General features: G+C 44.9%; 1 protein-coding gene and 1 long non-coding RNA gene across 3 annotated transcripts; one reads left to right on the top strand and one right to left on the bottom strand.

The window, feature by feature from the left end:
• Positions 1–83,827: 83,827 nt before the first annotated feature.
• On the bottom strand, positions 83,828–97,754 carry SPRY4 (sprouty RTK signaling antagonist 4). Of its 2 annotated transcripts, none has more exons than XM_044225444.1 (2): positions 97,516–97,754; positions 83,828–88,471 (listed from the first exon to the last, which is right to left on the bottom strand). In XM_044225444.1, the coding sequence occupies exon 2, from the start codon at positions 88,422–88,424 to the stop codon at positions 87,525–87,527; it is 900 nt and encodes a 299-aa protein (XP_044081379.1). In that variant the 5' UTR covers positions 88,425–88,471; positions 97,516–97,754; the 3' UTR covers positions 83,828–87,524. The 2 variants fall into 2 exon arrangements, with proteins under 2 accessions (XP_044081379.1, XP_044081388.1); XM_044225453.1 differs by lacking the exon at positions 97,516–97,754 and adding an exon at positions 96,575–96,703.
• Positions 97,755–97,975: 221 nt separating this feature from the next.
• On the top strand, positions 97,976–140,348 carry LOC122901385. Its single transcript, XR_006383469.1, has 3 exons — positions 97,976–98,029; positions 118,887–118,970; positions 140,324–140,348. It is a non-coding gene; the product is annotated as an uncharacterized LOC122901385 (long non-coding RNA).
• Positions 140,349–144,179: the final 3,831 nt, after the last annotated feature.

Genomic DNA, 144,179 nt, shown 5'->3' with positions numbered 1-144,179 from the left:
TGGCATCTTTCTGTGAACTTAGTATTTCGCTCATTCAACACATATTAATTTTTTAAAGAAGACTTTATTTATTTATTTGAGGGGTGGGCAGGGGTAGAGGGAGAGGAGAAGAGAAAATCTCAAGCAGATTTCCCACTGAGTGTGGAGTCCGATATGGGGCTCAATCTCACCACATTGAGATCATGACCTGAGCTGAAACCAAGAGTCGGATAATTAACCTATTGAGCCACCCACGTGCCCCACAAATATTAATTGAATACACAGTATGTGCTGGAAATTAAGCTATATGCTTAGAATACATCTGTTGTCATAGAGCTCATAGCCTAGTGGAGGAGACAGACAATAAATAATCAAAAAATCCCCTTATGATGAAGTGCTCTGAGGGGGAAAAAACCTTACAGAGATGAAGAACAATGAGGAAAGAAGGCTGCCCACATGGTTAGGGAGGTGCACTCAGAAGAAAATTACATCCAAGCTAAGACCTTATGATCTGTGATATTGTGAATATGATGAAGCAAGAGGGGTGGGGAGAAGCCCTAACTCTGTTGTTCCAGCCATCTGCCCATCTCCACACTGGCCAAATCTCACAGAGAAAAAAAGCACTTGAAAATACTTATCATTTTATATCCTAAAATTAAAAATGAGCCCAGGACAACCTTCTCAGGTCCCCTTCTTCTTTGGGAGCTTTGTACTCTATCATTCAATAAACCTTGTTTGCTGCCTGCCAAAAAGAAAAAAGAAAATCCCATCTTAGGAGGAGGATGCAGGGGCATCCCCAGTGTCAGCCTCTGTCATGATTGATTGCCTGCAGCCCAGCATGGTTTTGTGGTTCCCCTTAGATTTTGGGCGTTCATCAAACAAGCTGCCAGCTGCCTGCCTGCAATGTGGGCAAGGTTCTATAGGACAGGTGCCTTGCTGGGAGCTGGATGGGCTGATAGGGCCCAACACAGCTGATCTGTGAGCCTTCTCGTTGGCTACCTGGAGCACTTCTCCGGGCCAGGGAGGGAAATCCAAACCACCAACCTTTAAACTACTCCTGCTGGAAAAAGGAGGAGACAGGCAGGATTTCACAACAGGGCTCTCAGCAGGCTTCCAAGGTGTCCACCCTCTCTAGGCTCTGCCTTCAGCACCTAGATGTCCAGAAGCCTGGTGGCACTTAGTACATGCCTGGCATATAGGGACGATCTTCCACTTTTCCAGGGTGTTTTCAGCCTATGTATGTTTTGGAGGGTGCAGTAGTCTGGGGAGTAAGCATCAAGCAGGTTCTTTTTCTATTATTGGTGTCAGCCAGTAAGTACTTTTATTTTTATTATTTTTTATTTTTTTAGAACCTTTTTTAAAGTTGGCTCCGTGTTCAATGTGGAGCCCAGCGACCCCAAGATCAAGGCCTGGGTCGGACACTTAACAGACAAGCACTCCTAGCCAGTAAGAACTTTCAAGCAGAGACAAAAATTGTTGCTTTTAATATGAGAAGGCAATCATATCTTTACTGGAGGACCTCACAGGGCCTCCCATTGCTGGTGAGGAGAAAGCAGTGGAGTCCAAATGCCTTGATCCTGGCACTTTGGGAAGGTGGCCTATAAGCTCTGGAATTGGGGGGTCCTGTTGTAGCTCTGTGGTCTCTGGATGATTTAACCCCATGATTGCCTTGGTTACATAGGCTGAATCTCAGTGAGCCCAGTTACTCATTACCTCTCCCTGGATTTGGTCTGACATGAGTGGGCAGCCTTGTCTCCTGGCAATTTGCCACCCAGTCTCACCTTTCTGGGGGTGTATCCCCTAGCCCCTGAACACAGTCTGGGGTGGGGGTCAGTCTCTTCTTATACTTAACACTTCCCTCAGACCTGACATTTGTTCCCTTATACCTTCCTGTTTTGTCTGGCCCTAAAGTCAGGCCCTTTTCTTCCTTGGAAACCAGAGGCACTAGGATTTTGAGAATGGCCAGGGACTGGGGTATGGCCTACAGGTTACCCACTGTGTTCATGATACAACATCTGCCCATTTCCTTATAACACCTCACTGCAGGGACTCTGGTCATGAGTGTTCTGCGCTGGTGTACCTCCCGAAGGCCTATGTAATACCCCAAGCCTTAAATAAGCTCAAGAGAATTGCCTTTAGGTGTGCATGGGTGCCTCAGTCTGTTAAGCATCCGACTCTTGATTTCGACTCAGGTTATGATCTCAGAGTCATGAGATGGAGTCTTGTGTTGGGCTTTGTCCTGGTTGTCAAGGCTCCTTAAGATTCCCTCTCTCCCTCTGTCCCCCTCCCCACCATTGCTCCTGTGTGCATTCTCTCTAAAAAGAGAGAGAGAGAGAGAACTGGTTTTAGCACCAGACAGTCTAGGTTCTAACGCTGAAGCCTTGTGACCTTGGAGAAGTCACATGGCATTGTTGAGGTCTAGTCTTCTCCTCTGTGTAAGGGGAACAATAACACTACCCCCACAAAGGACTATTTTAGAGATTAGATAAGGCAATTTATCTTACATGCTTAGCACAGTGCTTAATACATACTCATTAATGCTTATTAAATGGTAGCCATCATCTTTGTCATTCCTTTCAAAATGAGCTCATCTTGTATTCTCTCCCTTCAAATTGATCTTCCTGCTCAGTGACAGGTAGTGTAACTAGCTGGCTAAGATATTGCTAGTAACAACAGCAAATCCCTATATAGCACTTCCTTTTGGTCAGGAAAGCTCTTGGTATTTCACTTAATTTGTTTTAAGCTCTTGGTATTTCACTTAATTCTTCTTATATACCTCAAAAAAGATAAGTACTACTATTATGTATAGGAACATGTGGCACAGAGAGGTCAAGTGAGTTGCCTGAGGATACACAGCTAGTGAATGGCAAATCCAGGATTCAGACCCAGGGAATCTGGCTCCCAGTTACAGTCTTACTGACCTGACGTACTTGATTTGCTTCCCCCAGAAAACACAGGTCACTGGATGGAGCCGCCTCAGACATGCAAGGAATGATGGTCAGTCTGGGTTGTTAGTGCTTTTCCTGTCACCCCAGGCAGGCAGCCACCATCTCTGCTTAGTGTGTGGTGTGCCTGTAGCAACTCACTGTTTGCAAAGCATTTTGGGATTTGCAAGGCATTTTCATACACCTGCAAATTATCTGCCTCTTCTAGCAATCAGGTGGGGCAAGCAGGAGAGAATAATTTTTTTTTTTAAAGATTTTATTTATTTATTTGACAGAGAGAGGGATCACAAGTAGGCAGAGAGGCAGGCAGAGAGAGAGAGAGGAGGAAGCAGGCTCCCCGCTGAGCAGAGCCCGATGCGGGACTCGATCCCAGGACCCTGAGATCATGACCTGAGCCGAAGGCAGCGGCTTAACCCACTGAGCCACCCAGGCGCCCGAGAGAATAATTGTTATTTCTATTTTACAAGGTTCAAAAAGGTGAAGCAGCTTGCCCAAGGTCACCCAGCTAACACCAAATTACAGGTCTTCAGTGTCTGGATATAGATTCTTTCTCCTATATTGTTCTGCCTTTTGTTGCTGCCATGAATGCATTCCCACAGCTGAAAACCAGGATATAACAATAAAATCCTGGAACTAGAAGGTCTCTTAGAGCCATGCAGTTTATGTTTGGATATGTTTAAACATCTCCAGTTATGGGAAACTCACTACCTGTAAGAGTTACCTGCATTCTGATGGTATATAGGGAGGGGGTGGCCAGGGCCTGACTGGCCTTGGAGATGTGTATCCCACAAGTCAGGCCATGGGGTTGAACCTCTCTGAGGAACGTCCCTGTAGCCAGGCTCATGAGGCTCTGTGTCCTGCCCCAGAGCCCTCTCAGTCCTTCCTCTCTAAAACCACATTCTCCTCCCTCGGAAGGGAGCCCTTTCTGCACGGACTGGTTAAGGTTTATTAGTCCTTAAAATTCCTTCGAGATGAGTTGGTATTTATTTCTCTGCAAAGCTTATGTAACTGTAAGAGGATACTGGCGCTGCCAAAGCTGTCTGTGGTTTGGATGGGGCTTGCAGCGCAGTTTTTTTCTGGGAGCTAAATATTATCATGAATGATCTCATACTATCATTTTCTTTGGAAGCGAGTTGTGCTTGTCCCAGTGATACCTGGAGCTACCTCCTAAGCCCCTGCTGTTCTGCTTCAGCTCATCCTGCGGGTAGGGTAAAGGGGACAGGGAGAGCACAAATTAGTTTCTTGAGGCAACTTGGCCACTTAGCTGCTTCAAGGAGGCCCAGATCTGGGTGGCCCATAGCGATTGGGCTGCTGGGAGATGATGGGGAAGGCCAGCTTTCCAGCCACTGTTGTTCCAGTCTGAGCTTTTATAAGGAGGCAAACTGGGAACTTGGAACAGGACTGGGATTGGGAGGGTCTGACTGATGGGAAATCACCAGCCAGTGCTGAAGAACTGTCAGAGCTGGCCTTGTATTGGGAGCCTCCAGCTGCTAAATAAGAAGTGCCATTTATGGAGCACTTACTGCATACCAGACACCAAGTTAAGCATATGGGGGCAGGTAAGACCATAGGTTGGAGGGCAGATTGTACTGGGAAGGGCTGGGTCTTGTCCCAGCTCTACCACTTAGTGACTGGGTGACACTGGGCTGTGGTGTAACCTGCCTGCCCTCATCTCTGAAAATGGGGGTGATAATAGCCCTCCTGATAAGGTTGTTAGGAAGATTAAGTAGGATAATGCCGACAAGTTCTTAGCACAATGCTTGGCACTAGGAAAGAGTTCAAAAAATGTTAGCAGTTATCATCATCATCATCTCATCTAATCCTCATAATAGGTCTATGGGGTGAGGACAGGATTTTGTTTTGTGAGGGAAGAAATGAGGCTTAGACAAGTCATGTAGTTAATGAGTCACAAGGCTAGGATACAGACATTTCATTCCTGCTGTTTCCTGGGCCTGGAGTTGGGGGAGGTGGAGTTTACTGCATTGATTCCTTCCTTAGGAAACTTGGAAGCTGTCACGCGCAGGGCTAGAGAAGGGGAAGAGCTGGATTCCCTGGCCTTGGAGCTCTGCCCTGGAGAAGCAGATGTTTCTTGACAAAGACTTGGAGGATCCCACTAGCTTGTGAGCTCCAAGTGGGCCAAGGGATGGTATTGGTCTGGTCCACTGTATTCCACTTTGGAGTACTGTGCCTGGCATATGGCTAGCACACAGAAACCTTGACCGATCAACTTAAACCTGCAGTGATCCTTCAGGTGCCATCATTTTAACAAGTGAAGCCTGGCTTCTGTCTGTTATCAGTAACTTCTTTGACCTCAGTCATATGATAGACATGGCTGCCACTGGACTACGTCCCCCTGGGAACAAAACCCTGGGGTGCTTAAGGAGAAAGGAGGAATCTCTGTGGCAGTCACTGTCACCGTCAGACCACTGGGGCTTGAGAGAGACCACAAGAGGGAAGGCTATTTGGGGGCTTTCAAAGCCCTGGTCATGTGTCTTGAATTTAGTGGGCAAATACTTAACAAACCACTTCTGGACAGTAGCAATGTGCTTGGGGACAGCAGATGCAGCCTGAGTAGATAGATATGTTCCCTACACTCAGGAAAGGCCAACCTGGTGGGCTAAGGATGGCAGAGTAAATCAAATGAGTAATTGTTAAGTATAAATTTTGATAATTGCTGTGAGTGCTCTGGGTAGAGATGAATAATAACGAGGAGGTGGAATTCCTATTTTAGAGTAGTCAAGGCAGGTGTCATGGAAAAGGCGGTATTTGAGCTCCTTTGAAAACATTGTATCACTTCAAATTGGACTCAGTCATCCCTCCTGATGGTCAAGGGAGAGTTTGAGGCTCTGAGGCCCAAAGCTGGTGCCAGAGCCTGAGTGAAGCCACACAAAGGCATTTCTGAAGACAAGTGCCTGACCAGAATCTCTAGTAAACGTTCTGTCTCACCCGGGAGGCTGGGAATAATTAACAGTGAAGGGGCAAAGAGAGGAGCTTAATTAAAGAAGCAGATGACTCTAGCCAGTCAGGTTAGGGGTGCCATACATTCCTATTCCTGGAGGGCATACATGAGACTTTTTACAGGAGTTTTTCCATGTTTATCCACTAGGTTTGGGATCTCCTGAAATTTTCTAAGTGTCTGCAGCAAAGCATGAGGCTGTGAAATTTTGTTTTGCTTTTTTTGCAAAGTATTTTCAACCAGTAGTGGTCTCTCTTGGTCATCATGTCCCACACCTTGCAGGTCCTGTGGGTTCCAACTTTAAATTTTGTTTTGAATTCAAGGGCATCCTCTTCCCTCTAGCTCCATGCTCTTCCAACACCATCCTGGGCCTTACTGCCCATGCTCATTTCTGGGGTGCTTTTAGAGATGTTGACCTTTCAGTGCTTATTGTAATTTGGAACCAAATATTAAAAACCCTTTTCTGGGGCACCTGGGGGTCTCAGTCAGTTAAGTGTCTGACTATTAAATTTGATTCAGGTCCTGATCTTGGGGTTGTAAGATTGGGCCTTGAGTCAGGCTCTGTGCTCAGCAGGGAGTCTGCTTCTCTCCCTCTCTCTCTTCCCCCCATCCCCTCCCCCCCAAATAAATAAATAGGTCTGAAAAATACATGCACATGTGCACACATGCACATGCATGTGTACACACACACACACACACTAAAAAACTGTTTCTGGGCCTGGGGGGGCCCTGTGACCCTGCCTCTTCTCCCATCTTCATCTTCATCTTGTACCCTGCGCCTCACCCCACATTCAGGGCCCGAGTTAGACTATTCTTTCCCCAGGATACTGGATCAGGTCTGAGCTGCAGTGTCACATCTCTGCTGCCTACATGCAGCAGAGATGATGGTTAACATCCAGGCTTCAGTGCTTAGTAGTGGGAGGCAAGGGGCTCTGTCAGGCTCAGTTTCCTCCAAATATGGGGCATAGGGAGCCCTAACTTAGGCTGGAGACATTTAGTAAATGTTCAGATCCCTATCTTAGGCTTCACCTAGAGTATATCCCCTTAGTGTACTTTATATTTTATATTTTCCAGGGCATTTTCCCATTCATTACCTTATTTAAAGCTATTGAAACACTGGCACTAGGCAGGCGAATATTGTAATCTCCTTATCAACCAGGAAGTGGCCTCAGAGGGATTAAAGCCCCTCAAAGTCACATAGGGAATGGGCAGAGAGAGTGGGACAGTGATGGCAGTTGTACTTGACCTTCTCCTGAGAGCGGACAGTGCAGAGGAACTGGATAAAGACCCTGAGACCCAAAGTCAGCTGGCATCTAACGGGGCAGTGGTAGGGGGAAGAACTCTGCTTTCCAGGCAGCCCCCACCTCTGCTGCCTGGCAACAGGAAAATACTCATAGTCCCACTCCTCCCAAAGCTGGGGTTCTCATGCTCATTGTTTTCACAACCTTAACCCAATCTCAGTTCTCCTCCTAACCACTTCTCCACCCTTCCCTTTCCAATTTACAGCCAGCCTAGGATGAGACCCAGAATGCCCCCACCCAATGGTTGTGTGTGAGCTTAGGCCAAGGGTGGGATTTGACTGTAGGTGGGTGGGAGTCACCGGGAAGCTTAAGCTCCTCTAAACAGCTTTTCCGTGGGCTCCACATTCCTTGGGCTGGGGTGCATTTCTGAAGCGAGCCTGATTCATTACCTCAGTTCTTCCAGTTGGGGAACCAAAGGAAGAAGGTCTTGAGGTCTTTAACTTGCAGAATTTACATTCTTAGAATGAAGACATTGCCCAACTGAGGAGCAGCAATACTGACATATACCAGCTGGTTGCATGGGTGCCAGCTTCTTGGGGTTGGGGTGGTTATGGTGAGAAGGTTGAGGGGAAGTGTAGATGAGGGGAATGGAGGCTCCTCAAAAAGTCAAAAGGTCTGTATAGTAGACCTACGTGGGAAGAAGCTGTCTGAACCCCAGCTCTGCAGTTTACTACTTATTTGACCATATGAAGGGGCTTAAGATTTGAACCATAATTTTCTCATATAAAAGGGATTATACTTCCTTTATTAAGCAGATATTTTCCATCTACCTACTATGTGCTTGACCATTTGCACTGAACAAGATAGGAAATAAGATCTTTGCTCTCATGGTGCTTGGGGTGGGGGTGGATGAATGAGAGATACATCATCAGTAAACAGAATAATTTTGGCTAAGTATCTGGTCCAAAGCCAAAAGAAGTTGGAAAGACAGGCAGACGAAGCAGGCCTCTCAAGGAAGGAGGTGGTGATGTTTGACTCAAGACCTGGAGGCAGAAAGTCCGTTCTACATAGAAATGGAGGAAGAACATTCCTGGCAGAGAGAACAGCAGGTGCAAAGGCCTTGAGGTGGGAAAGTCTTGTTATGCTTGAGGAACAGGCAATGGCCACAGAATGTAAATGTGGTGAGCCAGTGGGAGAGTGGTTTGAGTTGAGATGAGGGGAGTAGTTAGGAGACAGATCTTGAAGGGCTTTTGAGGTCATGATAGAGTTTGAAAGCCTTTGGAGGGTTTTAACTAAAAATTAAGCAGAGGAATGGCCTGATTTGATTTATATTTGCAAAGATCACCCCCTCAAGGGGTGCCTGGGTGGCTCAGTTAGTTAAATGTCTTCCTTTGGCTTGGGTCATGATCCCAGGGTCTAGATAGAGGGATAGAGCCCCCTTTTGGGTTCTTTGCTCAGCAGGGAGCCTGCTTCTCCCTCTGCCTCTCCCCCAGTTTGTGTTCTCTCTTGCTCTTCCTCAAATACATAAAATAATTAAAAAAAAAAAAAGAAAGAAAGAAAGGAAAAGATAACTCCCTTAATTTCTGAGGTTCATTTTCCCCATCTTTTAAAATGGGAAAAATAGGGGCACCTGAGTAGCTCAGTGGGTTAAAGCCTCTGCCTTCGTCTCAGTTCATGATCCCAGGGTCCTGGGATCGGGCTCCGCTTCGGGATCTCTGCTTGGTGGGGAGCCTGCTTCCTCCTCTCTCTTTCTGCCTGCCTCTCTGCCTACTTATGATCTCTGTCTGTCAAATAAATGAATAAAATCTGAAAAAAAAATAAATAAAATGGGAAAAATAAAGTATATCTCCTGAAGGGATTAAAAGACATGAAAGCAACCAGTAAATTGATTCGTATGAATCAAATGTGCCATAAATATTAGGGCCACCGTGTAAAGACCTTAGAAGAGATATGAAGTTCTCTGCTTGGGAGGAGGTGGCTCCTAATAGGTTAATCAAACCTGTCTTGGGGAAAGCAAACCCATTCTGCTAATATAATGGTAAGGGATGCAATTCAGGCTGTTTATATTTTAGAGATTCTGTACTCCTATTAAGCAATCACCTTGTTTATGTCACTGCTAATTGAAGTAAATTGCTTTCTGCAATCAATTCGGGAAGTTCCCCTTTCCGATCATGAAGGGACTTGGACTCTGGTTCCTGACTTCCAGTATTTAGTCTGCTTTTAGACTTGCCCTTTAATTAATTGCATACATTCCACTGATTTCCTTAAACATGCCTTTGACTTGCTGTTGGGTCGGCCATGTGTTGATTTTGAAATTGCCCTTCGGGATGGGAAGTGTGTCCTCCTCCCTTTTCCTTCCCCCCTACCGCCGCCCATCAGAGCAGGTTTCCCACTGGTGGGACTGATGGGGAGTGGGCTTCCAGCAGATGTGAGAGGTAGAGGTGCAGGTATGACTGCTGGTGGTCGGAATGCTCTTGGTCCTGCTGCCTGGTGGAAAGCAACTCAAGTGCATTGAGACCAAGGCCCCCCGCACGTCAGCTGGAGGCATTCCTGTATTGGTGGCCTCCAGCTTCCGCTCTTTGGTCTTCTACTCTACCTCTGCTCTTGGGAGTGGCACAGGAGGAAAGCAAGGGCAAGGCCAGCAGAGAGTATGCACCTCAGTGAACTCTGATTTTCCTGGCTGCTTGCCACTACCACCATCACCACCATATACACATATAACCAAGCTTTCTGTCATGCACAGAGGCCTGCACAGAATGGGAATCCTGGGGACAGAGAAGGGCTATGGGGGAGTTCAACACAAGACAGAGGTGCAGAGGTTAGAGCATGGAGGCTCGGTGGGAAGTAGCTGAAGCATTATTAAGGAGTGAAGCAGTGAGTTCTAAGGTTTGTCGCCCAACCCCATGGAGGGATATCCCAGTGCCTGTTTCTAGTCTTGGTGGCCAGTGGGTAGTAGGGAGGGATTTGATACTGGACAGAACTGTCAGTTTGGATGCCTTGAGAAGTCATTATTCTCCCTTTTGCAGGGAACAGAGAAAATAGGCAGAGAGTGTCCCCCATCATTTTCCTCTGTGCCAAAAGAAAATGTTGGCCCCACGATTCAGTTTCAGTTGAGGTATTTTGGATACTTTACCTTGAAGTGTGAAGAGTATCATGCCTGATACATTCAGCTAGAATCAGCCCCTCTTTCTCTCTCCTCTCTCTCTCTCCATCCCCATGTCACTGTCTGCCTCTGAGACAGCACTGCACCCCTTTTGTCCTGTATTTGAGTTTCTAAGACTCTGGTAGGTCTGGAGATAAAGACTTAGCTTGGACACATTACTTGCCTGCAAGGAAGAATTAGTCAAGAAATCAGGAGCTAACTACACTAGCTATAGTAAGTAGCATTTCTTGAGCACTTACCATGAGCCAGGCTCTGCGAAGCACTATATACATGCCTTGACTTATTCAGTCCTCCCTATATGCAGACACTATGGGACTCAGTATATTGAGTCTGCAGATGGTAAAATTGAGCAGAGTCCATTTTGGAAAACAGTGCGGTAGTTTCTTCTTCTTCTTCTTTTTAAGATTTTATTTATTTATTTATTTGAGACAGAGCACAAACAGGGAGGAGGATTACAGGGAGAGGGACAACCAGGCTCGCTACTGACCAGGGAGCCCGATGTGGGGGCTTGATCCCAGGACCCTAAGATCAGGACCTGAGCTAAAAGCAGACACTTAACTGACTGAGCCACCCAGGCTCCTAGCCTACTAGTTTCTTTTTTTTTTTTTTTTTTAGCCTACTAGTTTCTTAAAGAGTGAGACATCAATTTACCATACCACCTAGCAGTTTCTTTCTTTCTTTCTTCTTCCTCTTTTTCTTTTTTTCTAGATTTTATTTACTTATTTGACAGAGAGTGAGAGAGCACAAGCAGGCAGAACAGCAGAGAGAAAGGGAGAAGCAGGCTCCCCAGTGAGCAGGGAGCCCATAGTGGGGCTTGATCCCAGAACCCTGGGATCATGACCTGAGCCAAAGGCAGTCACTTAACCAACTGAGCCACCCAGGCGGCCCCCACCTAGCAGTTTCAATTCAAGGTACATACCCAAAAGAATTGAGAACACGTGTCCACACAAAAACTTAGATACAGGGGCGCCTGGGTGGCTCAGTGGGTTGGGGCCTCTGCCTTCGGCTCAGGTCATGATCCCAGAGTTCTGGGATCGAGCCCCACATCGGGCTCTCTGCTCAGCATGGAGCCTGCTTCCTCCTCTCTCTCTGCCTGCCTCTCTGCCTATTTGTGATTTCTGTCTGTCAAATAAATAAATAAATAATCTTAAAAAAAAAAAACAACTTAGATACAGATGTTCATAGCAGCATTGTGTATACTAGCCCCAAATTAGAAACAATTCAAATGTCTATCAACTGATGAATGGATAAAAATATACATATTGCATACAGTGAAATATTATTTGGCACTAAAAAGGAAGGGAGTTCTGATATATGCTAAATGAGAAAAGCCAGACACAAACGGCCATATTTTGCATGCTTCCATTTATGTGAAATATCCAGAATGGCAAATCTATGGACATGGAAAGTAGGTTAGTGGTTGCCTAAGGCTCAGGGTAGGAGTGAGGATTAACTGTTAATGGGCATAAGAGATGTAGTGAAGTCATAGAAATAGTCCTAAAATTGGATTATGGTGATGGTTGCACAAGTTGGTAAATTTACTAAAGATTATTAAATTGTACACTTAAAATGGGCAGATTTTAAGATATGTAAATTATACTTTAATAAAGTTGTTTTTTAACATTGAGGCTAAGAGCTCGTAAGCTCTTAGAAGGGACTGACTGTTACTTGGTGAAGCAAAGATTCACATGCAGGCAGCCAGGCCAGAGACTGATTCTTAACCATTCTTCTGTGGGATAGCTTTGATCTCATCTATCAGGGGAAAACTCCCACAGGCCTGGAAAGAGGCAGATATTCTTGGAATGTTTCTGGAAAAGGGGGTGATACTTGGATTGTGTCTTGAGGTCTTGTGCATAAATTCTTCACTGGGAAGCTCTCTGAGCTGCCATCTTTGACCCTCACTTCCTTTAAAGAGCTGGATCTTGTTGAATAACAGAAGAGTAAATGCCTGGAGGAGGAGGATGAGTGAATACAACCATCTTCCTTGTATGAGGAAAATTCTCTATCCGGTGCATAGCTGGCCTGCGGACAGGAAGGCATCTCATGCTCTGGTCCTGCTGATGCCCAGAGCTGAGCTTCCCATGGGAAGAGGCTGTCCTCTGCCCCTCATCAGGCTGGCCAGAGGGAAAACTTCAGGACTCTTGGGAATTCCTTTTGGAGGCTCCCTCTAGAAGCACATTTGAACTAAGGCCCAGAAGTCAGAGGGAAAATAAAAGCTTTAAACAGTCTTTCTAAAACTCTTCTGGCTTCTGACTTAGTCACAGTGGTGGCCAAAGAGCAGGGTGGTTTGGAGCCCTTCCCACCCGGTGTGGGCAATAAGGGGGTACATTGTCTGAGGAGAATGAAAAGTCAAGAATGAAACCAAGGCAAAGGACTGCTTGCCATACACCAGCAATTTTAAACAATGCTGGTGATAAAATATTCTTCTCCACGGGGCAGACTACTCCTCTGCCCTGCCCTGGTATGCAACTGTTTGGTCAAGTCAGTTTAGTGACAGGTTACACAGACTCATTACAAGCTGGCTTAAGCCAAAAAGGTGCTATAGTGGAAGGAAGTGGGGTCTCTTATGGAGAAGCCTGTGGGTAGTGCCAGTTTCCTTTGTCCAGGATCCTGTGACATACTCCTAGCTTTTCTGTGGGGCAACTTTACTGTTCTCTCTCTGGCTTTCTCAGCTTTACTCTAGTTGACATGGCTTTAATTCCAGGAAGAGAAGAGACCCACGTCTCTTAGTTCCAGTTCCAAATTCCTGGGAGGGAAAATCTCATTGGACTGGGGTGAACTTTGATTGACCAAAGGTGGATATACTGAAAAACAGGCTTTTAGAACCATTGTGGGCATTCTGTGCTGTCCAGTCACCCCCAAACATATCTACTATATCTGGGTGTAGTTTGAGAGGAGCCAGACAACTCTTCATTTGGGACCCCCAGGAGTCTGTATGTTTATGTACCCATTTCCTTATTTCCTTTTTCACTTAAGTTACCTGGAGTGGACTTTTATTTCTTGGAACAGGACAGTCCTTGACCAAAAAAAGAACCTAACTTGATGGGCAAAGGTGGCCATGTAAGTAAGGCAGACATCCTTGGTTGTGAATAAGGGATTGCTGGCCTGGGGGCAGCTCCCTCTGAATGAAGCACATGTCTACACATTCATGCTTTACAGTGGGGCATTGTCCTTTTCCTTGCAGTTGGAAAATGAGGTATGTTACCACTGTGTTGGGACCAAAGGCAAGGCCATCTGTCCTCCATTTTTGTCCTGTTTCTTTTCCGCAGATTTTTCATTCTCTTTTGCAGACAATGGTCAGTAGGAATTCCCCAGTCTGCGTTTTTCTAAGGGCAGGCAAGCTTATCTCTTACCCTAGCTTGGGAACGAGCCCTTGATTGGCAGGTAAGAGTGAAGACTCTGAGAGTCTCTTGCTATCAGAGGCACCCTAAGGAGATGCAGTAGAAGTGACCAGCACCACCCGGAAAGCATTCTTACTAAACATGTTTAACTCAAATACAACATAGCTGCTTCTTCCAGTTTACAGAAATAAGAGGGATACAGGGACAATTCAAATGACATCATGAAGAAACAGACAAATCGAGAATATGGAATGTTGAGTAAGGTATCAGGTCAGGACTCATCAGAAAGCCATTGTCATTTAAATAAAAAAATTGGGCAGAGGCAGTTCTAGATTAAGAGAGACTAAAAATATATGATGACCATGTGTGTCGTATGAACTTTAATTGGTTCATGTTGCAAATAAAGAACAAAAGTAAAAAGATGTTTTTGGGAATACTAGAGAAATTTGGCCCTTAACTACTTTGCTTGCAATTAGGAAATTGTTGTTAATGTTCTTATGTGTGATAGTAGACTGATTATGAGGAGAATGCCATTGTTTTAGAAGATGCATGAAGTGAATTTTATGTTTTATTTATAAAATCTTATTTTTATAAATAAAATATAATTTTTATAAATGAAATATAATTATATATAATATATAAATATTTTATTTATAAAATTTATAAAATTTAATTTTATGTTTTTTCTAAATAAAAAGCTAGTATTTTTATAAATATATAAAGCAAATATGACAAAATAGAGTTGTCAAATCCAGGTGGTTAATATAAGGATGCTCATTGTTTTATTCTTTCAGTGTTTGTTTCATTTAAAAATTTTTGTAATGAAAAGTTGGGATATAAAAATAGAGGATGGACTCTGAAAAACAGTCTGAGGGGTTTGAAGTGGCGGGGGGGTGGGAGGTTGGGGTACCAGGTGGTGGGTATTATAGAGGGCACAGCTTGCATGGAGCACTGGGTGTGGTGAAAAAATAATGAATACTGTTTTTCTGAAAATAAATAAATTGGGAAAAAAAAATAGAGGAGTAGGATTAGACTTGAATCTTGTTCCTTCATTTAATAAGTATGGGCCTTGAGCCAATTACAAAAACCTTTTGAAATTCATTTTTCTCCTCTTCAAAATGGAGATAACGGGAGTACCTGGGTGGCTTATTTGTTTAAGCATCTGCCTTTGGCTCAAGTCATGATCCCAGGGTCCTGGGATGGAGTCCATGTCGAGCTCCCTGCTTAGTGGGGAGCCTACTTCTCCCTCACCCTCTGTAGCTCCCCCTGATTATAATCTCTTTCTCTCTCTTTGACAAATGAATAAAATATTTTTAAAAATTAAAAAAAAAATGGAGATAACAATATTGCTTACCTCATTAGGGGTATTGTAAAGATTAAGTAAGATCATTTATGTCATGCCCTTAATCCAGTACTTAGTGCATAAGGACTCAGGGAGTTGACTTTGCCCACAAGCAGCAGAAGCTCAGAGGAAACATCCTTTGGCTTCTTTCTCTGTTAGCTTCATCCTTGGTCAGAGGCCGGCTTCTCAGTCAACCAGAAGATTCATATGATGGCTGTCTGTCTTCTTTTTCCTCTCCAGATCCAACCACTCCCTTCTGTGCCCTGCTCTCTGCCTTGAAGGGCTAGCCAGGGAGACCACTACACCTACGCCCCATTTCCCTGGTTTTTGGTTTGTTTAGCCAGTGGGAAGCACCAGCAGGAGACAGGAGAGAGGTGAGAGAGTGAACTAGTTTGCCATGGGTGAGCACTGTTCCCTCCTCTCACCCATTCAGGCCTAAGGATGTGAAGGATCCCCTACTATGACTTGCCCTGGGACACTGCACTATCCCTTGTTATTTTCCTTCAAGTTTGTAAAAAGAACCTTTATTAAGCTATTCATTGATCCAATTTGAGTATACTACCTATTTCCTTCCAAAACTCTGTTTGATGCAAGGTCTACTTTGTGCCAACCATTTTGCTAGTCTCCAAGGGATATCACAGTCAGTAAAACAGATGTAGTCCTATCCTTTCTGGAGGTCATTGTGTGTTCACCTCAGATCAGTCACTTCAGGGATTTCTAAGCTGATACTGAGCCCCCCATTCCAGTGGACTAGTGTATGCAGAGGGCAAGCAAGCACCACTTCCCCACCTCTACCCCCCAACACACATGGAGAAATTTGACTTGCATCCTGGAATATCTTGGCCTGCCCCAGATCCTCAGACCAACAAACCAAGAGAAATGTTGGCTTTTTCTCTCTTCTTTGTGTCTAGGAGCCTCAGAGCTCAGCAGAACCGCCTTACATGTCATAGGTACAATGACAGCAGGCAGCCAAATGTGGTGATGCTTAGCAGGATGCTGTGTGCAGCACTAGGCTTCATTAAATCATGTTTGTGGTGAGAAGAACTCAGAAAGCACATTTGTGTAAGATAATAGGGCTAGGTGGTGTTCTCCTCAGATGTTTCCTTGAGTCTTCTAATATCCATATAAATGATGAGGCAAGGATGAACACCCTTGGGGAAGCTGGGTGTATAAACTCAGGGCCGCGTTATGTGTCCATTCTGAGAATGGTTTTCCCACTCTCCCTGCAGACACAAAGAGGTAGACATCATTTGTGGGCAAGATTTATTTGCAGCAATGTGGTAACAGTTCCCACCCTGGTCCTGCACATACTATGCTCAGTGAATGATTTCAGACATCCTTGTGTTCTCCCTTTTGGGAGATGGGACATGTATTTTTGTCCCAACACAGTGGACTAGTGTACACAGATAACTGATGAGATGTGACAGCTAATGTGAGTTCTCTCTTGGTTTGGTAGCTTGGGAAGGGTCCTCTCAGATAGCCCAGTGACATAATGAAAAACCTTCCTGGGTTATGCTTCTTAGGACCTCAGAAATCTGAAACACAAGGAGAGTTTGTCTGCACTTGGGTCCCATCCCCTGACTCTATGTGTTGGCCTCAAGGTTACAACTGTAACTCCTAAGTGTGATCCTCTCCCAGAGGTTCCTCTGCATTTGTGATGAGCATATGGTCAAATGAAAAATAAACAGCCCGAACAGTCTGGTTTGGAAGCTGGCTCACAATCAGATGTTACAGAAAAGGGAGCAGTCAGAACAAGTGGAACTTTTGTTACGTATATTGTAAACCGGTATAGAGATTCCTTCCTGTGGACAGCTTCCACCAGGAGGAACGGCCCCATGATGACACCTGATGTTTATTGAGCATTTATTTATTACATGCCTGACTCTGGGCCAAGCCCTTCACATGCCTTTGGATCTTCATAACAATTCCGGTGATAATTAACTGTTATCCTAAACAGTAATGGTTATCTCAGTGATAAAACCCCATTTTACAGATGAGGAAACTCAGAAGGCTAAGAAACATTTTCCTGTGGTTATGCACTTTGCAAATGGGTAGAAACAGCCCTTGAACACAGTTCTAGTTAGGGGCAAAAACTGTCTTCCTAACTACTATACCATATTACATACTCCTGTCTGCGTTGCTGAGTGTGGATTCTTTTTTTTTTTTTCTTCCCACATAGACCTGCACACAAGCGAGAGCAGAAAACAAGGAAAGATCTGCCTCTTAGGACATAAGCTTTATAAGGACTGTAATTTTGTTTCATTCACTGCTGTATCCCCAGTACCTGGCACAAATGATTATTGGTCATTTGTTACCAAACCTTAGCTATTACACTCCTGGCCTGTGAGTGTTGTGGGGGTGATGACTATAGTGGAAGAAACTTGATTTTGATGAGCAACCTACCCTGTGCACTGAGGCTTTGGGAATTATGCTGTGGAGTCTAAGGACTGGGGATGGGTTCAGATTTTAACTTTTGGTTGTGGCTATGGGATGCCAGAAAGAAAGCTGCAGAGAGCCTGAGAGGCAAGCAGGGGCTGGCCACAGGTGCTGGCTTTGGGGGTGGGGCAGGGTCCCCCTCTCTCCAGCCTGAACACTGAAGACACAGGAAGTGGTGGGGGAGGGGAAGGGGCAGGAAGGAGAGGGGTGTAGGAAATCTAGGGAAGGGAGGGAGGAAGAAGACAGGACAACTGACAACCATTTGGGAGGTTGGATCCAGTTAGTGCCGCTCCAGCAGGTCAGACAGACTCTCAAGGCCCTCCTTCCTCCTGCTCCTTCTTCCATTGTTGGGCAGTCTGGGTGAGAACAATGGGAATGGAATCCTTTTCCCCTCCTGCTTGGCAGGGCTGGGCCCACTTCCTCCTGGCCCACCGAAAGGAATGCTTTCTTGTCCTGGCTGTGTGGGACCCGCAGGGAAGAATAGCAGTGGGGGCTCCCAAGGGATCAAGGCTTTGTGGCTTGAGCTGATGACAGTTGGGGTTGGAGCAGGGAGGGGGTGGGTGTGGAGGATCTTTTCAGAATTCCTCTTGGGTTTCTAACGAGCATTTCTGCTCTTTTTCCCTCACTCATTATGGGGTTTCTGTTGTGAGGTGCAAAGTCAGTTAGGGCCCTTACCGACTTCTGGAGCAGACCGCTCAGGCAGATGTGTGAATTGGAGGGAAGGGTCCAAGTCCCATTGGACTGGGTTAGCTGGGCCTGGGTGCCCCCCATCTAGGGCAGGACTGTGAACCATCTGAACTCTATACCTGGCCTCCTAGTAGTTTGGAAGCCACTGCATTTTGTGTGAAACGGCTGTATTGCTTACCTCTCAGAAGGCTCTTAGACACAGCTGAGCCCTATTCTGGTGTTGACAGTGATGGGGTGGCATGAGCAGGGGAGATGGAGGTTTTCATTTCAGGTTTAGAAGACACAGAAGCTGCTGCTGCTGCTTTTTTCTCTTTTTCTCTGACTATCTCAAAGCAGTTGTTTGAACTCTCCCTTGCTTGGGGAAATGGATACCCATCACCTACACACTGGCTATGACCAGCAAGCTTTCAGGAATGGCCCACGAAGCTCAGACTCTGCCCTTTGATGCCATCTCTCACTTCAGGGTTTAAGACCCTTGCAGACTCCTCATACCTACCCCAAATTTCCAGAAAACCCTCTCCCAGTAAGGGTAGAAGAAGACGAGGGAGGAATCCTCTGCGTTCGAGAGTAGCATGAGTGTGGGAGTCTGAGGGAGTCTGAGTTGAGTTAACCAAGGGCAGGGAGGGTAGCCAGGCCCTCAGCCTGTCTGAGGGGATACCAGCTAACTTGACCAGTATATTTTATTATTGGAATTGGGGAAGGGGGGTGGGTAAGGATGGGGGTTGGGGTAAGAGGGGAGTATCTACCTGAGTTGGGAGAATCATTGGAAAAATGTGGAAGACACTGGGCTTGGAAGTTCTGGGTGGGTGTCTGGGCTTCAGTCCTGGCGCTCTTTGGTGGAACCCGGGGAAGGAGAAAGACATGCTAATGACACAGTAATGAGAGCTGACAAGTATTGAGCTCTTCAGGGAGCTAATTACTACACTTAGCTTGCCTGGCTGCCAGCCTTCTGGGGAACCTGTGTGGGGCAGAGGACTGGGAATGTCTCTGCACAGTGTATGTAAACATTGATTTAAATCCCACCGTTGTCAACTCAGTTGCTGTCCCCAAGAAAGATACCCTCCATGCTTCCCTCTTGAGAGAATAAACCTCCAGTGTCTTGTGGGCCAGCCTCAGGGAGGGACAGACCCAGGACTGCAAGGTGAACAGGAGGGAATGGAGTCTGGCCACACTGTCAGCAGCCTTTCAGCCCATTCTCCATCACTTGGGCTCCACCTTTGCTTCCACTTCCAGAGATACTTGGTGCTGTCCCCACACTGAGCCCTTTGCCCAGCTGCTGGCTTAGGACTCAGCTTTCTGGGGCCTGCTAAATTGGTGACCACTTGTCCATCTGCTTTCTACTTTTTTTTTCCTCCAACTCTTCATTTATTTTTTTCAAAGTATAGTTAGCATACAGTGTTATATTATCTTTAGGTTTACAACATATTAATTCAATAGTTCTGTACTTTATTCAGTCTTCATCAAGATAATGTACTCCTAGGGGCGCCTGGGTGGCTCAGTGGGTTAAGCCGCTGCCTTCGGCTCAGGTCATGATCTCAGGGTCCTGGGATCGAGTCCCGCATCGGGCTCTCTGCTCAGCAGGGAGCCTGCTTCCCTCTCTCTCTCTCTCTCTCTGCCTGCCTCTCCATCTACTTGTGATTTCTCTCTGTCAAATAAATAAATAAAATCTTTAAAAAAAAAAAAAGATACGTGTACTCCTGCTTTTTCTTGTTGGTGCTGTGATATTGTTTTGTTTTGTTTTGCTGATGTCCTCTTGGGTTTATGTATTTCAAAAAAAAAAAAATCCCATCTTTGGAATGTTAAATACATGTGTTCAGTCCTCCATCTTTTACTAGATGGTATTTATCCAGTTGGTAGATTTATCCCTTTATCAATCATCTAAATCTTTCACACTTTGGGTAGCAAAAATGTCCTGGCTCTTAAATATATTTCAGTTTGCAAATTAATTTTGCAAATAAGTCAGTGCATGTTCCTTCTCTTGGCTGAGCTCTCACCAACTTTCCCTACAAATTTGGTAGCCCAAAACACAGCACACTATTTGGTAGCCCAAAACACAGCACACTATTTGCCCTCTTTGGAGTTTGGTACAGATGTATCTGTGCCTGACTGAATGACTTTTTTTTTTTTTTAAGATTTTATTTATTTATTTGACAGAGAATCACAAGTAGGCGAAGAGGTAGTCAGAGAGAGAGAGAGAGGAAGAAGCAGGCTCCCCGCTGAGCAGAGAGCCCAATGTGGTGCTCGATCCCAGAACCCTGGGATCATGACCTGAGCTGAAGGCAGAGGCTTTAACCCACTGAGCCACCCAGGCGCCCCCCGCCCTTTTTTTTTTAAAGAGAGAGAGAAAGACCATGAGCCAGGGGTGGGGGAAGGGGCAAAGGGAAGAGAGAGAATTTCAAGCAGAGAGGATTCCCCGCTGAGTGCAGAGCCCAGTGCAGGGCTCTTTCTTACAACCCTGAGGTCATAACCCTAGCTGAAACCAAGAGTTGGACAGTTAACACGCTGAGCCCCCCAGGTGCCCCTGACTGAGTGACTTCTGACCTAGCTAGCCCAGGTCTTAAGGAATCTTTCATCTGAGAAGAAACAGCATACTGGCCATGTTAATTTCCATAAGCCTATACTTGCTTTGTTAATTTTTATTATAAATTTTATCAAAGATATTTCAAAATCTGTACAAGGTACATGTAGAGTGTAAAGAGAAACAGTAGAAGAACTACTGCTTTACCCAGCACTTATAGATCCCACAACCGTATATACTCTGAGTGCTTCTTCCCAAACACCTGTCCCTCCCTCCCAGAAATAATCACTATTTTGGTTAATCACTTGCTTTTCTTTATAGCTTTACTATCTGTGTGTGGAGACCTACATAATATATTATTTCCTTTTGAAATGTATATAAGTGGAATCTTATTTATAGTTTTCTCTGGTTTGCTTCTTCACTCAATGAGATTCATTCAAATGGACCCATGTTCTTGCATTTCGTTTATTTAGCTATAATGTTCCATTGTAAGATAATACCACAATTTATTCTGCTGTTGATGGACATTAGGATTGTTTCCTCTTTTTACTCTCTTGAGCAGCAGAGGTGGGGCTACAGTGAGGCAAGAGAGACACTGTTATTTTTCTGTAGCTGTCTTAGCAAATGACCACAAATAGGATGGTTTAAAACAACAGAAATTTATTCTCTCCCAGTTTTAGAGACCAGAAGTCTAATCAAAATGTCCTCAGGGCCACACTCCTTTTAAAGGGTCCAGGAGAGGGTCCTTCCTTGCTTTGCATATCTTCTGGTGGCTCCAGGTGTTGCTTGCTTTATGGCGTGTAGCTGAATGGCTCCAGTCCCTGCCTCTGTCTTCACATGAACTTTTCCTTCTCTTCCTGTGTCTCTTTTCTGTGTATCTCTTACAAGGTTGCTTATCACTGAATTTAGGGCCCACCCATATTATCCTGAATGATTTCATCTCCAGATCTTTGACTTAATTACATCTTCTGGCATTCACAGGTTTCAAGACATGTGCATGTCTTTTGGGTAGTCACTGTTCAACCCCCTCTCCTCTTCCCCTCCAGCTGCAGACACCGTGGGTGTGATATTAGAGGCAACAGCCTACAACAGCCCTTGAGCTGTGTCACATTACCTTTTGTGCCCTGAGAGCCTCTCTCCCTCCCTCAGGCCCTGGATCTGCCTAGCAACCCTGCTAAGAACATCTGTGCCTGTCGCCTGGGATCCTTGGCCAGGAGTTTGTCTGGGATACATAACACAGAAGTGGAATTGTTGGGTGACAGAAAACATGCATATTAATCTTTGTTACATAAGGCCAAACTTTTTCAAAGTGGTTGTACCAATTTATTTATCATCAGCAGTAGATGGCAGTTCTTGACGCTTTACATTTTCTCTAGGACCTGGACTGACCAACTTTCTAGTTGTAGTTGGTCTAGTAGGTGTGAAGGAGTAGGACTGATTAGATGTGGTATGAGGAATGACTGGGTGGCTCAGCTGGTTAAACATCTGACTTCAGCTTGGGTTGTGATCTCAGGGTCCTGGAATTGAGCCCCACATCCAGCCAAAGCCTTTTGTTGACTCTGTCCTCACTGGGGAGTCTGCTTGTTCCTCTTCCTCTCCCTCTACCCCTCCCTTCTGCTTGTGCTTTCTCTCTCCTGTGTCAAATAAATACATAAAATCTTTAAAGAAAAAAAATGTTGTGTCAGAGAGCATCTCATGCAGGCTTTAATGTACATTTCTCTATGACTAATGAGGTTGAGCGTATTTTCACATGTTGACACTCCATTTGTGTTCCTCTTCTGTGAAATACTTTAAGGCCTTTGCTTATGTTTATTGTTTATTTATTTATTTACTTTAGAGAGGAGCGGGGTGAGGGTAGGGAGAGAGAGAATCTTAAGCAGGCTTCATGCCCAACAAGAGCCCAGCAAGGGGCTCAGTCTCACAACCCTGAGATCATGAACTGAGCCAAAATCAAGAGTTGTGTGCTTAACCAACTGAGCCATCCAGGTGTCTCTCTTTATGTTGCCTTTTAAGGATTTTATAGTTTTATCTTTGATATTGAAGTCCTAGAATGGATTTTTTTTGGTGTATAATGTGAGGCAGAGAGGCAATTTCATTTATTTCTGTGTAATTAACCAGTTATCTCACCACCATTTATTAGTCCAGGATTTATCTATCTGAAATATCTTCTTGGTCATAAATCAAGCTTCCATATGTACATGGATATTGTTCTAGGTTCTTTCTTCTTTTCAAGTAGTCCATTTGCCTGTCCTTATTCCAATGTACACTGTCTTTATTACCAGCTTGAACCGTAGATCATGGTATCTGGTTGTGTAGGTCCCCACCAACTTATTCTTTTTCACTAATGTCTTGGTTTTCTTGGATAGTTGCTCTATCATATACATTTTTGAAACAACTTTTCAAGTCCCTAAAAATATTTGTTGGGATTTTTATAGGTACTGCATAATGGTGTAGATGGTATATATATAATGGGATTTTTATAGGTACTGCATTAATGGTATTGCTAGAATTGATGTAGTTATGATTTTTAGTTTTCTTATCTGAGAATGTTGTATTTGTCTCCATCTATTTAGAACTTTTTTTTTTTAAGATTTTTATTTATTTATTTTATAGACAGAGAGAGATCACAAGTAGGCAGAGAGGCAGGCAGAGAGAGAGGGGGGAAGCAGGCTCCCTGCTAAGCAGAGAGCCCAGTGCGGGGCTCGATCCCAGGACCCCGAGATCATGACGTGAGCTGAAGGCAGAGGCTTAAACCACTGAGCCACCCAGGTGCCCCTATTTAGAACTTTTTAAGTGTCATTTGAAGTTTGATCATTTTTCACAGAAGGTTTACATATCTTTTCTAGATTTATTCCTACATAATTTAAAAAATTTTGGTGGTCTTTAGAAATGGGTGTCTTTTTAAGAAAATTTTGTTTTTTTAAAGATTTTATTTATTTATTGGAGAGAGAGAGACAGAGTGAGAGAGAGCATGAGAGGAGAGGTCATAAGGAGAAGCAGACTCCCCATACAGCTGGGAGCCCAGTGTGGGACTCAGTCCCAGGACTCCGGGATCATGACCTGAGCTAAAGGCAGTCGTTTAACCAACTGAGCCATCCAGACACCCCAAAGGCAGATGCTTAAGGACTAAGCTACCCAGGTGTCCCTTAAAGATTTTTTTAATTTGAGAGAAGAAAGAGAGTGAGCATGAGAGAGAGAGAGGGAGCATGAATGTCAGGGAAGAACAGAAGGAAAGGGAGAAGCAGGTTGCCCACTGAGCAGGGAGCCCCACACTGGGCTCCATCCTAGGACCCTGGGATTATGACCTGAGCTAAAGGAAGACAATTAACCAACTGAGCCACCCAGGCATCCCATATTTCTTTTTTCTTTTCTTTCTTTCTTTCTTTTTTTTAATACATTTTTATTTTGGGGCACCTACGTGGCTCATTCATTTGGGCATCTGCTACTCTCCCTGCTTGTGCTCTTTCCTGCCCTCTCTCTCTCTCAAATAAATAAATAAAATCTAAAAAAAAAAAATCTTTATTTTTTAAAAATATGTATTTATTTTAGAGAAAGAGAGCCCATGTGAAAGCAGGCAGGGGTTGGATAGCAGCAGAGGGAGAGAATCTCAAGCAGACTACCCCACTGAGCACAGAGCCTGACACAGGGCTGTATCTCATGACCCTGAGATCATGACCTGAGCCAAAATCAAGAATTGGGACACTCAACCAACTGTGCCACCCAAGCACCCCAAGAAAATTCTATTTCTAAGTGATTATTACTGATGTATAGAAATGTGTGATTTTTATATTTAGCAATATTACCAATCTCTCTGATTAGTTCAGCTATTATATTTGCATATTATTTGAGGGTTTTTTTTTTTTTTAAAGATTTTTATTTATTTATTTGACAGACAGAGATCACAAGTAGGCAGAAGGCAGGCAGAGAGAGAGGGGGAGAAGCAGGGTCCCCGCTGAGCAGAGAGCCCGATGTGGGGCTCGATCCCAGGACCCTGAGATCATGACCTGAGCCGAAGGCAGAGGCCCAAACCACTGAGCCACCCAGGCGCCCCTGAGGGTTTTAATATAGCCAATCATTTATTCATCTCCAAATAATGCTAGTGTTATTCTAGTCCTTCTTTCTTGAATATCTTAATGTGTAATGAGATACTCTTAGTCCTGCAGGTCTATTAAAGAAAATATTAAGTAACACTGAATTCAGCATGACTATTAGCCCATTTATGTAAATTCACCTTAGTGTTTTAGAGGACCTAATCCAAATATGTTGTTTCAAATGCCAGAATCAGTTAGAGCAACAGATCTGAATGCTTATTTATGAGGTACATAGAACTCTGGGGGAAATTAGGAAGCAGCTCATTTATTTAGGTCTTGAGATTGTAGGGGCAGATCCTTCACAATATATAGCAGGTCTGTGCTGTGGAGAGGTCAGGGGTGACACTTGCTGACAGAAAGACTGCCTTACAACTTCCTCTCCTTTCTTCTAGAATGGTGGTTGATGCTCATGGGCTTTGGAATCAGACCACTCTGTGTGGGCCTGAGTAAGGGGCTTAAGTTGTCTGAGCCATAATGATGTAAAATGATGATGTAAAGCATCATCTCATTTGTAAAACAAGGATGATAAGCATCTCTTGTAGGGTTTGGGGGAGGATTGAATGGATTAATAAATGTAAAGCATGGAAGACAGCCTGGTACCTGGCAAATGCACCCTTACTGTTTGCAACCAAAACTGTTCCTAAGCCTTGGACCCTTCAAACCAGGCAGGTCCTTGAGTCCTGTGACTTCATAATCCTTTAGCATAAATGGGAAAATACTATAAGGATGACAAGCATGAGCTTTTAGAAATCCTCAGTCCTGGGGTTTCAAAAAAAGCTGTTCATCAAGGAAACTTCCTTGAGACCAAGAAGGAAAGCAAGGAAGGAAGGAAGGAAGAAAAAAATGCTTAAATCCAATTTAAAAAAAATAGCTACAGTTGCTACAGATTCCAGCAGAGTGAAGTATGGGATCAAGAGTCCCATTTCCTCAGTCTCTCTTTGCCCAGCCTTTGGGGTATCTCTAATATACCCCTTATTCCACAGAGCACTGATTATGTCTCCAACCTCTGTCTGCTCAGGTTGCCGTAACAAAATACCACAGAATGGTTGGCTTCAACAACAGAAAATTTTTCTCACAGTTCCTGGAGGCTAAGATTTAAGATCTCAGATCAAAGTGCTGGCAGAGTTGGTTTCCTGTGAGACCTCTCTTCCTGGGCCTTTTTGCTCTGTCCTCCTATGGTCCCTTCTCTGTGTACACATGGGAAGAGAATGAGCTTGATGTCTCTTCCTCTTCTTATAATGACACTAATTCTACTAGCGTAAGGCTCCACCCTCATGACCTCATTTAACCTTTATTACCTCTTGATAGGCCCTGTCTCCAAATATAGTCACAGTAGAGGGTAAGGTTTTTATAGAAGAATTTTGGGAGAACACAGTTCGGTTCATAATACCTTCCAGTTTTCCAGATGGAGTAACCAAGCATCCTCAAAGGTAGGTGGTTCCTCCCAGCACATGTGGGAAATTAGGAGCTGACGTTAGACCAGAGGCACAAGCATGGATGCTCTAGTGACCTGCTGGCTGAGTGAGGGCCAGAGCTTAGCAGGGACCTCCTGGGCTCTGCTCAGAACCCAGGACTCCACCTGAGCCCTGAGATGGATGGGAAGCTCTACAAGCACCCTGTATGAAGCATGGCTGGCATGGATGTTGTCATGGATATTGGCCTTCTTTTTTTTTTTTTTTTTTTTTTTTTTTTTAAATCTAAGGGGCTTTGGGAGTTGAAGTAGTAGAACTGAACAGGCCCCATGTGGTGACTGTGGTCTGTGCACATGAAACTGGGGAACACTTGGGGCCAGGGAGCACTATGACTCTGCTGTTGCAAAGCAGGGGAGGTTCAAGGTAGCAGACCTTTTGGGTTGGCTATAGCTCCTCACTTTTACCAAGTTCTTGTCATGTCCTGGCTGTGCCAACTGCTTTATAAGCTTACCTTGTGGGACTCTATGCCTGTCCTGTTAGGAGCTCAAGTCAGCCCCCAAGTTTAGCCCCTGCTAAAAGTGGCAGGTCTGTGGTCGTTTGGCTCCAATCTTCTTGCCCTAATGCTGTGCTCTGTCTCTTGGGTCTTCCCCATCCCTCCCTTGAAGCTCTTCTCTGAAGAGAGAGAACAGCCTCTGGGTGATGCTGCTGGGCTGACCAGGCCTCTTTCTACAGCCTGGTCAGGCTTGGATGTTTCTCAACTCCAGGAGGAAAACCAGGGAAGGTAAATGTATGTTGTAGTTCTCCAGGCCCATCCAGAAGCCAAGATCAAACAGGGTGGGGGTGGGGCCTGGAATGTCCCAGACTGCCTTTTCCCAAGATGAGGAGCGGAAGCCATGACAGCTAAGGGGATTTGTGGAAATTCCTCCTTACATTGTTACCAGGCAGAGGAAGTGTTTTAGAGTGGAGCTCTCAATTTCTGCCCTGGGGAGTCAGAGCTAGTTTCCGCTTCAGAAACTTGTTTGTGGGAAACTGAAGGGGCTGTTTCAGGTCCTCAGTGTGGGGGACTCCACAACCTCCAACCCCCACCATCTCTTCTCCGATAGGTGAAGGGGGCAAGAGGGTCCAGTGAGCCAGACAAAACAGCTCTAGAGTGTGTTCATCTTCTTTTTCCATCTACTTTGGGGTGGGTGGCTCGGAGCCTACACAAATGAACACAACAGTTTTTCCAGACCTGCTGGTATTTGTTTCTGGCACCTTTAGCACAAGCAGATTAGAGAAATAAGTTGCATTTTTTAGTCTGTGTTCACCCTCTGGACTGGACCTCCTCCTCATGCTCTGTGTGGCCCTCTGTATGTGCTCATCTACCCTGGAGAAATGGTCAGGCCTGACATCCCTGGCTTGGCTATCCAAACTGCCAGCTGGTGAGTCAACTTGTACTCTCTTGGGAAGGTCATAATTAACTCACCAGGAAAGATCTACATGCATCTATACATGTGTCTACGTATGACACCCAGTTATAGTCGTACATGTATGTTCTTACATGTGTTTGATGACTGCTTGTTTCTTTTCCACTGTCCTGCTTCCTTTGGCTCTACTTTTTGATGCAGGAGCACTCTGTGAAAGTTCTTGACACGACCCTGGAGGAAGGGAAGGCTTGCATGGGTTCTGCCTGGACGATCTTGCTAGGAGCCAGACACAGATCTGTACTGTGCTGATAATAAAGTCTTTCTTAGCCCCCACGCTCTTTGGGTGGGAAGTGAGGTTAGGCCAGCTTGGCTGAATAAACCAAGGGGGAATAACCAGACTGTGAAAGAACTTTTACAGGATGAACTAACTGAGCCAGAGGTGTTCGCTTGTCTGCCTTTCTTTACCCCCTCCTTCTTTTCCCTCTCTTCCTCCTTCCCTCTCTTCCTCCTTCCCTCCTTTCTTCCCCCTTCCCTCCTTTCTCTTCCTCTCTCCCTTTCTTCCTTCCTCTCTTCCCTCCTCTCTCCCCTCCTCCCTTCCTTCGCTCTTTCCTTTCTTTTTGCTTTTCCTGCCTTCTTTCTTTCTCTTTATTCCTCCTTGGAATGAGAGCACCAAACACTCCTCCCTTTTAATCTCCCATTATATCTGGCTCAGTGTAAGCACAAGAAAGTTTGGAGGATGTGACAAGCCACAGCCCATGAATCCAAAGGCTACAAAGTATCTCTCCCCTTCATAAACTCCACCTCTGGATGAGGCTTCAGAATGGCTGGAGATGAACCTGTCACCTCCCAGCATGTCATCTCTTTCCTTCTCTTGCAGTGAGGAAAAGAACATTGTGGAGCCCAGGTAGCAGGCTAAGGGTTGAGGGTGCTGAAGAGTGCTTGCTTCGGCAGCGCATATACTGAGGGTGCTGAAGAGAAACTGGAATTTGGCTTCATAGGTCAAGCAGCAAGTTCCATTTAGACAAATTATTGTTTCAGAGTTAACAGGATTGTGTGTATATGTGTTTTAATGGTTTACATCCATAAGACTTCTGGGAAAGGGACAGTTTCCCAATGTGTAAAATATGAATTTTTCAGAGTCAACAGTCCTAATGCCCAAATACACTTTAGGAGTATGAAAACTTCATGTACAATGATATGTTGTTATGAACTAAATCGTACTGAGCAGTTAGTTATAAGAGGGCATTTTATGTTTTATTTTTATTTCCATGCGTGGTTTATTTTTGCACTGGCATTTTATTATAATTTCTTCCTACAGTAGGTGAAGTGCTTGGGAAGTTAATTTAAACCAGCCTGACTCTCTGTGTGTTTTTTAATATTTGTTTAAGCTTTTATTGAGCTTGTCAGGCCAGTCAGTGTGCAAAAATGTAGCCCAAAACCCCTTTTTCCTTCTGTGGTGCCTGCCCATTAATACTAGGTGGTGACAACAAGATTCGCACACACTTCAAATGGGGGATTATTCGGGGTTTTCAAGGAAATTTGAGCCACCTGTTTCAGAAACCTCTTGGTGACTTAGTGGGATGCTGAAGAGTGTCTCCCTGTTCAGCTGTCACTCAGGGTTTCGGCTCCTTGGGCCCCCTCTGACCTGGCCAGGCCCTGCAGGGGCAATTTGCATCACTGGTTGGCGGCCTGTGCTCGAAATGTCCTCCCAGCTTGTGGCTTGGCCTTAGCGTGGGCCACAAAGCAGCTGCCATCTATCTTCCTCTGGGGAACTTTCCAGATCCACAGCAGGCTGGCTTCCCCTCCATTTGGGCTGCCCAGTCTGGAGCTGTTTATCATGGACAGCAGAACGACATGGGATCACCTTGAGGAAGTGGGTTGTGAGAGCCGATTGTGTGGCCTACGTGTCAAGGAGCCACGCTACCCACAGAATTTGGCCAAGGGAGAAATAGAAAGTCAACATTTTCCAGCAGGCTGAGAAGCAGTTCTGGAGCGCGGGACTTGCTGGTAAAAGGGTCTTTGTGGTGGCAAAAGCCGAAAGGTGGTTGAGGGGACACAGTGTAATCTTGGTTAAGCTTGGGAAAGACCTCCTCCCCAAATGAGGTTTCCTGGCCCACAGTCCAAACTCTCCATCCAATGTAAGCTAAGGAGTAGACTAGACTCATAGCATGTTTCATCTGGAAGGATTCTTAGTGAAGAGCTAGACTAGTGCTTCTCAAATTATGGTGCTAGGTCAGTAGCTGGGAACTTGTTAGAAATACAAATTCTCAGATTCCTTTCCAGGCGTGCTGAATCAGGAACTCCAGGGGTGGGACCTAGTCATCTTTGTTCTAGTAAGCCTTCTAGGTGATTCTGATGTAGAGGGCAGTTTGAGAACCACTGAACTAATTCACCCCCGTTATTTGATCAGTGGGAGGACCGAGGCCCAGAGGTGACTGGGAGGAAGGAAACATGTATACCAGCACTCAGGTTGTGGTAGAACCAGGACAGGTTCTTCCAGGCTGGATTTCTTGTTGCCCCTTTTTTTCCTGCTGGTCCAGAAAGGACAAGGCTGTAATTTTTGAAATCCCACCAGTTTCCATAATTAATCTGCTGGTCTCTCCCTGGGATGGGCGGGTCCTCCACTGACCTTATACCCATCAACAAACTCCAGGTGGGATCTATTTCCCTTTTGTCATACATGATGATCATTCAGATTTTGGCTTTCTGGTCAGTGCTGTGAATAAGAGAGCTAGAAGAATTCTGACTTTAAGAAAAGACTAGGTCCCTCACAAGTTAGCTAAGTTTTGGTTCCTTCTTACTGCATTTTCTAAAGGAGGGCTCTGGGCCTTTCACCCCTCCTGAGTGGACTACACATTCTGCTCCATGTAACAATGTCCCATGGTTGAAAAGATGGTCTGGGGCAGTCACATTCATTCCATGGAAGTTCAGAATTGGAGAACTTAGAAGAAGCCAGGGCCATTAGCAGTGGGGACCAGAGCTGAAAGGCTGTTTGGGATTACATGATATAGAAGTCTGGGTAGCCCTGAGGAGGCGGGTGTAGCTGAAGGAAGGCAAAGCAGGTTGAGGACAGCAGACAGTAGGAAGAGAACAGAGAGGAGACGGGAAAAAACAGAGACCCATAAGAAAGATCTGCAGTTGTTGTTTTTAGTCCTACTGAGGCCTGATTTCTCGTGACTTATATCCTTGGCATCCAGCACATTCCCTGTTATGTCCTGACCACAAACATCCTTAGCTTGAGCTAACCTGGGTGGGCCTCTTTTTCCTGCAACTCAAGGTGCTAGATCAGGGATTGGCAACGCTTTCTCTAATGGGCAGATAGTAAATATTTTAGGTTTGCCAGCCTAATTTTAACCTTGCAACACAGTCTTTGTTGAAACTACTCCCTGCTGCCTTCATAGGGCAAAAGCAGTCATAGACGACATGTAAATAAATGGGCATAGCTGTGTTTTGAAAACAATAAAACTTTGTTTTCAAAAACTGGTGACCAGCTCGCAAGCTGAGGTTTGTCAACTCCTGTGCTAAATTAAAATTTTATTGTTGTATCAGAGCACCTGGGTGGCACAGTCAGTTAAGCGTCCAGCTCTTAGTTTTGGCTCAGGTCTTGATTTCAGTGTTATGAGATGGGGCCCCATGTTCGGCTCCATGGTCAGCATGTTGTCTGCTTGAGATTCTCTCTCCCTCTCCCTGGCCCTCCCGCTTATGTACTTGCTCATGCGCACGCTCTCTCTTTTTCTGTAAAATAAGTAAATGTTTATTTTATTTATTTATTTTTTAAAGATTTTATTTATTTACTTGACAGAGTGAGAGAGAAGAGAGAGAGCACAAGCAGGGGAAGTGGTAGGCAGAGGGAGAGGGAGAAGCAGGTTCCCTGATGAGCAAGAAGCCCAGTGCGGGGCTGGATTCCAGGACCTTGAGATCAGGACATGAGCCAGAGACAGACATTTCACCAACTAAGTCAGCCAGACATCCCATAAATAAATAAATCTTTAAAAATAAAAAATAAAATTTAAGTGTTACAGGGACTTGGGATGGATGAATCTAATTCTTTACGAGGGCTAAAAATGTCCCTTATCCCTTTGCATTTAGCTCAGGTCTCCTTTGACTCTGAGTTAAGAGTGAGTGGAATATAATAACCAAACTATGGCAAGAGCCCAGATGTCCATCAACAGATAATAAAGAATATGTGGTGGATATATAGTGGTATATTATACAGCAATCAAAAATGAAATCTTGGGGGCGCCTGGGTGGCTCAGTGGGTTAAGCCGCTGCCTTCGGCTCAGGTCATGATCTCAGGGTCCTGGGATGAGTCCCGCATCGGGCTCTCTGCTCGGCAGGGAGCCTGCTTCCTCCTCTCTCTCCCTCTCTGCCTGCCTCTCTGCCTACTTGTGATCTCTCTCTGTCAGATAAATAAATTTTAAAAAAAAATCTTTAAAAAAAATGAAATCTTGCCATTTGAAGCAACATGGATGGAACTAGAGGGTATTACGATAAGCAAAACAAGTCAGTCAGAGAAAGACAATTACCATTTGATCTTACTGATGTGGAATTTGAGAGATAAGGCAGAGGATCATAGGGGAAAGGAGGAAAAAATGAAACAAGACCAAATCAGAGAGGAGGGCAACCATAAGAGACTCTTAATCTTAGGAAACAAATTGAGGGCTGCTGGAGGGGAGGGGGGTGAGAGACAGGGGTGGCTGGGTGTTGGGCATTGGGGAGGGTAGGTATGTGGTGAGCGCTGTGTGTTGTGTAAGACTGATGAATCATAGACCTATACCCCTGAAACAAATAATACATTGTATGTTGATAATAAAATAAATACATAATAAATAATTTTTTTTAAAGCAAGTGGAATATGGGCCCCATATTCCCTCTGTATTCTCTTTTCTCGTAGTGCTCTGCCACTTTCCCAGGCTGGCCAGCTACCCCTTCAGTCATGGTAGGAAATCCAAACTCTGAAGTTTGTAGGAGTCAGGATTACCCAAGTGACAGAACAAGCATATGCATAAGATACTGCAAAGGAAGTATCTCCTAGACTTAGCTTCAGTGAACTATGCAAAATTTCACAAAATGAAAATCTAGGAGGAAACCTTGTCATTTTAACACACTTATGAGTGTTGTAATGTTCTGAAAAATCAAATAAAGTATTTAAGTTACATTTCCATAATTACTAGTATGAAACAGGGTTTGAAAAATAGGCCATGCTTGGGATGCCTGGCTGGATCCGTCAGTAGAGTATGTGACTCTTAATCTTGGGGTTGGGAGTTCAAGCCCCACATTGGGAAAGAGCGTACTTAAAAAAAAACAAAAACAAACAAACAAACAAAAAAAACCAACAGGGAATGGTAAAGACTGGCAAACTGGACTAAAGAGGTAATGCCATGTCTAAAGTCAATGACAGCCAGTACTCAGCTCTGGCTCACTGTTCCCTTTAGAAATGCAAGCCATCTGACATTGAGTTTTCAATTCTTGGATATCTGAATTGTCTGATTTTATTTTATTTTTTAAAGATTTTATTTTTAAGTAATCTCTATGTCCACCGTGGGGCTCAAGTTCACAATCCTGAGATCAAGAGTTGCACGTTCTACCACCTGAGCCAGCCAGGAACTTTTATTTTAAATGTGAACGCTTGTTTTTTTTACTGTCAGTAACTAATTAAAATTTGGAGGAAAATTGTTCTTAATGAATAATGTCTACAAGTCAGATTTGACCCCTGGGGTTCTTAGGCCCAGTTTGTCCTTTCCCCTGTGCCCCTGTCAGACTGAGCTTCCTATGGCACGTTTACCTTATGTCTTAGAGAAGTAAAGTCCTGTGTTTGTATCTGAGCTCTTAAGAGGGAAACTGAGTCCGGAAAGAATAGGTAAGTGACTTGGTTATTACTCACTGACTCGAACCAGAGTTGAGCTGGAACTGTACCAGTTTCCGGGTTCTATTTGAAACCTGCACTATGTCTTAAGTTGAACCTGGCCTTTCAGCCACTTTTCTCCACTCACTCACACTTCCACATCTGGGCTGTGTTCACCATGGTATCCATCTGTGGTTGCTGTAGTTGGCAGGAGGGCCTCTGACAAATCAGAAGAGTTGGATACATTTCATTATAGAACATAGGCTGGGATCTTGTCCTGAGACGTGAGCAGCTCTCTGCTTGCCCTTTAGGCACATGTTGGGGAATGGACCTTTCCTGGGTCCTCACACAGAGTCACTCGAGGGTGAATCAGAGATTGTTTTTTTGACTTCAAGAATGTTTTTTTCCTAAAGCCACAACAGGAAGAAATGGGCTGTTTGCAAAACAAAAGTTCTAAGTGAGAGTTCAGTAAGACAAGAGACTATAAAACATGGACACAGATTCCAGAGGTGTGTGTAGACATTGTTTTTCTAGAGAATCTTAAAGATGCACTTTAAGATGAAATCAGGGCAGTTTTGAGGTCAGGGGCTAGATCTCTTTTGAGGACTCCATCCAGATAATGTTAGCTCTGGGTACAGATTGGGGCCTACCTAGTCCCCTTGGATTGATGTAGCTGCTCCTCTGAAAGTGTGTCTCTGGCTGTACACTGGAGTCAAGGGAAGTTTTTTTGGATTGTCTGGTGTGTTTTTCTTTATTACTATTTTTTAATTTTTCTTAAGGGAGCGTCATGCCCAATGTGGGACTTGAACTCAAGACTGTGAGATTGAGAGTTACATGCTTTTCTGACTGAGCCAGCTAGATGCTTCTCCAGTGTTTTGTTTAAATACAGGCCTCATCTTCCTTTTATTAGGCCAGGCTAGCCTGTTGTTATCAGTATTGGTTCAGTAATTCCAAGTCATAAATCTGTTTCTCTGTGAACAGTGGGTAAGGGTGGCATTTGAAGTCAGATAGTCTAGGTTCTACTTTTATCTTTACTACTATTAGCTATGTCACTTTGGCAAATTATTTCATCCCCTGTACCTCAGCTCTACCATCTGTAGAATGGGAACGATAACAATACCTACCTCAGAAGGTTCTAGTGACATTAAAATGAAAAACGCCTACTATCAATTCTAAATAATTATTGAGCACCTGTTTCTAGGTGCTGGAAATGTAGTAGAGAACTAGACAGGCTATGCTTTTGCTCTTGAGATGCTAATAATCTCAAGTGTGCTCAGCAAATATCAGGTGCCATTCTTATTGTTGATGTTTTGTTGATGCTGTTGCTATTGCTGTTCTCACCACCTAACTCATAGGGAGAGGGAGAGATAATGCCAATAAATGGCTTGTTAGTTTTCCTGAATAAGCATGCTCTAGAAGATTCATCGTTCACTGTATGATAGCTATTTCTCAGACCTGCTCAGTATCAGAAACAAGCTCCTAAAGTATCTGGACATTTAAAATGTGCCTGCAAGTTATTTGATGCTTCTTCCTTCAAGAAGTCGAGTTTAACTCAACAAGAAAGAAAGGAAGGAAGGAAAGAAAGAAACAGAAAGGAAAGGAAGAAAGAAAGAAAGGAAGGAAGGAAGGAAGGAAGAAAGAAAAAGAAAGAGAAAAGAAAAAGGAAAGGAAAAAGAAAGAAACAAACAAACAAGAAGAAGAGTGGGGGAAGCCAGCTGCCATGTTGTAAGGAGGACCCCCCAGCAGCCCCAGGGAATAGTTCACAGGATAAGGAACTTAAGCCTTCTGCCAGCAGCCAGCAAGGAACTGAGGTCTCCTGATAACAGTTACGTCCATGAGCCGTCTTGGAAGAGCACTTTCCATCCCCAGTCAGGCTGTCAGATGCATCTTTACCACAACCTCATAAGAGACCCTCAGTCAGAATCATATAGCTGCTTTCAGATTCTTGACCCACAGAAGCTTCAACAGAATAAATATTTAAGTTTAGTCACTTAGTTTTGAGGTAATTTGTTTTGCATCTGTAGATAACTAAAGATTACCTTTACCTAAAATAGACTTTGGAGGAAGTTTGTTTCCAGAAAATATTGGGGTGTAAGTCTATAGAGTTATTTATATATAAAAATCTCAGTGGTTTTCCATGTTAGTACACAGAGAAAACAATAAGGTAGCAGAAGCCAGAAGATCTTGAGTGTAGATACCTCATAATTTGACTGGTGTAGAAGTCACCCACTCAGATTGAAATCAGAAGGCTACAGAATTTATGCAGTGTGACAGACTGATATTAATTGTATATTCCAGATATGTCCTGCATGAGCAGGAGATGTAAAGGAAAGGATTTCATAGATTCCATTTCTGTGTGAGAAGATGGTACCCAGTATAATCCAGCTTTGCACTGATCCATTTGTTTGGTGATAATGTTACGGTAGCCAAAGGACTCCATCATCAAGAGAGGAAAGTGCCTCAGTAGTTGGGTGGGAAATACTAGGGATGGGGAAGGTAGAAGGTAGAAGGTGTAAGAAAGTGACAGATCACTGTTGAGGCAGTGATCCAGTTTCTTCTTCAAAAGGGCAGCATCCACCAGCCTCTGGCTGCTCAAGAGACCTCCCTTCTCCACCTCCGCAGTTTGATCCCCAATTAGGCTACCCAGTATCTGTCTTTTTCTGGAGCATGAGACACCCTTTTCCCTTCCATCCCATCTGTGATGGTCAGTTTTTTGTCAGCTTAACCAGGCCACAGGATAACTGGACACTAGCCACCCATCATTCCAGGTGTATTTTTGGATGGGATTAACATTTGAGTGCATAGATAGCAGATTGCCTTCTTGAGTGTGAAGGAGCCTCATCCAATCAACTGAAAGACCTGAATGGAACCAAAAAAGCTGGGTAAGAATGACCTCCTCTTGCCCAACTGAATGAGTTGGACGACGCTGTTTTTGGAGCCTTTGGACTCAGACGAAACAGCAGCCCTTTTTGGATCTTGAGCCTGCCAACTTTGGGACTGGAATTTACTTCACCAATTCTTCTGGCACTCAGGCCTTCAAACTTAGACTAGAAATACACATCTGTTCTCCAGAGTCTTCAGGTTGGCAACTGCAGATCTTGGGACTCTTCAGTTTCCCTAATCATGTGAAGCAATTTTTTGTAATTAATCTCTTTCTATGTAAGTATATACATCCTGCTGGTTCTTTTTCTGTGGGGAAGCCCAATACACCACCCAGACCATCTGCTTTTCTCTGCGATCACTTCCTGCCCTAATCCACCATTGTCCCTCACCTATAAACCACTTTAGTCTTCTTTAGTCAGGAGGAATTGTGCCCCCCCCAACCCTCCTGATACCTGAGAATGTTACCTATTTGAAAAACAGGTCTTTATAAATGTAATTAAGTTAGGGATCTCAGATGAGATCATCCAGGAGTAACTGGATGGGCCAGAAATCCAACAAAAAAGTGTCCTAAAAGAAAAGGAGAAGTGCAGGGACATTACGGAGAAGACACAGAGAGAAGAGCTTGTGAGGACAGAAGCAGAGATGGGCCTTATGCTACTGCAAGCCAAGGAACGCCTGGAGTCACCAGATGCTGAGATGAGATTCTCCACTCGAGTCTTCAGAGAGAGCACAGTCCTGCTAACAACTTGATTTTAGACTTCTGCCATCCAGATGGTGAGGGAATAGGTTTCTGTTGTTTTAAGCCACCCAGTTTGTGGTAATGTGTTATGGCAGCCCTGGAAAACTAATAGAGTCAGTCCCCTCCTGTTCTTGACCCACAATGATCCATTCTCTACCCAGCAGCCAGAGTGATCTTTGAGAAATACAAATCCTGTAACTTCTACTAAGAATACTACTGTGTGTGTGTGTGTGTGTGTGTGTGTGTGTGTGTGTGTGTGTTGAACCACATATGGAATAAAATACCAGCCCTATGCATAGCGTACGAAGCCCAGCTAGGCCCAGCGCTTGCTGTCTCTGGGCCCTGACAGCTCTCACACCAGCTGTCTTCTTCCTCAGCACACTCCTATTATAGTCACTGTCCTGAGCTCATTGAGCTCTCTCCTCCCTCAGGTCTTTGCAATGGCCTTCATGCTTTGGTCCTTTGTCACCCTTTAGGTCTCCACTTAAATGTTACTATCCAAGAGAGAACCTCACTGCCACATCTAAAATGCTCCCCACCAATTCTTCACCATGTTTGTTCCCTTCATACCTTATGGCACTGTTTGAAATTAACTTGTTTGTATGTGATTAATCTGTTCCATGCCCTCACCATGGAGGTAGGAACTGAGGCATACTCTGTTTCCCAGTGGGTCCTCCACATCCAGAGTAGTGCAGAGTAGCTTTTGACAAATTCCAGTAGATGCAGGCTTGCATGAGTAGCTTCCTTCCATTCCTTCATTCATTCACTCAATAACCATATATTGAGCAGTTACTTAGTGCCAAGCATGTGTTAGAGCCAAGCTCAGTGACTACTGTCAGATGTTTTCTCCCTTTAAACTTTAATTTTAGGTATCTTTAAAAAATGATTTCTTATTTGAAAGAAAAAAAGAGTGCCTGCACACACGAGTAGGGTGTGCAGGAAAGGGCAGAGGAAGAGGGAGAAGCAGACTCCCTGCTGATCTGGGAGCCAACTTGACTCAGGGGCTGATCCCAATACCCCAGGATCATGACCCAAGCCGAAGGCAGAACTTAACCCACTGAGCCACAGGCGCCCCAAATTTTAAGTATTTCTTAAATAATACTTTCAATGGAATAAAATTCCAAATATAACCAAGCTATTCAGCTAAAGTCTCTATGCCAATTATTCACTTATTGTCTTTCAGTTCCAAAGTTTGCTGCTCAGTTTTTGGATGCTGTGGCTAGGGCTCTGAACAGTATGTCTCTGCTTTGGCAGCTGCCTCAGGTGAGACTTTGCCAGCAGCAGTGTCAGGGAGTGTAAGGCTGGGGGGAAGAAGAAACTTGCTACTTCTGTGGGCTTCTTGTCTGCTTTCTACACTGTGAACTCCTGCCCCATCTCCCAACCCAGCCTCACTTCTTCATCTTGGTGTCCTGAAGAAGCAGCTGAAACCAGTTAAGTTTTTCTACCCCCGGCTTCATTGCAGTCCCCTCAAAGATATCAGCACCGGACATGAGTGTTCCTCTTCCAGAAGTGCTTGAGGTCCCTTCCCCAGCTGGGTCAACAAGCCAGTTTCTTGGTATCCTCCAGAGAGAAAATGTAGTTTTTGAGTCAGTTTTATGAAATATGAAGTAAGATTTTTTAAAAAAATCCCAAACGTTGTCAATAATTAAGGTAATAGTAACTAATTTTGTGGTTAGTACCAGACTGTGGATTAAGAACTGCTCGGGGCACCTGGGTGGCTCAGTGGGTTAAGCCGCTGCCTTTGGCTCAGGTCATGATCTCAGAGTCCTGGGATTGAGCCCCACGTCAGGCTCTCTACTCAGCAGAGAGCCTGCTTCCTCCTCTCTCTCTGCCTGCCTCTCTGCCTGCTTGTGATCTCTGTCTGTCAAATAAATAAATAAAATCTTTAAAAAAAAAAAAACAAAAAAAACTGCTCCATCAGGGGCACCTGAATGGCTTGGTCAGTTAAGCGTCTGCCTTAGGCTCAGGTCATGATCCCAGGATCCTGGGATTGAGCCCCTCATTCAGCTCCCTGCTCAGAGCGGAGTCTGCTTCTCCCTTTCCCCCACCACCTGCTTGTACTCTCTCTCTCTCTCAAATAAATAAAGTCTTTTAAAAAAAGAACTTCATCAGGTGGGAAAGTCAGGCAAAGAATGATTAAATATCTCTTCCAGGTCACACGTTTAGTGTATGTCAGAACTGGTGTTTGAATACGGGCTTACTGGCTGTAGCATTCTCACACAGAGCTGCTCCACAACATTGTCTCTGCTGTGGTGGTGGTGTCCCGAGTGTAGATTCGAAATCTTAACTCCTATTTACTGGCTTGTATCCTTGAACACATTATCTAATGTCTGGACATTAGTCACAACATGTATAAAATGGGTAAAAATAAATATCTACCCCATAGGGCTTTTCTAATATTAAGCAAGACAAGAAGCATCTAATATAGTTGGCAGCGTATATCCCTTACCCCATAAGGTTATATAATTAACATTATCACAACACTTTTCTTATTTACTCAGTCTATATCTGTTTTCCCCTATTTTAATGTTTGTAGGTAGTGGTGTGCTGGTGAATGTTCCAACAACGAGCCTTCTGAAAATAGAATGAAGCCCTAGTTCAGAGTTTTTACTGATTTCTGTAGTGTTAATTCTCTCAGCATGGCCAGTATCAGGCTACCAATGTGATGACAGCTGGTTTGCAAATTGCCTGAAAATTTACCATTCTGCTCTTGAGAGTTGGTACAGTGGGGTCTCACACAGTGCCCTGTGTAGGGGTCTTGGTGAGAAATCTAGAATTGGAACATTCTTTGTATGATGAGAGCCTCAGAAACATGCACGCTACCAAACAAACAAAACAATCCACATGACCATGGCTTAGGGCTCTGGAAGGTGAATCTCAACTGCTGAAGAGCCCCTGACTCCTGTTCATGTACCATGCACACAGCACACAGTGCTGAGCTCCTGCACTTTGCTCTCTCTTGGAAGCAAGAATGAAAACTTGCAGCTGCCCTGTTGAATGGGCTTTGTCCTGGACTGTGCTCAGGTTCCTGTCCAGGGAGCGTCCTTTCCCTCCTCAGCCCACCCTTCCTTCCTGTCCACAGACCAGCATCGGTACAGGGAGCCTGAACTTCTGGCACACGTGGGCTTCTCTTTCTCTGCACACACAAGCTGTCCCTCTCAATTCCCCTGGTGCCTAGGTGATTCCAGGCACTCTTGTATTTGTCCGATGAACTGTTTACCCAACCACCTCTTTCTGTCTTTATAACTTTTCACCAGTTGTGCCCTTGATCTCTCTGCCCCAAGTCCAGTATCACCCAAGTATAGACCCATCAGGCAGTGGGTCCACTATGGACCAGATGAGGACTCGAGAGGCCAATGTTTTGATGTGTAGTGATTTATAACAAGTGTTGTCAAGTCACATGAAATGGCTCAGAACTCAGTTCTGTCATTTGCCAGTACCATGCACTTGGGGCTAGCAAGGTAACTAATTTTTAAGTTTTTATTTTTAAGCAGTCTATATACCCAATGTGAACTCGAACTCACAACCCAAGATCAAGAGTCACGTGCTCCACCAACTAAGCCAGTCAGGCACCCCACAAGTTAGCTATTGTAAAGCTTCCTTTTCTCCCTCTTTCGCTTTTTCTTTCCTTCTTTCCTCCTCCCCAACACCCCGCCTTTCCCTCTTCCTTCTTTTGAGTTGCTGGCTATTTTAGTCTGTTCAAGCTCCGATTCCAGAATATCAGAGACTGGGTGACCTTAAAAAGCAGGCATTGGTTTCTCACAGTTCTAGAGGCTGGAAGTCTGAGACAATGCTGGCATGATCTCATGCTCGCACCCTTGCCAGCATGGTCAGGGTCTGCTGCAGGCCCTCTTTAGGATTGCAGGTTGATGACTTCTTGAGTGTCCTCACATAATGAAAGGGACTAGGGAGCTCTCTTTAGGGCCTCTTTTTTAAGAGCACTAATCCCATTCCTGAGGGGTCTACGCTCATGACCTTATCACCTCCCAAAGGCCCCATCTCCTAATGCCATCACCTTGGGCATTAGGATTTCAACATATGGATTTGGGGGGTAGGGGATACAATCATTCAGACCATAACAGTGGTTGTACCTTTGTGTTTTGGTTAGTTTTTTGAGTTAGTTTTTTTAGTCAAACATGGTTTAGAGTCAAGTACTTCTACAGAAGTTTTTTAAAAGTGCCAGGTCGGGGCACCTGGGTGGCTCAGTGGGTTAAGCCTCTCCCTTCGGCTTGGGTCATGATCCCAGGGTCCTGGGATCAAGGCCAGCATAGGGCTGTCTACTCAGCCGGGAGCCTGCTTCCCTCTCTCTCTCTGCCTGCCTCTCTGACTACTTGTGATCTCCCATCTCTCTCTATCAAATAAATAAAATCTTAAAAAATAATAATAATAAAAGTGCCAGGTCTTCCTTAACCACATTTTCTCCTCCCCAGAAGCAACTACTTTGACGTTCTTTATTTTTTATTTTTTGATAATTACCTCTGCATATCTGAATAACATGATTGGATTGCTACTTCTTGATTTTTCTGTTTTAGGTATATCTTTGGCTTGACCATATGTGTCATCACATAAACTGTATTTTTGTATTAGGCAGTATTTCACATGGAATAAAATCAAAAGGCCACATAGTTAGCTTAGCTTTCTGGGTTGGAACATGAGGATTTCTCCTTCATCATCTTCATCCCTTCCTACTGTGTCCATATTCCCTGCCCCACTCCTGTCTCCCAATATGGTTTTATTTAATGTTTATTAGATCAGTGTTCACCATTTATTATAAATGCTACGGAATGCTGTTCACAGGTGAGCCATGTAGTATTCTATGAATATTTTTCCTTTCCTCTATAATTTCTGTTTTTTTCCCTGTTGTTAACACTTGGCCAGGCTTTTGTTTGTTTGTTTCTTTGCTAAGTATCATAATTGTACCCAAAGAATATCATAAATTCTACCCAAAGAATCCCTATATGTGAGTCTCTTCCTCTCAGTATGTTAAAATATTCAAGATATTTTGTCAGCTTCACCTAAGAGAAATCCCTGTAAGACCCTCTGTTCATTGGGCCTGGCCTTGTTCTTTTCTGGGCCTCAAGCACAGGTGTTGTCTTGGGTCTTTCTATATTGTCATCCAAGGTTCTGGTCACCTCCCACTGCTGTTGGACCCACCTTTGCCAGAATCTCAAACCTACTGATAGATCCCATCATTTGTCAGCTTCCTCAAATCTTGCATGTCGGAAGGTGCCTTATTCTAACATACCCTTTAAGTGATAGTTCAGGTGACGAACTCTAGGTTGGAGATCATTACTTTTCACAATTTTGAAGACATGGCTTTTTTTTTTTTCTGACATCTGAAATCTGTTTTTCCTTATTTTCTTTTTGTTCACAGTTTTCTGAAAATTCACAGCATTGTGCCTTGTTGTGAGACTATTTTCATCCATTACTCAGGGCACTCTGCAGACTCTTCACTAAAAGTGTCTTTCCATTATGACGTTATTGAATTCAGTGTTATTGAATTATTTCTTATGGTTGCTCTGTACTGTGTCATTTTAGCTAAGCTAGAACTATGTCTCCCAGAATTCCCTTCTTCCTATAGTGTCAGGCTAGTGTTGGCCACAAAGGTCATTTTGTTCCAGATCTGGAAAGTGGAAATGAAACAGCAGCTTTGGGGCACCTGGGTGGCTCAGTGGGTTAAGCCGCTGCCTTCCGCTCAGGTCATGATCTCAGGGTCCTTGGATCAAGTCCCACATCAGGCTCTCTGCTCAGCAGGGAGCCTGCTTCCCTCTCTCTCTCTCTGCCTGCCTCTCCGTCTACTTGTGATTTCTCTCTGACAAATAAATAAATAAAATCTTTAAAAAAAAAAAAAAAAGAAACAGTAGCTTTATCTCTATGTTGTCAAGGTTGGTATCCAGTACCAAGGTTGGTATCCAGTGCACCTCCTGGATCACCTGGTTGGTTTCGGGTATCACCTGACTCATGACTCTGTTAGCTCCCACCATATGTGTTCCTTCAGCTGCTCCAAACTTCTTTAGCTCTGTGGTGGTGAAAAGGTGCCAGATTCTTCTGTAGGTCACCCATGACATTCAGGTTGGATGTAGTGAAAGAGGAGTTCAGTTTGCTCTCTTGGGTTCCATCTTGTCTTTGCTGTAATCCACATGCAGCTTTCTTTCCCAACTGCCAATCAGTAGAGACTTTGGCTCAATAGAGTTGCAAAGACAACAGTCTGCACAGATGATTCTACCAGCTCCACAACTATGTAAGCTCTAAGTCCTGTAACAAATCCCTTATCCTCTGTCACTCGTGGTTGTTCTGCATCTCTGCACACCCTGACTAATTTCTTCAATGGTTTGCTCTCCTTCATTCTCTCTGTTCTTTCTGGAACCCCTGTTAACAGAAAATTGCCCTTGTGGGTATACCCTCAACTTTTCTTTTCTTTCTTTCTTTCTTTCTTTTTTTTTTTTTTTTAAGATTTCATTTATTTATTTGACAGAGAGAGACAGATCACAAGTAGGCACAGAGGCAGGAGGTTGGGGCGGGGGGAAGCGGTCTCCCCGCCAAGCAGAGAGCCCTATGCAGGGCCCAATTCCAGGACCCAGAGATCATGACCCGAGCTGAAGGCAGACACCTAACCCACTGAGTCACCCAAGTGCCCCTACCCTCAACATTTCTTATCATTTCTCTTATTCTCCACCTTTGTCATTTTACTCTATGTCTTAGGGGTGTACTTCAGTATTATCTTGCAATAATTTTATTGAGTTTTAAACTTATGCTATTTGTAATTTCCGGGAGTTCTTTTTTTAGTCTCTGGATATTCCTTTTTGTACCATACTTTTCCTTTTTCATGGATGTAAAAATATCTTAACACTCTGAAAATAGTAGTGATAGTTTTATTTATTTATTTTAAAAGATTTTATTTATTTATTTGACAGAGATCACAAGTAGGCAGAGAGGCAGGCAGAAGAGAAAGAGGAGGAAGCAGGCTCCCTGCGAGCAGAGCGCCTGATGCGGGGCTCGATCCCAGGACCCTGAGATCTTGACCTGAGCCGAAGGCAGAGACTTTAACCCACTGAGCCACCCAGGTGCCCCTATTTATTTATTTTTAAATATTTTATTTATTTATTTGACATAGGGAGACACAGCGAGAGAGGGAATATAAGCAGGGGGAGTGGGAGATGGAAAAGCAGGTTTCCCACCGATCAGGGAGCCTGGTGCGGGGCGTGATCCCAGGACTCTGGGATCATGACCTGAGCCAAAGGCAGACACTTAATGACTGAGCCACGCAGGCGCTCCATAATGATAGTTTTAAAAAGAGATTTCTTCTTCATGCACTATTTCTACCTCTACCAGATGTATAATGTTTTTATAAATGTTTGTTTGGGTCTCTACCTTTCACTTGCCTTTCCTCAAATGTCTAGTGGCCCTTTTCTGTTCATATTTAAGAATGAGGTATTTGTTGGAAGCTCTGAGTGTGTGGTACTTACTGACTGATCTCTGCCATACGCTTATCTGGATCATTCCTTCATTTGGGAAACTCCTGATTTTAGTATTTTGTATCTTTCCTCTTGGGCTAGTCAAAATGCCCACAGAAGGGGGTTCTGTCTCCTGCTGGGAGAACACCAGACTGGCTACTAGCTCTCAAGCTCTCTGGGCGCCAAAGTAACAAGGAGAGTGGTGGTGGTGGTGGGGTTCTCAGCATTTAATATGTCAGTGTCACTTGGGCCCTCTTTTTTCCCATGCTATCCTCACCTTCAGTTGTAGGGTTTTCTCTAATCCATACTCCTCCTATTCAGTGGGAAAACAACTGAATCTTCTGCTCAGTTGTGGAAGTGGGAGTCACAAAGCTGACTGCACTGTGTAGGGAATCTGGGATCCAACACCTTCTTAAATCAACGAATCCTCTGTTTTTACCTTCATCCCACTCCCACTTTAGGGGATAGCTAGTGCTCCCTATCCCAGCCCCTTGTGGGGAAGTCTGAGCTATAATCTGGCATTTTTTTGGCTTTCTTCTCTGAAAGAAAGCTTTCTCCAGTCTGCAAAGTCCATTAATATTCATTCCATCTTCCACAGTTTTGTTGGTGTGAGCTCAGTGTCTATTTTATTTACTTTGTAGGTTTTTAATTTTTTTTTCATTCATCACTTTATTCATCTATTCCACAAATACTTATTAGTCTGTGCTATGTGCCAGACACTGGTTTGGCTTTTTAAAAAATCAGTTTAGGGGCGCCTGGGTGGCTCAGAGGTTAAAGCCTCTGCCTTCGGCTCAGGTCATGATCCCAGGGGCCTGGGATCGAGCCCCGCATCGGGCTCTCTGCTTGGCGGGGAGCCTGCCTCCTCCTCCTCTCTCTCTCTGCCTGCCTCCCTGCCTACTTGTGATCTGTCAAATAAATAAAAATCTTAAAAAAAAAATTTTAAAAATTAAAAAATCAGTTTACTCTTTTAATGGAGTTTTGGATGGGAGCAAACACATTTATGTGTATTCAGTCCCTCATCTTTACTTGTAAGTCAACTTTCTCTTTAATGAGTTAAAAGGGAGTAATAGTATTTACCCATGGGTTGGTAAAGGATTGAAATAATAATGCCTGTGAAGTACCCAGCATAGTGCTCAGCACATAGGAAGTGTCCAGTAAATTGTGATCACTTTGGTTATTTTAGTTTTGTCTGGATGGTTACAAATTACATAGACATTTTGTTTTGTCAAGGGCAGTTATGTTCAAGTAGATGATGTACATTATGGATTACCTTGCAATGGTAATGGCAATTACCTCTCCTGAGGCCATTACAAAAAGCATGCCTAAAGGACACCATCTCAGCTTAAGGTGAGCCGCCAAGCAATCTCAAGGGTGACTGTGCAGTTTGGATGGAGAGAAAAATCCTATGTAATGGTCCAAAGTCAGCTGGACATTACTTAAAAATTTTCACTACCGGTTCTTTCCATTTATGTGACTGACGCTTGAAGTTTCTTCAGTAAGTGATTCTTTATAAAACACTGCCACAATTATTCTCATGTCAACCCTGACAGGTGGACAGAGCTTATAGTGGTGTTCCATTTTATAACATGGGAAACAGTCTCTCAAAAATGATGAGGGGCACATGAGCCTCAGTCAGTAAAAGCTTCTGCCTTTGGCTCAGGTTGTGATCCTGGAGTCCTGGGATCAAGTCCCACATTGGGCCACCTGCTTAGTGGGGAGCCTGCTTCTCTTGGCTCCTCACTGAGAGAGCCTCTCTCTCTCTCTCAAGTAAATAAAAAATTTTTTTATTAAAAAAAGTTATGGGCATTGTCTTCTTATGTATAGCCAACAAGCAACTAAGCCAAGATGAGAATACAGTTTTGCTCCTTTTTTTTCCTCTTCAATTCTACTAAATGAGAAGAACCTAAGAGTCCTGAATTTCCACTATATAGTCTTGATGAGTTTAAGAAATAAATGGTTTCTGTAAGTCAGGAATTCAGGAAGGTCTTGACACTTCTTAGGATCTCTTGTGTAATTGCAGTCATGTATCAGCTAGAGTGAAGTCTAGATTGAAGCTGGAGGATTCAGCACGACTGATTCACATGCCTGGCAGTTGGTGCTAGCTGATAGCTTAGGATCTATGTATGTCTCTTGTTTCAGCTATCTAATGCTGCATAACAAATGACCCATAAATTTAGAGATTTACAACTAATTATTATTTTTTTAAAATAAAAACAGAATGAAGAAAAGGGTGGTTTGTTTGCAGGATAAAATCTTTCTTAGAAACAGCCTGGATGTCCCTGAGGGCACTGACAGCATCAAATGCTGACAAGGGTATGGGGCAACAGGTGTTCTTATTCACAGCTAGTGGGAGTGCAAAAAGGTACAAGCGCTTTGAAATACAGTTTAGCAATTTCTAACAAAGCTAAATATAATCTTACCACATGATCCAGCAATTAACACCCTTGGTATTGATCCATATGAATTGAAAAACCTATATCCACGCAAAAACCTGCTCATAAATGTTTATAGCAGCTTTATTCATAATTGCCAAAATGTGGAAGCAACCAACCTGTCCATCAGTAGGTGATTAGAGAAACAAATGGTGGCATATCAGACAATGGAATATGATTCAACAATAAAAGGAAATGAACTATAGAGAAAAAAATAAATTTAAAAAAAGAAATGAGCTATCAAGCCATGAGAAGACAGGGAAGAAACTTGAATGCATACTATTTAGTGAAAGAATGGAATCTGAAAGGCTGCATGTAGTATGATTGCAACTGTGGTACATCCTAGAAAAGGCAAAACTATAGAGATAATACAGAATCAGTCAGTGGTTGCCAGTGTTTCAGGTAAAGAGAGGGAGTAATGAATAGGTGGAACATGGGATTTTTAGGCAATGGAATTATTCTGTAAGGTACTGTGACGGTGGATGCACGGCATTATGCATTTATTAAAACCCACAGAATGTACAACACAGAGAGGGAACCGTGATATAAACTATGGGCTTTAATTAGTGATAATGTTTCAAGGTTGGTTCATCAGGTGTAACAAATGTACATCACTAGAGCAATATGTTGCTTATTGGAGGTAATGTGAGAGAGAGGATATAAGGCATTTGGAAATTCTCTGTACTTTCTGCTCAGTTTTTCTGGAAACATAAAATCACTCTAAAAAATAATGTCTATTTAAAAAAATGATGGGAACATAGGGTGGGTCGGTTACAAGATAAAACCTTTCTAGGAAGCATAGCCCAGATGTCCCTGAGGGCTTTATGTTGTTTGTTCTCTGAATACATCAGTCTTGAGGTAAGGATGCCTTATGAGTAATGATGTATTTAGGATAATATCTGCACCATTTTGAGGTGCAAATGAGGGCCTGTAATGGATGACTTTGAACCTGTTTGGAAATGTGTATTTTAATACATTTGATACAGGAAAAAAGAGAAGCTGTTCACATTCCTATGTTTTGTCTCCCTTCCTCGCTCTTCTTAAATTACTATTACAATGTTTTGTTTTGGAGCCTATGCTGTAAAGTCCTAGAGACCCAAAGGAGACTGCAGGCCTGTTCTAAAAAGGCAGGGTGAGTCATGCTCCATGAATAGTGATTGTCACAAAAGGGCATTATTCCTCAAAGCCAGTGCTGATAACCCCAGCTTCCACACCTTTGATGACTCATGCCATCACCTTTAGATTGGAAATGCAGCTAAGGGCATGGAGCCCACAGAGGTTCCTGGGAAGCAGACTCTTCCTAGAATCCAGCTGGCTGTTGACCCTTGAGCCAGCACTGGCACACCACTGGGCCCAGAAAAAGATACCCTAAAACGTTGGAGAGTGGGGAAAAATCTGAGCCCTGGGGCAGATTGTCAAATTAAAGTCCTTGAGAATTGTTGACAGAATGGGGGTGGTCATATAGTATGTTTTGGCTTAAAACTTGAAAGTTCTTTTTAAGCAATAACCTTTAACAGCCCCACACTTCCAACCAGCCAGCTTCCAGGGCCTGGCTCTTCCCTCTTTTAAAATGTCTCCTACATTCATCCACCTCTTCCTCTTCATGTCCACTGCTGCCCAGGGGTTCAAGCTGTCAGCTCTGAAACGTGACTCCCTTCCTTCTGTACTAGAGTGGGCCAAGTGTGCCCTCTGCACTCGAGGTTTACTGTCCTCCAGCCTCAGGTTTGCCATTGCGTCCACTGTAAGGCCGCTGCCTGGCAGGCTCCACTCAGTCTGGAAGTGGTTGAAGTGTGAGTCTCGTATCTACTTAATATAAGCTCTGAGTTCTTGGGCAAATTACACAACATTCTCTGATTTCCTTACCTCTAAGAGATAATAGGAGAACTTGCTTAGGGTTGTTTTAAAGATGAAACAGTTGTGCAAAAAGGCTTTGGATAGCTCCTGGTGCATTGTAGATGTTGAACTGGATGCTGGCTCTGTGATGATGAGGGTGATGATTTCTGCTATTCCTGATGGTAAATGCTAGCTAGTCGAAGGATGATCTTTCTCTTCCACCTGGACTTCCACCCTCTTCTCTGCTGTTCCAGGAGACCATTTCCTTCAGCTTTCTTTCTTTTTTTGTCTGATACACTTTTTCTCTGCACTCATTAGCTCCTTTTCCTCTGAGTTTCTGAGGTAATGACATCCCATCATGGAACATTTAATTCAATACTGTCCCTTACTGTTCTCTGTTGATGTGCATCCTGTTTTCCTGGCTCTTCTCTAATCGGCTTGCAGAGAGTGGCCTGTCTCCTTCTCTTTCTCCCCTGAAGGGTCTTGGATCAGCAAACACAGGGCAGCAGCCAACATGACAGTTGCTGTTAACAACCTGGGACTGTGCCTGCTTTTGTACCTGCATTATTCCATTTTCATCTTTTCATTTGACCAGTGTTGCTTTGAGCACCAGCTACCTGCTAGGCACTGAGGTTACATGGTGAATGAGACTAGAGCCTCTGTCTTTCAAGAGTTTGCAGTCTACTGAGGGGAGCTGCCCTGAAACAGTGATCACCCAAATCAGGGTACCATAGCGGAGGGTGACAAGTGCTGGGGAGGAAAAGAAGATGGTGTGACAGGAGAATAAAATGGGGCACTGATTTGAATAGGGGCAGAGGTCAAGGTGGGAGCATTTAAGTTAAAACTAGAAGGAGTTACTCAAGGGAAGAGAGTTTCTAGGAAGCTGGCTCACTAGGTGCTGATACATGGTTCAGAGTGCTGAGGACATAAAATAGAACAGCTAGAGGTCCTTCCAGGAGGGACAGAGCAGCCTTCACTGATGGGCAGGCAAGTAGCCCAGGGCCTCCTGGGCTTCTGAGGCCAGGTTGGGTATTTTGATTTCATCCTCTCAGAAATCTTATGAGATAGTTGCCAGTGTCAGCCCCATTTCACAACAAAGGAAACACAGGCCCAGAGTGATTAAGTAACTTGCCCAGCATCACACAGCTGAGCTGGTTGATAGCACAGCCAGAGTGCCAGTATTGCGCAACCTGGCCAGGACCCCTCCAGTGTTCAGCAGCCAACCACCCAGTAACTAATAGCGGCACTGACCACTGCCAGTACCTGCCAACCCTGTCCTTCTCACATGCTCTTTGGAAAGGGCCCTGTAAGTGAGGCTTTTCTCTGGGGAGGGCCAGCCTGGGCCTCCTGGGAAACCCAAAACAGGTTTGGTGGGAGTGAAGATGTCAGCAATTCTGACGTCATAGCTGGGTGTTTATACTGCTTTGTCTTCCAAGCACTAGATCCCATGGTCATATCCATTCCCAGGCTCTGCAGAGCTCAAGAGAAACTCTCTGCATTTGCTTGTCAGAAGTCTGAGGCTGTTGTACCAAGAAAAGGAGACAGTGGTTTATGGTGACCAGTACAGTCTTGAGGAGTTTAGCTGGGATGGTGTTGGCCAAGAAACCCAGGCACAAAGGAGCCTGAGGAAGTCTGGTGGAGACAGGATGTGCTCAGGAATCCGAAATAGGCAGGATTTGTCTTCTCAACTCCTCTGAGCCCCCTTTAGTCTAAGACCTCCTTCCTTTCTCAGTGCCCCTGGGGAGACTAGGTCTGGAGCCCCTTTCTTGGGCCTCCTCATCGTTCCCAGACTGCCTCCAGTGCCCCTCCCAGCACATTAAAACTTACTTACGATGCTAATAGGTGATAATGACACCTCCCAGGGCCTGGGACCCATGCGGCTGTTAAGGATGGCAATTTCAGGCACCAAATGGAGGTGGCCTTTTGGCCCCCCTCAAGTCACCCTGTCATTCCACGGAGATAACTCTAGTCTCTATAGTCTAGAGTCTAGTCTTCTATCGTAGGGAGATTTCTTTTCATCTATCATTACCCCCCCCGCCCCCGTGTTTTGTAGAGAGGAAGAAACTTACAGCTCAGTGAGGTAGAGGGGCCATTGGACCAGTAAGAGGAGGGAAGAAAATGAGGCAATGAAGCCTGTTGTCCCCTTCCTGCCAAGGAAGGTCCCTTTGTTCGCCCAGAGCCTGGCCCTTCAGCCACAACATGACCAGAGGCCTTTGGGTCAGGAGCCTTACCCCCTTTATGGCCTTCTAATGGACCTTCTGGCCACTAGAGCAAACGCCCCTGCCTGTGGGGGAGGGGCAGCCCCGTAGCTCTCCTGGCCTCACCCGTGAAGAAACTAGCACCTCTGGGGCTGAAGAGGAGGATGTGCCTCCTTTCCCACAGGCTCTTTTTTTTTTTTTTTTTTTTTAAACAAGTAGGCAGAAGTAAGCAGAGAGGTAGGCTGAGAGAGAGAAGCAGGCTCCTCGCCCGAGCAGAGAGCCAATATGGGGCTCAGTCCTAGGAATCTGATATCATGACCTGAGCCTAAGGCAGAGGCTTAACCCATTGAGCCACCCAGGCGCCTCACCCACAGGCTCTCGTCTGAGGGATCAGATGATTTCCTTACTCCCTAACCCTTAGGAGATGTTCTCAGTGCCTTTCTCTTTGCTGTTTGGTTATCTGTAGGGTGGCAGCTTCCCCTTGTTGTGTGTTTAAGCTCCACCATCATTTTGTGAAGAAAGTTGACTTGAAGTTTACTCCCTAACCCTTAGGAGATGTTCTCTGTGCCTTTCTCTTTGCTGTTTGGTTATCTGTAGGGTGGCAGCTTCCCCAAGTTGTGTGTTTTAAGCTCCACCATCATTTTGTAAAGTAAGTTGAAGTTCCCATAATGTAGAGGTGGTATCAGTTGGTGCCAGGAGCCACTGGGACATGCACACACACACACACACACACACACACACACCCCTCCTCAAACAGTGCCTGTAGCTCACCCTGACTTCCTGCCTTCTTTCCATCCATTCACTCCCTGCCGTGTGTCTTGTATTCTTCCCTCCTTTTTGTGTCCTCTTTACCACACTCTGGCTCAGTGCTTGCCTACGTGGTTAATCTCAGACCTGTCCCTGCCTCTCTAACCCATCCTAAAGTGACTAGCACATTCATTGACCTAATAACAATTGCTACCTATATTTGAGTACTTAGGAATTCCAGCTAACATTTTAGTGACAGGGTTCTGTCTGTCAAGAAGTATACCACAAACTTCCATTAAACTGTCCAGTATTGTAGCTGGAGCACAGAGGTGCAGGAGCACCTGGTTTCAGGGATCCCAGAAAGACTGAGTTGAGCCACTCACAGCTGAAAAAATCCAAAGGCAGAGAGCCAAGGGGTGGGGAAACCAGAAAGGAATTTATTTGTTACAGCTGGAGGACAACGGACTAGTGTCTCAAAGACTATTTCCAAAATGGTGAAAATACTTTCTTGTTTACATGAGGAAAATGTGGGACAAAGGGGTGGGTCCATGCAGGTGGGCAGTGAGGGTTAAGTGATCATTGTCTTGGACTCAGTTGCTAGGCAGGGTCTTGCTAGCCCAGGACAGTCCTCGTTGCTTGAGTAGTTTTGGTTATCATCAGGGGATGCTTTGCTCTCAGGGTCTTCTGCCTGAGCTAAGAGACAAGCTGGAAAGAACCCAACTAAAAAGTATGAGATCAAAATGGAGGCCACCAAAGTCCTCTTTCAGTATTACCGCCACTTTGCAGTTGAAGAAACAGAAAAGGTGAAAAATTTGTCCACAGGCAGAAAGTTGCAGAGCCAGGATTTGAATACAGTCAGCTGGATGCAGGGCCTGAACTCCAGTCACTAAGGTGGAATTTAAAAATATTTTTCCTAAATGTTTATTATGAAGAAAGCCCTAGGGTAGGCACTGAGGGCATTTAAATAGGAGTAGATGAAACCTGTTTCCTCCTCATTTCCTAACTCAGGGAGTTAATGATAGCAAGTGCCACCTGGGAAGATGAGTAAGACAAGTCCAGACATGACCTACTGCGGAAAAGGGCAGAGTACGTGCCATGGAGAAGATACACAGAGAGCCTTCGGTACAGAGGACTGAGAAACCACATCTGTTTGGAGACTCAGGAAGTCAGGAAGACTTCTAGAGAGCCATTTGGGTGGGGGATGGTTTATAAGGACAGATCGGTTTGCGCAGGGTCCTAGGGTGTGAGGAAGGACCAGATTGGAGCAAAGAGGGTGCGTCTGATGCGTGAAAACTGTAGAACAAAGAATGAGAGAATCAGAGATGAGGTAAAAGCATCTGACCACAAGACACAAATGCCTGAGAACTGAACCCAGCAGCTTAAGACAGTGGGCTCTGAACTACACGAATCTGAATTTTTTTATTAGCACTTAACCAGCTCTCTGATCAAGACAAATGGCATAAACCCTCCCCCATGTATTGGTTTCCTCATCTGAAAGGTGGATTTAATTCAGGGGGAGGACCAAGGTAAGTTGGGTGAGGCATTTGCCTTAAGTATGATATAGGCAGGCCAGGTGGAGAGTTACCCCCCAAAAGCTTGGTGATCATGATAAGTAGGAACTTAATGCATTATTTTTAGAGTGTCAAAATCAGTGCAAATAATCCATGATGAAAAGAATATTAAAAAGTGTTTTTTTTTTTTTTAAGTTTTATGTATTTGAGAGTGTGTGGCAAGGGTTGGGGGGCGGATAGGAAGAGAGTGAATCCGAAGCAGACTCCCTGCTGAGCTCAGAGCTTGACAGGGCTCCATCCCGAGACAGCAGAGCCGTTTCTTATTATGTGACCCTCAAGACTGTCTCAGAAATGTTGCCTGTTGCCTAAATGAGAAGGTAACCTGACTCTTCCTCTACATCATACTAGTTCCTAGTAGGCCAGTCTAGGCTAGAATTCAGGTTCCACATTTTAGTGGTTCTGTAAGCCAAAGAATCATGACCTGAGCCAAAATCAAGAGCCAAGTGCTTAACCAACTGAGCCTCCCAGTCTCCCCCAAAATATCAAAAATTTTATTAAAGAGGGGCCATACTAAGCTATACCAGAGCCTAAGGAAGAAGGAAAAATCAGTAATCATGATTCTGTTTTTAGTTCAGATCCAGGCTTACCCTGGTCTTGGCCTGATAATAACACTAGGCATTGGGTGCTGCAGGAATTAAGTGAGGTAATGCATGTTGAGTGGTTAGCATGGCATCTGGCAAGGGAGTGCCTCATAGAGTCTGAGACTCCAAGGCCTGTGGTTGGGGTGAGATGGAGCTGCTTGAACACCTGCTCTGTCACTTTACAGTTGGGGGATCTGGGCCAGAGCCTGAGTCCCTATCTTTCAATGGTGAGTGTATCTTTTGGGTAGCCTGGGATAAAAGGTGCTCCTTGCAGCGCTGACACATAGAGTCAAAGACTCAAACTTGTAGCACTTACCTGTGGGTAGCCAGCCAGCACACCTGTACACATGCGATAGGATTTTTGGTTGCTTTTGGTGAAATATTAGTTTTTTGGCTTTTTTTTTTTTTGATGTTTCATTTTAGTCAACATTGAGGTGAGGGATTTAGTTCTGTTCATGGTCCTAACTGCCAAGCTCTTACTTCTTCCTCTGTGGCATTCAGTTCTGCAACTTTCTGTGCTGCTGCTTCTGACCAGAATGTAAGGGGTTCCATGCCCCCTCTGCCTGTGGCACTGTCCACCCATGCCCCTACTCTGACCATGGCAGTATGGGTTAATACCATGATTATTTGGTAGTATTATGATTTAAATGACAGGGGACCTTGGCCTGGCCACTGATGGCTCTCACTCTCCTCTTAGTCCCTGTTCCTTACCCTGCTGTCCCACCTGTCTCTCCAGTGGAAATGTGGCCTTCCAGGTGCTAGCAGCCCACCTTTATTACCTATGGTACCTATCAGTGTGGTGCAGTAGAAGGTGTCCTTCCCTGGTGCTTTAACTGAACAATTGTCATTAAATGACTATTATCATAAAAGTGACACCTTTATTTTTTAAAATTTTTATTTTTTAAAGATTTTATTTGAGAGAGAGAGAGTATGAGTAAAGGAAGGGGTAGAGGGAGAGGGAGAAGCAGACTCTCCACTGAGCAGGGAGCCTGATACGATGTGGGGCTTCATCCTGGGACTCTGGGATCATGAACTGAGCCAAAGGCAGACACCCAACCAACTGAGCCACCGAGGTGCCCCAAAAATGACACCTTTAAAATATACCCCTGCCACTGCCTGCATTCAGGGGAAGGTTCCAGAATTTTGCCCCTGAGACAGCAGAGCCATTTCTTATTATGTGACCCTCAAGACTATCTCAGAAATGTTGCCTGTTGCCTAAATGAGAAGGTAACCTGACTCTTCCTCTACATTATACTAGTTCCTAGTAGGCCAGTCTAGGCTAGAATTCAGGTTCCACATTTTAGTGGTTCTGTAAGCCTGAGGAAGTCACTGAATGTCTCCAGCCTCAGTTTCCTCATCTGCAAAATGGTACGGATCTCAAAGGCTTGCTCTGAGGATTAAATGGGAAATCACTCTTGGTTCCCATATTATTTATAATAACTCATTGGTTAGGACATGAATTGAGCTAATACATTCCTTCATGCAACAGATGCATATTGGGGATATACCAAATGCATGGTACCATTCTATGTATATGATAATATACAATCTCTGCACCTAACCAGTGATCAAATGGAAGGGAAGAGAAAAATGAGCAAAAGACTGTACTGCAAAATAGAATTGTGAAGTGTCTTGACACAATAGGCACTCAATAAACATTTTTTGATTGAATCAAATAAAGAAAATCAGGTAGACAGTTAAATTTAGGAGATATTTCCCTGGAGCAATCAGACAAGTCTTCAGAGGCTGGCTTTAAGCTATTAGTATATCAACATAGTTATGAAAACATCTTTTTTAGCAGGCACCAGAAAAATAGTAATATGTATGACAGAACCTATGCTCACCTTCAAGTTATTTATACTTTAACCTGGAAGAAAAATAATAACAACTACTTAAGAATAATTGATCAACATGAGTGTAATCAGTGCCAGACAGAGATGCTGGGAGACCATCAACTCCTGGGAGATAGGGACTGTGCACTGGATTTTTCTTTCCTTTCTGCTATACTTGTATAGGCAAATTTATAGATAAATTTTAAGCTCTTGGTCACTTTTGAGTAAGTGTTACTTATGTATAGTATAAAATCTAAAAAATAGGACAGGATATATAGTGAAAAGTGTTAATGCATCTCCTCTCAGAGATGAGTGATGCCACATTATCTAAGGTATTATGCCAGGGATAGTCTGCTGTCATCAAGCAAACTCATGAATAATTACATAAGTTGGGGTCATGCCATCCTCACTGGCTAGCACTTACTTTTTTCTTGATGATTGTTCCATGTTGGTACATAAGTTTTATGATTGTATACTACTCTACTGTCTGGTTCTCTCAAAATTTAGGTAAGCAATAATATCCTATTGGTGGACACATTGTTAGTATTTTTTCCCAACTAATACCTTTATTTTTTAAAGCAGTTTTAGGTTTATGAAAAAATGAGCAAAAAGTACAGAGTTCCCACATTATTTCTTCCAACCCCAGTTTTCCCTATTATTAACATCTAGCATTAGTGTGTTACATTTGTTATAATTGATGAAACAGTATCCATACATTATTAACTAAAGTCTGTAGTTTACATTAAGGTTCAGCCTGTGTTGTACATTTAATGGCTTTGACAAATGTGTAATGACATATGTCCACTATTACAGAATAGTTTCACCGCCCTAAAAATGGTCTGTGCTCTTCTTCTTCATCCTTTCCTCCCTCCCTGAAAACCCATGGTAAAATGTAGTTTTTTCCAATCAAAGTTATTTGTAGTTCATCTTTCAGAAATGTAGGGGAGGATAAATAATTTTCCTACCACCCTTCTAGTAAAAAGGTAATAGAAACCCTTCTAGTTTCTTGGCTGAGACATCTTTATTACAGAAAGACAGTTCAGCAGGAGAAAAATAAACAAAGAGTTAAAAAAACATGTCTTCATGGGAGAGACCCAGGAAAATCAAATAAATCTCCAAAATGGCCCAGACCATCACCTTAAATACCATCTTTAGCTAAAGACAAAAGGAAGATGTTCTTGGAGGATGGGGAGGAACCAGTTATGGAAGGTCACTGGGAAAGCACGGAAAACAAGTAGATGGTTGTTAATGAAGATTTAAGTCTTTGCCTTCCCTGTTGATAAGAAACTCTAGATTTGGTCATCTCCCTCTTCCTGGTACAGCAAGGAAGACAAAGCCTTAGAAATGGAGGTTTCTCTTACCCATGTAAATGTCTCTTATGAAAAGGTAATTTCGGCTCAGTTTATAGAGCTTTTCCTCTCTCTGTAGTTTCTTTTTTTTTTTTTAAGATTTTATTTATTTATTTGACAGACAGAGATCACAAGTAGGCAGAGAGGCAGGCAGAGAGAGAGAGGAGGAAGCAGGCTTCCTGCCGAGCAGAGAGCCCGATGCAGGACTCGATCCCAGGACCCTGAGATCATGACCAGAGCCGAAGGCTGAGGCTCAACCCACTGAGCCACCCAGGCGCCCTCTCTGTAGTTTCTTTAAAAAAGTTACTGGCTTAGAATAATCCTCATGCCAAAGAGGCATGTTTTGGGGTGAAAAATTCTGCTCCCCCTCAGTCCTGCCTTTGAAACTTTAAACAAGAATTTTCACAGTCCAGAAGCTAAATTGATAGATTTTTCCATATCTCACTGAACTAGTCACTCCATCCTGAGGTTAGGTAAATTGAGTTGAACAGTTGTGTCTCATCTCAGGAAGAGATTATGTAGCTAGGCTCCCTAAGTTAGGCTGATATTGTGTGAGAAATCAGGTATTTAGTAAGATATGTCTATGGACACAAAAGAAAAACAAAAAATGTTAACGAATGGAACAAATTAGAAACCCAGTCTGAGTCCTGAGGGCTGTCAGTCAAGACTTCTAGATGTTAGGCTTAGAACATCTCTTGCATTTGGAATATGTGCAATGGTTACTGGGTGGTCAGGTAACTTTCTGCGTTGCCCTCACAGCAGCAGGCTTGAAGGTTATTTAAACATTCACTGGTGCAGCATTCTCTCTGAAGTATACAGCAGGTCATTCACATTCAGGTTGTGGAGCTTTGGGGAAAAGGGCAGTTTTTGCTCTTAGTGATTTTAAGTCAAAACTGTGAGAGTGGCACCTGGGTTCTCAGTCGGTTAAGTGTCTGTGTGTCACTCAGGTCATGATCCAAGGGTCCTGGGATTGAGCCCTGAGTTAGGCTCCCTGCTCACCAGAATGTCAGTGTCTGTTTCCCCCTCTCTCTCCTCCAGCTTGTGCTCTCTTTCTCTCAAACCAATAAAATCGTAAACAAACAAACAAACAAAAAAGAACAGAGAAAGTTCAAAATATTAGTTTGGAGATTTGTAGCCAGATATTTGAAGAAACCAGAATTTGGAATCTGGTCCAGTTTATAGGTGGAAAAGAGAAACCTCAAAGACAAGTAATTGAACTGGAATTTGATGATCACAAGAGTGCATCATGGTTTCTATTGAAATATAAATTTTATCTCTAAAAGCACCACCATTTCTATCAAAAATGGCCAAATTAAGATGGATTTGTTCCCAAGATAAGTCTGGTCTCAGTAAACTTTGGACTGATTATTTACATAAGGGCAGCAAGCATAGTGATTGACCATATAGGCTTCTTTCAGTCTGCTTTGCTGGAACTTTTCATAAGGAATCTCAGATAGAATTTTTAAAAGCCTCTCCATGCTAAGAAACCAAGTCAGGTACTCACAATCAAACTTTGCCTGTAGTACCCTAGATTTGGGTGAATTTTTCTCAAGGTCCCCCAGATATCCTGAGGTACCTGCATCTGCCCACAAATGACCTGCCTTACTCAGTTAGGCTGCCAGGATCCCTATAAGCAGGGTTCCAGGCTATTTATCCAAGGGCTTTATTTGCTCCATAAAGTCAACCTTAGTTCCTTAAAGCTGTCTGGCATATCTGACTCTGTGCACATTCTCAAATCTGATATTGCAGTCAAAGCCTTGATAAGATAATCAGTGTTTCTAGTGGTGCCCTGTTATAAGGAGAACTGATTTTTTTTTTTTTAAGATTTTATTTATTTGACAGAGACCACAAGCAGGCAGAGAGGCAGGCAGGGGAGTCGGGGAGCAGACTCCCTGCTGAGCAGAGAGCCCATATGGGCCTTGATCCCAGGACCCTGAGATCATGACCTGAGCCAGAGGCAGAGGCTTAACCCAAGGAGCCACCCAGGCGCCCCAGAAGAACTGATTCTTAATGAACTCATGTAAATATTTGTATTGTCATGAAAATAAGAATACTGAGGTGTTTTTTTTGTTTTTTGTTTTTTTTTAAAGATTTTATTTATTTATTTGACAGAGAGAGAGATCACAAGCAGGCGGAGAGTCAGGCAGAGAGAGAGAGAGAGAAGCAGGCTCCCGCCAAGCAAAGAGCCCGATGCGGGGCTTGATCCCAGGGCACTGAGATCATGACCTGAGCCAAAGGCAGCGGCTTAATCCACTGAGCCACCCAGGCACCCCAAGAATACTGAGTTTTTATTCTGGAGGGATCAGGTAGGGAGAAAAAGAAATTGTTTCATTCTTGTTTACAAAGGTATACTTTACCAAATTGCTCTAAGTCATAGTTAGCTTAAGAGAAAATAATGTCCTTAAATCTAGAAAAACAAAACCTTAAAGAACCAGCAGTATTTCCTACAATAGGCTATAAAAATTATAATCATCCTCATTAGTTCATTCAGTCCCATGTTATTAATGATTGTTCTGTTTGGATGCAGTTTTTCCCTTTGTTTTAGAAAGATCCCAGTTTACTCTTATGGTATTAAAAGTTATCTAAAGCCCTTGCTCACTAGAGCCCTTTCCATGAATCTCCTTGCAGATGAAGCACATTTGCAAAAGTATGAGAGTAAAACAATAATTGTAAATGACAAGACTTTAAAATGTCCATGCTTAAGAGTTCATTATAATGCATTTGACAAGGAAATGTGCTGATTATTTCAAGATAATAACTAGAATTATGACTGATAACATTATACTAGGACATATCAGAATTTTAGAAATTTCATACAATTTCTGGAATTCTTATATATGTGTGCAGAGACAACATAAAGAAACCTTAGTATTCCTCTTAATTGTCAATGCTTCCTCTGTAATTTAACATATTAAATAAGCATAATTAATTTTAACAGCTCTTCCACCTTTTTTAATAAAGAGAACAAATCTTTAGGGACATTCCAAGGACCTTCTGAAAAATCCCAAAGTTAGTCAGAGGTCAAGAAGACTGCATTTACAATTTGATTTTGTGGTTTATCAAAAATATCAAAAGGTGAGCCATCTAGGTGGCTCAGTTGGTTAAACTTCTGGAATCAAGTTTGGTCCTGGAGGGACGCCTGGGTGGCTCAGTTGGTTGGACGACTGCCTTCGGCTCAGGGCGTGATCCTGGAGTCCCGGGATCGAATCCCACATCAGGCTCCCAGCTCCATGGGGAGTCTGCTTCGCTCTCTGACCTTCTCCTCGCTCATGCTCTCTCTCACTGTCTCTCTCTCTCAAATAAATAAATAAAATCTTAAAAAAAAAAAAAAAAGTTTGGTCCTGGAATCAAGTCCTGCATTAGGCTCCCTGCTCAGTGGGGAGTTTGCTTCTCTCTCTGCCCCTCCCTACTGCTTATGTGCTTTCTCTCTTTCTTGTGCTTTCTTTCCCTCAAATAAATAAATAAATAAAATCTTTAAAAAAAATCTTTAGAGAGAATATAAAAAAATTTGGACACCTGACTAAATAGAATAAGAGATCATTATAAAACAGTAATTATCTTTTTGTCCAAAGTGACAAAAGATTTTATTTTATTTTATTTTTTAAAGACTCATTTATTTATTTGACAGAGAGGGAACACAGCAGGGGGAGTGGGAAGGGGAGAAGCAGGCCTCCTGCTGAGCAGGGAGCCCAACATGGGCCTCAGTCCCAGGACCCTGGGATCATGACCTGAGCCAAAAGGAGATGCTTAAGGACTAAGCCACCTAGGAGCCTGTGACAAAAGATTTTAAAGGCAAATACAGGAGGTTACATAGTTGTAAGCAAAACTTAGCTCTTTTAATATTGAGAAGATTCAGTTTTCTTTTTTTTTTTTTTTAAGATTTTATTTATTTATTTGACAGACAGAGATCACAAGTAGGCAGAGAGGCAGGCAGAGAGGAGGAAGCAGGCTCCCCGCTGAGCAGAGAGCCTGATGTGAGGCTCAATCCCAGGACCCTGGGATCATGACCTGAGCCGAATGCAGAGACTTTAACCCACTGAGCCACCCAGGCGCCCCAAGATTCAGTTTTCTTAAGTAATTAAAGAATTAAGACAACATGAAGCAAAAGAAATTATCTTGGTAAAACACGAAATCTTTACTTTCTAGGCAGATAAAGATAAAGAAAAACCTTTCACAACTTCTTATGAGAAGTAGACCGGTAGTCCCAAAAAACTTTGTTGTTTTCCAAATGAAAGAAAGTGAAGTTCCAGATTGACTTAAGTACACTATTGATATTAAATCTTATTTTTTAAAAAAAGAGTTATTTATTTGAGAGAGAAAAAGAGCATGAGAGGAGAGAGGTCAGAGGGAGAAACAAACTCCCTGCTGAGCAGGTAGCCTGATGTGGGACTCAGTCCTGGGACTCCAGGATCATGACCTGAGCCCAAGGGTATTGCTTAACCAACTGAGCCACCCAGGCACCCAAATCTTATTGAAAGAAAAAAAAAAAGCAAAAAACAAAAACATAATTGAAAGTTAGTTTAATTACTAAGGTAAAATTCTCTTCCCTCTCACTTTCCCCAACTTTCTGTACCACTTTGTCCTTTATTCTTCTCTTTCTCATTTTGAAATATCCAGTTTTACTTAAGGATAAAATGACTTTCATTTCCCTCAAAAAAAAAAAAATTCATCACCATGCGTCATAGCTATTGAGATTGCTAAAGCTTTTTGCTAATGTTTGTGGAGAGGATATTTAAATTTGTCATTAGCCTAATTTCCAAATCATTCCTTTTTTTTTCTCCTTCTGACACAAAACTTTGCATTTTGAAGAATGACTCTTAGGTCCTAGAGAAGACAGATGTAGAAAATCTATATCACAAAGGCATAGAGAAAGTTTTCCAAGTTTTCTCTGAGGAGTTTTGGCATATATTGCCTATTATCAGGGGTCTAGAGTAATTACTACTTAAATTTTTCCTTTTTTTAAAGTGCAGGATAATTGTATTTCCAGGGTCCCAACATCTATAGCATTTTGAGATGCATAAGGGAAGTTTTGGGATTGGTAATGATAGGTGGACTTTGAATTGTGTCTAGAGCCACTGTTCTGGTTTTGTAGACCTGCATGTCAAAGACAGTTGTTTCTAATTCCTCAGAGAATCTAGTTATAGCCTAAACATCAATAGAAGGATGCATCCATCCAACTAAACCTTGCTTCTTTCCAACTAAGATGGAAGTCAAAACATTTCTATATTCTAGAAACTCAGGGTTTAACAGTGTACTTTTAAGAAGTCCATCTAAAGCATTTAACAAATACCTCATTTCTGAGTGTACAGTTCAACCTTGGACCAATTGACCTGGAAGGAAAATTCTCTACTATTGCTTCTTTTAGTCCCTGAGTATTGGCTTCCAGGTAACTGATTGCCTGATAATTTATAGTAAGGCCTGAGAAAAATTCTGGTCATTTGTTTTCTTTATGATGGGGCTGATTCCCCAGGAAGCTGTCTGGCTTATTTGATAACTGCAGTATAAATCATGAGTGGCAAGAAAACTCTTGTAATCAATTGATGTCCTTCTGAGTGGGATGATGAATGTCTACTCTCTTTCTAATTCTTCTCTAAATTTGGTAGGATCATCTCAGAGTAAAGGCAAAGGGCTTTCTAGTTTCATCTGGTTGAATAATGCCTTAAGGCTAGCCACCACACTCATTTGTGTGTGTTTGTGTGTCTTCTCAATTGGATTTTTCTGTAGGCACCAATAAGATAATTGTTTAGGATGAGAGCTCTCTATACTTTTTCAGATGGAAGTTTGTTTAATTCAGAGGATCCATGGGGTGCCTGGGTGGCTCAGTGTGTTAAAGCCTCTGCCTTTGGCTCAGGTCATGATCCCAGGGTCCTGGGATCAAGCCCCGCATTGGGCTCTCTGCTCGCAGGGAGCCTGCTTCCCTTCCTCTCTCTCTGCCTGCCTCTCTGCCTACTTGTGATCTCTATCTGTCAAATAAATAAATAAAATCTTAAAAAAAAAAGAGAGAGAGAGAGAGAGAGAGAATTCTGTAGAGGATCCATCATCTGGCCATAATCTCAATAGCATTTCAAACCAGTAAGCCTTTTTATGGCTTAACCATGGATGTAAGAGACATCCCAAAAGGGAATGTAAAAGATGCAGCCCCCACAAGATCCAGAAAGTTCACTCCTAGGCATGCCTGGGTGACTCAGTCAGTTAAGTGTTGGACTCTTGATCTTGGCTCAGATCATGATCTCAGGGTTGTGAGATCAAGCTCTGTGTCAGGCCCTGAGATGTTCCCTCTCCCTTTCCCCCACCATGGATATGGGCACACACACTCTCTCTTAAATAAATCAAAAGAAAAGAGAGGAGAGGAAAGGGAAAAAAAGGAAGGAAGGAAGGAAGGAAGGCAGGCAAGAAAGAAAAGAAAGAGAGAGGGAAGGAGGAAGGAAGAAAAGGAAAGAAAATTCCCTCTTAGATTCCGTCTAAAAAGCCAAAGATCTTTGTTGTCACAGGCAATAAGAATGGTGTAGCTGGAACAGTGTCTCTGGTTTCCCATGAGAATGCAAGATGCCTTCAGTCACAGACCCACTAGTCTGTGACACTGGACAGGCGCTGCTGGAATGGGACTTTTCCAGCAGTAACAACACAATGAAGGTTGACATGACAAAGGCTCCTATGGATTGGTACCCCTTATGACAAACTCCCCTGAGAGCTGTCACAGTTGGACAAAGAGAATGCTGCTGCTTGGATCTACAGCCTATTCGGCTATCTGCCAGATGCATGTTGGTACATGTATCCTCTGGCTAGTCGAGACCAGGGAGAATAATCTTACGGGTTGCAAAGCCAAGATCTGAAGCCATAGAACAAGACAAAAGGAAAAACCTCGTTAAACCTATGGTTCTCCTCTTTGTCCAAACAGCACAGAAGACAGAGACAAAAGAAAACAATGACCATCTCTAGGAGGAGGAAGATCACTAGCAAATGAGTGCTCATAGCATATTTTCTTTTGCTGATCTAAGTTTGGAAAGGAAGAGGCAAACATTTTTTTATCTTTCCCTTGACCAGGTAGTACAGAGATCCAGGAGAGCTGGCTTTGGTAAAAATTCTTACCCTTCATGGATTCTGCCAGTTTACCAAGATTCTGTCTGCAGACTCCAAAATGAGTATGGTGTCCTAGAAAGTCCCATCTGGGGCGCCAAAACTGGAGGGGGGCGCATATGAAAAATAATTTTCTTTCTACCCTTCTTGTTTCTTGACTGAGATACCTTTGTAATAGAAAGATTAGCAGGAAAAAAACAAACAAAAAGTTAAATAACATGTAGCCCTTCTGTCTACAGGGGAGAGACGCAGGGAAATCAGGTAACTCTCCAAAATGACCCAGGCCATCATCCTCAATACCACCTTTAGCTAAAAACAAAAGGAAGTTGTTCTAGGGGGGGTGGGGAGGAGCCAGTTATGGGAGGTCACCAGCAAAGCACAGAAAACAAGCATATGGTTGTTAATGAAGATTTAATTCATTGCCTTCTCCATTGATACGCATCTAGAGATTTGGTCATCTCCCTCTTCCTGGTACAGTGAGGAAAACACAGCCTTACAAGTGGAGGTTTCTCTTATCCATGTAAATGTCTCTTACAAAAGGGTAATTTCTGCTCAGTTTTTAAAGCTTCTCCTCTCTCTGCAGTTTCTTAAAAATAACCAGCTTGAAGTAATCCTTATGCCAAAGAGGCATATTTTAGGGCAATAAATTCTGTGCCCCTTCAGAGCCTTTAAAACCTGCTTGCCCTCCTCCTTTATAGCCTTGTCTCCTGTGTCCTGTACTCTGGCCACACTGCATTGTTCCTGCTCCCTGAAACATAGCATGCAGTCCCTACCTGGACTGCACTTGGGAGGCTGCTCCTCCTGCAGGGTCCCATTAGCTGTCACCACCTCTCTGAAGTGTTTCCCAGTCCAATCTACACTCCCCACACAGGGTCATGGTCCTCTCCTCTGTGTGGATCGTATGGTAATTTATATTCTCATGCAACAGATTTTTAGGGAGCATTTAATGGCATTTCGTTCCACCTGCCATTCAGGGTGCTGGCGCTAAGGGTCTGGTGGGGACACACATCTATGAAGCCCAGCTCTCAGATGGTTGAAAGTTCTTTGAAGAAAATAAAACCAACTGAGGTGTTGCAAGAAGCCAATGTAGGCAAGGAAGGGCTCTTGGAGGAGGTGACATTCAAGAAAGGACTAGAGGGGAGAGTATTCAAGGTGGAAGAAACAGCAAGTGTAGTCACACAGCCTTGTGTGCAAACCTGGGTATGCAATTCTGCTTTCAGCTGCCTCCCGCTCTTGTAAGGAAGTGGACCGTCCTCCTACATGAGTTCATCTGTGCATGCTTGGTGATCAGCCCAGGTCAGGGATGCAAGACAGAATTGTGGGACCAGGCATGGGGGAAGATGCTCCTGTGCTTCCCAGCAAACACTCTCCTCCTCATTCTCCCAGCTGGGCACTGACAGCTTTGTTTGCTGAAGCATTTGAGCCCTTGATACCAAACCTCAATTATCTGAGAGAAGGTATTGCCTCTTTAAAGAGTTCAAAAGCCCAGACTTTTTATAAATAGCTCTGGCCTTTCACCAGCCCTTAAGACTGCGATTTATGGCCCACTTCCCCAGAGGCAGACAGACCAACAGACAGGTTACTTCCCTTGGAGCCAGGTTCCTACAATTGTGGGATGCTCCCACTTCCTCTTTGCATTTTATGACCTCCTGGCAGCTAATCCTGAAATGGGTTCCACGGGAAGGAGGTGAATTGTGCATGACTGCAGCTGCCTCGGAAGCCAGAGGCCCACCAGATTCAGGAAAGGACTGGCAGCCTGGCCTCTTAGCTGTGGCCGGCTCCTCTGGTTCCCAGGGCCTCTCCCTAGCAAGATACCAAGAGTAAAGGCCTTTGCGTGACTGGTCAGCTCTGTGATGTGCCGCAGAGGGACAGATAAAAACCTTCATTCATAATCTCATAAGGTAGTGAGGAAATGCGGCAAAAATTTTGGTTGTCACGTGAAAACATCACTCTTTCTTTTAGAGCACATCCTTAATTGTCTTTAATTACTGAACTCCAGGTGGTCTTATGGCATCTATTTGACAGACAATGAAACTGAGGCAAAGACTGGCCCATGTTGTGCAGCTAAGAGGTGACAGGTCCAGATTCTGATCTGGGCTTCAAATGCCGGGTTGGGGGTCAAAGGCACCAAGAGCAGTGGGAGGTCAGGGAAAAGAGTGGCCTTTGGGATAGGTGGGTCAGCTTTCAGGAAGGAGGAGACATTGTAAGAGGGGTTACAGTGGAAAAGGAGTAGGGGTTACAGTGGAAAAGGACACTGACACTGGGCTGGACCAGAGCTTGTGGAGGCACAAGCCTCCTGATATTTCTCAACAGGTCTTTGCCATAGACCACCAGCCTCTCCTTTTCCACAGCCCTTTGTCTAGTTCGTCTCTCCTCATTCTGATGGGTGAGGAAGTGGTTAGGATCATGGGCTATGAGTTCAAACTCCTCTTACCAGCCCTGGGACTTCGAACAGATGGCTTGACCTTTCTTATCCTTCCTTTCCTCACCTCTGACATGAGCTTGATAACAGCAGGACTTGGGTGAACACAACACTGGTAGCTGATGGTATATTCTTTCTGTGATTGTTGTCCTCAGTCAGTGCTTCTCTTTCTCAAGAACAGCTCCTAACTTGTCATATGCCCTGCTCAGCAACTCAAGACTGAACATGTTATTCTAGTACTCAAGAGCCCCTAAGGCCTGATCCTAAAATCCGCCACAGCCAGGCCATCTTCTGATGGTCTGAAATCCTCACAGGATACTGTATTCATGGCTTGCAGTAGTAGAAAGAACACGAAGTTGGGAGTCAAGAAAAGCCAGTGTTCAAATCCTGGATCTTCCAATGATCCTATGTGCAGAGGAAATAAACCTCCCAAAGTCTCAGCAGCTTTATCTGTATGGAGGGGCTCCTTCTTTTCTACCGGCTGCTCTGAGAGGCTGGCACCACATGCTTTGCCTTCTGGAACACCGTGGGTGCTTCTTCCATGTGTTCCCTTGTCTTCATTTCAGTAATATATTCATTTCATGCCATATTTATGAACGGGGCTCTGCTAAAAACTCATGATACAGGGTCTCACGAGCAGAACTTACACTGCTGCCTTGCTTTCGGCTTTCCCATCATGCTTGTGTCTTGTTTCCCCACACAGATGGCCAGGCTTCCCCTAGGTAGGCTCCATGTCTGTGGTGTTCATCCCAGATTCTGGCCTGACAAGAAATCAGTGGTCAATAAATATTTATTGGGAGAATTAATTATTGAAGAGAAGCCTGGAGCACTGTGTTCAGTGTCCAGGAGGCATGTTTGAAACAAGTGATTTGAATCTCAAAGGCCTCAGAAAGTAAATTCATGCTCCTAAGAATATGATGATGAATTAGAATCAGCAGGTAAGTCAGAGCCCTAAGACCTGGATAGCAATGATGAAAGAGCATGTCTGTAATAAAGAAGGGGATTCCTTGTGTGAGCAGTTCTCCTTAGTTTTGCTCTGGGCCTCCTGGTTCAGGGGTCCCTCTCCCTCTGGGGGAATGCATTCACAAGTTACAGAGTGCCTACTATGTCCTCCTTCATTGGCACTTTATAGCCATTGTTCCTTTTAATCCCAACACCAACCATACAAAGTCAGAATTAGGATCCTTATTTTACAGAAGAGAAATTAAGGCAAAGAAAGGACAAGCAATCCATCCAGGTTACCCAGTACTAACTGGCAGAACCATGATCTGAACCTGAGGCCAGTCCTGGAATCCATGGTCTTTGAATTACCCTACACTTCCTGCACTGGCCAGGTTAGCCCACTGTGGCTTTCAAGCCCACTGTTTACATCTATCGTTCTTTTCTTGGCACCCATTTCCCACGCTAGCGGGATCACATTTGAAAGACTAGACCCAACTCATCAGAGTGTCTTTTCAGCCTTGGACAAGCCCAAACTGCTCTATGTGTTGGGTGCTGGTAGCACTGAGCTCTGTGCTTCCAACAGTCCCTGAAGGGGGTTGAGACTCAGGACAAGTGGAAACTTTCCCCAATGTCATGCTCAGAGATGGAATTTTTTTTCTCTCCCAGTTTTGAAACTGCAGGATTGGGGCTGCAGTCTGCGCTGGGCTCCGCCAGGTTTGGTGACTTATTTGTTGGGTGGCTTTGGTACATACGCTCCTCTGTAGGAATTTGTTTTGGAGGGAAACGGAGATACAAGAGACCCATGGGGCTCCAGTCCCCATCTGCCCTTCAAGCCTCACCCGGAGGTAAACCATAACAGTTCTCCAGCTTTGTACCCCAAGCCCAAGCTGGGTGTTTCATTGCTAAAGAGAAAGCATCTGCGCACCAAGAAACAATGAGTTGATGTTGTGTTATTTTGGCTGGAACCAGAGTGAGGTTAGAGACTTGGGTGGGAGATTTGCAAATTTATTAGCTCTCTTCTTCCCTTTTTCACACAAATGTACCCTAATCCCCTTGAGCTATGGGTTGGCTGAGCCAATACAAAGGTCAAGTTGACTTCCTCCCTTGCTCAGTTCCTTCCTTCTAGTTTGAATGCTGGCTCCACCATTTACTGTTTCGGTGGTAATTTGCTTAAATTTTGGAAGCCTCAGTTTCCTTATCTGTAACATGGCCAAAAACATAGCATCTCATAGTTTGTTGGTGAGGCTCAGAAGAGTGAATGTATTTTTTAGTGTTTGTCATGGAACCTGGCACCTGAAAAGTACATACTAAATTTAAGCTTCCACTGTTGCTGTTGTTCATTTGGCAAACAGTGACTGTTAATGTACCTTGTGCCATGCGTTGTGCTGGGTGTTGGATATAGTCCATGCTTTCCAGTGACACCCAGCCATGCATTGTGCTGTTTGTTGGATATAGTCCATGCTTTCCACGGCCCACCCAGCTGATAGGAAGAGATGGCCCGTGAAACACGCAGCTGCAACACAACATCGTAGGTGAAATGACAAATGGAGCACAATATTAGAATTTAGTATATGCCAGGTAAATCTTTGAAGCTCATTACTCATCTTATTTCATTTAATCTTTACAACAGTCTCATGAGGCAGGTACTAGTATTTTCTCCACTTTACAGACATGGGAATTAAAATGCAGAGGAGTGAAGTAACCTGCCCATGTCCACCCAGCTGTCGGAAGTGGGAATGGAAGCCAGGCAGACTGTACAGGATGCCAGAGGGGTGCCTGGCCAGCCTAAGGCTGGAGTGGCTGCATGGAAGGAAAGATGTCTGAGTTGATCTTTAAGGTTCAGTAGGCTAAGAAGACCAAGCAGGAGTTAACAGGGGAGGGAACAGCATATGGGGTCCCTTCTACTTGGGGTTTACTCCTGCCCAGCTCTGGAAGGTTCACCACTTGACTTGTTTTCTTTTGTAATCTTTAAAATATAAGTCCCACCTGAAACAAACAAACAAAAAAATTAAAACCTTATTGTGATATCCAAGTGTGCATATTCCTTCTATCTTCATGGAATCTACTGATATTTTTCTAAGCATTTCTTTCTCTGTCATTAATCAAATCACCAATCAAAGTATTCATTTGAGGGGTGCCTGGGTGGCTCAGTGGGTTAAGCCGCTGCCTTCAGCTCAGGTCATGATCTCAGGGTCCTGGGATCGAGTCCCGCATCGGGCTCTCTGCTCAGCAGGGAGCCTGCTTCCTCCTCTCTCTCTGCCTGCCTCTCTGCCTGCTTGTGATCTCTCTCTGTCAAATAAATAAAATCTTAAAAAAAAAAAAAAAGTATTCATTTGAGGAGGACAAAGGAAAGAGACAAGAAAGATGTACCTCCTTCCAGATTTTGGAAATCACCATTTATTAATGACCTTGTTGTATTTCACTCGACCTACATTTTTCAGTTGTATTCAAAAGAATGCCTGAGGCTTTTGCAAAGGCCTTGAACTGGTTCATACTTTTGTGATAGTAATTCTGTCAAAGGAGAAGTCCAATTTGCTCTTTGCGAATATGTGCTGGTTTCTGGTGACCACAGCTTTCTTTTCTAGGTGCTTATAAGTCACTAGTTTACCAATAAAATCCAGAATTTTGCCCAGGACCAATGATGCATTCATAGGCTTCAGTTTGATGAGTGTAAATACTTAATGAGTTCTCTTGTAATATTAAAAAAGAAAATATATGAATTCCACTTAGTAGTATAATGTGAGGACTGAACAAAAGGATGTGTAGTTTGTAAAGTACCTTCTACAGTGCCAGGATACATAACTGTTCAGTAAATTCATTCATCCATCCATCCATCCATCCATCCATCCAGCACATTTTTATTAAGCACCTACCATGAACCAGGCACTGTCATGGACATTAGGAATATAGAGGTTAAAAAGACAACCTCCTTGCATTCTCATAGAGTTTACATTCTAGTGGGCAAGACAGACAATAAAAAAGTAACCAAAAATGTATATGTAATATAAGAGCAGGTGGTGGTGAAATGTAAAATAGGGTGAGAGGAGATTGGAGGTTGAAGTGGGGAATGTTCAGGACAGGGAAGTGAGACAGGCTTTTATGAAAAGGTGGCAAGCAAAATCCTGAATGAAGTAAGGGAATGAGATATGCAAATATCTGGGCAAATATTCTTCTAGGCCAAGGAACCAGCAAATGCAAAGGCCCTGGGGCATAACATGCTTGGGTGGATGGAAGAACCTCAAGAAAGGCCATGTGGCAGGAAGAAAGTGAGTAAAAGGAAGGAGGAGAGTCAGAGGAGGCATAGTCAGGTACAGATCTTAGGGAATACTGTTGGCCTCAGATATTGTTTTAAATCAGCCTTTAGATACTATTTTAAATGAAATGAGAAGCCAGTAGGGAGTGTGTGAGCAGAGAGTTAGTATGATCCATGCCTTCCAGTAACATCCAGTCTAGTTGGAAGAAAGGACTTTTAAAAAACTAGTTATTACACAGCATGGTAAGTGAAATGGCAGAAAAATCACAATACTAGGGCTTACTGTGTGCCAAGTACTCTTACCTAATTTAATCTTCACAGTAGGTTTGTGAAGCAGGTACTATTATTCTCCCTCTTCTTTAGATGCAGACACTAAAGATAAAGAAATGAAATAACCTGCCTAATAAGGTCACGCAACTGCTCAGTGTTCTCAGTAAATTCCCTCTGGCGATAGGGCAGAGAATCAGCTAACTAGGGGCTGCAGGAGACAGCAGGGAGACATGGTAGGAAGCGGGTGGGTACAATAATCCAGATGGGAGAGAGGATGGTGGGTGGCTTGCATGGTGGTGGAGGTGGTGACAACAGATCAGATCCTGGATTTATCTGAATGTAAACCAGTGCGATTTGCTGCTGGATCAGATGTGGGGTGGGGAGTCAAGAAAGAAGCCAAGAATGAGCCCAGGATTTGGGGGCTGAACTACTGGGTAAATTAAATTATTTACTAAGATAGGGGAAAGCTACAGCAGGAGCAGGTTAGGAGAGAAAGTCACAACTTTAACTTGTTTAAAACATATAAAAATGCTTGTTTACTGAACAGATGAAACTGGCTACCCTTCCCACACTATTATTGTAGTTGAGGGGCATCTGTAGTTAAAATAGTTAAAGAGTGCTTTTCAGGCAAGTCCTTCCCCTCCTCTCCCTGTGTCCCCACTCCCCCCATTCCTCCCTGGGGTTCCAGAGAGAAGCTATCCCTGTGTGACCTTCTCACATTGTTTTTACACCTTTAACTTTGTTTTGGCAGTTTTGACCTGAAGAGAGCAGTTTCACCTCAACTTGTACTGGGGTCAAGGGAAGGCATCCTTCCTTGAACTCTTTCCATGCCTCCCTCCTCACACCGCACCCAGAAGCACTTTTTTGAATGTAGATTATAGTCCCCTGCTGGCCCCAGGAAAAGTGGAGGTGGGTTGGGGGCCTGCGATGGGAAGTGTGAAGTCTTTCTCCCCAGCCAGAGGAAGCCCTGGTGATTCAGTGAGCTGAGGTGCTAAGTTAGGAAGGAAAATAGCACATAGCAAGGAGATCTTTATCTGAACCATTTGTCTGCTGTCCCCTATCCCCCATGAAGGGCTTCCCTGGGGGCTCACAGCCTCTTCCTGCTCTTGCCACGTGAGGGGGGTTGACTGAGTTCTAAAGAACTGCCAACCCAGTTCAGCTCAGCCATCTTTTCTTTGGGGAATTCTTACAGATTTCTCTTTGACTTTGCTTTATGGGGTGTGTATGTGTTGTAGGGACTAGGTTCTGGGAGGACCTCCCACCAAAGACCCTTTCTTTATCCTATGGCTCACACCTCAGATTTTTCCCTGAGTTTTCAGCTCAAACGTCACTTCCTCAGAGCAGCCTTCTCTGACCACCATGTGGGTCATTCTCCACCAGGTGACCTGATTTCCCTGTAGCGCTTTTCACTTGCTACTTCACTGACCTTTCAGCAGGAGAGGAAGCTGCTCTGTCTATCCCTCCTTTCCCCTCAGGACTTCCCAGTCATGTCAGATCCCACCTCCCCATGTCCCTTTCTGGGTCTGAGCTTTCTTTATCTCTCCGCCTGCCTGTGTCTCTGGATTCTTTTTCTTCTCCCTGTCCCTCTGTTTCTCTATTTCTGTATCCCTCTCTCTTCTTCCTTGTCTCCTACTCATCCTCTCTCTCCTTATTCTGACTCCTTTTTTCCCCCCCAAGATTATTTATTCATTTGACAGAATGAATAAATAATGTGCTCTTTCTAGAGCACAAGCAGGGGGAGTGGCGAGAGGAAGAGGGAGAAGCACTGAAGTCATGACCTGAGCTGAAGACAGATGCTTTCCTGACTGAGCCACCCTGGTGCCCCGTTCTGATGACTTCTTCTTCTTTTTTTTTTTAATATTTTATTTATTTATTTGACAGAAATCACAAGCAGGCAGAGAGGCAGGCAGAGAGAGAGAGAGAGAGAGGAGGAAGCAGGCTCCCCACCAAGCAAAGAGCCCAACGTGGGGCTCAATCCCAGGATCCTGAAATCATGACCAGAGCCGAAGGCAGAGGCTTTAACCCACTGAGCCACCCAGGTGCCCCCCGTTCTGACTTCTTTATTGTGTTTTTACCTCATGGTAACTACTATACGTACACACACTTGTTGACCCCAGACAGGAGTCTGTGTGAGATAGGTCATTATTGTCCCCATTTTCCAGATGGGGAAATGGATGCTCAGGCAGATTTTGTGACTTGTCTGTTCACACAACCAGTGTATGGCCCAGCTGGTACTTGAATCCAGGTCTTCTGATGCTTATGCTCTATGTAAGGCCATGGTTCTGACATAAAACAAATGTTATTTTCTGACGACATGGTGATCACCATTCTACTTCTCCAACAGGTGAACATGAGGCTGGGAAGGCCAAGAGGGTGCCTGGATGGGGTTGGGGGACTTGTGAGGTCACACCTTATAGTCACCCCTCATACACACTCTGCTCCTGAGAGAAGTGGGGAGTCCCTGCAGACAGTCCAGGTGCTGTCTGCAGGCCTGTTTGGTTTAGTCATAACCCGAAGGCCAGCGAAGCTTGTGAAAGTTAGAGCTGGAAGGAGAGAAGCAGCTACAAACTGCATCTACCAGTTCATCTGTGACAGATATGACTGGAAGTCTGACTTCAACAGACCCTTTTTTTGGAAAGAGGTGGTGAGAAGGACAGGAATAAAACTCAGTTCTTATTGACCCTACCAGAAGCACGAGCTCTTCACACTTCAACAGGATGGTAGAAAGATGATGATGGGTCAGCCTACACCGCAATCTACAGGCAACATTTTCAAGACAAGTTTGGGGCAGCCTTGGAAGTAGTTCCGCCCCAGCTGGCCTGACCTGGCAGGGAGAAGTTATTGTTGGAGAGCAGGTGAGAAACATTCACCTGATGCTTTGGGCTGCTGGCCTCACCCTGAGTGGGCTGGTAATCATTATTTATAAGGCTGGCGTATTCACACCACTGAAGTCAGGAGAGGCAGGATGGAGACAGCTTCTAACAAACGAGTTATTTATATCTACATCCCAGACCTCAGAAGGAAAATTCCCATACTTAGACATTCCTAGATGGCCTGCGACACAGGATATTTAAAGTAACAATGGGCCAAATTCTTGCTCACATTTTTGGCAGTAATCCAGTCTGAAAGTCCACAAGAAAGACTTGTGGGGCCGTGTTGCTTCAGCAGAGGGGAAAAAAAGGCTGTTTCTAATTTGGGATTTACTTAAGATCTGACTTCCCCCTTCCTTCCTGGAATTACAAGGAAAACATGATTTTGATTTCAGAGACAACATTCTATGTAATCTATTTTGGAAGGTTTTAGGAGTTGTAGATCTGTGGCTACCCCCAGCTTGAAAAGCGGGGATGTAAAATCATCTTTGAAAAACTGTGGAACTCCCTCCACATTTTTTTTTTTAAATTTGGGGGTGGAAGTAGTTACTATCTATGGGCAGTCTGGTTGCCAAACTCTCAATGCTGCAAATGACTCGGTAGAACTGGACATAGCCCTCTACAAAAGTCAGTGACCCATTTAAGATATAACGTGGTAGAGCCACCTGGCTGGCACAGTTGGTGGAGTGCATGACCCTTGATCTCAAACCCTACCTTGGGTATAGAAATTATTATTATTATTTTTTAATTTTTTAAAAATATTTTATTTATTTATTTATTTGTCAGAGACAGAGGGAGAGAGAGCGAGTGAGCACAGGCAGACAGAGAGGCAGGCAGAGGCAGAGGGAGAAGCAGGCTCCCTGCTGAGCAAGGAGCCCAATGTGGGACTCGATCCCAGAACCCTGGGATCATGACCTGAGCCGAAGGCAGCGGCTTAACCCACTGAGCCACCCAGGCGTCCCGGGTATAGAAATTATTAAAAAAAAAAAAAAAAAAAATCTAGGGACACGTGGGTGCCTCAGTCAGTTAAACCTCCAACTCTTGATTTTGGCTTGGGTCATGGTTTCAGCATCATGAAATCGACCCCTGCATCAGCCTCTGTACTCACACAGTCTGCGTGAGATTCTCTCTCTAACCCTCCTTCTCTGCCTCTCCCTCTGTGTGTGCGTGCATGCTCTCTCTCAATAAGAAAATAAAATATTAAAATATACATATATATACACATTATATATCATATAATGTGTGTGTATATATATACATATATATGTATGTGTGTATATATGTGTGTGCATAAATATATGTTAATATATTAATGTGTATATATATAATGTTAATAATAAAATATTAAAATATACATATATACATTATATATCATATAATGTGTGTGTATATATATATATAAAATGTTAAAAAAAAAAGTCATATAGCGTTAGTTCCAAGGAAAATCTCAGACAGGGTTGAAAATGATGACTTATACTTACACAGTTGTACGGAGGATTAAGGCCCTCCCAAACCTAGGATCTTTCTAAGTGCCAATCTTCTCAAGAAGGAGAGAATGTACCAACTCCATCAGCTAGGATGCCTTTGACTGTAAGTCATGAAAATTACCTACCTCAAACTGCCTTTAATTAAAAGAAAGATGTGTTCACTTCTGTAAAAGAAGTCTCCAGGTGTAGTGACTTCAGGATTGGCTAATTAGGCCACGCAGTGATATCACAAAGGTTTCAGAATCTCTTCCTATCTTCTCTCTGCCATCCAGCTTCTGGGCCATATCCTCAGATCAGCTCCTTTCATGGTATAAAAATTGCAGTTCCAGTGTCACAAAGATACTATAGTGTGTTCCTTTCTTCCTTGTTTCTCATTTTAAGAATGAAGAAACTTCCCAGAAACCCTCAGCAGATTTCCCCTCACATCTCGTAGTTGTCACTGTCCACATGTCCATGCAGAACCAGTCACTGGCAAGGGGACTGAGCCCAGCATGCTTTGATTATACTCCTTAGAGTTTATCTGTGACTAGAATTACATTTCCCTTAATTGTATAGCAAAGGGATGAACTCTGGAAGAAACTTGGGGTAAGTTAGGCAAGGTCTTGTAGTGTTTGGTAGAGTTGGACTTTCATTCTAAGCTCAATGGTAGGAAACTGAAGACTTTAAAAAAATTACTTATTAAGTAATTTTTTATTTTGAAATAATTTTAGATCTACAGAAGAGTTACAAAGATAGTACAGGAAATTCCCTATATTCTTCACCCACCCTCTGCTAATGTTATTATCTTTCATGGCCATAGTATATTGGTTAAAATTGGGAAATTAACATTGGTACAATACTATACAAATATTATTTAGATGTTGTCAGTTTTTTCCCACCATCTTGTATTTAGTGCTCCTGTCTCTTCCGTCCTCCCTAGTAATTGACAATTTTTCAGTCTTGCTTTTGATTGCCTTGACACTTTTGAAGAGCACTAGTCAGGTATTTTAAAGACTGTCTCTCAATTTGAGTTTGTCTGCTGTTTTCTCATGATTCCACTAAGGCTATGAATTTGGGAGAAGAATAAGAGAGGTCATGTGCCCTTCTTGTCACATGATTTCAGGGAGTATATGATGTTAGTGTGACTTATTACTGGTGATGTTTAATTTTGATCACTTGGTCAAGGTGGAGTCTGCCAGATTTCTCCACTGTGAAGTTACTGTTTTTCCCTTTCCATGCTCTGTTCTTTGGAGGCAAGTCACTAGGTCCAGCCCACACTCAAGGGGAGGAAGAAACTGGAAGGTTTTAAGAAGGGCAGTGACAAGAAAGTAATGGATAAAAAAATGATGGTTACTTTGGAATATACTTCTCTAGGTAGTACAGACCTGGAGCTGATGGCCCAATGAAAGCTGTGTATCTTGAAGATGGCAGTCTTTCCTGTTCTCTCCTGTTGATTGTCGTGGCTCTCTTTTAAGGAGAATGTCACACTGTCTAAATTTTGTCCTCACTCAGAGATGTGCCACGTGGTAGATCTTCTGGAGAGGGAGGAATTTCCTGTATACCCCAGTAATGGCTCCAACATGCTGCCCTGTGTCAAGCCCCACCCCTTGCACCCACCATACACACCCTCCCATGGGCCAGCAGGGCTCTTGTTTTTGATCACTGTCTTCCTTGGGCAGGGTTAGCAGAGAATGTGTGTGTCCTGTGGTCCAGGTGAGGTTTATGACTGGGTATAGAGAGTGAGCTATCACAACATGAGGTAGAAACAGGAATGGTAAGGCTGTAAAATGAAATGTCATGCAATACCACTTACTAAAAATAAGAGTGGAGCTTTGGAGATACTGAAGGAAGGCCATCCATGTATGTGTGTAGAAGTTTTCTGCAGTGTGATCCTCTGTGCGGTTTAGAAAGTTGGAAGGACAGTCTCTGCACACTTCATGTTTGTTCAGTGAATGACTGGTATACTCCAAAATGTCACACTGAAGTTGGGAATTTGGTGGGGAATTTTATTTTATTTATTTATTTATTTTCAAAAGTCATGTTATTTTTTAAAAATATATTTCAGTTCTTATAATATTTTTTTAAAAATTAAGTGCCACCTTTATTCTTTTTCTGAAGCTGGTCAATTATCATTCTTCTTATACTAGCCTGGTCTAAGCAGTTGAATGTTCACTGTTGACTGTTAACAAACACTTATGGTAACCATACATGTTCTAGAAGGGTCAGAAGAACCAAATGGCGTAACTGGCTTCTTCTTTTCTCCTTGAGGTTATTTTGTCACAGGCAAATGGTAAAGGGAGCTCAGGGCTGGGAATTTGCCAGCTTCATGTTTGCAAATTACTGGCCCCAGATACCTTCCCAGTCCATGAGTGAAGCTACAGCAGTGCAGCCGGTCCTTCTTACCTGGCAGCTAGGGCTCAGGCCTCCTCAGCCATCCCCAGCTGGCTGTCCAGACACCATGCTGATGCCCCTTCCCAGTGTCCATGAGTGGGCACATGGGTAGGAAAGCAGGGGTTCAGGAGTCAGGCCTGTGTGATCTTGGGCACATGACTCTACCTTCTAGACCCTCAGTTTTCTCATCTGTAAAATAGGGGAAATGAAAGTACTAATACAGAGAGAAGATTAAAAGAAGAAGAGGTAAAAAGCAGTTGTTTGGTATGGTACCAGGCATATGATAAATACTCGAGTGTCAGCTGTATTAATGGAAGCTGGTCTTAGTCATAGCCGCATTCTCTCACGAGGCTAGCTTTAGAATGGAAATAAAATAAAGCCCGAGACCACTTGTTCACTCCTTTTGTTCACTCCACCCTCCACAAGGGTGGAGAGCCCAGCACAGTGCTTGAACTCACACCCCTGAGATTAAGATGTGAGCTGAGATCAAGAGTCAAATCCTTAGCTGACTGAGCCGCTCCAGTGCCCCTTGTTCTTTCCTTTTTAACTCTCCTCTCAGTGTATCTTGAATTGATTTTCCACTGTCCCCCATGTGCCAGGTGGTGTGCTGGAAGCTTCCCTGTGGATGTGGGCTATATTGAAATACTGATCCCCTGGGTGCTCAGGGTAGTGGGTGTAGCTTGAGAGGATAGAGCCCTTGGACTCTGGAGTGCTGCTGCCCTTTGCTGGCAGATCTTATTGGTTTACCTGAGTGGGCAGTTTCTGTGTGTGCTGTGACAAAGGCCAGGCAGCACTGATGTCACAAACAAGAAAGGCCAAGTTTCCCACCCTCACAGAACACATCCTCTAGTAAGGGTGAGACATGTTGTGAACAAGTAGAAAAGTCGTTAAATTGCTGCATATTGCAGAAGTGGCAGGAAGAACCAAGAGATCAGAGAAAGAGAGTCAGGGCAAGACTCTCTTGGGTCTTGGTATCATTATGGTTGAGGTCACTTTTGAGGCATTTTTTTAGATTTAGACTACAGATTAGGCTTATAAATGTTTGAAAACCATTCACTGTTTCCTAGAGAAAACCTGGCTCCTATTCTTTGCTTTCCAGCTAACCTGTTATGTGATCTTGGACAAGCCACTTAGTCTCACATCCCCATCAATATATATATTGGAGGTGGGTGGATTGGACCAGGGATTCTTAACATTTTGGGAGGTTCACATGCCCCTCTGAGAAACTTACAGGTGTCTCTCAGACAAAAAGCAGAAATTTCCCAACAATGTCAAGGGGTTCCCTTTAACACCCTCCCCACCAACTCGCCCACAAATTCTGGGCTAAGAACCACTGGCTTCCATGAGCTTAGATTTCCTTTCTGAGATTGTGACTCTAGTACGTGTATATGAGTGACTTGCCTGCAGGGTGGGCAGCCTCAGGAAGCCCTCTGGGTGGAGTTTGGGATATCATGATTTCAGTTAAAGTGCCCAGTGAGGCCAATCAGACTTGACACTAGCCAGCATCATGATTGGAGAGCCAGGCAGGTAATATAACATAAAAAAAAGAGAGAAGCAGGCTGGACTATGGGACATCATGGTACAAACGTCATCAATGTCTGTGGGCATTCAACCCAGGGGAACTGGGCAGTGCAAAGGGAGGGGAAACTGTGGGAAGGCAAGGGGACCCTGCCCAGTTTGGAAAGGGCAGTTGCCTTTCAGCTCCAGCCAATTCCTACCATGGGGGAAATGGGAGCTCAGAGCACCAGGTATTTTTTTTTTTTTAAGATTTATTTTTTTAAAAAAGATTTTATTTATTTATTTTAAGATTTTATTTATTTATTTGACAGACAGAGATCACAAGTAGGCAGAGAGGCAGCCAGAGAGAGAGAAGGGAGGAAGCAGGCTCCCTGCTGAGCAGAGAGCCCGACGTGGGGCTTGATCTCAGGACCCTGAGATCATGACCTGAGCCGAAGGCAGAGGCTTTAACCCACTGAGCCTCCCAGGCGCCCCCAGCACCAGCTATTTTTATTTTCCAAGAGAAGTTGTATATCTGGGTTTGGAAACCTCTTATTTTTCAAATTAGTTTTTGAAAACACTGGACCAGTATTCTGTGATTTCCTGCCTCCATGGTCCAGGCTGCTGGCATAAGATGGAGAAACTGAGGCTCAGCAATAGATAACTAAATTCCTGTATTCTCTGCCATCCCATGTGAGCCCCGTTTTCATCTCTTATAGTAGTAACAGCATTCATTGGGTTTGTGCACAGCCAGTATCTCATCCACCAACTGTTATTAGAAGGGCAAACATTCTCCCAAGGTCATGTGAACTAGTGAAGATGACAGAACAGGTACCTGAGCACTAGGGACCGTAAGACTCAGTGCTCTTCTCACCACATTGCCCTAAGAGGGGGCCTGTGGTAGTGGCAGTCACTACTAGGAGAGCCCCAAGGCTGTGCCCACTCTGGGAACTAGCCCTGCCTGGATAGATACTAGTTCTCTAATCAGATTAGGCCTGGCATCTCCAAGAGCTTTAGTAATCCAAGGTTAGCTGGAGCATTGTCTGGAAATCAATCAAGCAGTAACCTGGGGATTTGAGAGGATCACTGTTTCTAAACTGGGGACCCCCTACCCTTGCCACCATCCATCTCTGACCTGACTGCTTTGTCTCCCTGATCTGTGCCTGCTCCACCTACTCCAGGACTGGCACAAAGAACATGACTTTGCCCCTAGACATCCAAAGACGATGGCCTAAGCCCTTCACCCCATGTAGGCATCTACTCCCTTGCAGCTGCTGCCCCACTCAACCACAAAGCCAGCAGAACACATTTGTGAATTGTAAGGGGAAACTTACAGGTCTCTCTCTTCCGTGTAAGATTCTTGTCCCTGGCCACCACAGCCCAAATAATTCCATTGTTGGGGGAAACTGGTCCTCTTTTGATGGCACAAGGAATCAGGAAGGCTGGCCAGTAGCAATGTTGGGAGGGTTCTTGTAATGTCATGTGGTAATGGAGGATCCCTCCTGAGGTCAGTTTGGAGATGTGGCCTCAAAATTTAAATGCGGTGCTGTGGTGAGGTGGTTAGACCAGGATTCAAATCTCTTGTCAATTAGTCTATGTAATCTTGGTTAAAGATCACCTACTCTGCCAACTTGTACAGAGGCACAAGTGTAAGGAAAACTTTCTGGGAACACAGGAAAATATCCAATGGAAGGTGATACTTGGGTTGGGTTTGGAAGTTAAAGACCGACCTTATTATGCAGTACACAGGCTCTCCACTTATCTGCTGTGTAGCCTTGGGCCAATGACTTAACCTCTCTGAGCCTCAGTTTTCTCATCTGTGAGACTGATTATATCACCCTAACTTGACTGTTCTCAAGACTGTAGATGGTAACGCAGCATCTTTGCTCAGAAGCAGTAGCTTTTGTAGGCCTCTAGATTCTTGTTACCCTATTGAAAGCTTACCAGAAGACAGTGGGTATTCTAACTACTGATCTCAATTAGCGTGTCATCTGGAGTTCCATTATCCTGCTTTGTGGATGGTACATTTTTCTATTCAGAGTTGCCATTCCCTGGGAGGGGAGCCAGTCAGAAGTCTACCTGAGTCTCTTCATGTACAGGAAGGCCGGAAGGAAAAGAGGCCAGACCCAAGGGAGGAGAAGGTGGAAAGGAAGAGAACAGGGAGGGTTCCAAACTTTTCAACAGTTAAATGTTAATGTAGGTGTCAGCATAGGAAGCGTCTTCTAATGACAGAAGGAAACGAGGGAGTTTGTCAATCATCTCCTGCTTAACAGATACAGATGTATTTCTAATTATCCTTTGCCTCAGGCCTTGAGGCCCAGGTGGGCTCCAGAAGGCCTGTGTTCCTGCCAGACTTAAGTCCTTAAGGAACATCATGTAGACAATTGGAATGCCATTTATCGTGCAAAACACAATAAAACCCTGAGCTCTTTCCGTCTCAGAGACCCATAAATTATGAAAATAATACCTGCCCCAGGCCATGGACATATTGTTTTATTAAAGTTCCGATGAATAAACTTGGCTTTCATCTGGCACACACCTTCAGCATGGAGCTGTCGGTCTGCCTGGGTTCATTTGATTACCTCACAAAGGTACTTTGGAAAGCGGAGCTCACTTCAAGTTGTGCCTTCAGCAGGCTGGAGGGGATGGCCAGGGAGCTGCAGGGGTGCCTTGGGGCTTCCTGGCCCTATAGCAGAGTTGTGTGTGTGGGGGGGATATCTTGGTTTTTGCCCCCAGGGCCGGGACCAACGCCCTCTTTTGTGGAATGAGCACCAGGCTTATAGTGAATTTGGTGGAGTTATCTGGTTATCAGAATGCAGAGGGTGGAAATTCTGCTTCTTCCCCCTTATTTTAAAATTCAGTCACTGGGGAGCCTTTTAAATTCATCTTCTGCTTCTAACAAATTGAGCTATTAAGACTTCAACTCGTGGGGCGCCTGGGTGGCTCCGTGGGTTAAAGCCTCTGCCTTCGGCTCAGGTCATGATCCCAGGGTCCTGGGATGGAGCCCCGCGGTGGGCTTTCTGCTCAGCAGGGAGCCTGCTTCCTCCTCCCTCTCTCTCTGCCTGCCTCTCTGCCTACTTGTGATCTCTGTCTGTCAAATAAAATAAATAAAATCTTTAAAAAAAAAAAGAGAGACTTCAACTTGTTTTCCCCATCCATCCCAACCACATCTTTGGCATGTGTTCGGAGCCTGTGTCTGTACCTCTAAGGCAGCTAACAGGTAGTGTCTGCTGTGTACTTGTCAATTTCCTGGCAAAAGAAAGCATTCTATTCAGCAACTGCTAACCATTATTGCCCAAGGCCATTTTGTAACTGGGAACCTAGGGGAGAAAGGGCCAGTCAGGGAAGGAAAGTTAAGGGAGGCAAATGTGGAGCTTTTTCTCTGGACAGGGAGTTTTGTTTGTTTGTTTTTTTAAACCAGTGCATGTTTGTTCAAACAGCACTTGGTTTAGTGAGATTATAAGCACCCAGCACCCTGCGTTAAGTTTTTGCTATTTTTAATCTCTGAATATGAGACAGTGTAAAACCAGGCTAGGCCAAGCATCAGGAAGTCCAAGGCTAAATCCAAGCCTGATACACAGCAATGGATACTGAAGGGATTAAAAAGAAAAGCCATCAGCAGTGTGACACTTACCTGGTCAGCACAGGAAGACTTTGGAGCACAGATTACTCTTCATCTATTTGAGAACAGGACAGGGCACTTGGTCTGGCCAAGGAGGTAGAGCAGACAGGACCACACTGAGGACAAATATCCTTTGTGCCCTCTTTGGCATAGATGGTAGGGTGGGTGTCCTTGGAATGAATGGGTTTATCTATCTCAAGGGGAACCTGAGGTTTTAACCAAGAATTGGAAGACGCCAGAAATTTAGGACTCCAGATGAAATCAGAACTGGACCCTAGGCTCTTTATCTTTCTCCCCTCCATGCCCCCCTTGCCCATCATTATTGCTTGTGTGCCCATGCTTAATGGCAACAGGAAAAAAAAAAAAAAAAAGAGGAATCACTCAATTGCTTTTCTTTCAGAAAATAAGAGGCAGGTGTTCACATGTTCCCAGGTACATAAAGTGGGAATTGACCAGGTCTCTACCAGTTTTTTTTTTCAGGGGACAGAGTGTGGGCAGAAGAAACACACAGAAGGTACATTATAAGGGCAAAGGCAATGCATTAAATGGAGGGGAGACTTCGTAAGTCAAAGGAACTGCTTTTGTACAATATCCACCAATCTGGTGAAAATAAAGAGTTTGCCTGCCTTCTGAAAGCATTGTGTATGTCCGTGTGCACTGAAAATCTGCTTCGGGGGCACCAGGGCTTATGAAAGGAGATAACTGCACTATTTTTCTAAACCGTTTCCTACCTCCTCTGCCTCCCTGTGTGATTGGTTACAGATACACTCCTGTGGGCGGGGGGATGGAGCAGCACCTGGCAGAACTCAGCTAGGTAAAAAGTGAAGCTTTCCTACAGGGGTTGTCAGGGCGTCCTAGAAGTAAACAAGGGACTATTGTGGCACAAGGAGCCCCCCATCTCTGCTCCTTTTCCTGCCAGAGCTGGGGTACGGATTTCCACTTGAGTGTTCTTTGACAAATTCAAGAGTTGTGCTGGGTGAGGGTATTGGGGATGTGAACACAAACACACAAGAAATGGCAGTCCTGTGTATATTTAACAATATATATTTATATATATTTTCTAGATCAGTACATTCAGTTTTTAACTTGTTTTTTTCTTCACAAACAGAAGAACTCTTACAATAGTAGACTTTCTAAAATAAATACTATTAAAATAGAGCTTCAAAATAAATATTCTATACAAAGGAAACCTTTTGTGGTAACTTTTGTTGTGGGGTGAGAAGGAGCTACAGTGAAGAGGCAACATGAAGTAGGAAGGTAGTGGGGTGGGAACCTTGAACAGCTTTTCTGTTTGTAACACAAAACCAAACTGTGGGGCAGTGAGAAGAGAAAGCAAGGTAGGACACCACACAGTTACCCACAGCAAAAATGGCAGCACAAGATTTGTCATCAACTGTCACAGTAAGCACAGGGCATGGAAATGCTTACCGAAGGCATGAACCAGAAAGCCAGTGAAGCTTGGGAGATGCCCTAGTGAATTGTACAGTGCAAAGTCATGCTGCCCAGACTCCATCAGCCATCTCCTGGGGCAGCAGGGGACACTATGAAGTTTCAAAGTGACGGAAACTGGGTGTCTGCTCCTGACCAATACCTTCCATGTTGTGCAAACTTCAGCCACTCATTAGCTAACTGGGCCCCACTCGATGTTCACTGGGGATCCACGCAGACTCCACATGCTGGAAGAACTAGATGTTGTCACATGAAGGTCTTCCACTTCTGCTGGCTGTGAAGGGGCCCATACCAGCAGCGGAGATTGGTCTTTACCTCTTTCCAGCCAGGGACTGAGAGAAGCCTTGGTTGCACCCCGACATCCATCCAGAAGGTCTTGGCTATCCTAGAGTCACTTCTCAGGGTGCTTCTTGGGGAGTGTTGGGCCTTCATAAACCCACCCTTAGGGTGGGAGCAGCCATGGCTTACTAGGACATGTGTCCTGGACCCAGGCTTGTGGACCCTACCCCCAATTCCATGCAGAACGACCACTAACCCCAGGTTGAACAGAAGTGGGAACCAGCTGGCTCTTTTCAGAAAAGGTTCAGATGAGGCATAATCCAGCCAAGCAAGCCATTACTGATGGAAACACAATCAGCCAGAAGCACCCAGAGAAATGTGTCGTGATTCTGAGAGTTTAGTCCCTAGTGGCCCTTGACCGGCCTCCAGGGCCCATGGGCAAGCCAGTTTTGTTTTGTTTTGTTTTGCCAAGCTGAGAAAAACATGCTGAGGACTTGCCCTGCAACAGAGCTGGGAGAACCAAAGCTGCTTCACCGCTTCCCTTTACCACTGAGCACAGGGGACACCGGGAGCTCGGCACACATCCATTTAGCAAGTTAAATGCAAACCAAAAAGAACAAGGCAAAACAGAGGGAAGAAAAAAATAAAAAAGAAAACCCAAACTAGAAAAATCCATGTTTACAACTATGTACACAAAAATTCAGGGTTCATCAGGGGTCAGGAGGCTGTTTGTTAGGAAACAGGGTCTGTGTAGATAGAGGGTTGGTGGAGTAGGGGTGTGTGTGGGGGGTGTGTACACAGCTTATGTAAATCAATTCTCCACAGAATGGGTGTGTAGAACACCAAGATCACTGAAGTGCAACTTGCAGTGGGTCAAGTTTCCCATGGAGACATTTGAGAGGGGCTCTGGGAAAAGTCCTCAGACCTTGCCAAGAGTGGACGTGTGCCCTTCCATTTGGGGGGTAACCTCTGCTCACATATTCTGAGGAAAACATCTCCAGTCCCTTTAGTACACATCTGATACATTCAATTAGTGTAAAGTGGTTGGCTGAATATGTTTTTCCTACCATTCCCTCCTATTTGTGCAAGAACATCCATACATCCATCACAACTGTGGCAAGGGCAGCTACGTGAATCAGCCTTAGAAAACGTAGATGCAATATTTCACAACTTTTTACAAGCTAGCAAATGTTATATAAATAAAGCCTAAAATAATATGACCCTCCCCTCCTTTCCTCCAATCAATAAATACCTACGGTTATGATTAACTTATTCTAAATCATAAGATATTACTACTAGTCTTCAAGAAGGAAAAAAATGTCCTCAGAAGCACTGGGTGCATGCCAATCACAGCTACCTGCCTCCTTGCCTCCTTCCTGGAGGTGGTTCTCTCCTATAGAACAAACGAAATGCTACAAAAGGTCTGCCTGCTGCACTTCTGGTTTCACCTGGGGTAGCTTTTCTGACCCAGGCCATGTCCTCTCATGGGGGTGGGACAACACACAGAATATCACACGAAGCAAAAACCCCTGCACAACAGCTGGGGAAGGGGGAGGACCACACACAATATAGCTTTTGCATGCAACAAGTACCTACCCACTGGACGTGCTGCACTTCGAGTCCTTTAGCACCTTGAGAAAGTGAGTTGCTACGTCTTTGGGGACTGTTGGGAGGGGGTAGTGTGGCCACACAGGGAAGCAGGGCTCAATTCCAAGAAGCCCCTGGAGAATCCCCACCCCCCTTGCTCTTACTCCTCAGCCAGGGCCTCCTAACACTAAAATAGACTTTTTTTTTCATCATCTGTCTATTTACATTAAAGATACAGACACATCACTGTACACAAAAGGCTACGACAGCAAGCAGCAGAATCACAAGAGAAGGAGCCCACACCCAGCTCGGCTCTACTGTCACTCTGCCAATGGGAGGTGCTGCCTCTCTTCTTTGCTCTTAAAATCCTCTTCTTGGTGGGAAGGGGGATTGTGTTCCTTGAGGTTGCTCGCCCCCCAGATTTTGAAATCAGCCCTTCCTGGGGGTGGCCCAAAAGGAAGCAAGTATTTCATTATTATTATTTTTTTAAACACCATTACAGCATCTGGTTTAATTGTTCTAAAAAAACGTAATGACTGGATCCAGAGACCACAGCCTCAGACTCATTGGCAAAATTATATTTGGTCTCGCATGTGCCGCCCCGGCCTTCTCTACCCATAAAAATTTCTGGAAAGGATCTGGGCAGAGAGAACTCGGGACTCGTAGTGGCAGGTGAGTCTGTGACTCGGTAAGAACCAGAGGATGGTGTTATGAGCAAACACCCCTGACAGTTAGTGATGAAGCTGGAAGGGAGAAATGCACTCTGTAGTGGCTCCTAAAATCCATCTGCGGCTCTAGGGAGGCAGAGTGGGGAATGAGCCTCTGCTCTTAAGGGGGTCCCAAGTATATACAACAGGGATTGCCAGGGTCTTCACCTTCCCCATGGTGTTAGGGCAACCTGGGGTTGGCAGGGAGAGAAGTACGGACATCAGGGTTCCAAGCATCTTCCTCAGAGGTCCTGGTCACTCAGTTAATGATTCCTCCCCAGCAGCCAGAGAATGGAAGAGTGGGGAGAGAGGGGGAAGGAGGGACTGGGAAGGCATTCAAGCAGCTGCAACTTCCGGATATGTGTCCACATCTGTGTTCTGTCTTCTGAAAAGGAACCCTCCCCAACCCCCACCACACCACACCCCTGCCTCTGTCTGTCTGCCAGAGTTCCAGGACCCTGGAAAAAAAAAAAAACAACAACAACAACCAAAAGAACGAAAAACAACAACCCAAAGTGCTTCTTCATCCTTTCGGGAAAGAGAGGGTGGGCAGTGGTGTCTCCATATCTTCAGAAGCTGAGGGTGGGGAGTGGGCAGACCAGCAAGGTCAGCCTCAGGACATTTAAAGCCTTTGGCCTCGCTGTGGTCTTCTCAGGTGTCAGGAAGGGAACCAGGTTTTCAGGGGCAGCGCTGGGGCTTCGACTGGAAGCGTCAGAAGGGCTTGTCTGGTCTGTTGGCCTTGGCGTCCCCGGTGGCTGCCTTGCAGATGACGCTGTTCGTATGCTTGCAGCGGCAACCAGGGCGGCGCAGGCGGTCGTAGCTGCGCTGGGCCAGCTTCACGCAGCCGGTGGCGGGCAGGTAGCAGAGCAGGCACGGCAGCACCAGGGAGAGGGCCCCCATGAAGGACCAGCGGGCGCAGCAGTTGGAGCGGGAGCAGGAGCAGGGGTGGTCAGCGCAGGAGCCCTCATCGTCCTCATTGGTGCAGTGGTAGAAGACGCCTTGCACTAGGCACATGCAGGTGCCGTAGTTGACCAGGGTCTGGGCAGAGCACAGGCATTCCTGGTTGCAGACCCAGCAGGAGGGCAGTGTCCGCGGGGATGCACACTCCTTGCACTTACACTTCCCACAGGCCTCACATAGCAAGAAATGCTTGTCCAGTTCAGGGGGCACTGCCAGGCCCTTGAGGTCCAGTGGTTTGCAGTGGACCACCTTGGGCTGGATGCGCACTGCCCTCGGGGAAGCTTGATCAGCCACAGGTGGTGGTGCCATGTGGTCTAAGAGCCGCTGGTCAGAGGACGTGCTGCTGCTGCTGCTCACGGAGCTGGGGCGCCCGCTGAAGGAGATCCAGTGGTGGGTGACATCCTGGTCACAGCGGGCAGGCGTTGGGGCCAACTCTGGGGGCCCACCCCGGGTCCGCTTAGGGCCAATAGGGGGCACCAGGCCAGGATTGTCTATGTAGTCATTCTCCACATGGCTGGTCTTCATTTGGTCGATGGGGAGGATGGTGAGTGGGTGTTGGAGGCGGTTGTGGGGCATACGGCTGTCAAGTAGGGGCTGGACCATGACTGAGCTGGGAGTCAAGGGGACGCTCTGTGGGATCGGGGGCTCCATTGGGCTGGAGGTCCTGGACTGTGCAGAGGAACAAGCTTCTAGGGGCCCTGGGTAGGGGGAGGTAGGGAAAAGGAAGAGAGAGTGGATTCCAGGCATCAGTACTTGGCCTGTTAACACCCCCACCCCCATCCCTTAAGGTCCTTGGGAGTACAAATGAAATGGGAACTGGATTCTCAGTGGATTCTCCAGCACTGAGGCTCAAGATGATTAATAATAACAATAGTGAGTGATAGAAGCAACACTTACTCAGCACTTAATGAGCCATACACTCTGGTAAGCTCCATGTATAATGTGTCATTGACTCTTCACTACTACTAGCCCTTCTGTAGTTACAGAAAATGGATGTTCAAAATAACCTGTCCAAAGGCACACAAAATTATCAACAGAACTCAGCAGGAGTTCAAACCTAGCCCAACCAAACCCATTCTTGCAACGGCTGCAAAATATGCCCTATTTTTAAGTTTAGGTAGCCCAGTGGTTGTAAATACAGGTTCTGGAATCAGATCCAAGTTTGAATTCTCACCCATCTCCCTAGCAATGTTGCTGTAAGTAAGGTTCTGTTACCTTTATGCCTTAGTTTTTTTATCTCTAAAATGGGTTCTTGTGAGGATTAAATGAGACAATGCTATCCACTACCTAGCGTCTTGTCTGCCAGTAATGTATCACTATTCCAGAGAGCATCAGCTTAGATTTCCTGAACACCCAAAGGACTATGTGCCAGGCATTGTGCTGAGGATGTAGTGACCATGACAGATAGCCCATGTGAGCTCCCATGGAGTGCATCAGCTAGATAAACAGAAGCCTTTATTTCACATAGTCACAAGAGAAGGAAGGGCTGTATGTGATGCCTCTACATCCAGGATATTAACTTATAACCACCACTTCTAAGAGCAGCAACCTCCAGTGGCTAATAACCTCTGGCTAGGTGCACTTCTGACAACTTGGATGGGAAATCCTCTCGAGGGGCACTCACATCACCCATTTCCAAGTGCTGAGCTGAACATTCAGCCTAAATGCTATTTACTAGAATAGCTAAGCCAACTCTGGATCAGTTTCTAATTTCACCGAGAGAGTGCAATTTTAAGTTGGAATCCCGCCAGAGATTCAACTGCAGTGCCTGACACGGAACCCCAGGAAGTCACTTAAATCAAAGAGCGGAAACGACTTGGTTCAAATTTAGAAAGTGCACATTGTTTTCTATTAGAAGTGCCATTTCCTCGCCTGCTGACCTTTACATTCGGAATTCGGCTGGAGATCAATTTAAAGAAATAGCAGCAGAAGGCCAAGACCTCTGCCCAAGGGGACACAATTTGGAATCCAAGAGGAAGATTAGACTCTGGGAAGAGTCCACTAGTGGGTGGGGGTGTGAGACAGAACAAGATGCGGATAGAAGGGAAAGATAATGGTATTGAAAAAAGGACAGACCACTGAATTAATGTTACCGGGCAGAGTTGGATGAATGCCTTTTCATGATACTAATGATGTTCTCATTAGGGGAACAGCCCCTGCATCTCTGCCGTCAGGTTCATGTGGCCTCAGAGTAATGCTAAGGGGGGGGGGGCGTTGATAGGTTTCCATTTCTAGTTAACCCCATGCCCCTCTAGACTGGGTACACAGTTGGCCTATCCCAGTACTCCAATCATAGGGGAATGATACCCTGCCCCAGGTGACTCATCCATACTTATCAATGTCTACACTGAGGAATGAGGTGGTGGGTGGAAAAAGCATTCAGAGCAACTCAATTTTATACCCCCTAACTTGGAAACAGTATTTGATTAAAAAAATGGTGAAATTGTTGGGGGGGAAGGGCTTCTCCAGATGCTTTCTGATCTGTCTAAAAGAGCAAGCTAGCTCTCAATGAAAAGTTCACGAAGGGGAGAAAAGGGAACTTTATCCACAAGGTTCTCATCCTGTGTTCTCATCTCATCAAGTCTTTTCCATAATGCTCAGTGCTCAGTCAGCTGCTGTTTCCCATTTGCATAGGGCATGTATTATTGGCTTTGCTCCCATGGCTCTACCTACTTAAAAGATGCTAGGACTTCTGTGCAGTTTTTCTCATGTGGGAGAAAGTCTGCCTAATGGCAACACCTGCCTCCTGTCTCCACATTCCCTCCAGAAGCAAGGAGAGCATCATCTTAAAATGGGAGACTCCCCTGCAGCAGAGTTACTAGTCTTAAGTGTCTGGCACTTGCGCCACCAAGAATGATCATTTACCAAGGCAGCCTCCTATAGGGCCCCTGTGGATGGGGGTGAGGTCAAATATGCATCTACAGAGAGGAGTTTTTCCAATGATCCAGGATACAGTGGGGCAGAACTTTAGGGAATGCTACCTTAGCCCACTTAACTCTTTTGCAGGGGCTCCAAAGCCTTGCTTCTGCAAATGGGTTTAGGGTCAACAGACGAGCATTAGGAACCCCAGGTCCCCACCATGGGGACTTTACCTGGAGGAAAACATGTGACGGGGCACAAGAAAGGAAAATGTTGATGGAGGCATAGGATGAGACTCTCAGGTGCCAGCCAAGAGGTGCCTCAGCCTGAACCCCCAGCCTGGACAAAGACAGTGTGGTTCCCTTATTCCAGAAGCTTGGGTCATGAATGCTCAGGGTCTTGCCAACAAAACTGCCAGTGGCAGTTTGAAGGCCATTTTGCCCCATGTAGTTGGGGTTTTGTCTCTTAGAACTAGGATTGGGACTTGCCACGCTGTTGGAAAAATAAGGGGAAAGAAGAAAATTACACACTCTTCTTCCCCCAGTTCTGTTTTTGGAATTCTTAAAAACAGCCATATTTTCTTATGGCAATGCTCAAAGATTTTAATAGGCCCTGGAATCAGAAGGCACATTAATGGAAAAGTCCCACCAGGATGCCAGGGTGGGCGCAGCGCCTGTGGGCAATGGGATGTTGGCTGTCAAGATCTGGGCTTGCTGGTTGCGGCCTGACATGGGGGTGGGAGCTTGGTCCATGATGACTCAGCTCTCTTGGGACATGCAACATACAAGATGGCTCCAGCAGGCATATTCCAAAATGCGTCTTCCCTATCATAACCCTGATGTCGGATTCCTCCTGGCCACCAGCTCAGCAAAAACCAGTGGCTGGCTCACAGTTGCAGTGCTCAAAACCCTTCCCCAGCCCCATTGCCTTACCTCCCCATTAGCATGGACTTCCACTACTTCCCGAGCAGCCTGTTTGATAACCCCTCAGCAAGGCTAAATGAAGCCTCAAAAAAAAAAAAACAAAAAACAAGAAACACAAAACACAAAACCCAACCCTCAGTTGGTTTATAAGATCAATCTCTACTCACTGGGACACACCCAGCCTCTAGCCTAAGCAATGCTGAGGAACTTAAGTGCAGTTTAATATGTACTCCCTGCTTCCCCTGCAAGGAAGGAAGAGATTTATAATATAAATAGAGGAGAGAGGAGGCTTTGCCTCATTTAGGCTCTTTGGAAGACTGATGGTCAATTTGGAAAACTGTGGACAGAGAAACAAAGGCAGCACTCCACTTAGAGAAGCACCTTTATGGAGTTTTTTTAGGTGGCATTATTATGGATTAGCATGAGGAAAGGAAACTTGCCTCCACTCCCAACTTCTCATACTAAGTAATAATAATTGTGGAAGGAGCTAATATTTATGAAACCTATCTTCGAGTCAGGCTTCTGTGCTAAGCAGTCAGTGATTTTTCTCATTTAATCCTTACACCATCACTTTGGAGAGTAACACCCATTCTGCAAGGAAGAAATAAAGAACAAAGGGTCATAATGCTAGTAATGTTAGTAAGTTATTGGGGCACCATTTGAATCTAGACAGCAAAGGCTCCAGAGCCTGCTGCCTCAACCCCACAGCCCTGACTTACAGTAACATCTAGGTATTCATGTCAAGGCAGGAAAGCACTGATCACTTTCACAATCATGGACTCTACTAGTCTCCCCAGTCTGCCATCAGCCCTCAGGGAGCCTCAACAGGCCATTCACGGGGCTCTTAACCAAACCAGCAGGGAAATGAAGCACGCAGACAGGGGTTACATCAGACTGGCCCCCTGTGGAGGGAATTCTCACTGTGCTCTTGGGGGTGAAATCTGTCATTACAGGAAGGCCCAGAGTTCAAGTTTCCAATTCAGTTTTCTTTACCATCCCTTCTGTCACCTCATACACCACTGCTTCACTAAGCTTGTTCATTTTAGTTTTTTTAAAGTGTCACTTGTAGGATCTCATCACAAAGCAGAGTCTAAAAGGAAGCCCTGGCATAGGAAGGAATTCCCTCTCCTACAAAGCTGAACTTAAGGATCCCTAGGATACATTCTCAGATGGGGCTTTCTGATCCAGGTCTGTGGGGAAGGGAGGGAGGGGCCTGAGTAAGAGGAAGCCAGAAGCCGGTCCTAGAATACTGAATCAGCAGAATATTGCAAAGCACAGAGCACACAGTCCCGTCTTTGCCACTTGGCAGTCTGTGGCATATGTACCTGTGGGATGGGCTGAGCGTCCGGATACAGAGGCAGGCTGGCTGAAAAGAATCAAGGGGTGTGTTAAAGGTCCATGCCACCCACCCACCCCTTCCCCTTGACTTCCCCTGGGAAGAGGAGTTGGGAAATACTGACAGCTGTGCTTTCAAAACTATAGCTCTGCACATGACAGACTGGCAAGAGGCTCTGAATGAATGGGCCATTTCTGTACTGCTCCATTCAGTCTAGGCAGGTCCTCCCAGCGAAGGTTGTTTAACCCTTTATCAGTTCAGAAGAAAAGGTCTCTAGGCTGCCGGGAATCCCACCCAGCATTGCCGCTTGGTTCTTTGTGACAGCATCACAGTTTAGTTAATTAAATTCCAACCAAATAATGACTTATTGCTTCAAAAAGACTTTAAAAGGTGTTTGGCGGGGTTGGGGGGAGTGGAAAGGAAAACCAAGGACCAGCCTTCCCTACACCCCACTGAGGAAGACCATCTCTGCATCTCTGAGATGCAGAGAACAGCCCCTGTGGGAGAACAAAGCATTGGCGCAGCTGGATTTGTCTGAGAATCCTTGCAGCGGCTCCCCCACCCCTCTCCAGCACCAGCATAAGGAGTTCACTAAGGAGCTCACCTCTGGCCATAATAGTTAGTTAGAGATCACAAAAGAAAACAGCTGCTTTTCATCTTTTTGTCCCACTACCAGCTAGCAGTTCCCAACCCTCTCCCTCTTCCACAACCAGTCAGTTGAGCGCGCCAAAGTCCCAGCACAAGGATTAGTGGGGGGAGGGGGGGTCTTGCTGTACTTGCTCTGAGCTATTCTGACTGCTTTAAATGTTGGTTTCATTGGTTATCTGCTCAGATCCCCTTAAAGAGATATTAGAAGTCAAGGGAGAGAAAAGAATGGGGCTAGAAGAACTCCCGGCCCATATAAAAGTTTGGAGGGGAACAGAAACTTAGACCCCAAGGGAGGCCCCCCCTCTCACTGACAACAAGACAATTTATCTTACTACCCTCCACCAGAGATTTCTAAGAAAAGATTCTAATAATGGATTCCTGATAATAGATTTTTGTTTCTTCCTGGGATGGGGCAGGAGAGGACTCCCCACTTCTCCCAACCAGAAAAATAAAGACTACTGGAAAAGGGAAACCACTCTGCAAATGGCCACCTGCCCTAGAAGGGCCTCTTCCCTTTTCCACTAGATCCAGCACATCTGTGCTCCCTCCCCAGTGCCCTTGCTTCCTCCACCGACTGTCCTTGGAAAGAACAATCATGATCACAGCTGAATGGTGTAGCTTCTTAAACCCAACCACATGTCCCGGATACATCCCCAGCCTTGTCAGCTGTCCGGATCTGCAGGGTGGCCCCAGACCCCTGAGAGCCAAGAATATCCCGCCTCTAACTTCATGCAACACTCCACATCTTCTGTGTAAGAAGCGGCTCCCTCACAACCAGCTCCTTGTATGTGCCCAGCACAGCCCACTACAACAGCCCCCTTGGGAAGTTTCTTTGCTCCGTCCCTCCCTAACTGGACAAATGGAGAGACTAAAGCTCAAGCTTAGCAGGTTTCTTAGCTATTCACCTTCTCTGACCTGGCCCCAGCTTGGTCTGAAAGGAGTAATACAGTTTTCTGTATGCTGCTCTTCATCCCCTTCTTCCTCTGGCTCTTTTGAAAGACCAAAAATATATCCCAATGGGTCACTGCTTTTCCTTCTATCCAGGAGTTCCAGGTTTGCCATGAGATGGAACCTTTCCACTTTTGCCATTCCCTTTCCTTAAGAACGCTTTCGTATCTACATCCCAAATCCAAATTTTTCAGCTGTATCCCTAAATCCAGGTTCGTATAAGACTCCTGTAAGTTTTCCTCACAAGGAACTTGCAGGTCCATAGCAGCAAGGTGACAGGCACTCAGGAGTCACAACCAGCTTAAATGCCTTAACTCTCTAAAGAACATTCAACTTCTAACTAAAGAAAAGGAGCTCTTTTCCAAACCTCCCTGGTACGAAATCTGGGTCATACCCAAGAGGATGGCCTGAGAAAGAAAAATGCATGGAGGGGGCCAGAAGATGTCACATCCAAGGCCAAGGGGTTAGCATCAGGTATTGGATGCAAAGTCCCAAAGTGTTCTCAAGGACCACTTCTGAAGGTGTTAATGGGTGTTTTTTTTCTCCCTTTACTTTAAAATCACTTACTTTCAAATTTTGCTTGGAAGGGCTGTCTTCATTTGTCATTCAAGTCAGCCAGACCTCTGGGTTTACCAGAATGGGAGTGGGGGATGGGGATGTAGATGTTGGAATGGGTAAAGAATATGCTGGACAGAGGGTGGAATACCAAAGAGCCTCATCTCTATACCTTTTCTGTAAGGTCCACATGATCTCCGGCCCCCAGTTTCTGTCCTGCTTAGCCAGGAATCATTGTAGGCTATGGTTCTGTCTCCTCCCACCAAGCCTAACCAAGGCTTTAAGGAAATGTTGTAATTTCAAAATGATGGTAATACAAAAAAGATCGTGGGAATGAGGATTTCCACTCCACAAAAAGGGGAATGACTCCTGGGTTCAGAATCTAAAAAAGGAAAATTTAAGAGATGTCTTATGAAAGTCTTCCTCACCCTAACTGACCAAAATTTATCCATCATGGAGATTTTGGAAATATGCCATCGAAATACCTCCCACCAGGTACTGGCCAAATGCAGCATCTCAGTTGGTCATTGTGTGCGCTGCTCACATTAATGGATTTGCCTGAAGCCTGCTGGCAAGTGAGGTCGCTCCCAAGGGCTGGCAAAGAGAGGAAACTGGATTTCACCACTGGACAAGTCTACGTCTTTCCAGCCTCTCTCTTGAAACAGAGAGCTAAAGGGGTCAACTGCAGTCTTTCCTTTCCTAGTCCACCCCACACCCACAGACTAAAGGAAATAAAAAACTGAACAATTCAGATGTTTTATGTTCCATTCATGTGAAGATCCAGAGAACTCTAAACATTGTGAAATCACCAGTGCAATATGGGGTAGGGCCACAGGCCGGACTGAGTTTATTAAGAGATTGATAAGGCTGTATTTCCTAAATGCTCTAGGCCTTCACCTTCCAGCTTTGTATCACCGAGAGGCTCGTCAGAAAGCCTGGAGAGCCTTGGTCAGCTAACCAGAAAGGCATGCACTTGCTCCTGCCCCTCCCCAAACTGGAGAGAATCACGCCACTGATTTAGGGGCAGAAAAGTGAGGTTTCCCACTGGATCTGGGCACCCCACTGAACCCACATCTTTTCTTTCAGCGCTAACCATGCCTGGGGGTTACTAGAGACTCCGTGTGCCAGAACGCAGCCTCCTGCCCTCACCCAGCCTTGGCAATATGGACGCCCATCCAGCAGCTGGTGAATGAGGCAGCCAGCAGCTCTCCCCTCTAATCACCACCATCAAGCCCCTCCAGACCAGCTTGCTTCTCCGTCCATAACTCAGCCATCGAGCCATGCAATCATTTTCGCCTCTCTTGCCTTCTCTGCCCACAACCCCCAACCCCAAAGAGAATTGAGAAATCGTCTTCTTGCACAAGAACAGCTACTGTCTAAATGCTTTTTGATCGTCTGCATGGAGGGGGAACTGGGCACAGCCCTGGCCCCAGTGATGAAGCCAAGCTTCAGCTGCCCTGGCTGCCCAAACCCGCCTTTTCCCCCCTTCCCTGCCCCTGTGGCCTTGGAGATTCAGAATTTTCAGAACGTACCGTCTCTATCTTTCTTCTGGGTGATGTCAAGCCTGGTACCACCAAGAAGGAGGGAAAGCGGGAACCTTATCTCTACTACGCATGCAACCTCTTTCTCCAGCTCCCACACGCCCAGCGTTATGTAAACGCACCTTCAGCCCCCACCACAGCCCCAGCGCGTCCCGGCCCCGGGGCCCGGCACAGCTCAGTGCCCGGAGAAGGGAGGAAAGAGGAGGCCGAAGGGCCTCTGCCCTTGCAGAGGCCGGGAAAGGGTAAGGAAACTGCAAGGCAGTTCCACAGCATAAAATGCAGCGGCAGAGCAAAGGTCAGACGGCTAAGAACCGCCTCGCCAAAGTGAGAGAGCAGAAATGTCCAGTCCCGGGCCATCTACGTGCTGACCATCGAGGAGAAGACAGAAGGGTAGAAAACCCAGTCTGTCACGGCTCCGAAGGGAAGAGAAAAACCTACGTCGAGCATAGGCCGCTGCAGTGGGCTGGGGAGATCTGGGCAGAGCTGGCACCGTGGGCACGGAGCCCGGGGTGGGCAAGCCGCCCAGGGCAAGAGCGCCCGCCGGTCCCAAAAGGTGGCTCCTGACCGAGCCCAGAGCCTCCCATTCCAACGCTCGAGGCGGGTGGTGGCAGGAGGAAAGAAAACAGGCCAGTAGCAAACTCCCGGGACACGCACGGGGCTTCCCGAGTCGCAGAGTGGGGAAGCCGGGCTTGGCAGTGCCCCGGGGTCGGAAACTCTGGTGCCAGGCTGTGAACACCCCCGGCTCTGTGCCGGCCCAGCCGAGGGCGTCAGGGAGCTGCGGCAGACCGCAGCGGCTCGAGGAGGCTCAGGGAGAGAGGGAAGAACACTGAGGCGCGCCCAGAAATAGCGCACCATTTGCCCCAGCCGGAGGGGGAGTCGTATTGCGACTCAGAGGGGGCACTTTCGGATCCCGAAACCGGCTAGGGACTTACTTTGAGGAGCCGCAGAACCACAAGCATTGCTCCACGCTTGTGTAAATCTCCGAACCCGGGCGGGTCAGACGCCGCTGTTCACGCAGACGTCGGCGGGAGAAACCGATAGGACTCCTTGCGCACCGCAGCGCCAGCTCCGCGCTGTCAGCTCCTCTCGCTGCCTCCGCGGCGGTGTTGCAACCACTGCCTGGGAAAATGGCTTTTTTATGAATGGGAGGGAAGGGAGCTCCAGTGCGCACGCGCTCCGTTCGCAATTCTATGAATGGGTGGGCACAAGAGACCCCGCACGCGCATGCGCCGCGCTCCTTTTTTTATGAATGGGGGGCCGGAAAAGAACTTAACCCCTGATTGCTGGGGCTGACTGTAGCTCCTCCAGAGGCCGTCGTTCTTTTACAAAAAGGGGTGGAGGTTGTTGTTGCCTTTTTTTTTTTCCCCCAATGAATGGAGGGCGGCGGCGACTGCTGCAGCTGGCTCAGCTGAGCGGGCTGTACCCCCTCCCAGCCTGCGAGAGGAGGTAACGGCCACCTTCACGCCACTGCGGGCTTGGGCAGGAACCGTCAGTGTCGTTGGGGGTTGGGGGGCACTGTGGCCTCTGAATCCTGGGCCGAGTGCTGGGTGGGGAGAACTCACATAGATCTAGGGATCTCGATCTGCCGCAGGGGTGGGGGGCGGGGCGGGAGACGGGAAGACCCCCTGCAGGGGGCCTTATCTTTCTCTAGCCTAGGGGTGTTGGAGGGAGGGGTCGTGAAGCCGCGCTTACCAAAAATTAAGAAAATGTTAAATGTCCACAGCAAGGAAGGGCTTTGTGGGGGTTGCTTGAATGAATCCGATTCTTCCCTTGAGTAAGTACAGACCACCCCACCCCCACTTCACCATTTCTTGGGTGTGGACAGCGACAGGGCGGAAGCCTCGTCCATCTCCAGTACCCCTTGCCCCCAGGCCAACGCTGGCTACTCAGCTAGAGGCCGGGCTCAAGCCTCGAAGTGCCAAGTCCTACCCCCCACCCCCGCCATATCCCACTGTGATATTCTCAGCGCCTTTGCGCCTGCCGGCCTCAGGCTGCCCTGACTAGCTGCTTCCCTCTCCATCCCTTAGCGTTTCCCAACTCTCACGGGACGCGGGCCGGAGGAGCTACAGTCCAGCGAAGGCCACGCCCCTTTGGTGCAGTGGGAGTCTATTCCCATTGACCCCCATCAGCTGGCTACCCTCGGAGGGACGCGGGAACAGCCCAGAATTAGCCAGGTGGATGGGTGGAGCCGGCCGAGCAGAGGATGCTGCTGGTGTAGCCATAGGATTAAATAACAACAGGGTTCTTGAGCTGCGGAGGAAATAGAAACGGCCAAGGATCCTTTCTTTGCAGTTAATGATGCTGTGTGGGGTGGGGGCTGTCGCATCAGCCCAGCTGTTGAGAAGAAAAGCCCTCGCCATTAGGCCCTGCTCCGGGAAGGCCCAGAGCCCTCACAACAGTAGCAGGCCCAGCCCGGCAAGGAACGGAGGAGACTGTGGGGGGCTGGGGGAGGGTGGAGAGTGGGGTGAGGTGGATGGCTTTGATGCCTGAGTAAGAGCTAGGCCAGGGCCTAAATCCCCCCTAAGTCTGTCTTGCTGGTGTTCTGGCTTGACCGGGAGGTTGTGAGCTGTCTTTTTCTTTCTACACCACTGAAGGACTGGGCTTGGCTGTTGTCAGAGGAGCCAATGAAAGGCTTTCAGTCCAGGTCTGAGGTCTGGTCTTGGGCTGGAGCTGGGTCTAGGGCTCTGGGGATGGGCCATGAGGGGGTATTTTGCAAATCTGGACCAGAATTCGAGGTCACAGAGTCTCAGTCTAAAATGTCTTCTTGCTACTCAAAGGTACCTTTGCAGCGTGATTTACTTACTTAGATCCTGGGGGCAGAGCCCCCCTCCCACCCGCTCAGCACTGCAGTCTTTAAAGCGAAAAGAAAAACTCTTTACTAGGACAGTTGTTTAGGACCGACCTTTGCTGGTCTTGAATTCAGTGTCATTCTCGTTTGTCAGATGTAGAAAGAAATTGAGGGCAAGAGTCCTATACCTGCTCAATGAAAGACCTAGTAAATGTAGAGCTGATTTTCTCAGATCTTTGCAACCTAATTCTCGCTACTTTGCTACCACCCCTTCTCAGCATCACAAACGCAAAACTTGTTTTTTGTTAAGTCATTTAAGCACACTGAACAAGGGAAGTTGGAGTAGTAATTTTTGCAGCCAGTGCTCACTCTGGGACTTGCTTGAACAATTAAAAGGATGGCAGTAAATACATCCTTTCTAAACTATCAAAAGAAAGCAGGATGGTGGTGATAGTGTGTGTTTGCTGTCCTGTTTCCTTAATTTGGAGGAATTAGTCAAGAGACAGATGGGGTTCCATTCCTGGTCTTTTCTTAGCTTTCTGAAGGATGAGGTGAAGAAACCACAGCCCTGGTGATATGGTGAGAGGATGGAGGAGCCTCCAGCCCTGGGCTGGGCAGAGCCCCTGATTTGTAAGTGGAGTGTGATTCAGAGTGTCTGGGAGGTAAATAAGGATTATATTCTGCCTCTCCTTGGAACCTAAAGAGAGGTTTGGGGCAGATGTTACAAGAAATGTGTTCATTCATTCATTCATGCATTTGCATATTATTCTGAGTAGGAGTCTGCCCTGACTCTGGGGACTCAGTGGTAAGAGACAGATAGTGTTCCCTGCCCTTGTGAAGCTCACAATCTTGAGGAGACAGGCAGACTGAGCAATTTGAGGCTATGATAAGTGTTGGGAGAGGGACTGTGTTGAGACCTGAAATCTGAGAAGCGGTGAGCCTGAGGGAGGAGATAAGTTGGGCTGAGGGAGCCTGGTGGAAGCCCTTTGTGGGGAAGACCTGACGTGGAAGTGCAGACAGTAGGCCTCTGCGGCCACAGCTTGGCAAACAAGGTGGAAGTTGGCCTGGTGAGGAGTTCATATACTATCCTCTTAAGGCTTTTAAGCAGCATCATGACCCATTCTGTTTTGTGTTCTAAACCTCTGTAGCAGCCCAGAGGCCAGTGGCTAGGGGTGAGGGGGACAGAGTGAAAGGTGACAGGGGAATGCATGATGTTTGGTCCTGGCAGGCTGAAGGTGCCAAATTTGTTCTTTTGGATTGGGTGGCCAGTAGGCCTTGCATTTTTTTCTCTTCTACTTCATCTGACTTTGTTTACTCCTAAGGGACTGTCTCCTACCCAGGTATAACTTTTCTGCTAGAGGCAGATCCTAAGGGCCCTGCGTTCTTGCTTGTGCTAATTACAGTCCTCTCACCCCCACGTCAATGTAAACATTTTCAACCCTACCAGATCATGGCCAGGGGAGGAGAGTGGCTTCACTTCTGGGCTTGGCCCTCTTATTAAGCCCCTGGCCTTGCCAAGACCTGGAAGTTGAGTTAGTGGGAGTTAGGAGAGGCAGGAATTCCAATTCAATGGCAGACATTCATGGAGCACTTGCTATGTACCATGCCTGTGCTCAGCATGTTTTCATATGTACTGTTGCTTTAAAAAACTGTATTCTGGGTCTTACCCTCCTTCTTTGTCAGATAAGAGGTCAGAGGCTATGTTTTAACTATTTAATTCCACCAAAAATTATTATGCACTTCCTGTGAGTCAGGCACAGTGCCAGGTGTTGGGGTTATAGTGATAAAAGAAGCAGACACAATTTTTGCCTTTATAGAGCTCTCAGTCAGTGGTAAGGGGGCCAGGGCAGGGTGGGGGGTGGGGTGTGCTTTCCCCTATAATCTTCCATCAGTGCCCTCATTCATTTCTATATTCACTTGACATTTCTCAGCCTTATTGCACGTACTAAGCACTGGAAACCAAGCCCCTTAACCCAAACAGATTACCTGCTTCCCCTGTAGTCAAGTAAGGGACAGAAGACATTAAACAAACAATTGATGGAAGACTGATTTAATTACAGTTAACATCAGTGATGCAATAGAGAGTGCAGAGAGCAAAGTAGAGGGACAGAACCTAGGGGCTTTGGAGAAGTTTTCCTGCAGCTCAGATCTGCAGAATGCAGTCTCTGTCAAGCTCAGTGGCAGAAGGCTCAGACGCAGAAAGAAGTCTCAAGGACTGTTAGAGTAACTGAAGATAGGTTGGGGTACCCTAGTCCTTGAGGAAGGGATGGTATGTCAGGCCTGAGTTAGAGCCCTGCTCTGGCCCTAGCTCCTAGGCTTTCTGGCTCAGTGTGTTCATTTGTTTCAGTTTTGAAGGCTAATACCTTGAAAGACAGATGTGCAGATACTGAGCACAGACTGCTGAGGTTCAGTCCTACCCTTACAAGCCTTGAACAAGTGATCCAAACTTCATGTATCTCAGTTTCCCCCTCTATAATATGAAAACTAACAGTAGTGCTTACCACAGAGGGTTGAGTGGAACTTGAATGGAAAAATGTACATAAAGCCCTTAGAACAGCGTCTGGCAAATTGCAAACACCAAATCTGCATTTAGGGATTATTCAACATACTCGGCCATTTTGGTGCAAGGAATGAGTTAGAATTTTTTTTTTTTAAAGATTTATTTATTTATTTATTTGACAGACAGAGATTACAAGTAGGCAGAGAGGCAGGCAGAGAGAGGGGAGGAAGCAGGCTCCCCGCTGAGCAGAGAGCCCAATGGGGGACTCCATCCCAGGACCTTGGGATCATGACCTGAGCCGAAGGCAGAGGCTTTAGCCCACTGAGCTACCCAGGCGCCCCATGAGTTAGAATTTTAAGAGGAGTCCATTTCATGGGGATGTATCAAAACCTCAGAAAGAAAAATAACCTAAACTGTGCACAATGTTTTCATTGTTAATAAACAGTTAAAACAGTAATACTGTGGCTGTCATCACTGACTTAACTAGTACAGTTTTGCAGAACAAAATTATGGTATTTTCAGCTGTGTGGCTCAGTATCTTAAATAGTTCACCCAGGAGTTGCTTTTAACATGGCCAAAATTGATGCTTGAACTTCCACGGTAGCACATGTGTGATATAATGCTGAATGTATACTGCATGATGATTCTGTTCTATTAAGCACTTGGTGACTTTGCATAATTCTTAATCTCTTCAAGCCTCCATTGTAAAAAAGGCGATGATGGCACAGTATCTGCTTCAGAGAGTTGTGAGCACTAAAGGTGATGTGTTTCAAGTAACTTAGCTCAGAACCAAGTGCATAGAGATCTTTGTGGTCCTTGAATTAACCTGTGTGACAGGATTATTTTAAGATTTTAAGTTGGTTGTGATAATACAGGTCTCTGGTTTCCTTTGCCCCATTTTTCCTACAAGACCCTTGATTTTCACTGTTTGCTGAGCAGGGCAGTAGAATTGTATGAGAAAAAAGCATTCCAGAAGACCTCACGTAATCCAAGAACAAATGTCCTTTCTGAATGACAGTTGTGCTTCTGGCCACATTTTCTTCCCTGACATCCATTGATGCCACTTCATTGGTCATTTATTCGTTTTCTCATCATTCAACCAATGGTATGATGAATGTGAAGGTATGAATGTGAAGTCAGATTTGCATGCTATCAGTTTTGGCTACCGAGTCAAGATTTTCGTGAATATACTTCTGTGGCACAAGAATATATTCTTGTGAATATATTTCAGATTTGCCATTGTTCAAAGTCACATAAAATGCAAGCACACTGTTCATTTCAGGTGTGGGAGCTAAATCAAAAGCAACCTTTGAGAGTAATGAACAGAAAGAGAAGGGAAAAAATGCCCAAGAATAGCCCCCTTGGTCCTTGCTTGCAAATCACAGAAATTCCCTAGTAACATTGAAAAATCAGGTGATATAGTAGTTAGCAAGTTCTGGCTTTAGGAATAAACAGACTTAGACTTTGTCCAAAGTAATTGGACACTTAATTATTGATGGATCTCAGGTGAGATCCTTTACACCCTCAATCATATCTATATAACGGGCATGATGATTTATTCTTACTCTGTACAATGGTTCACGTAAATACCTCATAAATGCTTCAGTCCCTCATATAACAGAATGGGCACCCTGGGAAAACACAGGGACAAGGAATGAATGAATGTCTAGACTTGGGGGTTCAGCAACTTTCTGAAGGTCCCTTTTGCTTCAGGAGAGCAATAGGGACTGTGTCCTTTCTGAATGACAGTTGTGCTTCTGGCCACCTTTTCTTCCCTGACATCCATTGATGCCACTTCATTGGTCATTTATTCGTTTTCTCATCATTCAACCAATATTTAAACACTTTCCAAGTCCCAGGTGCCATGCCAGTCCCTGAGAATACAAGAGTAAAGAAATTTTAGGAATCCGCTGTTCTAATACAGCTTAGCCTATCTAATGGGGGGTGGGGGGGCGCAGATAATCAAAAATAAACACCCAAATAATAATAATTTTAGATGTTGGTTAAATCTACAAAAGTAATAACAAAGGGATGTGACTATGGTTGGGGGATGGAGCTGGCCCCTTTAGGGAGGATGGGGAAAGCCTCTCTGGGCAGTCTGAAGGCTGAGGAGCTAGAGTCATGGAAATACCTAGGAAGGAGGGCGGCTTGAGTGCAGACACTAGGGCAAGCGAGAACGGATGTGTTTCAGGAACACTGACACCTTGGGCCCAAGGCTGGAGTTGCTCATCTCTGCTTTAGGTATTCTGGCTTCCTCCAGCTGACTTGCATCATACTGGGGCTGGCTCAGGCGGTGGACTCTGGAGTACACAGCCAAATGCACCAGCCTCAGGCCCTGGGGGAGAATTTACAACCATCCTGAGCCTGTTTACCACCTGCCAGGGAGTCCTTGGAAGGCATAGGCTCTTTCTCAAAACCACTTTTTACGGAGCTGTGTACAAAGCAATTCAACCAGATAAGATTTTTTTTCCTTAAGTAATCTTTTTTTTAAAAGTATAACATATTAATTAAACTCATGAAATTGCCGATATGCGGCCATTCTCACGTACAAAGACGGCAATTTTATGCAATTCAACATAAATTTCATGTGATTCAGCATTGCATAAATCAAGTGTACAACTCAGTAAAATTTTCCCAAAATGAACACAACTATGGAATTAGGGACAGGTCAAGAAAGAAAACACTACCAGTGTTCTGGAAGCCACATTCATGCTCTTCCCATCCCCAACCACCACCATACCCCACCTCTACCCACAATAGTAATCACTATCTTGACTTTTAGGATGATCTTTCTATAAATGGAATTGTATAGGAGATAACCTTTTTTTGTGTAAGATTCTTCCATGTGGTTGATTATAGTTAAAGTTTCTTTTTCATTGCTGTCTACTATTTTGCTACATAATTGTACTGCAGTGTATTTATTCATACTACTTTTGATGAATATATATATTGTTTCCAGTGTTTACTTTTTTTTAAGATTTCATATTATTTTTTGACACAAAGAGCACAAGCTGGGGGTAGGGGCAGAGGGAGAGGGACAAGCAGACTCCCCGGTGAGCCCAGGCCCTGCGTGGGAGTTGATCCCAGGGCTCGATTCCAGGACCCTGATATCATGACCTGAGCTGAAGTCAGATGCTTAACTGACTAAGCCAGCCAGGTGCCCCTCCAGTGTTTACTTTAAAAAATGCTCTTTCTTGGGACACCTGGGTGGCTCAGTTGATTAAACCACTGCCTTTGCCTCGGGTCTGATCCCAGGGTCCTGGGATCGAGTCCCACATTGGGCTCCTTGCTCAGCAGGGAGCCTGCTTCTCTCTCTGCCTCTGCCTGCCACTCTGCCTGCTTGTGCTCTCTCTCACTCTCTCTGACAAATAAATAAAATCTTTAAAAAAAAAAAAAAAAAGAATGCTTTTTCTTGGGGGACCTGGCTGGCTCAGTGGGCAGAGCATGTGACTCTTAACCTTTTGGTCCTGAGTTTGAACCTCACGTTGGGCGTGGAGTCTACACAAAGAGAATAAATAAATAAATAAATTTTAAAAAAGAATACTGCTGGCTCAGTTGGTGGAGCATGTGACTCATGATCTTGGGGGTGTGAGTTTGAGCCCCATGTTGGATATAGAGATGACTTAAAATCTTAAAAGAATGTTGCTTCTGTTAATAATTCTGTACATGACTTTTGTTGAACACGTTTCTGTATCTGTGGATATACACTGAGGACTGGTTTGGCTTCAGTGAGTACTCCCAATTATCTCACGTGGTTGTAGTAATTCACACTCTGTACTGCTTTGTTATGTTTCCTTGCTGCCTAGCTCTTGGGCCAGGTTCTATGCAAAGAATGAATAGAGGGGAGGGGCACCTGGGTGGCACAGTTTGTTAAGAGTCTGACTCTTTTGGTTTCTGCTCAGGTTGTGATCTCAGGGCTGTGCGATTGAGCCCCAGACGGGGCTTTGTTCTCAGCACGGAGTCGGCTTGAGCTTCTCTTTCCCCCTGTCCCTGCCCCTCCTGCTCTCACGCAAGCACTCTCTCTCTCTCCCTAAAATAAATAAATCTTTAAAAAAAAAAAAAAAGAATGAATAGAGGGGAGATAATCATGACATGATTCGTGGAATGAGTCTCAATTTGTGTAGTGATTAAAAGCACAAGTGGGTTTGGGGCGCCTGGGTGGCTCAGTGGGTTAAGCCGCTGCCTTCGGCTCAGGTCATGATCTCAGGGTCCTGGAATCGAGTCCCGCCTCGGGCTCTCTGCTCAGCAGGGAGCCTGCTTCTCTCTCTCTCTGCCTGCCTCTCTGTCTACTTGTGATCTCTCTGTCAAATAAATAAATAAAATCTTTAAAAATAAAATAAAATAAAATAAAAGCACAAGTGGGTTCAGTTGTTACTCAGCACCTCTCTTTACCTCCCATCTCTGTGACCTTGGGCAAGTTACCCAATATCACTTCATCTGTAAAATTGGTTAAGCACAGTAGTTCTTATCTCACAGAGTCTTTTACCCATTCCTTTACTTGAGAAACATTTGTGGAATGCCTCTTGTGTGCTGCTCTGTTCTGGACACTGAGAATTCAGGGGTGAACAGGACAGACGAGGCTTTGGTCATGGAATATATGTTCTAGTTAGAGGAGGCAGATAATAATGAAGCAGATAATTAAGATAATTTCAGATAGTGATACAAGCTATAGAGGCAGTAAAATAGGGTGCTCTGACCAAGTGATGGGGGGAGGGTCGTAGGGGAGTCAGGGTGGTAGTGACTGAGATAGGACCCGGATTACCAGAAAAAGGCAGTGGTGGGTGGCTCTGAGGGAAGAGCACTCCGTGCAGAGGGGTCAGCTGTGCCAAGGCCATGAGGTAGGAACAAGTTTGGTGTACGTGAGTTGCAGAAAGAAGGTTGATCCTGCTGGAGCTAACTGACTGATGGGTGAGCTGCTTGGAATACAGCAGCGGAAGTAGGCAGGGGCTAGGTGGTACAGGGCCTTGAAGGCTAAGGAGTCTGTGTTTTATTTTACTGTTTTTTAATTTTTAAATTATTTTTTTAAAGACTTATTTGAGAGAGAGAGAGAGTAAGTGGTCGGTGGAGGGAGGGACAGAGAGAGAGAGAGAGAGAGAGAGGGAGAGGGGATCCCAACCAGAATCTGCTGAGCACAGAGCCCAATGCGGGGCTTGATCGTAAGGATTCTAAGATCCTGATCAAGCCGAAATCAAGAGTTGGAGGCTTATCGAGTCCCGCATCGGGCTCTCTGCTCAGCAGGGAGCCTGCTTCCCTATCTCTCTCTCTCTGCCTGCCTCTTCATCTACTTGTAATTTCTCTCTGTCAAATCAATAAATAAAATCTTTAAAAAAAAAAAAAAGAGTTGGAGGCTTAATCAACTGAGCCACTGCAGGTGCCCCCTCCCCTTTTAAAGGTTTTATTTATTTTTTTTTTTTAAAAGGATTTTATTTATTTATTTGACAGAGATCACAAGTAGGCAGGGGTGGGGGGTTTGGGGGGGGGGGGTAGCAGGCTCCCTGCCGAGCAGAGAGCCCAATGTGGGGCTCGATCCCAGGACCCTGGGATCATGACCCAAGCCTAAGGCAGAGGCTTTAACCCACTGAGCCACCTAGGCGCCCCTTAAGGTTTTACTTTTAAGTAATCTCTGCACCCTAGATGGGGCTCAAACTCACAACACCAAGATCGAGTTGCACACTCCGCTAAGTCATGGCTCTCCACATTTTATATTAGTAACAGTGGAGATCATTAAAGAGTCTTTTTAAAAAATTTTTTTAAAAAGATTTTATTTATTTATTATTTTACAGAGATCACAAGTAGTCAGAGAGGCAGGCAGGGCAGGGGTGGGGGAAGCAGGCTCCCTGCTGAGCAGAGAGCCTGATGCGGGGCTTGATCCCAGAACCCTGAGATCATGACCTGAGCCGAAGGCAGAGGTTTAACTACTGAGCCACCCAGGTGCCTCTCATTGAAGAGTCTTAAGCAGGAGACCACCATGAACTAATTTACTTGAAGATTAAAAGAGATTTTTTATACATAACACGGGTGTGTGTGTGTGTGTGTGTGTGTGTGTGTATGTGTGTGTGTGTATATTTAGCACAGAGCCTGGCATAGAATGATATTTAGTAAGTATTAGTAGCTGCTACTGCTATTATTATTATTGATACTCTTAAAGAATCTAAAAATTTTCATCCTGTGAGGATCAGGAATCCAAGGCATTGAGCCATTACCATCCATGTATAAAGTCAATCAAATGAGGGAACAGGATTGTAAATTTTATTAATCTAAGGAAATGCTTTCCGTTGTCCCTTCCGCAAATGGGAATTTTAAGAGAGAGGATTTTTCTGTGGTTAGCAATTGTTTGAAGCCAACCAAACTCAGCTCCTTCAGCTGCATTTTGCCAAAATGCCCAGAGTTCAGTCATTTGGATTCCCCTGGCTGTGGCCCTGTCCACCATTTAGGGTCCTTGGAAAGGCTTCATGGTTGATCGCTAATCCTTCTGCCATTGCGCTGAGTCTGATGGGTCAAGAATGGGAAGGCGTTTCCTGTCCTTCACCTTGAGTGTCCATCGGGTTTACCAAGATGCTGTCCACTGCCTTGGCTTGGAGGCTTTCCTACTATGTTCTTGCCATATGAACAGCCCAGGGAATGTTTTTATGCTCAGGAAACGCTTTTGAAGGTAGCTGAGTTTAATTTTCTCTAACACAGAGAAATGGCAAGTAAGTAATCTGTGAATGAATGAATGCAAATTGTGTGATGAAACTGGAGAAAGCTTTTTAGGGTGTTCCATACCGTAAGTAACAAGAAACACTTGTTTCTGGGCAAAGTGCCTTTCTCTTAGTGAGGATGTTTTCATTCCTTTATTTGTCAGTATTGCTTAAGCTTCTGCTAGGCACTGGGTGCCAGGCACTGCACAGATGTGGGTATGAAGAGTGCCGTTCTTACCCTTAGAGAGCTTCCAGTCTAGGGAGACATACAGTCATCAAAAACTGCACCAATATGAATACAAAGTGACGCCAGTGATCAGTGCTCTGCGGGAGAGGTATCAATGCCCTGAATGTATATAATGAAGGCTGGGGCTTTGGGGAAGTTCCTCTAGTATCTAGTGATACCTGAGCTCAGCCCAAAAGGATGTCTGGTGATAAGTGGGTTTGGAGGGTGGAGTAAGAAGTCTTCCAGGCCGAGAACAGCACACACAAAGGTCCTGAGATGGGAGGGAGCCAGCATGGTGAACCCGAGGATGTAAGAGAAAGCCACTGTGACTGAAGGATTGACAATCCAGTGGATTCTGGGCCTGGAAACAGCTAGAGATAGGGGAGAGGGGACAGATCATAGAAGTCGTTGGAGGTTCTGTTAGGATGTGCAGTTTTATCCTTCTTAAGGACCACAGGATGCTATTAAAAGTCTTGAAGCTATGGATGTTTGTGTGTGAATGTGTGTGTTAGGGACTATGTCATTCTGTCCTAGAGGTGATAAAACGGAGCCCAGTTTTTCCCAGTTCCAGAATGTCACACTATCCTTGTGATTTCCTTACAGTATGGCCACATATTTGCAAATAATTCCTTTATCAAACTCTCCTCGGATGACCACATTTATTCTGTTTGACTTTATGGGGAAATCACATTGGCTGGATGAAGCGGGAGGAAACTTTAGCAGTTACTTAAACTCACCCCCTTGTTTTACTTGTAACAAGCACATATTACTGGATTTGGGTTTCTAGCCAGCCTGCCAAGGTTTGTCTTTTCAGGGCAGAGCAGTACCTTTCAGTTTGCATGTGTTTGTATGAGAAATGAAAATTACTGAATTAGTTAGATTTCTTTCTGTCTTATTTTGTCCTATTTGTCATTTGTATGTATGTGTTGAGATTACTTTCTAGAGCAGTTTTAGATGTTTTTAAAAAGATTTTATTTATTTGATAGAGAGCAAGAGTGAGGGAGAGGGCACGAGCAGGGAAGGAAGGGACAGAGGGGCAGAGGGAGAGGGAGAAGCAGACTTCTCAAAGAGCAGGGAGCCTTATGTGGAGCTTGATCCCAGGACCCTGGGATCATGACCTGAGCTGAAGGTGGATGTTTAACTGATGGTGCCATCCAGGCCCCCTGAGCGATTTTAGATTTATAACAAAGATGAGGGCCGCCAGTTAAGCATCTGCCTTAGGCTCAGGTCATGATCCCAGGGTCCCGGAATTGAGGCCCTCCCTCTCCTTCCCACAGGTGCTATCTCTGTCTCTGTCTCTCTCAAATAAATAAATAAAATCTTAAAAAAAAAAAAAGATTTATAACAACAATGAGAGGAAAGTACAGAGATTTCCCATATACCCGCTATCCCAATACCTGCCTAGCCTCCCCTAGGTGCTGGTTTTTATTTTCGCTTTTCTTTCTACTTTCTCATCCTGTGGACTGAGGTTTGTTCGTTTGGTTGGTTGGTTGTTTTGGTGTTTTTGTTGTTGTTGTTTCCCCCCAGTCATCCCATTCTTTCTTGTTAATTGCCATGGAAGTACAGTCTCTCTATTCTTTTAGTGGATCCCCTAGATATTTAAAAATTAATCACAGTTTTTACCCTCTTAAACAATTTAATACAAGGACCTTAATTTTTTTTTTTTAAGATTTTATTTATTTGACAGAAAGACAGCAAGAGAGGGAATACAAGCAGGGGGAGTGTGGGTAAGGGAGAAGCATGTTTCCCGAGGAGCGGGGAGCCCTATGTCGGACTCCATGCCAGGACTCTGGAATCATGACCTGAGCCTAAGACAGACACGTAATGACTGAGCCCCCCAGGTGCTCCCAAGGACCTTAAATTAACTTAAATCCTTAAGTCTCTACCTACCTCCCTCTTTATATTCTGCTCTAGTTGAGTGTTTTCATTCTATCTTTCTTTAATTTTTAATTTTTTTTTTCAAGAGAGATGAGACATTGTTGTTTCTTTATATGGTCAAATTATTGTTCATTGGTGGTTTACAGAACCACTAATCTCTTTATTCACTGTTCCTTCTTATAAAAGCATCTCTCTGAGATTGCTTTCCTTCTGCCTGAAATCATCCTTTAGGATTTCCTTCAGTGTCTGTTGGTAGTAAATTACCTCAGTTTCCATTGGTTTGAAATTTACTTTCTTTCACCCTCATATTTAAATTCTTGAAAAAAATTCTCAAACAACAGTTATTTTGACTCAGGACATTGAGATAAGCTTCTGGTTCCATTGTGGCTTTGGAGAAGTCTATGGTCAGTCTAACATCAGTTTCTTTGTTATTGATCTTTATTTGTCCCAGGCCTTTGCAGTTTCACTATGATGTAAGTAGTTGTGAATATGTTTTTCTTCATCCTTTCTTGGGACTTCTGAATCCAGAGTTTGCTGTCTTACAACATTTTGGAAAAATTCTCAGCATGGCCAGCACCAGTGTGAAGCCAATGAGGTGCCTAGGGCACTAAATTTAAGGAGATCCTCACTCTTGAGCTTGTGTAAATACAGAATTGGCCCTGAGAGTGAGTGTCTAAAATACATTTTAAGCCCAGGTTCACTCTAGTCCTTGTCCTGACTCTACAAACACTCCTATTTCTTATTCTTTCCTTCATTTTCTTTGTTAAAAACAATTAAACATATATTAGACCATTTTACTCTATCCTCCGATGTCACATATGTAGTTCTTTGTATTCTTCATCCCTCTGTATCTTTCATTTTTTAGATTTCTTCAGATCCATTTTTTAGTAAATTAACTCTGCCTTTAAGAGTATCTAATCTGAGGGCTCATGGGTGGCTCAGTGGGTTAAAGCCTCTGCCTTCGGCTCAGGTCATGATCTCAGGGTCCTGGGATGGAGCCCCACATCAGGCTCTGCGCTCAGTTGGGAGCCTGCTTCCCCCTATCTCTCTGCCTGCCTCTCTGCCTACTTGTGACCCCTCTCTCTCTCTGTCAAATAAATAAATAAAATCTTAAAAAAAAAAAGTATCTAATCTGCTATTTAATTCACCGTAGTTTTAATTTTTTTTTTTTTTTCAAAATTGGCTTGGTTACTTTTTTAGTCTTTTACCCTTGGCTCATATGTTTAAGGCTCACATTTATTTTTTGAAATATGGGCAACTGAATGGGTCAGTCGATGAGGCATCCAAGTCTTGATTTCAGCTGAGCTCAGGGTCATGAGATTGAGTCCAGATCAAGCTCTGTGCTGAATATGGAGCCTGCTTAAGAGACTCTCTCTCTCCTGGGCAGTCCTGTCAGGACCCCTCTCACTCTTGAGAGCTTTTTCTGTATCTTCACTTGGTAAACTTATGTCATTTTAGTCACCCCACCCCCAAAAATCTTTCTCTCTCTCTGCTCCTCCCCGCCTTGCACCCCCCTTCCTCTCTAAAAAAAAAAAAAAAAGAAAGAAAGAAAGAAAGAAAAAAGAAAGAGGAAAAGATACACACTTACTCGTTTTTTGTACTTATTAATTTCTATGTCATATTTTTATGGATATGATTATTCAGGTTTGTTCCTGCTGATTCTCACTTATGGTATCTTGTTTTCTTTTGTGTTTTGTGGTTTTTAGGTTTAGCCCCCATTTCTTAGGATTTTATGGGCATTCTTGAATGCATTGCTTGAAATTGTAGTCCTTTAGAGAGATTTTATATTTGTTTTACCATTCCTGAGGTGCCTAGCTCTGTTGTCTTTTGGGATCCATTGGAAGTTCCTTGATTGGCTCTGTGGGAGGAAAAAGGGCAGAGTAAAAGATGATTGCATTTTTTTTTTTTAAAGATTTTATTTATTTATTTGACAGAGACAGATCACAAGTAGGCAGAGAGGCAGGCAGAGAGAGAGAGGAGGAAGGAGGCTCCCTGTTGAGCAGAGAGCCCAATGCGGGACTCGATCCCAGGACCCCAAGATCATGACCTGAGCCGAAGGCAGCGGCTTAACCCACTGAGCCACCCAGGCGCCCCGATGATTGCATATTTTTGAGTGACCAGATAGTGCTTTTAGGGATAGGAAAGTTGGGAAGAGAGCCGAGTTTATTTTTGTTTTGTGCCTCAGTTTCCTCATGGGTAAAGCAAGGTGGTTGGGCTGACCTACAAGGATTTTGTGGTTTTAGACCCCTTGAGGTTTCAGGATTGGCCAAACAATTCAGGCATAATGTCTGGTAGGCAGCTGGAATTTGGAGCTGGGATCTGGATGACAGTTCAGGTTTCAGTGTATGGATGTGTTAACCTGAGAAGGCCATTGGGAAGGGGAGGGATGATAGTTTAGGCCATGGAAGTGGATTAATAGAGGAGGATGGAATCAGGCTCCCTGCTCAGCAGGGAGTCTGCTCCTTCCTCTGTGCCTCATCCTGCTCTCATGCTCTCTCTCACTCTAACAAATAAATAAATAAAATCTTAAATAAATAACTAAATAAAGACCTTATCTCCAGGGGCGCCTGGGTGACTCATTTGAGTGTCTGGCTCTTGATTTCAGCTTGGGTCACGATCCTCAGGGTCATGAGATCAGCTCTCCATCAGGCTCTGCATTCAGCACAGACTCTGCTTGACATTCTCCCCTCCCTTCCTTGTGCTCACTCACTTTCTCTCTCTCTCTCTCTCTCTCGCTCTCTCCCTCAAATAAATAAATAAATAAATAAAATGTTTAGAAGACCCTATCTTGGGGCACCTGGGAGGCTCCGTCGGTTAAGTATCTGCCCTCTGCTTAAGTCATGATCCAGGGGTCCTGGGATGGAGTCCTTATTGGGTCTCTGCTCAGAGGGGAACATGTTTCCCCCCACACACACACTTGTGTGCTCGCTCTCTCTGTGTCTAATAAATAAATAAAATCCTTATAAAACCCTATCTCCAAATGCAGTCACATTCTGATGTGCAGGGGTTAGGACTATAACATGGATTTTGGAGGGATGCAGTTAAGCTCACAACAGAGGGCAAGAATCAGGGGCAGAGGAGAGAAACTGAAGAAGGAGAAAGGTGCTGGGAGAGAGGTAGTGAGGAACAAGAAGTGGGGAAGGGCACCTGGATTCACAGTGGGAGCAACCGAGGACTACCTGTCCAGAAGCATTTTCACCAGGGATTTGGAAATCAGGCTTTGAGGGTTTGAGGCAGAGACCAGCATGGCAAGAGAGTAGAGGCAAGGCCAAGCAGTAAGCTTTTGGTTTCAATTCTAGACACACTAGATATTCCACTGTATATTTATTGAATGAATAAATGAATTTTCTTTCCTCCTTCCTCTGATATTTCATGGTCCTAGGACTTACTGAGGTGAGGCTGCATTCTAGGACCTTGGCTCTGAGCTTATTCTTTGATGTGGCTGGGTTTTGAGGACAAAGCAGGGGGAATAGAACATCCTTTCTCTGAGGGAGGGAGAGAGAGAGAGAGAATGAATTGAGTGAACCAAATCAAACTGCATTATCAGTAAACTTCCATATCACAAGGAAGAGAACAGGGTGACGTGAGGTTGGAAAGGCCTTGGGGGTTATTTTGCAATTTTCCTGCCTGCCGTTAAGAAATGAAGAGGTTGTTCATTCATTCATTGAAAAAATTTTAATTAAGCACCTACTCTGAATCCGGCACTATGTTAGGCAAGAGGGAGATATCAATAAAGCAAGTATCAGAGGTTTATTGACACTTATGTAATCCCATATTCTTGTTAAGCACTTGGTATACCTCCTGCCTTCGAGGACAGTGTAACACAGGGACTATAATTGTTGTATTTACTTTTCTTTTTTTTTTTTTTTTTTTTAACAGATAGGGGAATGGGCTAACTGAAGCTTAAAACTGGGTCATAGAGTTCTATGTAAACAACTTGGATACATCCCAGGGGCAACTTTTTACAGCCCTAGTTTTCACCCAGGGTATGGTAAGGGGCTGGCTTGGGGTCCTGCATGAGTCAGTCTGAGCTGGGGATAAGCAATCAAAGTTCCTGCTATTCCATCCTGTCCTTGGCCTGAGCAAGGACACAGTGTAAAGGGACGGATGTCGGCTAGGATAATAATGCCGAGTCACTGCTGATGAAAGCCCTGTGTCTTCACCATCCGCCAGCTACCACCTGAAGTCTGTCTCAGCTACTGTCCTTATAGTTACACTCACATCCCTCTCAGCCCCACTGAAAACAGCTGGGATTATGTCTCATGAACCAAAAACACGTTTCCTTCCTTCTCTGGAGCTACCTCAGGACTACCTGAGAACACAGCCAGATTCTAAAATCTTACTTCCCGATGCCTGGGATTCCCCCTCCGGTTCCAGATAAAGGGAGCAACATGGGTTCTGTGAACTCTTTTCGAGTGGGATCATGAGGAAACCGTCCATTGACCTCTTTCTTCTATTTTAAAGTGAAGAGGAAGGTGGTCACACCACCAACCAGTGAGTCAGTGGGCACTGGGGACTGAAAGCTATATTTGGGTGGAGACTTGGGAGGTAAGACCAAATTTGATGAATCACCCCCAATCTAGTCTCATTTGGCAATCAGAAGCCTGAAGACTTAAGGAGTACACAGAAATATATATACAAGGATGTTCATCATGTTGTAGTAGTAACATCCTGCATGCCCATGTGTAGGGGATTGATGAAATCAACTTCAGTCACTTTTTATAAAAGAAATCTAAGGGGCACCTGGGTGGCACAGTCTGTTGGGCATCTAGTCTGTGGTTTCGGCTCTTTTTTATTTTATTTTATTTTATTTATTTATTTGACAGAGATCACAAGTAGGCAGAGAGGCAGGCAGAGAGAGAGAGGAAGAAGCAGGCTCCCACTTAGCAGAGAGCCCGATGTGGGGCTTGATCCCAGGACCCTGGGACCATGACCCGAGCCGAAGGCAGAGGCTTTAACCCACTGAGCCACCCACCCAGGCGCCCCTCGGCTATTTGTAATCTGGTAGTGGTGGGATTGAGCTCCACATCCGGCTCTGCACTTAGCACCAAGTCTTCTTTAGATTCTTTTCCCCTCCTCTTCTGCTCCTCCCCACTCACACACTCTTTCTCAAATAAAGAAAGAAAATCTTTTTTTTTTTTAAAGATTTTATTTATTTGACAGATCACAAGGAGGCAGAGAGGCAGGCAGAGGGAGAGGAGGAAGCAGGCTCCCTGCTGAGCAGAGAGCCCGATGCGGGGCTTGATCCCAGGACCCTGGGATCATGACCTGAGCCGAAGGCAGAGGCTTTAACCCACTGAGCCAACCAGGCGCCCCGAAAGAAAGAAAATCTTAAAAAAAAAAAAATCTAAGTTGCCATTGTACAGTGTGTGGTGAACCTATCAGGTATGGGTAGAGAAAGGTATTCCAGACCAATTATTATTAAGTGAAGAAAGCCACAGAAAAGCTTATGTGTATATACATTTCTATAGCCATGTTTTCTGGAAATACTCATGAGAAACTGCTAACCAGTTTCTTCTAAAGAGTAGGAATGAAGTTTGGGTGAGGAGTGAGACTTTTGCTTTATACTCTAAATGTACTTTAAAAAAAAATAATGAGTATGTATTGTTTTTATAATACAATGATTGTGATAAAGAAAAATTAGAAAAAAGAAACGCCTAAGGTTCGTAAACCAAAGGTACTAAACAATGCAGCACAGAATCCAGTAGTGCTGAAGGCAGGAGGAACCACTCTTGGGGCCTGAGATGACTTTGCATGATGGAACTTTCTCTTAGCCACTGCTTACAGAGAATGCTTTGACCAGCCAAGAGTGGACACAGAGACAGGGATTGGCAGGAAATCACTATTTGCAAGGCTGGCTCAGTGACAGAGAGTCTGAAGCAAAATCAAGGCCAAAGTTCAACTCCAAGAACAGAAATTGGAGTCTCTAATAAACAATAGCTATTGCTACTGAGTACTTACCCTGTGTCCAAACTGTGTAGATTGCTTTACTTAGCGTTGTCTCATTTAAATTTTCACATCAAATCTATGGGATAGCACTATTGTTCCAGTTTTACAGATGAGAGTACTGAGGCTCAGAGGGTCCAAATACACATAATTAGAATTGGTACAGCTGGGATTAACTCTGGTTTGTCTGTTTCTGAAGGCAGCTTTCTTACCACCTCCTGAATTCTACTCTGTGTTGAACTCTAGGGCCCTCAGGTCCAAGAACAGGACATCCTTACCATTAAGGGGCAGCCAGGCTAGTTGGGGAAGACCGCACCAACACATGTGGACTATATAGTGTTTTATATAAGGCACACATGTGGATGTAACTGGGCTGCAAAAATGATAAGTACTATTTGAATTTTAAATTTGGGGAGATCTGCAAGGCCTGAAGTTGTACATAAAGGCATCTTAAAGGATGAAGGATTTAAATCAGGTCTAGAAGGTTGGATTGAATTAAGAGAGGGTTGGGGAGAACATTCCAGAGAAGAGAATGCACAAGTTGTACAGAAATATGCTCTGTTGTGTCTGAAACAGTGAGGCCTCTTGCCTAATCTTTGAGAGTTGAGTATATGTGAGAAGTGAGCTGGTGTGTGTGAGGAGGAAAAACAGAGCATTAGAAATCATTCTGAAGGTTGAAAACTGGCAGAAGAGTTGTAACTTAACATGGGAGGAAGTCAAGGGCCTTTAAAGGTATTTTGGGGCAGTGAGGAGACACTGCAAAGTGATGCTTCAGAAAGATTAATCTGACAGGTGTCAAAATGACTTGGAGTGAAGGATGGAGCCATAAGAAAATGTAGGTGTGGGGTGATGGAGGCCTCACTGGGGGTACTAGAGGAATGACGCCAAAGGGTCGGGGTGAAAGCTGCTATAAAGGGAGAGAGGGAGAGGAAGGAACAGGACTTGCTGACTGAAAATAAACGGACTGTGAAAGTGAGGGTTCAAGCCATATAGTTGTGGAGCTTCAAATCCATGTGTCCAAAGAAGGGAATGCCTGTATCTGGAACAGGGGAAAGGGAGAGGGTTTGCTACTGGAGTTGGGCTGGGAACAGTTGATGAATTGTGTTTTCATTCCAAACCTCCCTTTTTCCTATGACTGTAAGACAGTGTAGGGGCTTTTCCTCTCTGTCTTCTTGTTCCTGTAATGCATAGGACCCCCTTTGTCTGGACCAGTGTGTTCATTCAATAGTTCTTTATTAAGCTGTCATTATGGTCTGATTGTTGGGAACTCAACACTGAGAGGCCAGATCTGGTCCCTGTCCTTATGAAAGGCTCATATTGAACAAGAAATTACAAGTGTTCTTACTATGCTGTTAGTATCAAGGTGGCATTTCTTCTCCAACACCAGTCCTGCTCTCTACTCCCCCAGCATTTACCAAGTGGTAGGAGAATTTGTCAAACATTTTACTGTATGTTGTGTCTTATAATAAAAGATGTCATCTGGGGCGCCTGGGTGGTACAGTCTGTTGAGTGTCTGACTCTTGATTTTGGCTCAGGCTGTGATCTTAGGGTCCTGGGATTGAGCCCCATGTTGGGCTCTGTGCTCAGAGTGGAGTCTGTTTGAGATTCTCCCTCTCCCTCTGCCTGTCCCACTCATGCTTGTGCTCATTCTCTATCTCTCTCGAATAAATAAATCTTCTAACAAAAATCACAGTCATGCATGTATTTCTTTGTCCAATAAATATTTATTGAGTGTCACTGTGGCTCTGTGTTTTTAGCCTTCATGCTCACAGACTAGGGAAAACACAGATGAATAAATAGGTAGTGATAATATGGTGTAAGAAATATAACAAGGGGGTAGCACTGGCTTGTGGGAGCAACTAGTAGGGATATATGGTTGGGCAGGTCCATTTCCCTGACAAGAATAATGAGGTATGGGGCACCTGGCTGGCTCAGTTGGTGGAGCATGCTACTCTTGATTTCAGGATTGTAGGTTTATGTCCCACTTTGGGTATAGAGATTACTTAAAAAAATAATAATAATAACATCTTAAAAAAGAAAAAGAATAATGAAGTGTATACACAAGGGGAGGGGGTGGGCATGGAGTATATGTTCTATGCAAGAGGAACTTCCAGTTCAAACACTTGGAAGCTGGAGAGGCCTTGGCTTGTTGGGGAATGATTTACAACCTAGATTTTTATACCTAGCAAAACTACCAGTCAAAATGTAAAGAGAGAACAAAAAGCAAGATATATGCTGAAATGCAAGGTTTCAAAAAATTTACCTCCCATGTATCTCTTTCCCAGGAAGCTAGAGGAGGATTTCCACCACCAAAATCAAGGAGTAAATCAAGAGGGCAGACAACATTAGAATAACTGCATGAAGCCCAGGTAGGCACGGGCTGGATCAAAAAGGGTTCTAAAACCTAATGAGGAGTTTGGATTTGATTGTAATGACAGAATTACCAAAAGTAATAGTACAGTGATTACTGTAAAATCAAAAATAGTGATTTTTTTTTTTTAAATCCTAGGGATCTGTTTGAACAACCTTGTGATTGGCTCTTACCAGAAGCAATAGTTTTAATCTGTTTTTCCTTTGTGTTCTTTTGGCAAGGATTCTGCTGAGTTTTAAAGAGTTTGGAAACCACTGTACTAGAAAAACCTAAAACTGTGTGCAACTGCTACTTAAGCAGCCTTGTGCAACTTGGCGGGGCTTCCAGAAGCTGTCTGGGCTGTGCAGGTTTTCCTAGAGCGGTGCACTGTGGGAGAGGAGAGAGTGGGATAGGGAGGTGATAAGCCCCAGCTGCCCAATCTCAGCAGGACTCTGCTGGCCCTTCAGCAGCAAAGGTGATCCCTAGAAGAATAGTTCTTTTTACCAATTAAGTGTTGAAGCTGCCTCCCCAATGACTTCCAGACTCCAACAAATAAAATTCCAAAATACAAACTTGGGGTGGGGGATACACAGCATGACCATGACTCTTCTACTGAACTTCATCACGGCTGGACTAAGGCAGGATGTGTATGAGAGAGTGTTGAGAGTGTGTGTGTGTGTGTGTGTGTCTCTATTTATTCACTGGGCTCAGAAGAAATTTATGGATATGTTGTATGTAGCAGGGATCCAGGTATTCCCTAAATCTGAAACCAAGGAGAACCTTTTCTTTATGGATTCAGTGGATTGGCCTTTGTTTTCTTTACAGTATCTGCATCTTAAGTACTATGATAAAAGATCAGCCCTAAAACCAAGCAGCTTGTTAAGGTGTTTATTGGTTTTGCTAACCATAAAAAAGGGCGTTCCTCAGTTTTCCATCAGCTGGGAGAAGTCCTTCTCCACCTTCTCCTGACCATCTTCTTTCCCTCCCACTAAGCCAGCGAATTTTAAATACCACTCTAAAGTTGTTGGCTGGTGACCTGGAAAATTCCTTTTGCTTTGTTATCCTGTTAATGGCCCATCAGTTTAAACCTCCCTACCCCCAGAAACTTTCTTTCTCCTAACCAGATGGAAGAAGGAACCGAGATTAAAATAAAAACAAAACAAAACAAAAAAGAAAGAAAAAGAAAGAGAGGATTCTTATTTTTAAGGGCTTTGGGAGGATTCCAAGATGGCTGGGCCTGATCGAATGGAAGGAAGGAATTTCATTTGTCTTGATCAGTCTGTACAACAGCTAGCAAAAATAAATGCAAATGTAAATTAGAGTCTTATTGAATGACTTTAGAGGAAGGTGACAATTTTTGAATGCAGTGAAAGCTCAACTATCTATGATTTTGGTGGTCACAGGTCTTGTGGAAGAGCTCTAATTCTAGAGGCCACAATTCGGGCTTATGTTAGAGATGTGTAAACTAGTGTGTGAACGTCAGTCACCTTCCTTACTGCCATTTGAGGGGTATAGTTCTTGTTATTGGATGTTGTCATTGTTAGTTATAAAACCAACAGCTACTTTTTAAAAAAAAAAAAGACTTTATTTATTTATTTGACAGATAGAGACAGTGAGAGAGGGAACTCATGCAGGGGACGCAGGAAAGGGAGAAGCAGGCTTCCAGTAGAGCAGGGAGCCCGATGTGGGGCTCCATCCCAGGATGGTGGGATCATGACCTGAGCGGAAGGCAAATGCTTAATGACTGAGGCACCCAGGCACTGCGCCTCCCCTGCCCCCCGCCCCTGCCACCAAACAGTTTTAACTGCATGTGCCAGGTCCAGGGCTCAGGACTTTTCCTACATTATCTCATTTAATTCTCACCAGAAAACTCCATGAGGTAAGTACTATTATTATCCCCAATTTAGAGGAGAGGAAGTCAAGGCTTAGGGAAGTGGTACAGAATCCCACCTGGGTTCTCTGTCTTCTTAGCATCTACTCTTAACCACAACATTATGCTGTTTATAAACGACAAAGATGTAAGAAAACATAAAGAGGAAACAGATTCACCTCGTGCTGTTCATGTAGGCCATGAAGTTGCCAAGTTATCAGGTCCTCTTTGGAGGGGTCCATCCTGCATACAATGTTCTGAGCGGACCCTTCACTCCTAACCTTTTGGATTTCTGGGAAGAGGTTCTCACCTCAAAGCACTATTCTTTTCTTCTGGTCTTGGTATGTCAGTTTCCATTTCTCAGCTTCCAGACCAAACAGAGATGCACAGAGAAGTCAGAGCCTTTAACTTCAATGCCACACCCTTTACCCACCTCTATTGGGAAGTAGCACCTTGGGTAATTTTCTCTCCAAATAAGCTTTGTCATCTTTTCCATCAACTGGGGCCATTAGCTTTCAAATCCATCTTCTGTAACCCAGAACTTCCATGGGGCACTCCATGACTGGAGAGGAAGCAGCTGTCTGTGTAAGAGGCTGCCATTGGAATGGCATGCAGAAGAGACCGAGGAGAAAGCAACAGGGGAGAGTGATGGGACCGTTAACACTGGCTGGGAAAATTGGCAATGATGACCTTGGTGGGGGTCTCTCCTGGACAGAATTCCCAGGGCCTAGGATAGGCTTTTATGCTCCCTTTTTTAGTATTTCTTTTGATTTATAAATTGAAGTCCCCTTGTCTAAAAAAATTAATACACAGTTGTCAACAATTTAAATAATATGGTGATTAATAGAGAAAGTGAAAGTATGTCATTAATGCAACACTCTGCCCTACCGTGTACCTCCACCCCACACATCTGCCCAGTCATCACCAGTAACAGTTATGAAGTCTGTCCTTCCAGATGGTTCTGCTAGTTTCCTCTGTGTGTGTGTGTTGTTTACATAAATATCAGTGAGAAGATCCTGTTCTGTACCTTGTATATCACAAGTATCTTTTGAGTCTATCTGTACAGCCCTCCCCTTGTTAACAGCAGCACAGTATTCCACTATAAGATTAGGTCATCTTCCCCTTTTCCTAATCTCTGATTCAACAGATCTTTTTTTTTTTTTTTTTTTTTAGATTTTATTTATTTGACAGGCAGAGATCACAAGCAGGCAGAGAGAGAGGAAGAAGCAGGCTCCCTGCCGAGCAGACAGCCCAATGCGGGGCTCGATCCCAGGACCCCGGGATCATGACCTGAGCCAAAGGCAGCGGCTTTAACCCACTGAGCCACCCAGGCACCCCTGATTCAACAGATTTTTCACTTCCTTGAGAACCTGTCTCAGCTACCACTTAACATGTTGTTCTCTGGGTGCCCTCTCAGAGAACTGCACAAATGGGAAGGTGGTCAGAAGGTGGGAAGAGTAGTGGTGGGCCCCATATGGGAGGGTGCGGGGGTGGGTGAGTGTTTTCTGTCCTGGCCATACTGAGGTACACAGGAAGTTCTTTCTCCTCACTCAGCTAGATGGTTCCTCTGTTTGCCTGTGGTAAAACTGCACATTTTATTGGGAATCATCTCTGAAAATGACCGAGATCAATGAGGAGAAACATGAAAGGCTATTTCCTTAGAGTTACACTCCTGTTATTTAGGACCTGCGTTCTGGGCATGCGCACTGTGAGGCTATCAGAATGAGCAGAGGTCTTATAGGCCAGTCCTGTGCCTGCATCAGAGTACCCCAGGCACTTCACTTGGTAGCTCTTCTGTGTGAGTAACAACTCTATTAGGTAGTAGTTTGCTTCTTGTCCCTGGGAAGGCACTCCAGGTTAGAGGATTCAAGCTCTTATTTATTTATTTATTTATTTGAGAGAGAGAGAGAGAAGGAGAGAGAGAGATTGAGCATGGGCAAGGGGGCAGAGAAAAGGGAGAAGAAGGGATTCCAAGCTGGAGGTGGGGCTCGATTCCCAGACCCTGGGAACATGGGCCTGAACTGAAGGTAGCCACCCAACGGACTCAGCCACCCAGGCGCCCCAGGATTCAAGCTCTTGACCAAATTTGCTCTCTGTACCTTAGTTTCCTAAAATGAGGTTATTAATAATACTTATCTAATTTATAGTGTTTTCCTCTATAACTTAAATAAAATATATGTATGGAATATAATATACTGCCCGGTGTGCTATATGGTAGATGGAAAGTACTCAATGATGTGGATGTTTATACCCTAAGTCCAAATAGATCTCACTGCACTTTTTTTTTTCCCTCACTGAATTTTAAAACCTAGACTTTAGAGATCATCTAGGTCACTGGCTCTTGACCCTGGCTGTATACTGAAGTCAGCGAGGGAGGCTTAAAAAAATGCCAGTGCCCAGGCTTCATTGTCAGGCATTCTGATTCCATTGGTCTGAGGTGGGATCAGGGGGATCATTGCTTTTGAAAATCACCCTGGAGAATTGTTTTGCACCCAGGGTTGAGAGTACTGAATTTAGTTCAATATTCTAAGTGAACCAAGTGTGAGGTCTGTAGTGGGAAGGGACTTGCCTGGGTTATACAGGCAGACCAGAAGGACCCAGGTCTCTCATCCTGTATGCCAACCTCCAAGGCGTTTCCTTGGGAGGGAAATCGGTCCCTGGGATGCCCTTCAGGTGGTCTTGGGTATGATCAGGGGTGCTGCTCCTGCTTCTAGTCTCTTTCTGGGTAATATTGCTGGACTCCTCAACCTGTTCTTTGGTCACTAACTCAAGGAGGTATCCCTATAGAAAGCTGCAATTCTAGAATACCACCCTCTTTTATTACACCATTTACAGCATGTGAAATAATCCCATCCATCCGCCCGCCCCTCTGTCTGTCCATCCATCCACTCATCCATCCATCTATGTTGAGAATCTAAGCCCCCTGGGGGCAGGGACAATGGCTGTCTGTTCCTGTTGTACAGGGCCTAGGATGGTTACCGGTGCTTGTTTAAAAAAAAATTTAAATTTAAATTTAAAAAAATTACCCATTCGATGGCTATTGAAGGATATCCCAGGAGGGTAGTTGAGTATTTTTTATTTTTCTGGTCCTAGCCATCTGATTCTCATTACTCCCACAGTTTGGGAAGCCTCTCACCGCTTTGGCGTTTTATAAACCTCGTGTGCGTACGTTGACATTTTAACCATAAATCCAGAGTTTGGGGGCTGGAAAATTCGAGACGAAGGGTTTAGTGGAGGGGGTAAGAACTACCCGGAGGTCCGAAGACGGCCCAGGGGTTGCCGGGGGAGGGAGAGAAACCGTGGGGCGGACGTGCCTCCGCCCCCTGCCTGCCCCCTCCGCGGGAGATGGCCCCGGGCCGCAACATCCATCAGAGGGGTGCGCCCGCAGCCGGCTCCTCCGGTCCGCGGGGAGGGGACGCTGCGGGGGAGGGGACGTGATCCGGGTCGCGGCCCGGGACGGCTCGGGCAGCAGACCCCGCATTCCGGCCGCGCGCGCCCCCGGAGGTGGCGCCTTGGGGAGGCTGGTTTTCTTTCTTTTTTTTTTTTTTTGGAGCCTCAGGGGAGTGGCAGGAGGGGGGAGGGGGCCCTGTGTGTGTCCCTTTAAGAGACGGAGCGCTGCCCCCGCCTCGCAGGCGCCCGGAGCCTCACAAAAGAACAGGATGTTGTTGATTTGTCACCAAACCACAGAGAGGAAATGATTGTAAATTTCCTTTAAACATCCCCACCGCGCTCCGGCCGCCCCCGCTTCCTCCTCCGCCGCCCCCGCCCGGCCCGGCGCAGCGGGGCCTCGGCGCTCCCGCGGGGCGCCGGTTCCTCGGCCTCCCCGGCCAGGCCACAGGCCCGGGCTGGCTCCGGGGCGCCTGCGGGAGGAGCCCCCCGCCCCCGCCGCTCTCCCGCTCGCGTTTCAGTTGCCTTTTTTTCTGATTTTTTTTTTTTTTTCAACAGCTGCCTCAGAGAAAGGGCCAGCCCTGGAAGCACCGTAGCGTGCACCCGTTCTGTTTAGCCTTACAAGGGCCTTGCAGAGGCAGTAATCATTAGGTCCAGTGCCGGGGGGGGGGGGGGGGGGGGGGGGGACTGAGGCCCGGGGAGGTTCCCTGAGCAGCGGAAAGTCACCAGCTCCTGAAACCTCTTGAGGGCTCTTGGAACACCCAGTCTAGATTTGGTTCATCCCGAAGATTATGTTTGTAACCAAATAGCCATACTGCCATGGGAACTATTCTAGAAATTCCCACTCATCAGAGATGGCAGTTTCTCTGAAGTTCAAAGCAACAATGACTTCAGACCTGCTAATTTCATGAGGAGCATCCTCCACCAAGTCCACATGGGCACTGGTTTTTCAAGAGCTGTTTGGGTCTTGGTTCCACCTGTGCCTTGATGCACCTTTATGTACTTTTACCTCTCCTGGCTTTCTTCCCCATTGTTTTGGATGATTTTCCAAAGGCTCTGGTGGAGTTAATGCTTGCTCCCAACCTGCAGTCTGTGGTGGAGTGGTCAAGTTTGGTCTGTGGTGCAGAGAAAGGCTCCTTTTGCTGTACAGAGTGTTCTTTCTGAGCAATTAATGCTTATGATTCTGGCATTGGCTGCACTGGGGTTCTTGGCTTGAATATTCGAAGAAGCAGTTAATGCCCCAGGCACGGTGCATTCCCTCCTTTAATCCTTACAGTAGCCCCCTAAGACTTCCCTCTAGCTATCCCTTAATACAGATAAGGAACCCTGGTGCATTCCCTCCTTTAATCCTTACAGTAGCCCCCTAAGACTTCCCTCTAGCTATCCCTTAATACAGATAAGGATACCCTGGTTCTGAGGGGTTGAGGAGTTGGACCAGCTCACACAATGTTAAGTGGAAGAGACAGGACTCATTTAGTCAATGGTTTCTGATAACTGGTGGTGTCCTTTTTTAGTACTTTAAAATTGATTATTTGGTTAGAAGAATGGGTAAGGACAGGAGCACAGGATACTTTTGCTAGGTCCTTTGTCACCTTAACTTCTGAGGAACTCTAGGCCAAATCTCCCTTTCTGCGAGAAGAGTGCCTGAGTGACTCATACTCGCAGGCTGGAATCTTCCTTTGGAGGCTAGACATGGTGGCTTGGACGGAGGAGGGGGACTGGTGTGTGCTCTGAGTTCTTTCCATTCTACCTGAACAGGAACATGGAAAGTTTAAAAAAAAAAAAAATTATCTGGTGCTAGATTCCCAAGGCTGAATAGTGCCTTTCTTTTGTAAGACTCTTAATTTTAAGCTTTACGGGGTGGTAAGGTAGATGGGCGTAGGATGACGGAGGGTTGTGTTGGACTCCAGATATCATCATCATCATATAATTTAATGTTACCATGTGCCTGCTGTGTGCCTGTGGACTGGGCCAGGGGCTATCTCTGTGCTTTCTCATTTGATCCTGAGAAGATCCTAACAAATGAAAAGTCAGTACCCGGAGAGAGGCTGTCCACCTAGGAATGGTGGGTAGTTGGGGTTGCATCCCTCTTGTGTCTAGGCAAGAGGAAGCATCAGTTATCCAGTTATCCAGCATCCAGTTATCCAGTTATCCAGCCCCAGAAATGGGACTGCAATCCTTGCCTTCAGTCAGTGGAGAAGGCCAAGCGGGTTCTTGATGCTGGTGGATTTTGAGAGAGAGATGCGGTGGCCTTTGGCTCCTCTGTGCTGCAGCTGTCTTGCAGTTCTTCGACTCTGAGCACATTTGTTGATGGATTTCCAGCATTGCTGCAGTGTCTCCACCTGTCCTTTTTGCTTTTATAGATTGCCAGTCACTGGGGCATCCGGGTCCTGAGCACTGGGGAGGGAGAGCCATCTGCTGAATTATTTCCATTCCCCAGCTGAGGAACACAGGGCACCAACAGGCCAAGTTGTTGGTCTGGGCAGGCTGGTTTGATGCAGAGCAAGACAGCAGGAGTTAGGGCCTTCAGCCTCTACCACAACTCAATTCTGGGGAAGCAGGAACTGGAGGAGGGTAGGTCCTCTGATATCTCTTGGACTCAGTTTCCTAGGCTGTGCAGAACTGTGGCCTGTGTGGTCTTTGATGGCTCTTCTAGTCATCGTCATCCAAAGAATAGCTTCTGTTTACTCATTCGGTTAATATTTATTAAACATCTACTCTACACCAGGCACCTCTGCTGTAGGTGCTGGAGTTACAGCAGAGGACAGAACAAAAGCTCTGTCTTCTTGGGGTTTACCTTTTAGGTGGAGACCAAAAAAAAATTAAACACATGGGTATATAAAATGCCGGGTAGTACTTTGTGCTCTGGAAGAGAAAATGAAGAACGTGAGGGGGGGATGCTGTTTGAGTACAGGAGGTGGGGTCCTGTTTTGTCTAGGGTCGTAAGGGAAGGCCCACCGATAAGATGGCATTTGAAAAGGGTGGGAAGGAGTGAGCCACACTGCCTTGTGAGGTTGCTGTAGGTGTTTGGAATGGCAAGGATAAGGACCAGGAGATGGGACTGTGTTGTATAGCACTTACGGTGTGTCAGACCCTGTAATAAATGCGGTATGTTATTTAATCCTGTTACTCCAGTATTTTATTTGAGGAAGCTGAGACTCAGAGAGGTTTAGTGACTTGCCTAAGGCCACACAGCTAGTTGGTGGTGGAGGTGAAATTCTAATGCTAGTCTTAACCTTCATGTTGCTTCCTACTCAGGGAGTCTTCTTTTGGAGTCAGTGTTTAATTTATGACCTAGTTCTTGTTAATTTCTTGGGAATTAAGGGTCAAAAGTGGCCATGACTCCTGGCTCCTAAGTTGCTTGGTATTGGGGAAAGAGCTGAGGGCCTGAAATTCCTTTTTGTGAGTGGAAGAAGGTAATATGTTTGATGCTGGAAAACCCCATGTTGTGTTTATGGCAGAAAGGGGAAAAACACCTTCAGATTAGTGTAAACAAGAGAAATGGGAGAATGGGGTAGCCTGAATCCCTCCACCCTCCCTTTGTTTTAATTTCCCCATGATGGGCTCAACACAGCATGTTGTATTATATAGTGATAATTAAAACACTTGGATTAGTGAGCTGAGATTTATAGGGCAAACAGGAGCCAGAGGAGAAACGACAGTCATGTCTTTTATTTGCAGGCAGATATCCAAATTGCCACTTGCTTGCATTTTCTTCCTGACACTATCACCTACTCTGCTTAATTAGATTCTTTTTTTCTGTATCATTTCCAACACCCGCTCAGCCTGCTGCTCAGCAGCGAGTTTAGGAAGCCGTATCCTGAATCCTTTCCCACAGCCCAGGGAAGATGAGTCAGGAGAGAGGCAAATAAAAGCCAAGTAGGGTGTCTTGCCATCAGCCTGTGGAGCCCACCTGTCCATCAGCATCCTGGCGCAGGACTGGGAGGACTGCACCCAGAGCCAGGGAGAAGAAGTAGTGCACTCCTTCCAGTCCTGCTCACTTTCTGCAAAGCATGCTCTTTTTTTGCAGGGAACCAATAGAGTGAGTTCCCCAAACAGCATACCACCCCCAACATACTCCATTTCAAAACAAATAGAGTTAAATCACACTCTCAGATTTTTATTGACTATTTTACTCTCTTCAGAGTATCATCATAGACTCTGATGGGGGTGAGGGAACAAAATGAGATGAACAAAATGCTGTCCAAATTTATCATCCAGTAGAAAGAAGAGCTGAAAATAGCTGATGAGAATTTTTGGCCAAATTCATACATTTGGTAAGTATTTACTGAATATCTAGTGTGAATCAGGCATTGTTCTAGGCAGGTACAGGACACACTAGTGGCAAAACACCCCCCCCAAGATCCCTGTCTGCATGAGTTTCCCAGCTCTCGGAGTGGGGGAATGGCACGGCAGTGAATTCATTCCTGAAGAACATAAGAACTATGAAGAAAAATTAAGTGGGGGAAGGAGTGCTGGGGCTGGTCATTTTAGAAACGAAAAGGGAGAAGGCGGTGTGGCCTGGTGGAGAATGACAGATCTGCTGGGGAATTGGGGCTTCCACAGCTGCTAGCTGTGTGACTGTTATGTTTCTTTGGCCAACTGGCTGAAATGTATTTTTCTCATCTATACAGTAGGGCTAGTCATAGACACTCATGAAGAGATTCAACTAGGCAAAAAATATATAAATATAAATAATAAAGGTATAATAAATAAATGATAAATAGCATAATAAAGAATTAAAAAATATGTAAAACACATACCTAATTAGGGTTCTGTGAGTGCTTGCTCTTTTCAGCATTTCGTGGCTATAATAAGGTGACTGAGGAGTGGAAGGAAGAGTGAAGGAAAAGGGTTATTATCCATGTCACCCTCCCCTCTTTCAGTAATCATGGTTTGCCCATCCACCAGGAATGCAAGAATGCTGGTGAGCTCTTGCAGCAGAATTAGAACTGCTCAGGGTTTGGTATGTGGGCTATTAGGTGGGAGTTTGAGGATCATTGATTTTTGCATTCTGTCTTAAAAATTGTTTTCCACATGCTTGGTGTTCACAGTGATACTCCACAACAGGCTTGGCAGGGGGGCCGGGGCTGCCCACTTGACAAATGGGAAAACAGGCACAGGATGTGAGTGCCTGGCCAAGGTCACCTCCAGTCTCCAGAGGAGATCTCCTGCCGGCCTGGAGATGAGTCATCCTGGAGTGTTGTTCCCGGGGTGAAATCACAAAGGAAGGAAGCCTTGGATTTATTGCAGGCAGCCCGGGAAGTTTCCTGTTCTTGAGAAATCTCAGAAACAGAAACTCCTCCACCTGAGGGGCTTTATTCTTCTGAAGTCAGCCTTCTGAGGAGCCCCCAAGCCTCCAGAAGATGCAGTGTCTGGTAGAGGGTTAAGGAGAGGGCGGAAGGCCTTTGACGTAAGCAGAGGAGAAAAAAGGAGAAGAAAAAGTATAGGGGTTGAGAGCTTGGGCCCTGGGGCCAGACAGATCTGGATTTGGTGGTTCTGCCACTTAAGCAGCTTGTGCAAGTCACGTGACCCTCTGTGACCCTTAATTTCCTCAACTTAAACAGTCCATACCTCACAGGTTGTCAGGAAAGTGAAATAAGATGGCGCGTGCCAAGTGTTTAGCCCAGTGCCTGGCAGTCAGACGCCCTTAGGAAGATGAGTTATCATTACTGCCGCAGGAAATGGAGTAGCTGGGTAAGGGAGAGGGGGTGACAGGACCCCCAGGTTGTGCATCCCTCTCAACACTACACCATTTAGATGAGGTCTTTTGATGAAGTTCTTTCCAACCAAGGCTTCTGGAGTCAGTTACCCAGGAGGTGCCATCCTGGCCTTCTAGAAGTTTATGCTGGGACCAGCAGAGCAGGACCAGACAAGTATCCGATGTCTTCCTGCCATTGCTTACCCATCCTGGCATCACAGTTCACTGGGCATGACGAGCCTGAGAGCCCCCCCCCAAGCCTTGGTTCACTCTCTCCCCCTCCATTTAACCTTTGCTTCTCTGGCTCAGACCCATTATTCCTCCTGTTGCTGTTGACTCCATGTAATGAAAATAATTGAGCCTGTCTCCACCGATGACTGTCTAGGAACAAATTAAGCCCGCCCCAGTCATTGGCCTCTGACTGAACACACCCCACCTGCTGCAAACTGTCCTGCTTAAGCTTGGGGCTTAAACCCAGGCTGCAGTGCTGGATGCACTTTCCAGGGTGTCTGCCCTACTGGACGGTCTCCTGGTTTGCTGAAGGGTGTTTAGGGGTTTTGGGACCAAGGTGCAGAAGCTTCGGGAACACCCTATGCTTTTATCCAAAGCCCTCATTATTGTGCTTTCCCATCATACATGTGCTCTTCATCCTCCAGCCTAGCTTCCTTGACTCTCCCTGCCCCACTGGATGTAGATCTCTAGAAAACAGATAACAAAGGGGGCTGAAGAGTTGCTTGGGCTTGGGGTTTGCAAGCTCCTGAGGCTGTGGATTTTTCTGATTTTTCCGATTTTTATGTAAATGGTTCCAAGAGCAGAACTGGTTCCAAGAGCAGAACTGTGCAGGAGCAGCTCTGCCCAGGAAGAGGGAGAAGGGCAGGGTTGCTGATTAGAGGAATCTTATTTAATTGTATTATTCTAGTCGGAAGCCCCATTTATGTTTGTATATTTTGTTAAGATAATATCACAGTCTTAAGTGGAAACACCACCACCACTGCCCTGTCTTATCTCTAGAAGGAACCTGCCCTTTGGCCTGCTATGCATTCTCCTCCTTATCCTTGCACATATGCACATATGCACATACTGTGAACTGCCTCTCCTGGGGCCAGGATTGTGCTCTGGGCTTACAACTTTCCACCAAATTCTTGCAGTAATTCTAGAAGGAAGGAATTACTATCCTGATTACTTAAACGAAGAGAAGGAGACGGAGGCTCTGAGAGGTCTTTAGGCAGATTCAAACCCAGGTCTGATTCCATCTTAAGGCTGCAAATTTAGGGACATCTGTGACTTTTGTGACTGTTGTCTTCCAATCACCATTATATTATAGACATTTACCCAGGTTCCTTGATAGTTTTCCTAATGATTGTGTAAATTAGGAACCAAAGATGCCCTGCACCAGTGCTGTGTACCCATTTTCTCCTTTTGGGCATTTGTGGACAGGAGTGTTGGCTGAGGAACGCTGAGCAGTGTTGAGAGGAAAGGGCGCAGTGTGGAGGGTGGAGGATTGGGCTGTTGGAACCAGAAGCACACTGCAGCGGTGGGAGGGGAGCACGCAGAACTCCCCTCGCTTTCACGTGGGGACACTTGGGTTGGCAGTCCCGTCATCCCTTGCTCTCTATTTCAGCTGTGTGAGTTGGTGTGGGGGCTGGTCAGGGGCCAGCAGCCATCTCCTCAGGGGAGGGTGGTGGAGAAGGAGCAGTCCTCTTGAGGTCGATAGAAGAGGAGTTTTTATCCCCATTTTATAGAAAAGGCATCTATGTCTCCCGGAGGTCAAAAGACTTGCCAGAGCACAGCTCTGAAGCGTCAAGATGGAGAATGAGGTGTGGAAATTCTGACTCCTCTGCGCTTCTCCTCCATCAGCCTCACCCTTCTTTCCCCTCCTCTGGTTATCTCCTTCAGAGGACTTTTCGTCCTGGTACAGCTGCTCCCGGAGTAAACCCACGTGTGCCCACCTAGGCTAGACACATATGGTATAACAGGGCTAGACCCATGGAGTAAACGGTTTCTAAAGAAGAGCAGAGTAGCTGGCAGGGAAAACCAGGAAATTGTTTTTAAGAACTTTTCAGGTATAGGGGCCACAGTCCATTGGGCATGTCTTTTGGTTTTCCACTCAGGTCATGATCTCAGGGCTTGAGATGGAGCCCTGCATTGGGTGCCGTGCTCAGCAGGGAGCCTGCTTGAGATTCTTGCTCCCTCTTCCTCTACCCCTCCTGCTCATGCTTTATCTCTCTCTAAAACAAATAAATCTTTAAAAACAAGCAAAAACTTCCCAGGTACAAGGTGTTTTTTTTTTTTCTTCTTTTTGTTTTTTTGGCCCAAGTTCCTCCTATAAATTTTTAGGATTTAATGCAGCCACTCAGCCTGTTCAGAGAGGTGCAGTGCAGCTAGAAACACCTTTTCCGAGTCCAAGCAGTCATCACTGTTAAGGTCCGTGATCAAAGGAACGAGACTGATGCAAAGTGAAAAGTCAAGCAAAGCTTTATTTCCCACCAAGCATCGAAAATCAAAGCGACTGGTAGGGGCCATCTCTTATGAAGAGACGACGGTGACCCCGACAAGGCCGCTCCCAAGAAGGCCATTTGGGATGAGGCCGCTCTCCAGACTAGGCCACTCTGGACGAGGTCGCACTGGACGCTGCGGACAAGGCCGCTTGCCAATGAGGCTGCTCCCAGTGGCGCTGTTCCTGATGACTATTACTCTGACGACTACCCTAACTGCTATTCTGACTCTTCCTCCTACTACTCCACCCCCGCCCCCCAGCCTCACAGACTAACTTTTGTAGAGGTGGTTGAGCACGGCCCACACACAGGTGGCCAATGAGATTTCAACTCACCACAGTAAATATATGCGCACCCCACTGATTGGATGTCTTCATCCAGCCTGGCCCGCCCCTATATCCAGGGTTTGCAAGTAAGTTCCTTTGGCTAACCAGGCCCTCATATAGGCCCTCACAATCACTGTAGGTTTATCTTTCACAGTAGAAAGCCCCGAGTCCCTTAAGAGTGTTTGTAAACAGCATTGAGTTCTTAGAATGACATGACAGTTTTAAGAGAAAAACAAAACTCATTGTTTATGTCAGCTCTGTGGCACATTAATATGAAATGACGATGAAGATTCATTTATGTCAGTAGACTTTTTTTTTTTTTTTTTTTGGTGGAGGAGTTGTTAAAAATTCATATATCTTTGCTAATGGAACCATTTCCACATTCACAGTGGGGGAAAAAACGAACAAAAAAGCGAGGCTCATAAAACCTTTCCTGGAATAATCAGAAAAGTAGTGAGTCCCTGGAAATACAAATTTGTGGTATGAGCTTTGCACATTAGCAAAATTCTTCTAGCTTTCGAATAGCATGTTGTGGACCTAGGTTATATTAGTTTAGCATCCTCTTATGTGTGCGTGCTTTTAAAAGATTTTATTTATTTCAAAGAGAGCAGAGCTCGAGAGAGAGAGAGAGAGAGAGAGAGAGTGAGTAAGTAGAGTGGGGCAGAGGGGCAGAGGGAGAGGTAGCAGCGGGCTCCCTGCTGAGCACCAAGCTTGGGTTCAAGCCCAGCGGTGTTCTGGCTTAGTCCCAGGAGCCTGGGTTCAGGACCTAGCCGAAGGCAGATGCTCAACTGACTGAGCCATCCAGGCACCCCTAGCATTCTTTTTTTTTAATTATTTTTTTAAAAAGATTTTATTTATTTATTTGACAGAGAGAGATTACAAGTAGGCAGAGAGGCAGGCAGAGAGAGAGAGGAGGAAGCAGGCTCCCTGCTGAGCAGAGAGCCCGATGCGGGACTTGATCCTAGGACCCTGAGATCATGACCTGAGCCGAAGGCAGCGGCTTAACCCCCTGAGCCACCCAGGCGCCCCCTTAGCATTCTTTTTTGATTTTTGCTTTCCCTAGACCATGTTTATCTGCTCTCACTCTGAGCCAATCCTGTGTAACCCACTTTGCACTCACTGTGGCCTTGAATCCTCCTCCCACTGCCTGCCTTTGAAACAGCCAGGGTTCCTGTGTCCCTCACTCTATGAAAACACTATGAGAAACTAGAGTTTTGCACCATAAGGGCCCCAGAGCCGTTATGAGTGATGACCAGGCTCTGAAAGCCTCCTCATAGGAAGTCAGTGGCAGAGGTAGGATTTGAATCCAGCTGTGTTTTGAACTACCCCATTTGCCTTAAATTAGTAAACTGCTGAGCCCCTTCTTTGGAGTAAGGCGACTTACTAGGAAGGCACCTTGAAGGGAATGCTAAAGTGAGCCAGAATGTTCACTCTCTTCAAGGCACCTGTAATCTAGGGTGGGTTGGAGGGTCATCTTTCATTGTATAGAAATAATTATTAATTTGTAATCTTCATTTTACAGATAAAGAAACCAGATCTAAGAGGTCAAGTGACATGATCAAGGTCACACAGCTATGATGTAACAAGACTTTTATTAGGTGGTTGTTGCCAGAATTCCACAGTAGTCCAGGCCCCTTATGTAGACCATCACATTCTTACATGCCAGGCAGACAAAGGCCAGAGCTGCATTTAAAGATCAGACAGAGGCAACGGTGGCAAGTACTTGGAGGGTACGTGCTCAGTGCTCCTAAACAGAGTGGAAATTCCAAAAGAGCTTTATCCCAGCAAGATGCCTGTAGGCTCTTGGGTCCATTGCCTTCTGTGCAACAGAACTCATGGGCTCACCCACCTCTCTCCCTGTGGCAAAGAGTCCTTGCTTCAGCAAACAGACTCAGAAGACCTCCTGTCCCCAGAGGTTTTCCAGTAGGACAGTTACCATTTAGGCCTGCTGAGCTGTGCTGTGCTGTATAGAAATATTTGCTTTAAGCTGTGCAGGCGGAGGAAAGCCTAGAGGAGCAGAGGAAGGAGGGCAGGTTGGGAGATGCCCTTTGCTGTTTGAGAACAGTGGGCTCCTGGGTCTGGGTTTTCTAGGGCCCCACCACCTAGGGACTTCTTGAACTCTCAGCTTGCCTGCTGAGCTCAGAAGTGGGCATGAGGATGACAGGGACTCCCCTTTGCAGTGATGGGAGGGTATCTGAGGAACAGTCAAGTCCTTTGTCAGACTCAGGGTAGATGTTTCACAAGTTTTCTTCCTTTCTTATCCATCCTTGACTCACTCCCTTCTGAATTCTTAGCTGTTAATAAACCATGTAGGGCTTTTCTGCCACCTTCACATCTGCAGTGACAGCAGACGTCCCACACTAGGCTCCCTGATGACTGTCCTGCTATACATGGATTTCAATGGCAATGCACGTGTTGAAAGTGAAAAAAATGCTAGGACACCCACGTATCATACCAGGAGTGGAGTCAGTGAGGCTGCTCTCTTATTTGGCCTTTAGAGTCACCAGCCTGGGTGTTGTTCATCCCATCCTCTGCTTCATTGGCTGTGTGGTATGACCTAGGTTATGTTACGTAACCCCTCTGTGCCTTGGTTTCCATATTTGCAGAATGGAATGAGAACAGTACTTACTGCACAGAGATGCAGGGAGTATTAAACACAATAGTGCGTTAGAGCCCCCCCCGCACTGGAATCTGGTAGGAACTGTCATCTAAACAAACACCAAATCCAGCTGGAAGGGATTTTAGGCATCAGCACCCACCTTTTAATTTTTAAAAATTAATTTATTTAACTAATTGACGATAACATTAACTAACAGCAATAGCTGATATTTATTGGGCGCTTGTCACATAAGCTAGGCACTGTGCTAAGGACTTTCATATGTAAAGTTGCTTACAAATGTGAAGGCGCATCCCATTTTTTTCCCCAGAGAGGCAGCCACCATCACCAGTGCTGTGTATCTTTACGTGTGTCCTCTATGCATGCACAGATATATATATATATATATATTTTAAAGATTTTATTTATTTATTTGTCAGAGACAGAGGGAGAGAGAGCGAGCGAGCACAGGCAGACAGAGAGGCAGGCAGAGGCAGAGGGAGAAGAAGGCTCCCTGCCAAGCAAGGAGCCCGATGTGGGACTCGATCCCAGGACCCTGGGATCATGACCTGAGCCAAAGGCAGCTGCTTAACCAACTGAGCCACCCAGGCATCCCCATGCACAGATATTTAAATCTTTTTTGACCCCTTCATCTTTCAGTATGACAAATCTTGAGCTCAGGGAGAAAAACACAGATTGTCAGAAAAGTTCTTATTTTGTACTGCTTATTTTGCACTGCTCCAGACGCTATGGGATTTTGAATCCTTGCTATAACTCTGAAGAATGAGTTGTGTTATTTGGAATAAATGCTCTAAGCCTCAGTTTATCTCTGTGGGTTTATTGAAGATTAAGTTTAAATAATCCACGGAGAAGGATCTCTCAGAGTTCCTGACACATCTTGGTGCTCAGGGGATGGTGTCTGCTGAGGAGTGTCAGGATTTTATGGGGACCAAAGCTTATACAATTGGAGAAAGAATAAAAATTAGGAATCCAATATTAAGAATGTAATAACTATTTAGAGAAAAAAATATAGAGCATTGTATGTCAACTATGCTTACAATTTTAAAAAGTCAAGAAAAAAGATAGAGAAAAAAGCTCTATCAGTTTACATATTTTAAATAGTGGCAGATACCTCAAACACTATAAAATCCAAAAGAATAACATTTTTCTTAATTAACTGCCTGACATACCTCCATCATACTTTTTATTCTTGCATTTTCTAGCTTCATACTCTTTGATCATTTCTTCCTATGATAATGATTTTCTAAATCAGTTTCTATGAAGAGAATAAAAGATAATCTAGCCTTTTCTCTAGCATCATGTCTTTTGCTCGTGTCACGATCAAAACGTGTCTTTTTTTGAGGGGGGCAGTTTTATGGCTTTATTAGCACGAATATGACGTGCACATAAGCTATCTGTCCATCTTCTTCACTGCGCAGCCTGGCATTGGGATTGGCGAGTCTGATGGACCCCTGGGCTGCTGTTCTCACAATGGCTTTGCAGTTTTTGGAGGAGACAGTGGGAGTAATCTCTGTGCTGTAGGGTTTGTCGTATATCAGCTCCTTGACCTTGTGGACTAGGAACTTCTGGAAGCCATGGGCAGCACGTGCTTTGTTTTCTTGTTGCTCCCATAACTAGCATTGGGCATCAAGATCTGCCCTTGAGGGGCGCCTGGGTGGCTCAATGGAATAAGCCTCTGCCTTCGGCTCAGGTCATAATCTCGGGGTCCTGGGATTGAGCCCCATATCGGGCTCTCTGTTCAGCGGGGAGCCTGCTTCCCCCCACCCCCTGCCCCGCCTGGCTCTCTGCCTACTTGTGATCTCTGTCTGTCAAGTAAATAAAGAAAATCTTTAAAAAAAAAAAAAAAAAAGATCTGGCCCTTGAATCTTCTTTGCACCCTATTGTCACTGCCTCTGGGTTTCTGCCCTTGTGCTTAGTTTTGACACATTGGTCTGACTGGTGCTGGATGAATTTCTTGGTCCTCTTTCTAACAATCCTGGGCTTTACTAGAGGTCTGAGGATGGCCGTGATGCCAAGTGAGAGATGGCTGCTAAAATTTGTCTTGCATTCTTAACAGCTGAGACACAGAAAATGAGTGAATTCACATAGACACACACACCGTTTTAGTATTATTACATGTTCATGTCCCATAAACAGAGGAATTTTGTTAAATTCTGTGTTGTGTGAGTCCATCAAAAATGAAAAAGGTGGGACGCCTGGGTGGTACAGTTGGTTGAGCATCTGATTCTTGGCTTCAGCTTGGGTTGTGGTCTCAGGGTCATGAGATTGAGCCCCACATCAGGCTCTACGCTCAGTAAGGAGTCTGCTTGAGATTCTCTATCCTTCTCCCTCTGCAACCTCCCACTCACGCGCGCGCGATCTCTCTCTCTCTCAAATAAATAAATCTTGAAAAAAAAAAAAGGAAAGAAAAAGAAACTATGATGCATTATAACTGCATACATTGAGTATATTTCTGACAGAAGAGAATTTTCCCTTTGCGTAAGTTGAATCCTCCACTTGTAATTATACAGGTCTCCTAATTGGAAGCATCCCTCCCACCTTGGCATCTGACTCTATTTCAAACTTTCTCTTTCTTTCCCATCACATATTTCAGTGTTGGGCACTGTAGGACAGGTTCATTTGGTGTCTCACCTGCTGATGTGGCTGTGTCAGGAACTGGGGTCAGTGGGCATGGGGGTGCGGGAGTATTCTTGGGAGCTGTGTCTGCCCTGGAGGGTTTGCAGTCATTCAGCGTATGTGGGGGTGACTGTGAACCACATAAATACGTCCTGCTAGAAACTCACTATACTACCAGTTTGCCAGCTTGACTCCTGCTTGGGTACATCACACAACAGGAAGGCAGGCATAACAGAAGGGAAAATGGAGGGGGGAGAAACAGCACTCTTTCCACTTGGGGTTGAGACTTGACTTTGGCAAAGCTTAGAAAAACCCAAGACCATGTGCATATGTTTTTTTCCAGGGCCTTGGAAGGGGCTACTGTGGGTAAGGGCTCTGAAGCTTTAGCTCTGGGAGCTTCACAGTGACCTGGTTAAGCTGTTGTTTTTATCTGTGGGTAGAGAGGACCGTGCAGCCCATGTAGGAGCTGTGTGAACTTGTCTCTTCATTAACCTGGGTCCCTCAGTAGTAAGCATGATACTATTACTAGCATTTACTTCACTGGGAACATCAACAGGAAGGCAGGCCCTGATCTAATTGTTTATTGCTGTGTCTATAGTGTCTAGAAAACATAGCCCACACTCAACAAATACCTGTTTTGTGCATTTCATGAAATGCAGGGTGTTGGGTGTTTAGGTCCAGGCTCTCAGGGAGAAGGAAGCTGAGGCACAGTTAATTTTCCTATGCTATACACTGCTGCTGGTTAGACTCAAGGGAGACCTTGTGTCTGTGGGCCTCCTTTCTTCCCGCTGACCCTCCCACGTGCACTGTATAGGAAGGGGAAGCTTAACTCACTTCCGAGTACCTGAGATAGTCATCTGAGTTATTATTCCCTCTTTTATGGACATGAGCCAGGGTCCCTGGGTCTCATCCCTGGAATTTGCTCTGATCCACAGAATCCACTTTGTAGAGGCTCACCTGCCTTCTCCCCCTCCATGACCTGACCTGGGTCCCTGGGAATGGTGGGAGGCTAGCAGACAGTTGAAAGAACAAAGGTGAATGGTTTTGAGCCATAAAATAGTGAGCCTGAAAAACAAGTTTGAAAGATGAATGGCTTTGGGCTTGTAGAGCTTAGCAGGGGCAACCCTTAGAATTGTTGACATTCCCGCCTAAGAACTCTGGGAGGCCCTCCTTGGGCCAGAGCCCGTCTCCACACATGCTCTCCTCAGAGAGGTCCTCAAGCAAAGCCAGAAGTCGCCCGCCCTGTGATGTAGCACACTGGAGATGAGGCCGGAGGGCCCTCATCAGTCAGTGGTCGTTGTGTCATTACAGGTTGGGAACTGTGGTCTCAGGAGCCAGGTGCTCAGTTTGCCACTCAGGCAATGGAACAGCAGTCTGGGCCCCATACAAAGAGGATGGACCTCTTTACCCTCCCTCTCTGGCTGCAGGGGATTGATTGCCAGTCACGTTCTTGCACCCACTCCCCACTCTGTTGATTACAAGCCACCCTGATGGTGTGGACCCCTGCCTGGTATGCTTCCCCTTTCTATAGGAAGCTCAGGAGAAGGATGAGGATGCTCACTGCCCTTGCAATACCTCCACCCCCATTAACAAGACAACTGGGATGTTGCAGCCTCTGCTTCTAGTGGTTCTCCCTCCAGCCTTCTGATAATATTTATATACAAATGCTGCCTCTGATCTCCACCCAGAAAAACACCAGCTGCTATTGAAAATCTTTTTTGCATGTGATAGAGAGCAGAGTGCTGGGCCTCACATGGTCCCCCTTGAGCATCTCCAAGGCTGTTAGGGAAGAGTAAGTGCGTTTTATTTGTATTTTTCAAAGTCAACTTAGGGCTGTGTCCAGGCAACTGAAGGCCTATCAGAGCCAAAAATGCCTCATTCCTTTTTAGAAAAGACAAAGGGATTAGGTGTCCCTGGGACTTTAACAAATACATTGTTGGTGGTTTTGATTGAGGTTTCACCAAGGGAAGGCGGATGCAGAAATGAGGACGCCAACGTTCCCGGCAGCCAGTGTCATGAAGATGCCTGGAGACAGGCGTGCACAGACTATTGGCCGTGATGTCAGTTAGTGCAGCCTCTTGGAGAGAAATTTGGCAATGTCTTACATAAAAAAGGAATGTGACCTTTTGGCAGCAATTCCATTCCTTAGAAGCTATCCTAGAGTGGTTTGCCCATGTATACAAAGATCTATGTTCAGAAATGCAAAAAGTAGGAAATCACCAATGTGTCTCTCAGCAGGGGACGGGCTTAATAAATTACAGTCCATCCAAATGATGGAACACTATATGAGCATTGAAGACGAGAACAAAGCAAATATACAAGTTCCCTCCTCCCCCACTACTCAAAGTTTTGCTTTTCAGAGTTCCAGTTACCCATGGTCAACTGAAGTTTGAAGTTCAGAGGCAGATAACCCTCCTGGCGAATCTGCAGAAGGTCAAAAGTGGTCCAACGCTATGTCATGGTGCCTGCATCGCTGACCTCTCTTTGTCTCATCATGGAGGCATTTCATCATTTCCCTTGATCACAGAAAGAAAGGTGAGTATGATAAATAGGATATTTTGACAGAAAGGGAGAGATCACATTCACCTAACTTTTATACTTTTATTACAGTATATTGTTATAATTGTTCTGTTTTATTATTGGTTACTATTGTTAATCTGTTACTGTGCCAGATTCTTAAATTGAATTTTATAATAGGTATGTATGTATAGGAAAAAACATGCTATATATATGGCTTGGAACAATCCATGGTATCTGGCATCCACGGGGGTCTTGGAATGTACTGCCAGCGGACAAGGGGGTCTACGATGATGACAATGGCCAACACATAGTACTTACTCTACATGCTCTCCTAAGTGGTTTACATATTTTATAATATTTACATATTTACAGTATTAACTCATTCAATCGTCACATTAGCCCTTGGTTACAATTAGCATATTTTTGTAGGGGCACCTGGCTGGCTCATTTGATTGTGTCTGCTTTTGGCTCAGGTCATGATCTCAGGGTCCTGGGATCCAGCCCTGCATGGGGCTCCCTGATCAGCTGGGAGTTTGCTTCACCCTCTTCTTCTGCCTCCTCCCCCCATTCATGCTCTGTCTCTGTCTCTGTTTCTTTTTTCTGTATCTTAAAAAAAAGGAAAGAAAAAGAATATTTTTCTAGATGGGGAAAGAGATAATAAGTAATTTGCCCAAGATCACATAATTAGTAAGTGGGGGAGCTGGATTTCAAGCTGGCAGGCCCCAAGGTCTAGAACAACCACACACATGCTTGTAACTCCACATAAAGAAAGAAAGATGCCATTGAATTATTCTCAAGTGAAAAATTCAAGTAGCACGGGGTGTGATCTTATTTGTGTAAAAATATTATGTGTCTACACACATGCGTGCATGAATACATGAATGCATCACATGTATATGTAAAATTTAAGGTGTGGAAGAATACATATCCAAGCAGCGTTTCCCTCCTAGGAAGGACAGAGATGGAATGTATAAAAAGGATATACATTTTTTAAAGATTTTATTTATCTGGGAGAGAGAGAGAAACAGAGAGAACAAAAAAGGGGATTGGGGGTTGGGCAGAGGGAGAAGCAGACACTGCTGAGCAAGGAGCCCCATGCAGGGCTCGATTTCAGAACCCAGAAACCATAACCTGGGCTGAAGATAGCTGCTTAGCCAACTGAGCCACTCTCCCACCCCCACCTCTGGCTTTTATTTTACTTTATGTTTTTTCTATTAACTGGATATAGTTTTATATTTTCTGGAACAAGTGCTTTTGGAATTTTAGGAACAATAAGATTGACCACACTATTAAGGTAATGATAATAAAATAATCATACTTTAGTTTCTCTTTCTAGCTGGTCCTTAGAAAGGAGAGGCTTCCTATAATCATGGGCTCAGAGTAACCACTGTGATTAACTCCAAAGTAAAAGCTATGGAGCCAAGCCTAATAGAGAGGACTAGTGATAAATTAGATAAAGATAGTCCCAGAAATTGTTCTTCTGATTGGCTGAAATTATTTTCAACCAATTATTTTGACATAATTATTCTTTTTTTTTTTTTAAGAGATTTTATTTATTTATTTGACAGAGAGAGAGTGGTCACCAGTAGGCAGAGAGGCAGGCAGAGAGGCAGGCAGAGAGAGAGGGGGAAGCAGGCTCCCCACTTAGCAGAGAGCCTGATGCGGGCCTCAATTCCAGGATTCCAAGATCATGACCTGAGCCGAAGGCAGAGGCTTAACCCACTGAGCCACCCAGGTGCCCCCAACATAACTATTCTTATTCTCATTACACTTCAGAGTCTTGCCTCCTCCTGGAAGCATTTGCTGAGACACTGAAAGAGTCTGGTGATTTTTTTTTTTTTTTGACACATGGCCCCTCCATGTTCCATCTTCACTCGCCGGTCCCTTGCATTTAATGTGTTCATGTAGTGCATTATTGTACCTCATGGAAATACTGCAGGTGTTTGGGCCTTTGTTCCATTACCATCCCTTCAGGGTCATCCCATCCGAATGCATTCATGATGTATTACACTTTAAGGTACTTTGCATTTTGCAGATCTTATTCCCATTTCATTATTTCAATTAACTGGGCATAGTGCCTTATCACTGTAATGCATTTCGTACAATGTCTCTTTTAGAGGAAAAGAATGGGCTTAAGTGTGGGTCCTATGAGAAAATTGAGCGCTATCAGAATTTTGATCCTCATTTTAAAATCCCAATGTTTAGGTATGGATTTGTGAAATGTGACCCATCACAGAATACAGACAAATAACCCAAGCAGCTCTGCTTATCCTGTCAGGGATTGGAATATATCCAGTGTTAAGATATGTTTTATTTTAATTCATGAATTAAGTTTAGGTGACAATTTTTATCTCCCTTTATCTCCATAAGGAACCGAGGTTCAGCGAGGCTGCATGAAGTCCTCAAAGTTGTACATGTAGAGGGGCGCCTGGGTGGCTCAGTTGATTAAGCATCTGATCCTTGATCTCCACTCAGGTCTTGATCTCTGGGTCATGAGCTCAAGCCCCGGGTTGCGCTTCATGCTGCCAAGGGATCTACTTTAAGCAAAAAAAAAAAAAAAAAAGGTTTACATGGGGAAAGTGGGACATGGATTTCTCACCCAGGTCTGTCAGTCTTTCTGCAAAATCCAAGTGCTGAGCACTCAACAGAGAAATAATAGGTTTCACTCGAGGGGCGCCTGGGTGGCTCATTCGGTTGAGCTTCTGGCTCTTGATTTTGCTCAGGTCAGGATCTCAGGGTTCTGGGATGGAGTCTCACTTAGGGCTCTGCTCTGAGTAGGAGGGAGTCTCCATCTTTCCCTCTCCCTCTGCCCTTCCCTTGGGTTCATGCATGTGCGCTTTCTCTCTTTCTCTAAAATAAATAAATAAATCCTAAAAATAAGAAACAACCAGCAAGGTTAAAAAAAAGAGAAGTTTCACTGAAATAACACCTCTGTAACATACTGTTAGCAGTTTAGTTTTATTTCCTTGGTTTTCTCTATTTAAAAAAACTAAATTAGAAAAATAAACACTTGGTAATTGGAGGATATGTAAAATGTTTATACTGTTTTCCTTTTTCACTAACATCATCAGAACGATCTTCCTTGTTGCTTCATGATGTCATTATTTTAAATAATCACATACTTCCTAAAAGTCAATAATTAAAAAACCCGATTTCCTGATTCCCAGTGGGCTAGGGCTTGAGAGGAAATTTCTTTAAAGAGGACAAAGAGGCTGACAGGTAAATGAAAAAATGATCAATGTCACTAATTATTGGGGAAATGCAAATCAAACCACAGTGAGATATTACCTCACACCTGTCAAGATGGCTTTTATAAAAGAAAAAAGCATTGGCAAGGATGTGGAGACATTTGAACCCTTACACACTGTTGGGAGGAATGCAAAATGGTACAGCTACTTTGGAAAACAGTATGGAGGTTCTTAAAAAAAAAAATTAAAGATAGAAATACCCCATGATTTAACAATCTCATTTCTGGATATTTACCCCAAAATATTTGAAATCATGATGTCAAAGAGATATTCGTGCTCTTGTGTTCATTGTAGCACTTTTCACAACAGCCAAAATGAGGAAACAACCTAAGTGTCCATCAAAAGATGAATGGATAAAGAAACTGGTATATACATGTAATGGATTACATGTATATTCAGCCTTAAAAATGAAGGACATTTGGGGCACCTGGGTGGCTCAGTGGGTTGA

Source organism: Neovison vison, chromosome 1 (assembly GCF_020171115.1).
Source record: "Neovison vison isolate M4711 chromosome 1, ASM_NN_V1, whole genome shotgun sequence".
NCBI lineage: Eukaryota > Metazoa > Chordata > Mammalia > Carnivora > Mustelidae > Neogale > Neogale vison.
Note: the sequence above shows the minus strand (reverse complement) of the source record. Positions and strands in the feature narration are given on the sequence as shown.

Bases quoted from the DNA above. Each gene is read 5' to 3' on its own strand.
- SPRY4 (XM_044225444.1), bottom strand. From the start codon at position 88,424: ATGGAGCCCCCGATCCCACAGAGCGTCCCCTTGACTCCCAGCTCAGTC.